The sequence below is a fragment of the Strix uralensis genome, chromosome 3, assembly GCF_047716275.1.
Source record: "Strix uralensis isolate ZFMK-TIS-50842 chromosome 3, bStrUra1, whole genome shotgun sequence".
NCBI lineage: Eukaryota > Metazoa > Chordata > Aves > Strigiformes > Strigidae > Strix > Strix uralensis.
The window spans coordinates 22744473-22888651 of NC_133974.1; the positions used below are offsets into that span (position 1 = coordinate 22744473).

The 144179-nt window shown below is 39.7% G+C and overlaps 1 protein-coding gene across 9 annotated transcripts; it reads right to left on the reverse strand.

Annotated features, from left to right (window-relative positions):
* Nucleotides 1-19956: 19956 nt before the first annotated feature.
* On the reverse strand, nucleotides 19957-118240 carry ERICH1 (glutamate rich 1). 9 transcript variants are annotated; one of them, XR_012628017.1, is made up of 8 exons: nucleotides 118122-118240; nucleotides 100008-100202; nucleotides 83881-84015; nucleotides 53371-53748; nucleotides 50753-50947; nucleotides 45481-45662; nucleotides 21964-22044; nucleotides 19957-20091 (listed from the first exon to the last, which is right to left on the reverse strand). XR_012628017.1 is itself a non-coding variant. In XM_074861670.1 (7 exons), the coding sequence occupies exons 1-6, from the start codon at nucleotides 118141-118143 to the stop codon at nucleotides 48606-48608; spliced, it is 939 nt and encodes a 312-aa protein (XP_074717771.1). In that variant the 5' UTR covers nucleotides 118144-118240; the 3' UTR covers nucleotides 44869-45662; nucleotides 48565-48605. The 9 variants fall into 9 exon arrangements, 6 of the variants coding, with proteins under 6 accessions (XP_074717771.1, XP_074717770.1, XP_074717769.1 ...); XR_012628018.1 differs by lacking the exons at nucleotides 19957-20091; nucleotides 21964-22044 and adding an exon at nucleotides 40384-40574; XM_074861670.1 differs by lacking the exons at nucleotides 19957-20091; nucleotides 21964-22044 and adding an exon at nucleotides 48565-48619 and having other exon boundaries at nucleotides 44869-45662.
* Between the last annotated feature and the right edge of the window lie 25939 nt (nucleotides 118241-144179).

A 144179-nucleotide genomic window follows, 5' to 3' on the forward strand; every position in this document is an offset into this window, starting at 1 on the left:
GATATTCGTGAGTGGATCTGTCAGGTTTGGCTTGTGCCTTTGCAGTGACTGGTGATTTTGTTACCAACTGGAAAGAGCGCAGAGTGGCTCCTTAAGAGGACACATGAGGAGAGCAGAGGTGCCTTAACATGCCTTCTTATAAAATTTCTAAACAAAAAATAATACTGTCATGTCCAGCTCTTGCTTCTCTTCATTTTAATACTGTTTTTCCACTAAGGTTTTAGCATTTTCAAGATAAATATATTGGTGGCGGTAAGAGGGCTATGTAGCAGCTCTTGTAATGTTACTCCACCACTGCAGGACATCCCTGCCCTGACACATTCGCCCAGATGATTATTATTTTCTTTTTATGGATTGTGTTTAATTCCCAGGAAATAGCTCAGACAAAAATTAAATACTGAGTAAAGATTTCTGAAGATGGCTCCTTCCCTGAGAGCGTTAGCTGATAGGAGATTTCCCTGGGAGTGATGAGATTTATGTCCTGGGTTAAAGACGACACACGTGCTCTTCAGAGCCGTGAAGCTGCTTTGGTACAAACATCTGAAGAACTGATTATCTGAAGTGCTCAGAAAGAAGTACTCGGAAAGTATTTCTTGAACAGAATGTGCTGTTTCATACTTTCGAGATAATACCTACCATTGCGTTTGCTTCTTACAGGAACAAAATATTCAGAATTCTCTAGAAAAAGAGAGTGAGGGGCAGTGTAGTGGTGGCCAAGACTTCAGATGGGAATTTTGAAAAATAGTTTTGAGCAACGAGGCATGGGAAGAAATGTGTAGAGACAGCCAAGAGCAGTGATTGATTTCCCAGTCTCCAACTGACACTCATCTGATCACACCAGTCTTTTTTTTTTTTTTTTTTAATGTTTTCCTCTGTGCTTTTCCACAGAACTGCCTTCAGCTGAATTTTATGACAGAACTTCCGGTTTCTTCATTTAAATTGGCAGGAGTCTTTTTTTTATTATTTTTGAGAAAGTATTTTGAAAGTTCATACTCTTTCAAGGGTAAGGCAATAATAGTGTGTAAATATGGGTTGCTAAATAACAAATAACATCTCTTATTTTTTCTTTCTTGATATTCAGAAACAACTCTACAACATAAGAAAAATATAGTCTGGAGAATCCAAGAGTTACACACAAAATTATGGGGTTTGTGGTGTTGATTTGATGGCAGATTTGCGTGAATTTAGATCCTAATCCAAACCCAATGAAATCAACACCAGGATGATCGTGGTCAGCAGACCTTCTCTGCTGTTCATGGAGTGTTGCTGTGGTGAGCACTTGCTCTCTCAGCACATTTAAGTACATCCACAGGACCTAGCAGACAGAAGGAATCTTACCAATAAATGAAGTTAGAGAGCAACAGAAACTTGCAAAGCCAAGACTGAGCAGACAGCATGGGATATAAATGAGGTGCAAGCGAGGAAAAAAATTAAATCAGTTTTGATGCTGAAGTACTGCCTTGTCAAATCATTCCCTCTGATAACACTGCAGAGGGCTACCAAATTCAGCGGGGTTGAATCAACGTGAATAAAATTTGAATTTTTCCGAAGTGATAGAGCAATGCTGGAGCTATTTAGGATTGAGGTGTTTTGAGATACCTTGTAGTGTTCATCCCAAAAGGTGAATGGCCTCCTGCTTTATATTCTGTGATGTCAGGCACTTATTCCTTTGAAGGGATTTTTTTTTATTAACAGCCCCCCCCCAAATTACAATGTCTCATGGAGTCACACTTCAGTATTTCTCCCTGACATACTGCTACTAAAGAGCAAGTTTTCAACTGCTCATAGATTGATTAGAGTATTCCCCTGCCCTGCCCCTTGTGGTATGCCCCTAAGTGTAAAAAAGCCCTTCTTAATGGGTTACATATATAGTTATATACTTGGTATACCACTAAATATACAGAAAAACTTCTTAATGGGTTTAAGTTTTGTTACCTTGAATCTTTCCTACAATAACGACCCATCTGTGTTTTGTGAGTAGGTTTGACCTCACGACGGTATATTTATTACATAGGGGGGAGCTTGGCTCGCAGGGCTGCTCTGGGACCATCTCAGTGAAGGGGCATTGTTGTTACAGCTGTGTGGTGGTGGTGGGTGTGATGCCAGCTCTTCTCCCTGAACGTACACTGAAACCTCCCAACGATTTTGTAGAATGTTCATGAAATGAAATCTGGTGGCAGGAACGGCACAGGCTGACCCTGTGGTGGGGCTGCAGCACACAGGGCACACGGGGAGGGTATACGTGGCATCTTTAGGCAGTCCCAGCTGTAAAATGGCAAATAACATCTCTCATGTGGTGATTTGTTAGCATGAGTTTGGCACACGCAGGTGCCAGTGAGTCTTACCGGGAACTGTCATTCCTATGGACGGGGTATAGGGTGTTTCTGACAAAAGGAGCAATTGTTTGTAACGCTTTGTCTTGGGGAAAACTTGAATGGAGAGACGGTGCACCACTGCAGGATCTGAGACTTTTTATGTTATCCCAACTCATCTCTTCCTAGTTTGTGGGTTGTTTCAACACAGAGGAATTTCATGAGACTTGTGCTTCCATGAGGGATGTTACAGAGGGAAGTATTTGAACTGTAAGGAATATTTAAAGCAGTTAAAGAAACATAACTTGGTGGCATAAGCATATGCACTTAAGTCAGGACTGAGGTAGATATACTAAATTTAAATGTCTGAAATTGGAATGAGAGCCCAGAGTGAAGGAAAAAAACCACCCCCCCGTCTTCATACACAGAAGTACTTCAAGTGCAAATCCACCCCAGAAATCCCCTCTCATGCCTGTTATATGGAGTAGGCTTTGCTCTATGGCACTTGCATTTGGATGGGATTTACCACACCTCTAGCCTTGATGTACTTTATGTTTCCATATGTTGCAAAAGGAGCAAACCGGTCCACTACAAAAAGCCTGGCCCTCGCATCCATCCCCCAGCATTTCCTATGGCAGTAATAACTCCGTGTATTTCACTGCATACTCTCCACAAGCACGTTAGCAGGCAGAAGGATGTATTATGTGTGAAATCAGAGTGAGACACCACAGCACACCAGAAGCTTTTACATCAAGTTTATAAGCTCTGCCTTCTTTAAAGATATTTAGAGTTGTTTCAAAGTGACAGAGATTACCTTATTCCCCGTAAGGTGTTCCATGGGTGAGGCAGTTTTTTGGCAGGGATGAGGAAGATGATTCATTTGTCTAAACCACTCAACCTCATTGTATGTTCAGCTGGTAAATGGCAGTCGCACCCAGACAGACTCCCAAAGAAGAAAATACCTCATTGCTCATAGAAAGGAGGAAACGTTGCGTTCGCTAACATTACAATTTTCATGGCACTTAAAATAATAAGCAGCTGGGGCTAGGAGTTGATTTATTCTCTTATTCACAACTCTCTTCTCTTCCACTTCTTTATTGATCTTTTAAGCACAGATACAAGGGGTTGACCAAATCCTTACTTGTTCCTGCCCTGTGAAAGTTTCCTGATTTGGCAAAAATAATTATACATTTAAAAAAAAATAATTTTTGCAAATGCAGTAATTTGCACAGGTGGATTTGTGAACGTGTGCGTGTTACAGGGATGGTTTAAGAATCTTGTCTGGAAATCTGCCCTCAAATACCTTGCAGTAATGGATATTCTAATTTGGTTGTTTCAAAGAGCAAGGCTACGAGGCACCAGAGATTACTTAAAATGAAACATGTACATCATTTTGATAGAAAAGTCTCAGCAGGCAACATGGAAAAATGATGTACAGCGAATCAAAACAGATCCTGAGGGCATGCCGAGCGCCAGACCCACTTTCTTTCCCAGCGTGCTGGCGGCTGCGGTACAACCGCGCTCGCTCAGTGAGCTCATTTACACTGACTTGACATTTTGGTGAGGGCTTGCACGGAGGTAATCACCTCCACCAGGGCAAGGGCGTTGACTGGCTTTTGCAACTATGATAAAATGATGCCAGTTTTGACAGCGAATGTTTAAAATTAAAGCCATCTGCATGTCTGACTGCAAAAGGCAACCAATATTTTCAGAACACTGTCAAAAATAGTTTTGGTCTGGTGTTTGCCCAAGTCCTTTGAGTTGTCCTAGAGCTGGTCAGAAGAACTAGATTTCAACAGGAGATTAACAGATAGATGGAACTTTTCACTAAATGTTTTTATCCTTTTTTTTTCTTTTTTTTTTTGACCAGTTCTACTTGCATCTAAATTTTTGAAGGAAATATAATTTCTCTGCTCTTTTGATCTTCATATTTCCCCCATGCTGGTGCTATAGGAATAATTCAGCAGAAATCTGCAATAATGTTTTGTCTCTTGATGATCAATATCATATGAAATAAAAGCTCTGTTCCTACAAATAAGCTAGGGATTTCTGCTATCACGTTAACTTTACTTTACCTTAGGCATATAAACTATTATTTGGTTTACATATATTGAATAGTTGTTTAAAAAAAAGATCAGACCAGTGGATTGGACCATGTGCAACAATGAGAATAACAAAAGAAATCACATGTATTTGAAGTCAAACATTAGATGGACATGTGGAAAGAGTGAAAACTCCAGGATGGGAAGAAAAGCAGTACTGAAAAGAGCAGATATGTGCACAAAATTATTATTTACTTAAAATTTATAATTATATAATTAAAGTTATAAAATTACTACGCTGTTACCTAAAAAAAGACATCTGGGTGCACAGTTAGTGACATTTCATAGCACAACACTTATGTTACAAGTGACAGATAGCTTTCCTGCTCCCAGTCAGTGTGTTAAATATGTTAGAAGTTTGAGTATTATCATGTATATCCTAAACACCCGAAACTGGGCTCCTGCACCAAAGCTGGACACCAACCTCACCTTCTGGTCAGTGTGGCAAAGTGGGGGCTCATACAGAGGAGATCTACCTGCCTCAGGAGGGGGCTTGCCCTGTGGGTGTGCAGCTGTGACTGGTGAGACCAGATGTCCAACGCTGAAGGCTTGCAGTGGGTCCAACGACTCCACATCATTGGGGAAGGGGAGGAAAGTGTAGACATGAGGCAGTTGCTTCTATTCACCTATGTGTGCGATGGCAGACTTGCCAAACTGTGCAGTCTTGTCATGTGTAGCTTGTTTGGGTATTCAACTGGGTATTGCACTGGAGATAATTATGGTTGTTTACCACTTGCAAACAATCTTCTACAGAGCACAGACAAGATCACGGCTCTGTCTCAGAATTTATAACAGAAAGGAGAATTAATGAAATTTAATAGATTACTTATGCTGAAGTTCAGTCAGTCTGTTCTCAGTGTTTGATTACATTTGTTTGGGGAGCCACGGGAAGAGCAGGGCAGGTGCTAGGAGATCTATGGTTTCAAGCTTTTGGCCTCCTTTCCCACTCTAGCTGTTTGCCTACAGCCATGCTCCTGCTCCTGCTCCCTCGGTGTCCCCATGCCCAGCTCTCCTGCAGTGGTGACCTGCCTCCTCACCAGGCCTGCTCCTGGGGCACCTCATGGGGCTGGATGGTGGCCAGGGCCGGGGACACAGTGCTCCTGGTGATGAATCTGGTGTCACCTCCAGCCTTTGTCATCCTGAGACAGGTCCTTTGACTTCTGGGCTTTTGGGGAAGAGCAAGTGACACTGTCTGCTCGTCTCCAGCTGCATGTCCAGAGGCATAAGCTGTTCATGGATACATGTGTTGGGAAGAGGTTTCCACTGGCTTGTGGGTCCTGAGTGACCAGGAATATCCAAGCACTAATGAAGGCTCAGATATTTTGGAGTAGCTGCCCCAGGAGGGGCTAGCATCCTGCAGACCCGCTGGGCTGCTCTGCAGCCTCTTGTTGCATTTAGGGTGAGAATAAATTTGGTAAGAGATAAATCCCCTTGCATTCTAGCCGGTCCTCAGAGATTAGAGGGGATAGGGGTGGCTGGAATTATCCCTTAATAGGTATGCCAATTGGAGCCGGAACTATAGGTCTGACCCGGGTGCCCGAACAGCCTGTATGCTGTAGGTCCGGTTGCGTTCAAAAGAAGCCGTCAGATTCACGAATAGTGTGGATTAGTGGCCATTACTATAGGTCTGACCCAGCCCAAACAGTCCATATACTGTAAGTCTGGTTGCATTCAAGAGAAGCAGTCAGATTCACGAATAGTACCATTTATTTTCATGCAACATCTACAGATTCTTTAAGATTGCCTACGATAAATGCACAAACTGCAGGTTGGCTATATAGCACTACACACAAAAAGAAACCTGATTGCAATCACATACACACAGTTCCTGGGTAATCACTCGGTGTAGCCGAGGAAGCCTTACCAAAAGGCGTCCCTTCTGGGGGGGGCGAGAGTACAAACCCGTCGATCTGTCCCTCTGTTTTGGTGTCAGATTATTGTCCCTCCAAGTTAGGTACAAACTTGGGGTACTATTTATCTTAGTAGGTATGGTGAGTGGGTGGGACTGTAGTCAAATCATTATTCTGTCAGTAATGACATAATTAATTTCGTGGTGCCAAGGGATACAGTTGGTTTTTGTGGGGAAAAAGAGGGAGGACGGGAAGCAAGGTCGACTTGGTATGATGGGTGCAGCTGGGTTGTGTGGGAAAGAAGGGAGGAGGAGGCACAGAGTTGGACGGTTGCTACAAAAAATCATATTTTGAGGGAAACGAGTAGAACAGGAGATAAATCTGTCCTTGAGGTGAAAGAATGGGACCGCATGGCCTGCACCCCGCTTCTCAATCCTCCTTGGTGCCACATCAAACACAAATCACTGGACCTTCATCCCGTCCTGTGTTTATTCTGGGCACTCTGTGTCAAGGAAAATGTGTGCTTTGCAGATTTCTCACTGTTTTGCTGTTTTGCCATCATCATGCTTCCAATACCTAACACCTCTCTTCTTTCCTCCGCTCCGGCGGGGAGTCCTGGCACCCTCCTGGCATGGTACAGCTCGTTTTGGTGAGCTTGAGCTTTGTGGTACCTAAAGAAAGGCACCTGAAGTAGAAAGTCATGATTTTGGCTTCACTGCCTTTACAAATCTAAGCCAAGTTTTTTGTTTTTTGTTTTTTTTTTTTTTTGTGCCTCCCAATATTATGGACCCTTTCCCAGGCAGAGTGGACAGAACAGCAAGAGATAGACTTCGCTGTAACTTCTTTTATTAAATAAAACTGAAAACAAAATGCTCATTTCCAGCACTGCCCTTGTACCGGACAACCCTTGGTAGCACTTGGCAATGCAGCCACGCACATCAATGTCCCTGGATGCCAACCTGCAGGTCGGAGAATGTCTGGGCTGGCTCATCCCTGCTTGCATGTTAGATGGCATCTTCCCTCTGGTGATTCTGCAGTATCGAGTGTAGGCTGGTGTGTTGGCTGGTTCCAGGATAACCAACCACACCTGAGCCTCCTATCCAAACCAGATTTACCCAGCATTAACTTCGTGGCACAGTTGTGTGTATTACATACCCAATAAAGCATCGCCAAGCAGGGTGGCCTTACCTTTGCAAGAGTGCTGTAACACAGAGTGTGGTAAGTCAGTGACAAAAAACACTTGCTTTTTGTGAGTCAGCAGAGGTGAACGCTGTGGGCACAGTGTCCACAGTCAGAGCTGGTGAGAAGATGGTCGAGTCCATTTACGGTGGTCAAAGGCATTTATCAGCCTTCCCCTCTCCAGGCTACCAGTTTGTTCAGTTTTTCTGTCCAGGTCACATTTTCTGCACTTCTTAATTTTGTCGCTTTCCTCTGAGCTCTCTTTAACTGGTCCACATCTTCCTTGAAGTGTGGTGCCCAAAACGAGACACAGAGGCCTTGCCGGGCCTTCACCAGCACCAGGCAAAGCAGGAGGACCCCTCCATATGCCTTCCAGCCTGCACCCCACTCTCGACATCCCCATGAGATTGCTTCCCGCCCCCACAAGAATTTGACGCTGCTGCCTGGTGCTGTGATTCACTCCACTGATCTTGCGTGGCTCCTCACCCTGTGTTCGCACAGCTGATGCTTTTGTCAAGGCTTCAAGCTTTTTATGCTTGTCCTTCTTGAATCCCACTGCCGATCTGAGAGCACTTTGCAGATTTTAGATCATTGTGAATTCTGCTCCCGTCTTTCAGCGCCTGCAGACCTTCCGAGGTTGATGTTTTATGCATACCCACTCTCATAACATGAGTCATTAGTAAAAATATCAGGCAGCCCCCATACACAGCAGCGTGTAGCAGCCCATTCGGTACTTTTTTTCCAGACACTCAAAGAATACTGTTCATTCTTTGTAGGTTTTTGGGCAAGACCTGTAATCTAATTACCATGGTTCATTTAAGAGTGCTTTCCCCCAGCTTGTGCATGAGAATGTCATTTGCGAGCATCTTACTGAAGTCATGCATTACAATGCTTGATCTCTGACTTGTAATGTTGTCTAAGAAGGAAACTGGGTTGGCTGCACACAATTTATTCCTGGTAAACACCTTAGCTGCTTCTTATTCTCTTATTTTTCTGTGGGTTTGCAGATAGCTCTGATTATATGTTGAGTACTGTTGAGTGTTTGTTGAGCACCGTTGAGTGGCAAGGTGATCCTAGGCTTTTCGATCTGAAAGATATTTACCCTTTTTTCAGTCTTCTGGGACCTCTCCCATCCTTCATGAACCTCAGCTATAATCACTAATGGCTCTGAGACTCCTTCAGCCAGATCCCAAAGTACTCCAAAGTGAATTTCCTCAGGTCCACCTGATAATAGCATAGTTATTAGGTGAATGCTTGCTCTCTGGCTGCAGCAATTCTCAGGTAATGGAAGCAAATGGATTATGATACTAAAATATTACTTAAAATAACCATATACTGATTATATTAATTAGATATCACAACTATTAGATATCACTGTTTCAGACTTGGTATGTACAAAGCATCTGAAGCATTGGCATAACTTCCTTTCAACACTATCATCTAATACAGCACAGATGTTTTTGGTGAGGTTGATGGTCTGAATGATTCAGTTGTTTCTGTGGTCTCACCGTGCAAGCATATTGATATTTTTCCCATACCTTTTACTAGGAGCCACCAGAAAAAAAAATCTATTGCTCACCTTTGACTTTTCAGAAACACTAAGAGGTAACCAGAGTGACCTGTCAAACTTTACATCCTGCTCATTTGCATGGAAAGTGAAAAGGGGCAGGAAATTGAGTTTAGTGTTGGCACGTGCCTAGTGCAGCAGGGACATCCTGGGGACCTCGCAGAGCATCTACAATAGGAGTAGTAGGTGTTCATTCATTAAGGACTGATATCATCAATGGCTTTAGGACACTTAACATGTTACTTACGCAGCTGGAGGAAGGGAAGATCACTGAGTCAGTTGCAGGTAGATATGGAGACAGATGACTTAAGATCTTGGCAGGTTTTGATTCTTCCTCAGGAGGAGAGGATCTTATGCACTCAGGAGGCCATAATTTCTATTCAAGAGATTTTTTTTAAGCCACAGGATAGTTTTTTTATTGTTGTATCCTTACCTATGGCAGCAGCTGATATTCTTCCATGCAAGTACCGAGGCTCTTCAGCTCAAGCACCTGATGGTATCAGGCAACTGAGGGGGGACTGCGGTCAACCAGGGTAACCCATGCAGCCCAGAGTGCTTCACTCCCACTACCATGAGTAGAGCAGAAGCATGAGAAAAAGGAAATATTACTACCTGCCTGTTGCAGGGGAGGAACTGAAACATCTACAGGAGTCCCTAATCAGCCCAAAATGTAAAATTTGAGCTGTGTTCTCCACATACCGTCTCTTTTTCTCGGTCTCTCTCAGCAAAGCAGATGATTTCAGGTTCCTGGCACCACCTCAGCTCACATAGCACAAAGCACACAAAACACTTTATTTACAGTGCAGCAAGACCTGCAGATAATTCATCCTCAGTGATATTACACTATTACTTATAGATGCCTGTGTTGAAAATAAATGAAAATTATTATTTATTGAGAACTTCTTAGCAGTCTCTGGGATTAAAGAATATAATAACCGGTAACGTTTTACACAAAACGTTGTGTTAACAGAAAGAATACTATAGTATAGGTATTGACAAAAGAATATTTCATTTAAAGGGCTGTTAGACTACAACGAGTACATGAAGTCCAGCTTTAAAGGAACCATGAAAATTGAGGTAGAGCACAACTCTCTTTTTAATCAAATCTCAGGGATGACAGTGCAGCTCGTGAGCAACATGATATGGCCCAGGGCTGGAGGGAGTTCAGTGCTGACACATGCAAGATCATTTGCTGTGCTGCTTCAGGCCCCTTTCAACAGGCATTGCATGGTGCTGGGGTGCAGGGTATCTCTAACTAACATTATTTCTGTCTGAAAAGGATTGTGGATGACACCAAGCTGGTGCAGAGGGAAGGGATGTCATCCAGAGGGACCTTGACAGTCTTGAGGAGTGGGCCCATGTGAACCTCATGAAGTTCAACAAGGCCAAGTGCAAGGTCCTGCACATGTGTTGGGGCAATCCCCAATGTCAGCACAGACCGGGGGATGAATGGATTGTGGAGAAGGACTTGGGGGTACTGGTGGGCAAAAAATTAGATATGAGCCAGCAATGTGCGGAAGCCAACCGTATCCAGGGGTGCATTAAAAGCAGTGTGGCCAGCAGGCCAAGAAAAGCAATTCTCTCCCTCTACTCCACTCTCATGAGACCCTACATGGAATACTGCAGCCAGCTCTGGAGCCCCCATGGATCTGCTAGAGTGGGTCCAGAGGAGGCCACGAAGATGATCAGGAAGATGGAGCACCTCTCCTGTGAAAAGTAGCTGAAAGAGTTGGGGTTCAGTCTGGAAAACAGAAGGCTTCGGGGAGACCTTATTGTGGCCTTTCAATATATAAAGGGGGCTTATAAATAAAATTGAGAGAAACTTTTTACCAAGGCCTGTAGTGACAGGGGAAGGGGCCATGGTTTTAAACTGAAAGAGGGTAGATTTAGATTGGATATAAGGAAGAAATTTTTCATTATGAGGGTGGTGAGACACTGTAACAGGATGCCTTATCATTGGAAGCGTTCAAGGCCAGGCTGGACGGGGCTTTGAGCAACCTGATCTAGTAGAAGGTGTCCCTGCCCATGGCAGGGGCGTTGGACTGGATGACCTCTGAAGGTTCCTTCCCACCCAAACTGTTCTGTGGCTTTGTTGCTTGGGAAAACCAAGTGTGAAGAGACATGTATTTGTTTGCTGTAACAGCAAGTTCAGCTTGGCCTTTGGCAGTGGGAGATTTGATACTTAAGTGGATTGATTTTGGTTTGGGTTCATCCTAGCTAGCTATGGGAACCTAAATGAGATGCCTAAGTTAGAAGCACAAACACAGTAGGCTCCCTCCATAATCAGTGGAAAGAAAAAGGTGCCTCTGTGGGGTGGACTGGCTCACCCAAGAACAGAGAAGCATTTATTGCGCTCTGGTGACAGTGGGAAGAACCTAAAATAATTGCATTCCTAGTTTAAATACCTCAGATATTTTATGTCAGTTGAATCTGGGTGTTTATATACAGGTTGCTCAGATAGCAAAAGAATGATGAGCTACGTAAGATTCAAGACAGTATTCAAAGCATATTTTAATAGAGCTGCAGAGTTTTGAGCTGCACTTTCTCCTTTTTGTTTTTTGTTTGCAGATTATATTTTTCACCCAGAAATGATTAATTTTCTGCTGTTCCTTCATAGCTTACATAAAAGATTGGGCAACTTGTTAAATTGTATTTGTATGCCAATTGAAATTAATCAATTAAGTGGCCTCTGTGGGGCTGTTGGAGCACACGGGCATCTCCTGCTTGGGCCGTGCTTCATGCCCAGGGGTCAGCAGAAGGCTCTGGTGGCCACTGGGCTTCACCCTGGCCCTCAGTCCACCTCCAGCCCTCAGTCCACCTCTGGCCTCCAGCCTTCAGCCTGCAGGCAGTGGCCATGCCTCTGCTTCAGGGGAGGCGGGAGGTGAGCTGGCTGTCACAACCTCATTGTTGATAAGAGTTGTTTCCCTGGAAGGACCACCATGAGAGGTGGTACTGGAAGGGATGAGAGTGACCAGACTGGGGGTCACTGTTCCCATGGTGGGGAGATGGAGGGCAGTAGCTGGTGGGGTTGTGAATGTGCTTTGTGGTGGATCCTTCAGCACTGTTGTGGTTTTCCAGGTGCCTGGAAGCTGTTCCTTCTGCAGAGGGCATCCTGCCGCTTTCAGGGAGGATGGTCAGCAGACATGTGCCAACCATCCATCTAGCAGCTCCTGTTGTAGCACAATGACAGCGCACACATGGTGGCAAGGGCTTCAGCTCCCAAGGAAATAGGAAATGTCCTTTGTGAGCTTTTACTTCCCATGCGGATGCCCAGACCTGTGCATCTTCATTGCAGCCTTTCTTAATACTAGTCAGTCTTGTTGCTATAATATGCACTGCTGCATTCACCCCTCCAGTGCAACATGCTCTTACTCAGCGCTGCTTCAGCTTTCTGAGGCTTCCAGAAGCCTCCATCCGGGAGGTGAGTTGCAGTGGGGATGAGTATGCTGGTCAGTGCCCAGATTCCACTTTCTTGGACCCAGAGAGACCATCCTGCAGCTCAGTGGCTCCCTCTGAAAGCTGCTCAGAACCTGGCAATCATGCTTTTGAATTTGCTAACTGATTATTTCAGTGTCTGTCTTCAATGGGAAATTTCTCTTATTGGAATAGGATGTTTTTGTAGAAATAGGGATGATTTGTGTTCGCTGCTTTGAGCTTTCTAGAAGTGAGGTGTCCAGCCCGTAGTCAATAAGGAGAGAAGCACACATTCAGGGGAGGAGTTGGCCCAACTCTTCTAGACACCTCCTGAAGGGGATGAATTGCTCTCTGGGGATGCTCATTTTTTTCAGTGATTATGGAGAGAACCTATGGGAATAGCTCAGGCTGAATATTTAATATACAGTGGATAGGCTTAGTGAGATAAAGGTGTAGCATCATACTCCAGTGTCGATATCCTTGAGCAAACTCTGGGATTTTTAATGTGCCACCTGATAAGAACTAATTTTGCTTTAATGTGGGAGAGCAATTATTAAGTGGAATTCAGACTGTATGATTTTTTTAAAAAAACCAAAAAGTCTGTTGGTGACTGGTTGCTTTACATTCATTCTCCTTGTGTCACTTTGGCACAAACTTGTATTGAGACAGTTGCATAGTTAAACCACAGCTAAAACTACCCAGAGCTTGAGTGAGTCCCCAGCTTTGCTAAACGGTTGCAGGAGCATTAGCTCATTAAAGCCACCCTGGGCTCAGTGTCACCACGGTCTCACTGCATGCCTGGCAGTTGAGATTTTCAGCTCCTCTCACCCGGTGGGTGGGATGCTTGTTCTGCTTCTCTTGTTCTTTGCGGAGTGATGCCTCTCTTCCCATCACACGCCGTTCTGCAAGATAGGGTCAGCTGAGGCCTCAGGACTTTTCTGCTTGGCAAAGAAAAGGCAGGGAGATGCAGGGACACGCATATAAGAGCAGAATTGTTATTGAAAAATTGACAATAAGGAGGAAAGTGTCAAAAAACATTGCAGGTATCTTTTCATGTCAAACACTCCCAGTGTTTCTTTAGGTTCTCCTCTGTTACAATGCGATCAAATTAACAGCTAAATTCAGTTGGGGATGAAACATCACAAATAATTCCTTAGGTGAGCTTCAGAGCTAATGAACAGGATGTAAGTAGCAAATGAGTGAAAAGGGGACTTGGAGTTACCGGATGAAAAAGCTCTTGCCAGAGCTGTGCTGCAGATGAAAGCTAAGACCCAGCAGGAGATTGCACATTACTCAGAGAAGAGCCAGGGATTTGCACAAATTATTGATGCTGCAATGGCATCCCTCCTCACGCCTCTTGGGTATTCACCACCTTCTGCAGCCTGAGGGGCAGAGGCTGCTCTCGCCCTCAGAGCACAGACAGACAGACACACACACACAGAGGCTCAGTCACAGCTCCACATGCTTCAGAGGAGCCAGAAAGCAGCTCTGGGAGCAGGAGACAGCAGTCGGGACAGAGATGTGGAGCCTCACCGAAGGCTGAGCGATACACTGGTTGCCTTTGCCTGAAGCAGCAGCCGAGGGGCTCTTGTGCTGTCAGAGGGTCACAGCAAAGCCAAGGTTTTGGTGCCATTCCTCCACCCTTCCTCTCCTCACCTACAGTGAGGATTTACCACAGTGCAGCTGAAGAGCACCTGGGGGAGCAAAGCACAGTCCTATGTGCTTTCTTTTCCCTTAGGGCAAAGCTTGCTTTTTAAAAGGAAATATGGCTCAGCTGTGACAGGGAAGGCACATGGTGGTTGAGTTATTCCTGGGCAGTGATGATTCTGTTCAAGTTTTCCTGCATTTTGGCTTTACGTGACACCATCCCTGTTGGGTTGAGTTTCAAGTTCCTATAATTCATTGCTGAAGAACACAAAGTGAAGGACAAACCAATTTGTTATTTGCTTTTTTTTTTTTTAAAGATTAAAAACCTTTACCAGCAACAGGGTCACTCTGCCTTGGTATTTCTTCCTTACTGTGGTTTAAATAACAGAAACATGATACAGCCCCTTCACCCAGTCAGAAAAATTACAGAAAAATAAAAGAAATCCCAAACATTAAGTGCTTTCTCATGTAAGGAAACCATCCATATTCCTTCAGCTCATCTAAAGCACCTTCAGGCCATTGCCAGATGGGAGGTTGGAGGTGGCCTACACAGGACCTCTGCTGTCTATAGAGGGAGTTAAGGGCACAGGCAGACTTGGTCAACCTTCCCATCGCTTGCTTGTGTCAGCCAAGCTGAATCTCACCTGTCATTTCTGAATGGAAACACATGGAAGCACCCACTGAGAGTTAATTCAAACCCTCACTCTGCTTGGCCTCAGACACCTCTTTTGACCACCCTGTGCTGATGTCTCCCTTGCAGGATGGACTTTGTCAGTGGGGTGCTGTGGATTACATGAAGTTCCTAAAACCTTCCGAAAAGGTGTGGATTATTGATTGTTAAAGCACTTTGTGCTCTTAGAAAAGGTCAGTTGTAAAAATGTTGCTAAGGAGGTGAAGAAACATCTCTTTCTGGGCCCTTTTGGGCTGTTTTTATGCTTACAAACACACTCGCTACAGAGACAGGGGCACTGATTAAAAGTCAGGAACACACCGTGGCTCATGATTACACGCTTAGTTAAAAACTGAAGTGAACGTAGCCCCAGGAACTGTATTAATCTACCGTTTGATTAAACTACCTTTCAGCTACCTTATTACATTGCAATAGTTGTAAAAGAGTAACAAGAAAGTCATATGAAAGACAAGACTGATTTAGGTTTTTTTTTTTTGTTGTCATTGACTACTCACAACTAAGAAGGAAAAAGTGTTTTATCTAAGGTAGGAAAAATCGTGACAAGCATTAATATATTTTTTTTGTTTTATCACTAATATATTCATAGGAAAGTGCCATTGCACTGCACAGGTAAAACCATTTCTCAGTTAAATCTCTGTGGCTACATTCAACTGAAGCCAGGGAGGTAAATTACCACTAACACACAGCTCTGTCACTAATAAACCCACTCCACAACTTGTGATTGAAAAGGCAATGCAGAGACAAGAAGAAAGATCCCATGCAGTGTCAGTGCCCCAGTTTTATTGGTGGTATTAATTACCATTACACCAGCACCTGAAACCTCAGCTGAGGCCAGACTTTCATGCATCTGGCACTAGTAAAACCGCATGGTCTAAAATGAAGGGCTTCTCAGCAAGGCGTTGGTGGCATGAGGGTTACACTGCCAGAACAACCCCCAAGCCGTTGCAGTACCTTCATTGAGGGCTGTGGCAGATATAAACTAGATAGCAGCTCTGCACAACATGAAACCTCAGGGCAGCTGAAGGACAGAAGAGAGCCCACTCAAGTGATCTGATTCTTCAGCCTGCAGCACATCTGCTGTATAAAAAGACAAGCACGTAATTTAGGGGTAGAAAATTAAATTTCTTGTTTGTGTTCTGTTCTTAGTTTGATATACAAATTAAAGGCTCAGCATCACAATGACATTACCACCGCCTAGTAAGTGCCTGTCCACTGATTGGTAACTACTTAAGTTTGTCTTCTTGGTCTATGGCATATTTGGAGATTCACAATCGACAATTCTATAACCTCCAGCTTTAGTGATAAATAATACTCTAGAGCAGTAATTTTGATGACAAAACATAATTTCCAGAAGATGCCTGAAAAGATGTCAGAGACATTGCCTTCATTTTATGCTTCCTTTATTAGTAAATGTGTGTTACCTTGAGTAATGTTCTAGGCTGTCTGTCTGTCCTGATGGAAGAAGACAGAAATTCTGCTTTAGACAACTGAGTATATATATGTGAAAGTTTCTGATAAAACATTCAAGTGAATTTAATCAACTTTATTTCGCACAAGAGATCAAGCTTGAATGCTGTCTGATATTCACCACCAATGCCATTTATCTCAAACAACCCTCCAGTCTATGCTACATCTGTTTGAAGAGAATACCAACCATGTTTGATTTTCTGATTATTTAATACTTTCATTTCACTTGCCTTTAGGAGGTGGACTCAGACATACAAACCAAACAGCTGCAAAATCTCTTGGGATTCCTTCTCAAATAATAAAATAATTAGCTTCATGTATTAAGATGTAATTCAAACTAGATAAGTTACTGCTGTTAGAAGTGGATTAGTTTAGTTAAAATTGTTTGGCATCCTATATTTGCCTGATATTAGAGGTAAAACCAATCTGATAAATTTTATGAAATGACTTTTAAAGTGTATTTGTAAAGAAGGTCTAATATTTACTAGATTAAACAGTAATTCTATTTAAATATTTTTACAAGCTAGGGAAGGTAAAAAGTAATTCCTGGAGCATAATTCCTCAAACATAACAATTTATGTGCCAAATGAAATCCATTGCTGGTGTTTCTTAAAAGCTTTGCTAAACGAAGTAAAGCAGCATCAACCTCCCCAAGCTCCCAACTTTCATCAGCATTAAATTGTTGATGAATTGCCAACATTTTTGAAGTAAAAGCTGTATAAACAAAAGTACAAATATGTTTAAAATGTAAATGCTTTTTGGGGGAGATCAAGGAAGCGATTAAATACCTCAGTCTGGCAAAGGATATAAGGATGTTCCTTAAACCCCCCTTTGACTTCAATAGGACATAAACATATGCTTGAAGTTTGGCATGTTCAGAGCTTTGAAGACTGAATTCACAGGCAGGGTTGGGAATTGCAGCACAGAGCAGTAAGCTGCCCAGATTTTGGGAGCCCAGCCACGTACTGAGCCTGTAGGCTGGAGTCAGTTGTCTATAAACATGGCAAACTTAGGTAGGGTCCAGGCACATGGCACACTGAGAGCAGGGAGCAGGGCAAACTTAGCTAACAGGCAGTTAGGAGGAAAAAGTCTTTAGCTTGTCCTAAGTGTGAATTTGGGCCCTTGCGGTAGTGGACACAGAGCTGGGACGGGTTCCTTATGGCCGGCCTCCTTTAGGAGTCAGGACCCCATGGGACCATGCCAGTCCTTCCAAAGAACATGCAGAGGGAAGGTACAGCACCATGGACTCCTTTGTGAGTTGCTGTGCAGGTGCCTTTCCTTCCTCTGCCAAAGGGCATTTGCTCTAACAAACAGCAGGATGAACGGAGCTAGGGGCTATTAGCTTTCAGTCATAGTTCGGGCAGCCCCCAGTCCACCTCTGTGCTTCCAGCCCCAGGGAGGATGAGCTGATGGGCATGTTGTTGCACACGCTACAAGGTTTTGATGTCTTGGTGCTCAACACACCCCAGCCTCACCCAGCTGAGGGGAAACCTGAAAGCAGATCTTCCAGGGAGCTGGAGGAGCGAGAGGGACGGGCACGTGGCTGTCTGTCACGCCCAGCATGAGGTGGCAGCTGTACTTTAGAAAACTGAAATTCTGGATTTAGATTTTTACAGGAGCAGTTAGGTTACCTACAGATGACTACATCTGCTGCTGGATGCAGTCCCAACTTTTCATATAAAGGTGATTTTCAGCCCAGGCCCAAATCATCATCAGCAAGATTAAATGTATCCATTTTGTAATTCATTTCAATTACACCTTCCTGGTGCTTCAGTGTATGTTCCTGAGGCTCCTAAGGCCTGTACCTTTACTGAGTCTCTCCACACTCAATATGCCTATTGCTTGTGTTGTCCTCCTGTCATTTTCCATGGTACCAGCTAAATTTAACAAAACTACTCAAAGCAATTATCATGAAAAAAATACATATTCCTCATGAGCATCATTTCCATGATACAGTAAAACAGGAACATCTCAGTGGTCAAGTTATCATTTATTTTATTTTAGTATATCTTCTTAAAATTCTATTGTTATTACACTTAGCTTTTATCTAACAGAGAGTTCATATTAGCGTAGTAATGGCACTGAAAACATCTAATGATCTTACATTCATGTTGCATGGAGGCAGGAAATCAGTTAACAGAAATGCAGCTGCCCAAAATCATATGCATTGATTAAAAAGCTATAAATATGGTATACTGAGGGTGTTGGTGGGGGTCAGATTGTATATCTTCAATCAATGTGATTAAATGCTTTCCAGAGATATCATTCTTACTTTTGTCAAAGGGATCAAGTATTTTGTTTCATTTCTTGTAGGTGAAGGCAGAAGATGGAATATTCCATTATACAATTTTTTATCTTAAATATAAACAGAAGGCTATACATGATGGCGGTAATATGTGACCTGGTACGTTGTAAAAAATGACTAAAAAAACCACTAATTTTCTCATCTTCTTCAATTTAACAAGAGTTGTGGGGAGAGGAGAGACATTTCTTGGAGGGGGTGAGAAAGGGAACCAGAGGCAAAAAAAAAATAAAAAAAAGGTAAAAATTTCAACCTGATTCAATTTGTGATTTGTAATGTTGCACGGAGCAATCTGAAGACTTCAGAATATTCAGCTGTGTAGGATGCCCCTTAGTGGTTGAATATAAACACTGTTGACAGAAGAAACAATTTTAAACATGGAAAAAAACCCCAAAATAATATTTGTATTTAGTAACTGAGAACAAAGGATTTTAAATGCTAGCATATGCACAGAAGACCCTACAAAGCCATATTTACATAAAATAACAGAAACAGTTGGAAAAATGCAAACCAATAGTAAGAGAACATTCCTGAATAAGCTATTGCATCGAGTGAGAAGAGCAAGAAAACAAGGGAAAAGAAGGGAAAAAAGGTCAATCTCTATTTTTGTTTTAATCAGAGTATATATTATAGGACAAGTGGGCTTTGCAGAGGAATATGATCAGATATTGAACTCTGCAACGAAACCCAACCAACATTTTTACTGATACTTTCTAGAGTAGAGAGTTTCTAGAGTAGAGAATTATGAAGTTATCTGGTCTGGTGCCATGGTTCTTTCCCAACACCATATGGATGGTGTAGCCTGAGGTCATCTCTGCTGTTGCAGAAGTCTACCAGCTTGTGTTACAATGCACAAACGTTTCTACACAAAAGGCATCAAGAAATGTTTAAGATTCAATAGCAAAAGGTTAGAGTGCACAAATTCTGTAATAAACACAAAACAGTACAAAGAGTCTATGAGAGGTTATTTTTATTTGGTGTAACTCTTGTCATGAGGAATATATTGCTTCTAACTTTTGCTTTTCAAAACCAGTCTTAGCACAGAAGTCAATTCGCAAAAGCTGCAACAAGGTGACACTAACGAAGCATGGCACCCCCATCAATCTGTTTACACCTACTCTGATTTTAACTGTATTTTGTATCTTTAGATCTCTGTCTATACACTAGTTAACAAAAGAAGTCCATTGTATTTACAAACAGTTCATCTTATTTGGAAATCTGATGCCTCTGCTAGTCATTATTCTTTTTTTCTTTCTTGAAGAATTCTGTAATTCTTCCGTTTTTTAACTTTACATGTAGAAATCACAGTTGCAAAGTGACTCATTACCTCCAAACCAGTAACTGAGGCAGAAAAGCCGCTCATCAGCACTACTGACATAAGCCTTTACTTCTTGGGTCACATCCCAACGCAGCTTAAAGGGTCAAGGGAAGCCTCTTCTTTTGAGTTAGCTGGTGTGTGCTGTAGCTGGATATACTGATCCCAAACATTCCCAGCAGCAACGCTGACCATTGCAGCACTGTGTCTGATGATTTGATAACGACTTTTCCTGCAGCTTGAGTCTATGGGAGAAATGGGGCAAGTTACACACTGATTCAGCTGAGTGCAGCACAAAAGCAGGTCTTTGGAACCTACAAAGCACTTTTTTATTCTCCATGGCATTTAATATAGTATGACTCTGCTTTCTGCTGAAGAGTATTTGGCACAAATTACTGCACGTTTTGGAAGGCCCTCCTTTTTATCACTTTGTAAAAGAAAGGACACATTTCTGATATGACTTTTCTTTCATTTGTAACTCATTGATTTCAGCGACTTTAATGGGGTTCCCTCTGGCTTCTTGGCTGAGAGGGAGAGCTGAATCAAGTGTGGAGGCTTAGGCATAAAGGAGAAGGGACTTCCAGTGGAGTACAAAGATCTCTTCCTTCCTACATATGATGCTCCCTTGAATGTTAGTTATTAATTCAGGAAAGCAAGGCTAAAAGGGATCAGTAACATCTTTTATTAGCTCCACAGGTAGCACTAGACCAAGCAGACAAGCTTTATCACAGTCACTTTGTCAAGTCCAACAAAGAAGCAGGAAATGCCAAAGTAAAGATTAAAAATTAATTACTGATTATCTGATTAACAATCAGAAAAGAAATTAAGTTACTGTTGCTTGCCTAGTATGTATGATACACTGACCAAGAAGCAGAAACACAGTTGCATGGACTCCCTAGAGAACAAAACACAAATCCCTATGCATATTGGCGCTGTGAGTTAAAACATATAATGTGTCTTTCTAGGTGCAGAATTTCTTATATGAAGTGATGACTAGGCCTCAAATAATGATTCTTTTTAATGCTTTCCCTTGCAGTCCATGGACGGAAAGCACGGCACCACTGACAGGAGTGACAGATTCCAAGGACCCTGATTTTCATTTCCAGATTCTAGTTTTTTGCGAGCTTAAATAATCAGAGCTGAGTGCTCTGACCTTGATAAATGTGGCTGACAGTGTGGCTGCTTCAGCAGCAGAATAAATAAAGACAAAAGAAATTCCAAATAAAATTACTATGTAAGGTGATATTAAAAGATATACAGGGACGCGTGAAAGAAATTCACTGCTAGGACTGAAATGCAGTATCCTTAGGCTCAGTCTCTCAACCACTCAACTATCACCTCTCAGCTACTGTAGTCTATGACTTTGGATGCAGATCACACCACTAAAAGCTGTAAGATTTTCCAACAAAAGGATATATACCCTGTAAATATCAAACTATGGAGTACAATAAAGAAGATGCTCTACTTTACAGAATCATAGAATCATTCAGGTTGGAAAAGACCTTTAAGATCATCGAGTCCAACCATAAACCTAACAATGCCAAGTATACTTTGCATATATATTTTTGGGCTGTTTTATTCTCAATTATTTAACTGACTGAAAAGATTTTCTATGTATGTTTTTATTTTTTTCTTCATATAATGATTGGTACTCTGGTCCCCCAATGTTCCAGATGTCAATACTGATCCAGGTGTCTTTATCATAACCACAGAAGCTGGCTGAAGTGTTTCACTGACAGCTCATCTGAGTTGCTGAGGAACCTGGCATCCTCCTTCCCATTAACATTTTCCCACTGCCCCAAACACACAAAGCCATTGCAACAGAAAATGATGGAGAAGTAGTTTCTGTTTAAGCACTGCAGAAACATAAACTCCTTCCAAGTATTCTGCATTTGGTATTCCAGCATGATACCAATTACCAGGAATTATCATAATTCATTTACTTTTCAGCAGAGGCTTAATTAAGACTTGAGTTGTTATGCAAGTTAACCCACCAGAAGCCAGTGCTCCCCTGGGTTGGTCATGCAATAATTTGAAATAAAATCAGTCTGAGCAAGAGAAATACTGGTATTTCAAAGATCTAATTAAAAGCAGAAAAAAAGACAGAATTTTCATACCTGCAACAACCTTATATACCCAGGTGTCATTCTCCGGAGAGGAATAACCATGATTTCTGAGTCTTCATAGAATTGCAAACCCTACAATTTTAGAACACACAATACATTACTAAATCCCAGGGAATTTTTACAAGTTGACCCCCTAATGAAACAGAAGCTTTATTCTAATATGGTTTGGTACAATGCCAAAAGCACTCCAAGAAGCACGGTATGCAAACAGTTTTTCCTCACCTGATGCTCTTTTCCCTACAGCCTTTTACATGCTTAAGGTCTTCCGGGTATATAAAGCCCAGCTCAGTTGCGTAACCTGTCACATGGGATCTGTCTGCATCACTTAGGTGTTGGCAGAGGCCAAACTGTCCCGCCTGGGGCCAGGTATGTCTTGCAATATTGGAAAACTCTCTGGGAATGCCTGAAGATTATTAAGAGAGCAACGCGACAGCTGACCTCCTTAAGAACCCAAGGGCCTAAGCCTGCTTTATAGATAGCAATGGACATAAAAAAAGGGTCATTATAGCATTTTGTATCATAAAGTGACAATGCAAATAGGATTGGATGGCTTTTATGTAACTCAGAGCATATATTTATACCCACAGGATGACCTGACTGGGTAGGAAGCTTAATGCAGTCATGACCCAAGTTGAAAGGATGTGCTAATATAATAGGGTTATTTGAAGGTACATTTAAAAGTAAGTTATTTCTTTTCTGATAGCGTTCTCTTTTACTCACCATTATGCGTGTTCTTGCCCCTTTTTCTGCTGCTAAAGTTTTACCACTGGAAAGTACTTAATCTAATACTTATTGTTACTACTATCTTCTATTAACAGTGATTTCACTGTAGTGAGCTTGGATTCAGTTCTGCTCCTGGGGTCATACAGTTCACAGTGTGAGAAATGGTGGTACAATCTAATCTACAAAATTAATTTATCTTTGTTTTAGAAGTGTCCATGGATAGACTGTGCTGAGAAAGCTCCTTTTTCGCATCATCAATACATGCAACCTTGAATAAGGATAGCAAGGCATAATTTGGCTTCAGTTGCAGTCATACTTCTAAACACGCAGGGTGAAAGTCTTCAGGTGGTATAAGTCAGTATAGCACCAGTGCGCACAGTGAGCCCACATCGGTTTTAATCACAAGTGCTCCACAGAACAGCACTGATTTACAGCCCTTTGGTCTCTGCTCTGGCAGCCTAAAGCTCTCTTGAGAAATATTCTTGCTGTGAACAAGCAGAAACATGAAATGTTTCTACTTGGAGAAATACTCTACATTAGGTATTCCACAGTGACACCACTCATCAAGAATTCCCATAATTCATTTACTTTTCAGCAGATGCTTAATGTTATACAAGGGAACGATGCCGTTTTCTTCTGAGGCTCTGGCTTACATAGCACGCAGTGGGCAGATCTCATTTTCCTCTCACCACACCATGTTTATACCACGTGAACCCCATCGGCACCAGTGGAGCTATGTCTCATTCACAAAAAGGTAGCTTGGGTTGAACTAGTACTATAGTGTCAATCTAAATACTAACAGCAAGAGACTGGGAACCTCCCAATCTGTTGGGTTTTTTTTTTAAATATGCAACTTGCACAGTGACAGGCACCACAGTGACTGCAAGTGCAGTATACCTTAGCTATAGGAAATATTGCATTAATGGGAAACAACATAAAATTGGGAGCTGACTGAAGTTAATGGGAACCGTATCAGTAAATACAAGTCACCATACCTGCCAAAATGCATTTGGGATGAAAATCTATACTATAAAAAGGCAAAGGCTTTTTTCTTGTTCTTGATTCTCACTGTATGCCTATGCTAACTTTTCTGCACAAACAGGAGAGCACCTGGGCTTGCTGCCCAGAGCAGGACAAGGCTAACGCTGCAGAGTCCGTGTTCTGGAAATACGCAGAATACTGAGTTTTTCCTTTAAATTTCCAGTCTTGCCTGCATTCAAAGAAAAAGCTACCTACTGCAGTATCAGAGTTTCAGGAGCCGCAGAAAAATGCATTACTAACAATTTCTGTCATTTTGTGTGTAATTCTTCCCATTCAGAGAATGGCAGTGAAATTCCTGTGGCACGGTATTCAGAAAGGGAGAGCTTTCCAACCAAGTTTCGTTGTGCAGAAAATAAAAAGGAAGGGAAAGAGTATGCCTTGAATGCCACAGCTGTCTTTAAAAATGATTTCATGGCCATGCTCAACACAGCTGAACTGTAGAACATTTTCTGTAATGGCAGGTGTTACCAAACTCTGTATTACTTTCCCGAGGACTCTGAAAGAATAACCCTCCCAGGCTGTTTCAGGACTTTTAACAAAGAAGGGGCTGCCTCTGTTCCTTTTGAAGTTCAAGCCCCTGACAAGTGAGTCCCAACTGCCATGACACAGAGATGAACGTGCCCCTCTTGGGCAGGGGACCTGCTAACAGAGGAGGAAAAACACAAGCTTGGCAAACACACGGGGATACCACACCAGTGCAGACTACTTACCTCATTCATCTACTAATGCCTTCACTGCTTGATGGAGGCATTGTTTTCTTATAGGCATCAAGCAGATAAGAATGCATATGATATGCTGACATCCTCCCCACCCCAAAATTAAAGGCAAGGGACACTTTGAACACACTTTGTGCTATATTTCCATTATGAGGAGAAATCAATAATTACAAGTTTCTTTGCTGTAATCCTGTGCCTCTTGGAAGGGCTGCTGCCCCAAATGCTGCAGGAATCAACCAACAGAAATGACTTATTTTCACACCATTAGAAGTCCCTCCTTGACTGGCACTCCTTGAAAATTTCTTTGTGCTGCCCGTGCTGCCTGCGAGCACATCCCTGTCCTTCCGGAGCGCGATGCAGGGACATGCAGGGACATGACATTACCCACCACAGCTCAGTGGCAAGCAGCAGGCAAGCATGGCAGCATGGGGCTCAAGCCCCTGCTCTGTTAGCTCACCCTGAGCCCGTGCACTTGACCACTCCAAGAGAGATGCCTCAAATATTTAGGCTGAAACTATGCTGTAATCCTTCCTGGACTTGTTGCTTTCTTTGTGTGCCCCAGACTTTGTTAGCTTCTCTTTCACAGACAGCTGCTTCTCATCCTGAATTTACTTTCACATCCTTAAATATATTATCTTCCAAAATCAGGCTCAACTTTCTGTTTCTCCTTGCTACCTCTGGTCTGTACAGTGATTCCAATTTTCCAGCTCATTTTCCCAGCTACTTTCCAGTATATTTACTTTTATCCCGATGAAAGGGCAGCTATGTTGACATCTCCCTCTACACTGATACTTCAGCTTTAGCATCAGAAACTTCTCTTCAGAAGAGGGACTCATAATGCTTTCTTCTGCTGGTCAGTTATTGCCACGGTAGACCTTTGCGGGAGCTGAAATAGCAATGGTCTATGGCACTCGAGAGACTCTGGATACTAGTGGGCCCTGACTCTCACCCACACAGCAGTCCACTGCTTGCATTTACCCATGCTTTTTCCCCTCTCTGCTTTCTTATTTCTTAAAAAATCCTATTTCTCACCATTTTTAGCCATCCTGAAGCTGAGGGAGGGAGGAGTGAGACAACCTGGTAGGGTGTGTGAGTTAAACCACAGGCAATGGCAGCTGGGGAGAGCAGTTTCTCTTACACCTGCATGGAAGCCCAGAGTAGGGAGCTGCAGCCAACACGTGGCTGTTACACAAAGGATGCCCAGACAGGTTCACATGCACAGGGATCCACCAGCAGGGTCTGCATATGATGGCATGCATGGAGTTGCTTTTGGCGAAAAATAGAAATGACAGAGGAAGGGAGAGGTGAAGGGAAGTGAGAGAGACAAAATAAAAAAGGGAAAAAAGGGAAACTCAGTGGCCAGTGGGAAGAGAGTTAATGTGGGTGCCCAGGTGAGCAGCCTCCCCAGGGCTTCCCTCCAGTGCAGCAGGGTTGTTCCAGAAAGTCCCTTGCAGAAAGTACACAAACGTCAGTGGGACCTGCCCAAACTGCTGTCAGTGGTTCCTGCTTGTGATGTGGTTATCGCTGACTGGTGCATGCTGGCTGGGGCTGGTGTCTGCTGACCGACTGCTACACTCTGTGCATGTGTATTATTTGAGCCCCAAGCAAGGGTGGGAGAAACGGAGGAAAGACAGGCGATTCTCCTGCTGCTGCAGTCGCTTCCTATGAGAACACACCGCAGCCACAGTATTCGCTTTGCTGGGGCAAGACCACGAAAACGACAGCGCATGAGCAAAGATGTGAGATGAAGGAGGGGAAAATCCTGCCCCACGGGCGGCCGGAGTGATAGGCACCCCCCACTGCCAGGGGAAAGCAGGCTGCACACCTGTGCACAGGAGGCTCTCGGCCACACGAAGGCTAAGGCACCTAAGGCAATGTGGTGGCAAGCGTGCATGCTTACAGGTATCAGTTACTTGTGACCCATTATATGCTGAAGTGGTTGGAGGTGATGTCTCCCAACAGTTGTTGCTCCTACCTGATGGATATAGAGATTGCAGGCAGAACACTGCAGGACACTGCCTATGTGCAGTTGCATTTCTGAACAATAAACTGGTTTAAAGCAAAACTCTCCACTGGCTTCAAGGGTCGTTAAGTCTGATTTACTCTAGGCCTTCCACATTGATAGAGGGGCAGCATTTTAAAAGAGGATTTCCTGTAAAGCATACACAATTTTCATTCTATACCTGGACAACAATAGCAAAACGTATTATTTTGAAGTAATAATTCTGAAAATAATTCAGATATTTAACTAAAGAAGTACTTTCCAGAATTCATCATCCTTAAAGAGGCCAGGGTGGAGGAATACGGTCAGGATTCTGAACCTACCCATGGCTTCCACTGCAGCTCTTTGTGCAGGACAGAAGTAAACACAAAGTGCTGTCACTCTAGGTAAATAAGTAAAACAAACCACATAAAGAAACCAAACCAGCAAATCTTCCTCTGCACACAATCATATGACTAATCCTGAGCTTTCTGACTTCAACAGTTACTAGATCTGAGAGTATGTCCTCGCAAATCATTCTGTGCATTACTTAAAAATTAAAGCTAAGCTAAAAGGATTTTTGCCTAAATCAAAGGTAACTAAAACACCAGCTCTGCAGGGGTAGTAGGATTGGGCACTGTCAGGTAGAAGAAAGAGATGGTCCTGCCCCAAAGAGCCTACAAGCAGGATGCCACCAGATGGAGGAGCCCAGGGAAACAAAGAGACTATATTGCTTGGCATGTGAGGCAATGTTCTCAGCTCGCTCCCAGTCAGATTGTTTCCAAATTTTTGTAGGCGTTGCAGCAAAGCACAGTGTTAAGGAGGAATGTGAAGGTGGTTAATGAATTTTAAGATGATAAGGCAGGCAAGGAACAGGAACAATGTTAGTCATATTGTTGCATTACACAGTAATATCTGTGCAGAGCAAGAAATTAGGGAGATGTATTGGAATATGTTGATGACAGAAGTAGGAAATACTGTCAATAAGACTGCAGTACTGTGTAGATGAGCTGAGGCACAGACAATTGCAGATAGTTCAATCCTTGAAGTCATCTAAGGTTACAGACAGACAGCAGCAAGAGCTTGTGTTGCTGAGACTCATGGAGTTACCACTGAAGTAGCTTAAACTACTCATTTATTTCCTGCTGAGAATTGACTCATTCACTTCCCACAGCTCCACTGCCAAGTGGTTACTCCTGTATTTGCAGCCTGCCTACCCATAGTGCTTTGATGCCATTGAGGGGCAAAATAATAGAAACTGACAAAAATTTAACAGCAAAAGAATAGCAGAAAAACAAGTTAATTTCTACTATGAAGAATGGAGAACTTCTGCCATGAAAGAAAATTTTGTTAGAAATTGCTGCAGTTTGTATCTGTTAGAAATTACAGGGGAAAAAAATAATCCTGAAATTTTTTTTTAAGTATTTCCAAAGCAAAGATAGGTAAGTGCTACTGTCACTGGCAGCAGCATAGGTGTAGTGCAGAGGCACTGGCACAACTCATCTGGAACCCAGTTCTGGTCAAGCAGGGCTGGATCCCTCTCTCCTAACTCCAGAGGTGGCTAGAGCAGATGCCTGCCTCCAAACCAGCTGCTCTAAACTTCCATTGTAATTTACCTATTTTAGATGTTTATGTTAAGATCAGGGAAAAAAAGTGATGTTTGATAGTACAGCAAGTACTAGCGCAGAGACAGACATCAACAGTGTAAATACAGAGAGTCACGTGAACTGCACCCCGCTGATTAGAGCAGGAGAATTCAAAGCGAGGCTGGTATAAAGAACGGCTACTAAGATGACCAAAGCAAATGAAAAGTATGTATTACAAGAAGCTATGTTTAACCTCACAAAAGGAGGATCACCAAACACTTCCTCTCCTCTTAGATACTGATGAGCCCTGATGATGTCCTTGAACACTGATTTTTGCCTCATTCCCCAACTACTGGATGTGGTCAACAGCCTAGCTTCATCTCCCCTCGCTCAGGGGAGGTCTTCATAGAGGGAAAACAACACTGGTAAAACTTGAGTGGCCCACTACACATGGGAAGGACTGCATTTAAGGCTCTGCATAAACAGGCACTACCTGACCTGATGTGCAAGTACAGCATCTTTGGGGGAACCATCTCCAATGTCCCAGCAGAGAGTTATTAATGTACAGAACATTGCCAGTCCTGACTGCTACTGATCCAAAAAGACCTCACCAAAATGAAAAAACCAACCCCAAACCAAAAATACAAACAATGGGCATTAATAGAGAGACTTGCGGTCTTGCAGGTCTGAAGACCTAATGGAAGCTAGCACCTTTCAAAAAGGTGCTGCTACACTCACACCAACCACTGGCAACTCTGATGTTTGGGTCCACCTTAATGATTTGTACAACTTTGCAGAATCTGTAGGCTGGACTGCAAGAGAAAACTGGCCTAGCAGATATGGACAGGGAGAAGCTTGTCCGCCTCTGCTGTGCAAGTGACACTGCATCACAAGCACTTTCCTGGTGTGTCTTTTGCTTAATACCCACTTCTGGAAAGTGGGTTGACTGTTTAAAATGCATAGCAGAATAATAGCTGTCTTTTTTGAGCAACAGCTTTATGACTTGCTGCTTCAGAAATTAACCAGCACTACACACTATGGGCTGGGCTCATTGGTCTGATAATTATCTGGGTGCATACTGGTGGAGAGATTTATCTATAGCCATTATTCTGGGAAGGTTCATATCTAGTAGGCAGCGGACAGACTTCCAGTAGAGGTCCAGAGTCCCAGTTAACCCTAGAAACAGTTGTAATACACTGTCTCGCAATGATCCCAATATTCAAAGCACATACCAACCACTTCACTGGAAGGATGCACAATGCAATCCTGACAGTTTGTGAAGAAGGTGAGTATCATCATTTAACATGATGCCATTTTTCAGCTACCAAGGCACTGCTGATCTGACTAGGGAAGCCTGTGGAACACCTATGGATATATCTGGATATGTAAGGCTTGCTAGACACATCATTACTCAAGAGCACATCCACTCCTGTGATTGTGTATGACAATTAGCTGTTACTAATCCAAGACAGAGTGTTACTTGTTGCTCTAAAGGAGTGACATACAAGGGCTGCTATTTTGCAAAGAAACAAGGCATTAGGGTCTTTCCTGTGAACAGCCTGCAATTTCCTTTCCATTTTGAAGAGATGGAGCAAAGATGGGTGAGCTTGTTAAGGAGCAAGGCATGTCCTCTCTCACTCTGCTCTGCTCCCCAAAGTCCACTAAAATAAGTATCTACATCAAGACACCCACCAGATATTGGCTCTTGTGCCAGGTTGAACATGTGTTCCTGGCTAGCCAGTCCTCAGTGGGTGTTTTTCACTGTGAGAGTTGATATGAGAAATTATATTACAATCTGTGATGAGAACTCTTCACTTTGTGTCCTTTGCTGCTTCTGTGTCTGATGAGACAAAAAGCTGGACTGTCAGACTCCATGTCCACATGGGCATCCCTCACTCCACCTGCAGAGGGTCCCAGATAGTGCGAGGCTCCATCACAGCATCCCAGATATCTTCTGCAGCTCGATACACAGTGTATAGCTATACTGACCTGTGTAGGGTTGCAACCTGTCCAGTGCATGTATACATACAGCCCAGAGCCTTTTGAATTTGAACCACTTGTTTGTAAAAAGTTGGACAGATCATTCCCAGTTCTGTATTGCTGATAGGAAATTTTCTCATCAGTAAAACTATGCACAAAAGCAGGTGCATATACAACTAACTCTTGAGCAGGGCTCTTCCTCCTCCACTACATACCACATTGCAACCCTGTTACACACATACCAAATCTTCACCATGAATCACACAAATGAGAGGGCTTAAGAAGCAGCTTTCTGAAATGTAATTCCAGAACTGCAGGTATTTGGGTATGGCAGCCGAGGACAGAAGGCCATGAGATCTCCTGCCATGCCTGCGAATGACTGGAAGGCTTGCAAAGAACTGCCATATTTTATATACAAGAAAGACCGTGACATACAGTATCCTGTGCTTTTCTGTAGCCAAGGACATAGTTAATTTGTTTCAGAGCACAGTCACATTGTGAAAAAATAGCTGCAGTAGGGATGTTTGGGGTATCAGGACTCTGGAATGGAAAAGGATTCATTCTAAGATAATATAGACACATTCAAAGTATGACCACAATTTTGGTTCTAATTCTAAAGCTCTGATTTACAACAGAAGTACACTTCAGTCAGTCATTTCACTGGTACTTCTCTGTTTTTTCCAAACAAAATTTTCAGATAGTCAAAATGTGTGGGTTACTGTATTCCACATGGCTTTATAAATTCTGAGTCATGAATCCTACGAAGGCACCTAATCCACCTTCTAAACAAACTTGCAGAATCTGCTTTTTGAAAGGGCTGAAACTTGTTCTACATGTGATCACGGTTGAAATGAATCTGGAGCTATTATCAAAATGTACAATTTTATTGACATTTACCTTTCCTGCAATAAGCAAACGTGTCAAAACATTGAGATGTTCTGAAGTCTTCCTTAGCGGTCTACTAGGAAAGTTTCTTACATTTAGCAGTAATGGATATCTAGATCTGTAACATCCAAAAATGATTCCAAATTTAGAAACTGTAAATGCTTTGATCCATCCTTGCAGATATAAAGGCCTGAATATATATTGCTGTTATGTTCCCTGTTTCCGATGCAACAGGCTAATGAATTAGTCCACCCAAAACACAAAAGGTCTGTAAATTCTCTTGTAAGACTTTAAACTGCAATATAAGAAGGCATAAATTACCGGAGCTTTCCAAGTATGATACAAAATGCTTAAAAGCTTTAAATTAAATTACATAGCTTTAGTAGGAACCTTGCTAGTTGAATTTCTATTCTCGCACAGTTTCTGACATGTCCCCTTGCTTTCTTCCCTTGTAATTGCTTCCACATTGCTGATTACACATGGTTCCCATTCCCTACTATCTGTATTCCTATTTAAATGTTTTAATCCCTTAAAGAGACATCTATTATTTCTGGCATGGCATTGTGCCAGCACAGTTGTGACTATTTAACATGACTGGTAATCTATTTTTAGGCATAATCCTGCATAAAGGTACATGCCCTATGTTGTGAACTCTCTAGCTAAACACTGGAAGATTCTTTCATTAATTTATGAAAAGGGTAAAACAATCTATTCAGGAAATAAAGCATGAAAAATACATTAATCAAATGAGCATCATTTCTATAACATTTATTTTTGCATTAGGTAGTATTTATTCTGATTAAATGTTGTGGTTGTCTGACTGTGAGGCCAAGCAGAAATGATTAAAACAGAATTCAAATTACCTAGGAGCAGAAAACAAAACTAGAGGGGCAGAGCGGTGAACATTTGCACTTAACACGATGCACTGGACTTAACATGGTGTTTTTTCTTCAGACACTGTACTTCCCACGGCACAACACTAGCAGCTCACTAGGACCAGATGGTATTCACCTAAGAGCTCTAAACCAACCGAAGGATGAAATAACACAACTGTGAGCCCTGGTGTGTAACCTCTCACAGGGAATTGTCTCAGTGTCAGGGGACAGGAAGGTGGTGAAATGGCTAATTTTTACAAAGAATTCCAGGGGTGATCTGAGGAACTACACATCAGTGAACCTGATGTCCTTGTTCAGAAAATCAGTAGGAACCATTGCAAGGAACAGAATGATCAGACACTTGGAAAAATACACTGGGAAGCACTCTTTTAAGCTTCTGCAAAGGGAAGCCTACTGGCATTTTTTTTTTGAGGAATCAACAAGTAAGAAGACAGGGTGTACTAAAGTGCATTTTTAAAATTCATTGGGAAAAAAAAAAAGCTCTTAAAAAGGAAGTCTCATAGGCTAAGAAGATCCCCATTTGAATGAATAAGTAATTAAAAGATATGAAAGAAAAAGTAGGAATGCAGAATTTTCCCACTGGAAGGAAATTGCCAATGTAATCCTCTGGGACTTTGTGCCAGGATCTGTGCTGCTCAGCAAGGTCCTAAATGACCTGGAAAAGGTGATGAATAATGGGGGAGAGACTGCTGATTCCACTACAGTTATCACAGGGACTAAAATTGAAAGCTGACTGTGCAGAGCTGCACTACGATCATGAACAACTTGTGATAAAATGGCAGATGAAATTCCATGTAGGGTATTGCAAATATTGCAAAAATTACTTAAACTGATAAGGACCGTTCAGGAATGAAATAACAGTTCTATGAAGATGTCAGGTCAGTACCCAGTTAGGGGTCAAAAAAGCAACTGATTTGGAAAGGACTAGAGAACAAATCAAAGCACACTTCAAAAAATGCATGATGAACCTGCATTTTTAATAACATGGGCAGTTTTGGTCCTTCCATCTCTGAAAGGATGAAGCAGACTCAGAAAAGATACAGGAAAAGCCAAAAAGGGTATTAAGAAAAGTAGGAAAAGTTTCTTTATGAAGAATGAGCAAACAGGACTCTTCAAGTTGGATATGTCCTTTTACTCTTCCACTCTGCTTCCTTACCTCCTCTATACATCTTCCTCTGCCTCTCATGTTACTGTGTTTTTACCAACACTTCCATAGTATTCTCAGACCTGCAGATAAATGGAGAGTTTGAAATCAAGCTGTTGGGATTTTCTTTCCTCACTCAGAGTTAGAGGGAAGGCTTCCTCTGATCGTCCCATACACCTTCTCTAGGGCCGCATCAAGAGAAGTGTGGCCAGCAGGTCGAGGGAGGGGATTCTCCCCCTCTACTCAGTTTGCGTGAGATCCCACCTGCAGTGCTGTGTCCAGCTCTGGGGCCCTCAATATAACAAGGACATGGACCTGCTCGAGTGGGTCCAGAGGAGGCCACAAAGATGATCAGAGGGCTGAAGCACCTCCCTGATGAGGACCGACTGAAAGAGATGGGGTTGTTCAGCCTGGAGAAGGCTCCGGGGAGACCTTATAGCAGCCTTCCAGTACTTAAAGGGGGCTACAGGAAAGATGGGGAGGGACTCTTTATCAGGGAGGGTAGTGATAGGACGAGGGGTAAAAGTTTTAAACTGAAAGAGGGTAGATTTAGATTAGCTATAAGGAAGAAATTCTTTACTGTGAGGGTGGTGAGACACTGCAACAGGTTGCCCAGAGAAGTTGTGGCTGCCCCCTCCCTGGAAGTGTTCAAGGCCAGGTTGGACGGGGCTTTGAGCAACCTGGTCTAGTGGAAGGTGTCCCTGCCCATGGCAGGGGGGTTGGAACTAGATGATCTTTAAGGTCCCTTCCAACCCAAACCATTCTGTGATTCTGTGAATCTAAAGGATTCACTGCCCCTCTGCCACAATATACAAAGGAAAAAAACTCCTTTGAGTTTTTTACCTCCTTCCTGCACCATAGCCTTCCTCATCAACAAGATTTTTACTGATTATCAGACATTGACTTCTCCAGTTTGGAGGCAGAGAGACTGCTTTCAGTGCACAGCTTCTCTGTGAATTAGGAACTGCTGTGACAGATTGTCCCACCTTGAAGTTACTTTCAGAGCTGACTGTAAACTCCTCCCATTTCACAGCTTATAGAAATCTCACCCAGATGCTTTTCCCTGATGGCAAGGTCGTGCTGCTAGTTAAGCATGGTTCAGTCTTACCTGTCACTTATGGGAAGTTTGTGCCAACTTTATTTGGAAACTGGAGCACAGGTACTGCAATAGCCAAGGGGTGCAAATGCCTTACAATTTAGCTCTGACCAGCTTTTGACTCTGATGGAAAACTCACTCCAACTCAAGAGACATGTTCATGGATTCCCACTCACTTCAGCCAAAGACAGTTACTCAGTTACTGAGAAACGCACTGCTTCAATCCTTGACTCATACCATTTCAGAGACTGGTGCACAGTTCCATCCAGGAGGAACAGGACTGATGGGCTGTGGGCTGGCATCTGCCTTTTGTATAGGCTCTACAAAGACTTTCCATGAGGTGCATATCAGTTCATTCCTATGAACTTCTATACAAAAGTCTTTCTCTGCCAGAGATGTTTTGGTTTTTACGCTGGTCTACAGGTAGTGTCCAACTACACAGATTATGCAGAATCCTCCTTTGCTTGGTTCCCTACAGTCTGATGCACTCGCCTTCGTTAACTTAGTGTCATGTATTTCTGTGAGCATTAAAAATGCTGTGGAAGGCTAAGTGTAGAATTGTGGAAAAAAGATTGCCAGTCACTATAAAAATGCAAAGCACAACCAAGGGAAGGTACTTTAATTTCAGATAGACAGCTGTAAAATTGCTTAGCAAAGATAGTTGAAAATTTGTTTGTATTTCTTCCCAACTGCAATACAGAGGTGAATGGCTGTGTACTGATAAAGCCATCTGTCTTGTGGGTGCCTGGAGGAAGCCTCTGCACCAAAGCAATATTGCCAGTTAATATCCTGGTGCACAATACTCTGGAGCTGAGAGTTGGACTGCAGTCATTTCCGCCGCCTTAGGGCACACCATAGAACAGCATGCTCAGTTGTAATGACTCTTGCTCACAAGCACAGGCTGCCAGATTGGGAAAGGGAATGACTATCCCTGCAGGGCATAATGGCAATGCGAGCACAACTATTCCATGCACTGAGATAATATTCAGGCCCATGGACTCAGATTTGAATGCAGGGAAGAGAAAGAACAGCAACTGTGGGTAGAATGCTTTTATTTGGTAGGTTTTTCAGATGACTTGCTTATCCTGGATATTCACAAAGAATAACAACAACAATTTAGAGACTCAGGAAAAAAACCAAAACGGGTCCCAAAGACTGGCCTAGGTTGGATTTCTAACAGATAATTTTATGTTTTTTGTAGTATTATAGGGTTTTTATCAGATTTCTTTGGTTGGTTTCAAGCAAAACACCATGCAAGAGACTGCTGTACAAAGCATCTATGATTTCTGGATACCAGTAATTGCTATGATTTGGATCAGCCTTGGACAACTGGAGCTGCATGAAGGTTGACAGAGAGGACCCTTAGTTACTATTCAAAAGACTAATTATCCTCTTAGAGATACTTGCTCAATGTCGTCTCATCTTTGTGACTTTTACCTCCCAAGTTTCCCACCACTCTCATTTGAAAGTGCAAGTCTCAGGTTATCCATGAGAACATTGTTGAACACAGAGCAGAAAGGGTCTGCGAATCACCATCGCAAGCTACAAGGGAAAAGCTATGCTCACATAGCCCCATCTCTCCTTCCCTCCTGTTCGTATCACCTCGGTGACTGTTGTCAGTTGCTTCCCAGGATCTGCCCATGTTCAGATGCTCATCCTATGATGCTGCAAGATAGTTTGAGACCACTTTTCACGCTGTGAAACAGGGCAAGGCCTTGCAAATTGTGGAGAAAGTAGACGGGCACGGGACTTCTAGAAATACAACAGTCAGCTAAGTCTTTGTGTCTCAGGTACCCTGACAAGGACACCTGAAATGTTTTTGGCTTGATACTGAACTTTGATGCTTTTTGCTTATGCATAAGGGAATCAGCTTGAAAGAAAAGATGCTGCCAGGGCATTCTGACAGAAATGCTGCTTTTTTCCCCCTAGGCTTCCAGTGTAATGTAGAGTTAAGAAACCTTTTAGAATCCTGCATGGCACGTTCTGTGTTAGCACAGAGCCAGAACCTGGGAGCTGGAGGCTCTATGCTGTTTATATGTGAGGGTTTTACACAGCACAGGTCAAATTTCCTCAAACAGAGCAGCAGAACTGCATTCACCAGCTTTATACACACTGAGAAAAGAAATCAATATATGGTTCTGAGTATCTCTTATTTTTGGCTCTTTTTCTTTTGCAATTTCTGGTACAAAACACTTCAGTTTTCCCTTCTGCCTTTGAACCGTAGGGTCCTGCAGCTCGTGCAGGAGTGATACTTCCAGTTGCAAGTTGTTTTAAAATCCTTTTCCTTTCATGTTTAGCTCGTGTACTAACTGGCCCTACTGTGACTTTGCTGGTTACTGAGCTGCTCTGCTGTTGTTACTTCTCTGTTTTTCCATTGTGTAGCTTTGGGGCCAGCCTGTGACACAGCCTTGACTAATGGGAACCATGAGGGTGCTGAATGACTGCAATGAAGTGGGAATCCCAATGGTGGTTCTGTCTCATAGGATCTACTTGAGAATCTGCTCCTGTTTCTCTCCAGACTGGGACAGCTCTGGGCAGAGAGTAACTGGGACTTCTCTCTGCCATTTCTAGCTCCAACAGAAAATGTTAAGGCTGCCTACGTTTTGATTCATGATACCAATTGCAACTTGGCACTCTACGAGCAGCAGAGGTTCGGAGACTTAAGCTGAAGTTCGACTAGTATCTCTGATGAATCCTTACACTGGTCTCCACCAATAGCTTAGGGTTCAGATAGTTAATGCTGATGCTGACAGTTAACATATCTGTGCTGTGGCCTGGAGATATGCTCAGAGAACTGCTTCTGTAAAAAATTGAAAATTTGCATATCCCACTATAAAACTGTGAATGCAACTTCCTAAGAAAACTTCGAAGTCTAAGACATGTTTTTTTCATCAGTAGTTAATGAACATATGGCAAGGATCTTTCTTCAATTACCAGCTGGAAGAAATGCAACACAACAGATAATGCACACACTCACGACACCTTCAAAACTGAAGTTATGGATCACATCTCACAGAAAAAGAAATAAATATGAATTTTCCTTTGATGTTTAAAAATAAGGAATCTTTCACAACCATCATTTTTAACTAATGCAAATCATTCCCCACAGAGCAGCAAATTGAAAACATGTAAGACAAATTTGAGAGGCTATTTACTTCGAATACTTTTCAAATATTCTACTTTCCCTCAAGCATACTCTAAACCACAATTCTATAGTTTTTTGTACAGTGTCTTTAGTTTGGACTCTTATCCTTACCTAAAAAAAATAAAGCTTGTTCTTGTAGAAAACCGAAGAAATACTTGTTGACAGTAGCAGATGACCTTTACACCTTGTGCTGTTTAGACTCCTGTGAAGCTACCTACTGCCACATGACTTTCTGATCAAAACAAAAAAGCATATAGGACAATAAAGTACATGTTAAATACATTACAAATCTGCTAGATGATCTCAGTTTTCTGTTTTAAAAAAGAAGGTATAAATAGGGAATCATGACTGAATGATGTTATTTCTCTTTAGATCCCATAAAGATTAGTACTAGTACTCAACACCATTCAGAATTTTTATTAATGATTTGTAAGTAAACATAGAATCATTGCTGGTAGAATTTGCAGATGACACCAAGATTAGCAGATAGTTGATACTAATGAAAGCAGTACAGGCACACAAAACAATCCATCATTTACTAATCTAGACATAATTGAAGAAAGTTAATGTGGCCAAACAGAAAGTCAGACATTTAAGAAAAAAAGTATGGAACCAGGGACTAAATCTTGGAAAGCAATAAATTTCAGGAGTATTTGTCTACTATGACAAGTACCTAAGGGGGGGCCTAAAAGAAAACTGGAGAGGGACTTCTGACAAGGACACGTAGTGATAGAACAAGAGGTAATGGCTTTAAACTGGAAGAGGGTAGATTGAGATTAGCTGTAAAGTTCTTCACACTGAAGGTGGTGAAACACTGGAACAGGTTGCCCAGAGAGGTTGTGGCTGCCCCCTCCCTGGAAGTGTTCAAGGCCAGGTTGGACGGGGCTTTGAGCAACCTGATCTAGTGGAAGGTGTCCCTGCCCATGGCAGAGGGGTGGGAACTAGATGATCTTTAAGGGGACCACCCCAAACCATTCTGTGATTCTACAGTTCTATGAACACTGACTCCCTATACAATGCTATGGCAAAAAGAGGACCCACAAACAATGGAGTAATGAGTACGAAAGCTGGCACTGCTGAGATTTTAAAGATGAAGTTCTATGTGCAGTTCCAGCACAGTTGTTCTCTAAATGGTAGGAAAAAAAAAGGAGAAAATGTACAAGAGAGATACAAAGCAATTTGAAGGCTGTAGAAAGTGCCCTAAATCAAATAATTTAAAGAGATCATGTTTAAGGTAGCAAAAAGGAGGTTGCATTGTAGCTTGATTACAGTGTTAAAAACTTTCACAGACAGAAAATAGTGGCTAGTGAGGGACTACTTAATCTAGTGAAGAAAAGTATACCAAGAACTAATGGCTGAAAGTGAAATCTAGACAAATTCAAATGTTTCTAACTGTGAGAGTGATTGAGCACTGGAATAGATGACCAGAGAAGGGGCTAAGTCTTCATTTCTTGATGTCTTTAAATCAAGCTTGCTTGTCTCTGCAGAAAACTTGCTTTAGCAAAAACGACAATTTGTGCTTTTGTCAGACTCAAGTTACTGGTCTTCACCCTGAAGTAAAAGGAAAATTTATGACCAGGGATGTAGATGAGGTCAGAGAAGATAATCTCATGTCCTTTTTAGTCTTACTCTCTATGAATCTATCAATTTACTGAGTGACTACAGAGAAAAAACTTTCTGAGTGACTTTTGCCATCTGGATAACAATGTGAACTGTAGCAGGTTGTAAATCATCCAGTAATAAATATATGTCAGAAACTATCGAGATGAAGATATTCTTGCAATGCCTTCTAATTTAGAAATTTAGAGTTATTTAATATTTTACACATTAATTTTATACTGGGTAATTGAATTATTGTGAAAGGGTTAAGCAGACAGGCTACTGAAACACTGTGCCATGTACTTAGCTTAATGTGGTTGGAAAAATCAATGCACTTTGGTCTGTCAGTTAGCAATCACAGATTTAACTGAGTAACATGCCAAGTATTTTAAACTGCTTACCAATGTAAACAGAATCCAGCACTATAGTAATGGTAATAAGCTAAGATGCTTTCCCTGAATTCCAATCAGATTTAAACATGACCTTAATTTTAAAGCTCTAACATGCCAGACAGAGATCAAACAGCTATCAGTATGTCTACAGAGTTTGGTGATTACTCCTGTGATCCTGAAAAAAATATATTTGCTATTGATTCACTCTCTAGAACACAGGTAGTGGGCAAGCAGTTTGATATTCCTCACAATGGTTACTCCTTCTCTGTGCATTTATATTCACTTCCACTTCATCATTGTTACTGGGAGGAGGAATAAATCACACAGCAATCTCAATGAGCCTATCTGAGAAGTGGTGGAGGCCACTTTGTGCATGATCGCATGAAGGGAACAAGAAGAAGAGCAGGAGAAGCACCTCCTCAGCTTGTGTTGGGTGAGTTCCGAGCACAGATGTACAACAGCTCCTTACTCCTCTTCTCCCTTTTACTACTCCCAGGCAATGGCTTCCCAAGAGAACACACGAAAGAGGCAAGGAGGCAGGGGTCATAGCCCTGTCCAAGTCTGAGGAGCTTGCCACTGCCAGAGCAGCACCAGGAGTAGGCAATGATTTCATCATGCAACACGTACATTCCTGTCCCTTTCTCAGATACAGTAAATGATTTTTTTTTTTACAAGATCCAGATGCCTGCAATGCAGATGTTTCCATCTGACCTTCCTGTTTATGCTCCTGTAACAGTCAACGCAAAGACATTAAGTTCTCCTATTTCTACCATTGTCCTTATCCTAAAATAGATGTCTAGAAGCAATCAGTTATACTGGGCTGTACAAGTAGCTATTTGATCCCAGTAATTATAAAGTTTTTTAGGATAGGCAGCTCAGAGAGAAACATCTACACTCTAGACATCTGGAGCTAGGAGAAATGAATCCCATCCTGCATACCTCCAGCCTCTCCTTAGCAAGCTGCAGATGAATGCTGCCTCTAACGTGTCTACTAGGGAAAAACAGGTCCCTATTTTACTAGACTGATCATGTGTGTAATGTAGAATTATTATTCCATTTTCAACTATCAGCAGCCTTGCTTACGTGTTCTAGCACATTCTTGATTGTAGTTAAGTCTATTACATTCCCCTAGTACACGGGCACCTCAGTTGTAATAGAAATTTGCTGTGCTGGGTGCTGTGCAGCAGGCCAAACCCTGCATCAAATTGCTACTAGTTTAAGAAAGGAGAAAACAGATGAGAAAATAGGCAGATTGATGTGGGAGTACACAGATACAATAAGGCAACATTAGTCAGCACAGTAGGCAGTTGTCTTAGCACACTACTGACCTAGCTGTTGCCAAGCTTTTGGGCAGCCTCAGGTCAAAGGAGAGTTTTAAACAGGAAAGGAAGATGATAGAAACACTCCTCTGCAGAGAGCTGTGGAAGGCATTGTGAGAAAAAGCACAAATGTGTTAATCTGAAAATGTAGCACATGGGTGATGGAAGCTAGTACCAGAGGCTAAGAGGACGGAGGAATCATCTGTGGGATGGGGGACTGAGAAGAATGGCAAAGATCTTGAAAGTGAAGAAAAGCATCCTCTAGTTGATGCAACCTATAACAGCCTAGAGTTGATGCAACAGAAAAGAAGGTATTGAACCACAGATTCATTCCTTCTCTATTTTTGTGTAGTCCTCTTCAATCTTAGATAATGCTTTTTTTTTTTTGCATTATGTATCCTAAAACAGGATGTAGCATTGCAGTAATATTATAAGAGAACTACAGTTTGCTTATACATTTTACAAATTATACAGTTCATTAAAACGACTACAGACTATTAATTCTACAAAGTTAAGCACTCAACTTGCAGAATGTCCTTATTAAAGCTATATATTTGACCTTGAGTGACTGTGGTGCGTAGACACTGTTTTTAAATAATATAGTTTTTTTCCCAGTTCTTTAGATGTAGGAAACACACAGCATTTGTAAATTTCTGCTTTTTCTTTATACTCATGTAGTGCTTTTCCCCCATGGCTTAGTTCAGCATATATCTAGCAGTTTAAAAATACACAATTTTTTCATCTAAGAAAAACATATATTAAAAATTGTGAAATACTCAGACATTATAATTATCCTATTCAACAAAATTTACTTAGATGCAATGCAGAGGATAAAGTAGTTAACGATGCAGCTAAATTAGCTGCATAAACATGTGCAATGCAGCCCTCCTTAGGTGCGATCTAGGGCTGAAGCAATTAATCACAAAATCTACATAGCTATAACCTGAGGTTGGCCTAAATATTAAATATAATGCATTTTTCCAATCTTCCAGTTTGCTTTTTTTTTTCCACTACCACTCTTTGTTATTATACTTAATGTGTACTGTGCAACCATAACACACACCGCTTTCCGCTCTACTTCTATGGACTGGTTTTATGATACACCAGATAATCCTGGGTGAAATATGTTTTCTTCGGTCAAAGACATCTTAACAATTTTCTGCCTTCATGCTGCCGCTCACCAATTTTTTCCTTCCTTGTATTTTTTTTTTAAGCCCTTCGGCCTACTGAGTAATACCCCCCTGCACTGGTGCAGGGGAGAAAAGCCAGCTGTCATAGAAAACACATTAAAGAATTTATAACTCTACATGATTGTAAAGTACTATATAAAATATTGCACCACTTACGAAGCAGTAAAAATCTGTAACAATAGAAACTGATTCCCACATTACATATCCACAAAAGAGAAGAATTAAGGTCTCACAGGCAATTTTGAGAATAAAAGATGTACCTATATACAGAGATAATGGCTTTGAACTCATACCCTTGCATACAAGCATAGTGACCAGCTATTCACTACTACAGATGCCCAAAACTACTTCAGCCTCTGTGGTCTCGCTTGTACATGGAGCCTAAGGAAGGGACCACCACATACTCAGAGCCCAGTTTCTCTCCCTCTGTGCTGCTGTTCCTTCCCTACTGTGTAATGTTTAACTATGCAAACTGAAAAGTTAACTCTTGAAGCCACATGCAGGCTACCTTCTAGTTGATCCTTAAATTATTCCTACTGTTAGAGTTCATGCAGGTTTTAAAAACAAAATTTTGAAGCTCTATATTCCCAGAAGTTTGAAATATGCTGATAATAGTGTGTACTGGTCAGTGTGAAGTTCTCTGATGCAAAGTCCACTAAAAAAACTTCCATGCCTCAGAAATACTACATGATACTGCACATTCTTTCGATTGAATGATGTGGAAGAAACAAAAAGGCCATGTCCTTTGCTATTTATGAGTTTAGCGTGAAAACGTTTCATTGCTATGTTGAAGGACACATGTACAGTGAAATGTAAAAAACACACTGTGTTCACTGATGGATATTAATTTAAATTTTTCAGTTTTCATATGTGATCCGTGTTGGTTATACTGCTGCTCAAATAAACCATAGAAGGTGTATGGAGATTCAGCACCATTTCTTCTAGAGAATAAGCACAGAAAGTGACCAGATACTGAAATGCTGGTCCATGAAATCTTTCTGACTGCAAACAGGATGTTAAACATGGAACCGAATAATCCTTCTCCCCTGCCATTTTTGGTACATTGCCTAATTGATATTATCGTAGGATGAGTAATGCCCATTTCTTTTGCTTTTAAACTAGATCTTTGTGCTGTATTCTTTCATGTATTGCTCTTAACTGTCCTTACACATTACAGTTCAGCACACCGTCGTTTGGCACATTTGTTTCAGAAATAAATACATTCTTATGTGATCTACAATGACAATCTACAATTTACCTGCTTGAATTTGGTCCAATTTTCTAAACTCTCCAACATCTCAGATTTTACTTTATCGTCTACTCTTTATAATCCCTGTTAGTGTAATAGTGGCAGGTCTGACAAGTGTAAGATTCAGCTTGTATTGCAGGTCATATACAAAGACATCAGATATCACTGACTCTAACTAGCTACATTCTTGAACTGTTCCAGGCTTGCTCTGTTAAGACCGGCTGATTTCTCCACAGAATATAAGGCTCTTACAGTAGTTAAAGTGAAAGGGAAAAAGTGAGACTGAAAGCAATCTTTTCGCCCATTACTACCCAATTCAAGCAAAGTACATTTTTACCTGAGAATTTTTACTCACATTCTGGGATTAGAGCAGTGATAGTACAAAATATTTCTGTTTGGCAAAGATACCCAAATCTACTCCTCTGTATGTGGCTATTTAAAATTCAGTGTAATTTTAAAAATCACTTTAATATTATGAGAAATGGCCAAGCACTGAAACAGAAATAATAAAGAAGACAAAACAATAAACAAAGCTGTGAGATGAGTGTGTGAGTGCCTGTGAGATGAGTGTGTGAACATGGGATAGTGTGTGTCAGGCTGGGCTAGCTGGTGAGTAGGAGACCAGCAGAGCAGGTAAGAGGGCCCAGGATCCAGGCAGGTGTATGAGAGAGGCTGGGGCCTTGTGCTGGTACTCGAGGGTTCTGTGAAGGGGGTATACCTGTGAATCTAGGAAGTGAAGGCATGTGTGTTTTTACTAGTGAAATTCAATTCCAATCAGTCAGAGGACATGACTGTACTTGTGTTTTATGTGGCAGGGTTACTCATGGGTGTTTTTAAAGGCAGTGACCTGTCTGTGGCAACCTGCGTAGTCAGCTTTGTGAGTGTGTCCCTGAGATATGTGCTTAGCCTCGCTATCGGCCGAATCTAAAACATGAAAACTGCAGTCACCTCCACCTGCGTAGGATGGAGAGTCCTCCACGTCTCCAGATGCACCAGCCTGGGATCTAGATGACAAGGAGTAGAAATCTCCACGTCCTTGGGGTCCACTCAAGGCAGCAGCCTTATAACATCCACAGTTGATTCCAGTATCAGAAAAGGCAGGCACTACAGTTGTTTGTACAGTCCTAATCTGACCTGGTTTGTATTTGTGTTTCAAATTACTGTCCTTAACTATATGATCTCATTTATTTTTTCATATTCAGTGTATAGCACAGATGATGATGACCTAACGAGTTGCTGAATATCCTTTCTGTGTGGTTCCTAGGCCTCATTTACTACACAACATTCAAACCTTAATCGGAGGATGAAGTGATTAATTTCCTGTGTCAATAAAAGTGTCTAGGTGTTTCATGTTCAAGTGATATTTTCTTCATTCTCCAGGTATGGGACTGAGGCACAGAACATCTCAGTGAAAAGTCACAGGTACTGTTCAGTGCCTACGTGTCAGGAGCAAGTCAGGAGCATTAAAACAGCAAACACACTATTAGTTTACCCTCTGCAAAGTCTGGTTTAAATATCATTGCTGGCAGATACAGACCTAACTCAAATTCTCCAGAGCTGCACACAGCAGCCTTAGCGATAGGACCATTCTTACTGCACCTGCAATCCTTTGGCATGTTATGGAACCCCTTTTAACTTCTTCAATTAATGAGAAAGAGGATTTTTATTACACATTTTTGAGCATCACGAAAAACAATGCCTTGCAATAGGATATATCAGGCAATATAATAAACAAAGCAAAAAACCCATGCAGTGTTTATAGTCTCGTCAGTAATATATCTCCAAGCACATGTCGGAGGAGGTAAATATGTTGCCCCTGTCCTACTGACGAGGAAGCTAACACAGTAAGATGTGAGAAATGGTTTGCTCTGTATTGCTTATCAGGCGAACGACTCAGTTGACAGAAGAGCATCTCACTTATGAAGCCTTTTTTTCTGCAGAATTCCAAAGCATTTTACAGCCACTGATATTATTTATTGTATCATCTACACATGGATAAATTCAGTTTCAAAAAGACTACACAGTGATCGGTGAGAACCCACTCCCATAATTCTGCAGTCAGTGAAGCCCATTGGATTGTAACAGGCTGGCTCGTGGAACAGTTCTGAAAATGCCAGCCAAGTTTCTGCAGAACTCCGAACAGTACCTACATGACCCACATGTAGAAATTTATCTATTTCCATAATATAGTAGTTTATTCAGCAAAAATACATTCCTCATACATACTGCTGCTTAGATTTAAATATAAAAATATATTTCTGTTTTTCAGGTAAACATATATATCAGATAAACAAGAAAAGTCAAGAAATAAAACTTTCAGAAAGGAACAATCAATTTATAAAAAAACCCGAAACAAACTATACTTCTTAAACAAAATACTTGATACAGGCTTTTCATTCCAGATAACTCCCTTATCCTAAAGTGAACTGTACACACTAATGCAGCTGAAGACTTAGGCCACATAGCATATACATATACTTGACCAACCAAACACAAAAATCACATGGTAGATATACCCTGTTTATTGTCTTCCAGAGTTTGTAACAAAGAAAATTAATTCATTTACCTGAAGGTGTAGAATGTGTACTGAGACTGCTCTTCCTGAACAATTACTACTTGGTTAAGAGTTTGTATATTAAATTTTAACCCTGTGTATATGGACACAGGCAAGGCTTTATTTCCTGTTCTTCACAGGAAGGATATCTGTAATCCAGTAGTGAAACAGAGATGTGACTATCTTGGTATGATCTGAAACAAAGAAAACACATTCTTCCTGAAATACCTCTATGACATTTCTGAACATTAAAGAAAAAGACTTGTGCGAACATCTGTTCCATTCAGAATTACCATTTCAGTAAAACCAATGCAGGTATTGAAGCTTGAGGACTAACACAGATGAATTTCTAGATAAACAGGTACATTTTCTTTTAGGAGGTCAGTTATTTTTATGAGAAACAATTTTGGTTCTATATTTTGGAATGTCCTATTTGTTATGATTCAATAATTCAGAAAAAAAGATCGAAATGACACGATCATATGGATAAGGCTAAAAAATCTTCCCTACTTCTTTCTGTCTGGAGAGTAATTTCACACATTATTATTTAACTTACAGTAGCACCTAGAAGCCTCAGTTGAGAATGAGTCGTCTTGTACAGACAGCTGCATTAAAGTCTCAAAATGCCATTGCTTCTCCCTTAATTCAGAGATTATCTATGTGACTTTATTTTTAATGACAGGACTTTCTACAGCACTTATCGCTTAACATCACATTTAAGATGATTCTATAATGTTATGCTAATATAGCTTTCACATTTCATTTCCTTTTCTTTGAATGTTCATTCAAAAAAAAAAAACCACCTTTAAATTTAATCATTTTAGGGCCTCTGCGTATCCAGCCTATGCATTATTGGCACACAGTAATTGTATTACTTCTGGTCTGCAAAACGTACCCCTCCCACCCCCCACAATGGAGACATATATAAAGGACAACTCTCAGAAAAAAACCCACAGTTAAAATAAGCTTCTAGCTCTTCTGTGAGTGATAATTTCCTAGGCAACAAGGGAAGAGTATATTTGAGACCTGATCCTAACCAACAAAGGGAAAATGTTAATAGATAATGGAATGAAGTTGATGAGTAGAAGCTGAATGAGTTCATAAATTAGGAGATAATGACTTTTTTTTTTTAATTAGGCAATCACCTATGCTTTAATAATTGATGTGAAGTGGGAATTAAGTAGCTCCCATTTAAAAAGCTACTGTTTCCAACCATCAAGTGGAGCATTACTTCCAGTCACAGCTCTTCTCCTTTGCCCACTGCACTGTGCAGGACCATGAAAGTGTCTGGCTTCCTTTTGCAAATGAGATCAGACAAGCTTCCATCATGAGAAATGTGTGTCCCTTTGACTTCTAAACATTCTCTTCTCTGCACTTATAGAAGACTTTAGGTAGAGGTAAGTACTTTTTGCTAAAGACCACCAAATAAATGGAAATAGCAGTAGGACATTTTGTTCTTTTGTACAGTCTGAGAACAATGACACTTTAAATAGCCATGTTCAAACAAAAACTCTTGACCAACCTCAACTTTGTATAATTGCTGAAGTACAAGGTCAAAGGTAACTTGATGGAGTAACTTGCAGCACAAAGCACAAGTTAAGTTGGTGGAGGATGACAACTGAACAGAACAACCAGTATCTCTTAACCACAGAGATTTTCTTGTTCAAGTATGTTTTCTCATTTATATGAAGGGTTAAAGGTAATACCTTAATGATGATAACTTTTCTGTTTCAATCTCCTCAGTAATTTCCTCTTCCGGCAAAACTTTTCAGACCCTTCCACCAACCTTGTTAGACCTTAATTTCATATGACTGCAAATATTTGAATCTAAGAGTTTAGGATAAAACAAAGTTTTTTCTTCATTGTTTCTTTTTTCTTTTGGGGGAACCATGATTCTCACTCCGAATAACATGTGTGTGTGAAGGAAATACCAAAACATGGTCTTGAACCAGTTTTCAATTCGTGGTCTGCAGACCTTGGGCAGTCCATAGCTTTACTCTAAAGGGTCTGTAAAAAGTTACCGAGAAAAGCAAATTTATCCTCAGTAGGCATAAACTTGCCAAGTATTAAACCATAACACAAACACATATATATATGATGAAGTAAAAGATATGTAATAGTACATTTACTTTGTAAAGTTTACTAATGGAGAATGTGCACTTATATGAAAGAGACAGATTACTTCTCATTTTTTCCCTACTCTTTACTTCCTTGAATTAAAGATAAAACTGAACAAAACATAGCACACATTATCAATCCTTTGATGCTGGCATCTTCAGTAGAGTCATAACCATGGGAAAAAGGGTTTACATACTGCTTCTTGAACTACAGGGAATAAAATATGTTCATTTTGTAAAAATAATACACCTTGCTAGAATTAAGACAAAACTGTTTTCTTTTCATCATGTTAATAAGGAACTACCTTTTCTTCTGTACATCATGCCTCAATAAACAAAAGAGAAAAAAGGCAAGATAATCAAACTTGTAAAAAAAAGATTACTATGATATACTGTACATTTTTAGCTTAATAAACAGCCTTAGCCTGTATTTCTATAACAAGAAGTTGAATTTGCTAAGACAACAAGTTTCGTAATAACTCTTAACTTTTATCACTGTTCATTGGGAATGAAATCTAAAGTTTAAAAAAAATGGGCAAAATGATCCATTTTTGAGCTAAAATTGGGAAAAAAAGTATAATTAAAAGCCTAATTAAAGATAAAATTTCAGAGCACTATATTCTTTCACTGAAATTCCTGAATTACAAATATAATGTATTATTAAACTCTGCTGAGGCAAATTAATATCTAGCAGGTGTTTAATTATCCTTTAATAATTTATAACAATGTATTTTCCTCCTTCTTATGTTGTTGTACCTCATGAATATCAAATCAGCTATTACGGTTACACCACCATGAACTTGGAATGAGATTAGAATTGAGCCCAGAGTGACAACAGTTACTGGGGAAAAAAATCAACTGGAAGAGTAAACAATTTCAGGCTGTATCAGCAGAAACATAAATAAATTTTAAAAATCACTCACGAAACTGTCTTCTGCTTTTTCAAGTGACAAATACATCAGAAAATTAGGGTACTTGCATGGATTTGTTTCTAATTTGCTTCTGTTTTCTTTTCTCGCTTCAGTCTGACATTTCTGCTATATAAAAATAAACAGAGAGCTTGCCTCAAGGCTGCAAAACCCAACAGAATTCCTACTGGATTGAGTATAATTTGGGTAAGGCCTGAAAGGAATATCCTGAATGTGGTCACTTCAACAGTTCCATTTTGATTTAATCAACAGAAGCTGAATTAGGTCATTTAATAAAGGGCCAATACCATTACCACTATCCCTGCTGAGTCCTACTTAGTTTGCAAATGTGTATTACATCCAATGAGACTATCTGATTATAATTAAGATCACAGAATCTACGCTTGAAATTAATTATTGAATGCACAGAAGGATTTTGGCCCACGTACATGGGGATACTTCAGATCTGTCAGAACCTTAAGGGTTGTCATACTCCATATCTACATGTTAACAAATACATATGTACTTCTGTAAGAGTGTCCTTTTCAAAATGCATCAGCTATGAACTGTACAGCAGGAATTGGGTTGGAAGGGACCTTAAAGATCACCTAGTTCCAACCCCTCTGCCATGGGCAGGGACACCTTCCACTAGACCAGGTTGCTCAAAGCCCCGTCCAGCCTGGCCTTGAACACTTCCAGGGAGGGGGCATCCACAACTTCTCTGGGGAACCTGTTCCAGTGTCTCACCACCTTCACAGTAAAGAATTTCTTCCTTACAGCTAATCAATCTAATCTAATCTAATCTAATCTAATCTAATCTAATCTAATCTAATCTAATCTAATCTAATCTAATCTGCCCTACCCTCTTTCAGTGTAAAGCCATTACCCTGATAAAGTGTTACTCCCTGATAAAGAGTCCCTCCCCATCTTTCCTGTAGCCCTCTTTAAGTACTGGAAGGTCACTATAAGGTCTCCTCAGAGCCTTCTCTTCCCCAGGCTGAACAAGCCCAACTCTCTCAGCTTGTGCTCATAAGGAAGGTGCTCCAGCCACCTGATTATCTTCGTGGCCTTCCTCTGGATCCACTTAAATTCTCTCTTTTATGTGTTTTTACAATGCACAGCATGCAGTAGGCTCCAGTCTTGACCAGGATCTTTAACCACTACCATGCTGTAAATCATTTAGTGATGTCACAAGCAGTAGTCTCTTCTTTGAATGTTACTGCTAAGCCTCTGATGGCTATGATCTTATTTACTCTGTTACCACACTACTACCAGCTCAGTCATTACTCTTCAAAAGACTTAGTCCTTCAAAATACTAAAATGGTTGAGAATCTCTCATGTCATAACAAGTACTCTCAACTCTGATTCAATTCTTTGGGAGGCAAGAAAATTCAGCACATCCTGATGCTGCAACAAAAGTACTAATGACAAGTAACAATGTGTTTAAATGAAGACTACTTGGAAAATGAATTATTATACCTTCTATGGACTATATGCTGATCCCACATTCAGTTGAGGAACTATTAACTGTCCAAGAAGAAATTCTACTGAAATTATAGGGGTAATAGAGAACAAAAGGAGCATGAATGAAATCCGACTTGTGCCTCAGGGATGAAAAGATTTAGTAACAAAATAATTTTTCTTTTTATGAATGACTTCATAATATCATTTATTGTAAACAGTGACTTTATGTTTTTACATAATCAACAGTATTTTTTAGAAACTTAAACCAGACAACTGTATTTAAACAAAACCGAAGCTGTAAATCAAACTTTGGCATGCAAGATTTATGTGTTAAAGAAGCCACATAGGTGACCAAGAAGAAATGAAATAATGGGCTTTATTGATTCATATGCAAGTAAAATTAATCCTTAACTGGATGAGTGAAATCTCCCAAATAAACAAGTTAATTTCTGTGATTTCAAAAGTCTACAAAGAAAATGAATTAAAAATATGCTTTAAATATGATTAAATCTTAAAATAGTTAAGGTTTTAAAAATATTGGTTTAAGAACCTGAATCATCTTGTACTCTATGGTTGCTGCAAAGTGAAAAGTTTCTGTATTGATTGCAACCAAACAAGAAACAGGGAAAATCACTATATTTTTGGTGGGAATTATGCTTTCAAATCTTGTATAAGCATATATTTACCACTACATAATTATTTACAGCTTCCTAATAAAAAAACCTGTGACAAATCTGAATTTTAATCCACACAAAAAAGAACATGAGTGAATGAACATGAGTGAATGGTACCTACCAGGAGGCATCATGGATTGTTCTTGGAATTGTTTCAAAGCATCCTTCAATCTCTCAATATCCTGTAGCAATACAAGGGATTTCAACTGATGTAGAAGAGTCACATCTGAGGAAGAGATGGTGCGAGATTCAAGATTTTGTAAAAGCTCTTGGGCAGTTGCTGAACTTACTGCAGAATCCATGCATTCTGATTTATCTGGGAAAACAAATGGAAAAACACATTCAAAATATTCAGTGAGCACAGAAAAGTTTCCTAATTAAACTTCCTTTTCAAAGACAGCATCTTCCTTTTTAGTACAACTTACAATCAAATATCAGGTACTAAAGAGCAGCTTGCTCCTCCCTTTTTTCGTTAAATATTAAAACAATGGTAAGAGGGGAAAGTATCAAATTCAAAAGGTAAAAAGGACAATAGGATTCATAGTGACAGGAATGCAAGTGGAATCTAAATTTTCAAGATTAGCACAGGAAGAAGGTGTGATGAAGAAACTGTACTGTGCCCAAAGCACTGTGTTTTTGCTTCCTACACACTATATATTATAAAAATGCACACACATGAAGACAGGGAACAACTCTGTGGAACTACTGCAAAGCACTTCTGGAGGCATCCATTTATCTTGTTATTGTACTTTTATGTTTTTATTTAAAAAGCAGGTATTAGGGCATGCATGACAGCAGAGGAGGACATACATTGTTTCTATGGTACTAAAGCATAAGTTCACTCTTCCATTCCAGTAACAATGTATAGTCCATCCCTTTAAACAGACTCCCTTTAATTCTTCTGTTTTTTACCAGCAAGCCAACTGAGAAGAACAGATTTATCCCGATTCAGCTTTCTGACATAAGTACAAGAAGTATAATCCAATGTGACCACTTGAAAATGCTGCTGAAAGCAAGGGCTTCCAATTTTATCTAAAAAAATAGGGAGTGTTAAAGTCACTCAACTAGAAAAGGCAAACAGCATAATGTCAGATCTATATATAACTGGGATTTGCCTAACAAGAAAGTTAGTCATCCTCTGATTTATGGATGTGACATCTTATCTGCAGATGAACTTTCTTTTACCTGAGAATTTCTCTCTGTGGATTCCAAGGTCCTCACTGGCTCAACCCTTGGATCTGCAGGTTTGACATCAGGGCCAGTCAGTCAACCACTGCTAAAACCTGAACTTGACTCCCAGGAAGCTGGAAATCCACACTTTTTCTTAAAATTCAACATGCAACACAGCTGTGGACAATTGACCAGGTTTCTGTTCTAGGTCATGTATTAACAGCAGAACTGTTAACCGAGTTTGCAATCTTGCTCAGTTACTCTGGAGTTCCACTACAGCAAACACATGTAGTTCAGCTTACATTTACTTAGCCATACACTGAAGTAGTAAAATTCTTATTCTTGGTGATGGAAATACATTAGCCAGAAAGTAGGATGGATTTCCAATGCTAGGCTTAGTATGAAGACCTGACACAGCAGAAAAATTTTAACAGTAAGCAAAGAAAATTCTATGTATAAATCTTGAGAAAAAAATTAACACGAAATCCCTGATGTCATCTTAACAGGGTTTTTAAAGTAATTCTGTAGTCTAAAGACGAATTTTATGGGACTAGGAGCTGACAGCTCTGACTTAAGATGGACTCATGCAAGTAGGTAAGATGTTTAATATTCTTTATTCACCTCAACCGACAGTCAAGGCCACGCGCTTTGAAAAAATTTTCACTGCATTTTTCCAGTTTTACAAAACAGTTATCATTTCAAAGCTATGTTCTGAACTGAGGAATGAAGAATACACCAGTTTGCCCTTAAGAAAACATATTTAATTCTAGATGATACCAACATAATCTGGTGTATGTTATCTCATTATCTCTGAAAGACATTTATGACATAAGCACCATACAAGCAGCTTTTTAGGAAGGCAACAGAAGAAACATATAGTAGGAATTTCTCTGATTTTAGTGGCCAGATGAACATTCAATAGGCCATTAGGGACAACATCCATGCAATGCTGTTTAAAGTGCTATGGAACGTTCATTGAGCATCAGTTCACATTCATCTTGTTCACAAGTGCTTTATGCCAACACACTTTCCCAGTGCCAACAGTGTCTTCCCCTTTCCTCTTGGATGCTGTCTGTCTAGATTTCCACATATATTACAAATAAATCTCCTCCTGGGAAGGAGAACTTTCTGAAAAGTAAGTTGGTTCAGAGATAGTAAGCATGAAAGTAGTTAGGATAGCAATTATTGCCCTCATTTGAAGCTCTCTGAAAGCAAGTAATGCTCCTGGATGTTTGTTTGCAGAGGAAAGAAGAATTTGGTCCATTTTAACCACTATATTTATCCCAAGTGCATTAGAATGTTTTTAAAAAGAGCAAGGAATATTATGTATATTTTCAAAGACAGAGAAACAAAGAGATTAGGACCACAGTTTTTATGTTGATGTGGATTCTTACATATTCATGTACACACCAGAAAATGGGACAAATAATAAGTACTCACATGTCTTACTGAGTTCAAAAGAGACACTTCTCTAGTAGATCTGGCCCATCCTACAGCAATAATAAGGCACATTTATTTGTCCCTACATGGTAATACTCATGAAAATAAAGGAGAAAGAATGGTACATACTATCAGCAAAATAAATTTGTTGTGTTGCCTGCAGGAAGTCCAGAATGCTATCTGCCTTTTCATCTATATCTTTTAAGCCTTCTGCTTCTTCTCTGTTGTTTTTGTCAGGCTGATATGTAAAATCCACACCGGTAGTTTTTGTTACCAATCCAGCTGCTCTCATTTTTTCTTTCTGTCGCTTCTTTTTCATTTTCCTCTTTTTGTTTTTGCTTATTTTGGGACTGCCTATCTGCTGCAGCTGTAAATTATCTTGAACAAGAGTCTCTTGCATTCCAGATTCTGTTTGTTCTCCATGTAAATTATTAGAGTTTTGCAAACTGCTCTTTTGTTTCTTCCTTCGAATGCGCTTTCTCTTGGTTTGTCCTTGATACTCCTTCTCTGCAGATTCAAAAGAGACATGATAGTTGTAAATAAGAAGATCTGTAATAAGCATTTTGGAACTGCATACAATGAAATATTACTCCCTTCAAATTCTGGGATGTCTGAGTGGCTCCAGCCTTACTTTTATGCTTAGAACGCCTTTCAGTACTACAATGTCAAAGCCAACTCTTCTGAATGCATTGACTAAGAAGACAAGTTCTTTTCCCTTTTGCTTTTAATAGACTGTACTCTCCTTTGTGCTACATACTTTATATGACATCTACTTTCTTAAGGCACGTAATATGGTTCTATACAGAGAGTGAGGTCAAAAGAATTGCCAAGGCAAAAACCAGTATGGGCAGGCTGATAGAGAGAGAGATCCCCCAAGAGCCCCACACCACAGCTGGGTTGACTTGACCAAGAACACAAGAATGCATGTAATTCACAATAAAAGATGACAGTGCTTATATCAATGATATCCCTCCACAATAGTGTTGTGCCTTAAAAACACCAGGCATCTGTTTCTGATTCTTCTACTTTCTCCTCCTTAAAGATCCTCCTCCTTTGGGATATCTTACTGCTAGCTCAGCTTTGGACATCAACTTTATAGGGAAAGCATGCAAGGCATCAGTGACCTTGGCAAGTAATCTCTGATCTCTTTAACAGGCAGTCTTGGTTCTCTCATTCCCTTGCTACAGTTTAATTTCCTTACTAACTAATTCTTCAAAAGGCTCAAACGTCAAGGGAAAGAAGTCCCTCTTGCTCTCCAAGACAGCTTTCATGCTTCTTTACTCAGATTTTATCCTTATACACAGAGTTCTAAAGTCATCTCTGACCCTGAACTGACTGCCTCTCCCACACACTCACTTCTGACACTCCTGACACTAGCAAGGGAAGACTGCCAGAATCCATCTTCCCTTTGACTGCACTGCTGCCAAAGAACATATTCATGCCTATAATTCCTGTCTAATTAATTGAAATTCCCTCTTTCACATTCCAATAAAATCCTCACACATTTAAACATCACAGAGTGCAGAATGCCAGTGTTCTTCTAACATCTTGCTCTAGAAAGTTAAGCCATTTATCCTTCCCTCAACCTCTACCTGTATGTTTCTAAATTCCTCACAGTGCACTGAGCCCAGTGCTCTTTATCTGGTTTTACACCATTCTGTTATTTACCTGCTTTTACACCATTCTATTAGAGTCAAAGAATCTTTGCTTGGCACATATTTGTGTAATGCAGGAGAGACACCTGAAGCCCAATGCTTGTTTCCGAATGATCTGCATAGTCTCCTGAACTGCCACTGACATTCTCAGCTTGTTTGGCTTTCTCATCACTCCTTTCCCTACTGTCCTCTCCCAGTCTTTGCCTCTATGTTCCCCATGGTTGGAGGCCCTCTATTTCATTTCAGTTTCTTTTTCTGTCTTGAACTCTGTCAGCTCTGAGCCACTTTCTCTCTTTAAATATCACTACTTTTAGTTCTTTAGCTGACAGATGACTCACTGCAAAGCAATTTTCCATACTTTCCATGAAGAAGGCTGCATAAAAATAAATTTGCTGTATTGTAATTGAACACCACAGCATGTTAAAGACACACCAAACGTCACCTCGTATCCACAGTGTGGAATGTTTCGCACGCATGGTATTTGAGCTAAATATCCTTATACATGATTTGGACATATGGGGTGTGGGAAAAATAACGTCTGTGTCGTTCTGTAGGAATAAAATATCAAACTGAAGGCAGATATGAATGGTGAAAGATGCTATAAACAAAACATCAATGTTTCATCTTAAGATCTAATTTGGATTTTCATGGGAGTATTTGTGTTATAATAGGTGAATTTCACTGTAAACACAGATACATTGTTCCATAAAATTTGTCAGCCCCTGTTAACCTGAACCACACTGTTTGCTAATAAAGCTACTCTAATCTTATGCTCTCAGCAAAGTGGCCCAACGCGCTCTTTAAGCATCCAAGAATCACTAAATCTCAGCAAAACTACAGCATGTTGTGCAGCCAAGCACCCTCAATTGGTTTGAAGTCACCTGAAAAAAATGGTGCAGAAGGCAGAACAGGGCTTAAGATAATTGATATTTTGAGTCAAATCCAAAAGTTTGCTTATCCTTGATAGCTCAGGACAGCAGAAGGTCTGAAGAGACCAGGGTAAAGTTGTGAAAAGACAGAATGAATGTAGTCATCTCACGTGTATGTTATTAAGATAAATACCTGATTGAAAGGAAATCAGAACTGTGCTGAGTTTCCTCCAACACAGAAAACAAATCAAGCACAAAACTTTACCCAGTTCTCTTGAGGAGTAATACTGGCAGTCCTCTGCGGTTTTTGTCATTCTTTGTCCCATATTTTAATATCTCTTTAGTATATACTGCTTCATGTGTGGGAGCTACTAGTGATTCAACATCAGGAACAGATGAAATTAAATGTTGACAAATGCAAAGCAATGCACAGAAAAGGGATTAATTTGAACAACTCACTGCCAGGGTTAGAGTGAACTGTTATCAGCTCAGAAAAAACAAAACAAAACCTAGACCTGTGCATCAGTATGGAAAACTCAATGAAAACATTTGCTCAGTGGGTATCAGTGATCAAAACAGCAAACAGCTTGTTTGCATACATAAGACAGAGGATGGAAAACAACAGGAAAAATATTCCTAAGGTATTATACAAATTTTGTGCCCTTCAAGCCTTTAACACTGTTTCTTAGCATAATCCCAGCACAGTAAGACTTTGGCAGACAAGTGGAGGACTCTTACAGAAGTTATAAGAGAAAGAAACCCCCAAAAGATTTGTATGATTTGACTTGAATGAAAGAGTAATAAAATGGGCAAGAACAAGGTGACATCTAATTAATCTGAGCAGTTTCACAAGCAAATAGAAGAAAATAAATACTTTATAAATGATAGCTTATCGAATTCACATAAGCACAGGAGCCAAGAGCTTAATGGGATTCAAGAACTGGTTGCTTATATAGTCAGCAAGGCCACCTGCTTATAACAGCTATGCTAAAATATAAATAAGAGTTGTACAAGAAATATAAACCTGCCACAACCATAATGTTTAGGTCACATCCCACACAATAATCTCAACAAATGAAATGTTCAGTGGGATTCACCTTCCACAGCTTTAGCTGTCTGTAAAGAAAATAGTGCATGCTTAGACCTATGTTCCCTCTGAAAAACCAAGAGAAGCTAGCATCTTCAGAAAGCAATTTACCTCATCCTAAACCAGCTGGTATGGAAATGCACCCTGAAGGTGTTCTTTCTCTCTCTCCCCTTCCATTAACTACAAAGGAAATGTAGACAATGAATTTGGACTAGATGTTTGCAACAACTGAGAAGAATTAGTCTCTTTTACAAAAATTAACAGCATGGAGGAAGGTGCTTCTTAACATGAGTCTGCTCATCAGACTGATCTTTACTAATCAACAAAATTCACTGTTTTATGAAAAAAAACACTTCTGACTGATTCTCTATATTTCAAAGCAGTAGGCAGGCCTGACAAAATTGCAATAGATATGAACTTGGTTCCAGTATTTTTTCCCACTAACTGAAGAGGTTTGTTATGTAAAAGCAGCATAATTATAACAAATGCAGGGAATATATGCTACACAAGTAATCTTAGTAGGGTATTGAATACATACTTAAGCAATGTTGATAAAAACATCAGCTTTTGGATCACACTAACTATAGTCACAACTGCAGCTACAGCTTGTTCTAATTCCACAAGAGCTGCTGACTCTTCTTCTGTTCCACAATGGCCTGTCACCTCTCTCCCTCCTAAAACCCATCTCTGCTCCACAAGTGGCTTAATTTATCACATAATCCAATTATCCAGAACCAATTGTCTTTAACTTGTTTAGTCTGGACTTGGTGCCCTCTCAGACTGAGTAAAGTGGCTTCCAGACAGAATGCCCATATACATTTTCCAGCCACGGTCATAGTTTCATAAGCATTTCTTTCGGCCTTAATAAGAACATCCTCCTCAGGAACTGTTCACAGTTAAAAATAACTGTGGGTTTTGTTTTTTTTTTTTTTCCTGGATTATTTTTAGTCTAGATTACTTTGCTGATGCAGTTTACCATGCAGCTGCACAGTCACACTAGCCTGACTGACAGAATGCTATGGAAGTGGGAATGAGTAGCCCAAAAAGGAAAGTCAGCACCAAAAGAAAAACTCATCTTCTAACAGCCTATCTCATCTGGTCTGAAACACTAAGAAGTTTTCTTTACACAAACTGCAGGTTTCCTTAACAAAACAGAGGCAGAAATACATCAAAAACCAGACAAAATTAAATAGAGGACTCAGTTTATAGATACTGCTTATTGAATTTTGATAATGAAAAGTCAGCATCCAGTTTATATCTTCAAGGAAAAATAGAAAATAATAAAAATAATGATTTACATCAAGACTCTGAATAAGCTGACTTTTATTTATTAACTTCTATTATATTAGCAAGTTATTTTGTATTCATCATCACAGCATCTGGAGACACAAATAGATTAAATACAAAGCTTAATATAAGCTAACAGCAGTTCCTTCCATCCAGACTAACCACCAGCATGAACACATTGCTGGCAACTCTGTGATTGAAAAGATGAGCTTCCTCAAGTTTATCTGCATTATTTCAGTTCATTCAGACAATGGCAGATGGAAACATTCAGGGGAAGTGTCACAGAAGACAATGAAAAATGGAAGGCTATTTACTTATGTATCTGCAAGTCTGAGGTATACAAGTTCCACAGCATGTCAAACTCAAGTTTGGCTTTGAGTATCTGAGAATAAGCTGATGATACTGAGGATTTTTAAAAATCAGGTCCCCAAATATTATTAGAACAAACCTTTAGGACAGCACATTTAGTTAAAAAAAAAAAGGGGGGGGATAAAGTGGGCTGAGGAAAAGATAGTCAAAGAATATCCTCTGAGCTTTAGAAGTCTCCTCTATAATGTGCTCATCATGGCTGAAGTATGGCAGCTGGCTCTTCTGCTCAAGGACCAAGTCCCACAGTAGGCTTTCTGGATGTTGTTCATGGTAATTTTGTTCTTTTGTTCAAAAGAAACAGTACATGTGCCTCTCCTGACTTTTCATCCAGTTTAAACTCTTTTATTCTCCCATATACACTGGACGGATTTTCCATGGTGTACCAAGCAGTCAATGCAGAGGAATTAAATTTTGGTTTAGGATCTTGCAAGGGAAAAAAATGTTATTTTAGTGCCAATTAAGACATCAGCAGCTACAATCTGGCCAACAGTGAAAAGCTGTGGCTAACGAATGCAATAAAATATAATGGTTCATTAGAATAAAAGCAATACTGAAAAGATCTCACAGGAGCACAAGATGATGTTAATATTTGTATATTCTTTTTTTAGGAAATTGTTTCAAATCATCATTTGAAATTAGAAGAAAAAAACACTTCAAAGGTTTTATAAACTAAACACTTTTGATGTTGGAGAAAATTGCAAAAGACCAGAAGCTGTTTAGGATAGGGACTGTCTTTTGTTTGTTCATTTTGTTTGTATACTTACAAATGAAGAATTCATATAAAACTGGCAAAGTTGCATATACAGAGCTGCCTACCACAACAGAGCACTACCTCTTGGATTTAAAGCAAATCCAATTAGCAGTAATGAGAAAAATAACTAAAGGCAGATATCACAGTGTGCAACAGTCTTCAATCCTACATGTTTATCTGACTCCATATACAGATGAATTTCTCTTACTCATAAGCTATGTCAAACTCCTGCCATAAGAGGAACTGTACTTGGTCACAACATCCACCTAGGACTATAACCTGTATCAAACAGCAGCCATACACCGCATTCAAGATAAGGTGAACTTTGGATTTATACAGTGGTATAATGATGTTCCTCCTTTTGTACTTTTTAGCCTAATAATTGCCATCATTTTATTTGCTTTTTGACTGCTGCTGAGTGCTGAAATATTATTTTCACAGAGTTATTTATCATACTGAAAAATCTTACTCCTGCTTGGTAACAGCCAGCTCTGAGTCCACCAATTTTCACTGGTTATTATTTTCATCACTTGACAACTATCTAAAATGTGTTTCATCTGCCATTTTTGACAAATCACTCAATCTGAGATTATGTTGCACCCAACTCCTGCCTTTAGTGCAGTCAGTATCTGCATAGCCATCAGGAAACCTTCTGACTTCACTGTTCACTCTTTTTACTTGACCATCTATCAAACATAAATCTCCAGTTGTGGCCTCCCATGTTTTGAGAACTGCTGCATTTTCTCCATCTACTTACCTATTCCGGGACTTTGCCTTTCATGCTATGTCTATGTGCCCCCTTTGGTGAGGGGCTTTATCAAAAACTTTGTGGAAATTCAAGGAAACCACATCAGCTGTAGCACCCTTATCCACATATTTCCTGTCTCTTCAAAGAATTCCAAGTAGATTTCCTCTTTGCAAACCTCATGCTGATCTTTCCCATGCAGATCACAGGTTTTCAAGCATCCACAAATCTTATTTTGCATTATAATTTCTGCTGAACCACCTAAGGCAAACACCAGGTTTACAGGCTTGCAGTTCCCTGGATAATTTAAGAACTGTTTTAAAAAACTGGCATCACACTATCCAGCCTCAAAGTCTCTGATAACAAGAAAAATTGAAAAGCAAGTGGTTATGCATCACTGTTGATAATGTGGGCAATTTTTTTCCTTGAATTCTTTCAGAAATTTTAGGTGAATAAAATCTGGTACTGGTGATTTTATTTTATCATTAATTTTGTTGCATGACCGTTAAGTCACTTCAATTTCACATATCCTTTGAGAAAGCCCAATACAGCATGGGATTCTCCATAGTTTTTTCCGCAGATGCAAAGAATTTATTTAACTTCTCTGAAACAGGCGTCTCTAAGTATTCCATCTACACCATGATAATTGGCTCAAAAGACTGGCAGGCACATTGCTCCTGATGCATCAGAAGTAAGACCTATTACCAGTTTTAATTCTTTGTACCATTTGCTCAAATATTCCTTAGCCTGTCTTACCATGTTTTTACATTTAAATATTTTTAAAACATCATTTGGGTGTGAATTCAGCTTTTTAAAGGACACCTACTTCTTTCCAACAACTTCCTTTACTCTGTCGTCTAGCTCTGCAGTCTTCCTTTCGCTGTTTCTCAAGCCTTTCATGACAGGTGGTGGGTGCTGGCCTTTAGTATCGCATATGGTGTCCTTAAGTAGCTTCCACACCACCTTGTACAACTTCCTTCTCTTTGATGATCCTCTTTTTTTTAGTAAGTATCTTTATTTTTGTGTAGTGTCCCTTCTTGAAGTGGATCACAACTGCTGTGCTGTGGGGTTTTTTTTGTTGTTGTGGTTTCAGTAGGATGTTGAACCTGGTTGCTGTTGCAATGTGCCTCTTGTGAACGAAACTCCACCCAGGACAAATCACAGTTCCACCAACAGATGTCTTGGTTATTGACTGTATCTAAAAACTGAGACTTTTCACAACATCCGATGCAACAGTAGCATCATCTGAACAGGGAGAAACTGAAGATCCCATTACTACTCTCTCTACTGCTTCTCAGATCTTTCAGCATACAGCAATGAGTATTCACAATCCCAGCTGGGTATGTGATGAAACAGACTCTAAGCTTGCTTTGCTTTTTGATATGTACACTCAGTCCACACACACGTTGATCTGAGGCATCCAGGAGATATTTGGAACTATTTGAATGAATAATTTTGACAATAATGTTTTGGGCCTCCTGTCATTTTATGCAAAAACCTATGTCTGATGAAGCCCCCAAGTTTTCTTAAATAACTTTACTGATACAAATTTTGTACCATTCAATGACCTAATTTTTAAACAAAAGCAAATATTTTGATCCTCCTCATTATTATTTTTTAAATTTCAAGCTCACTGTCTTCATTCATTTTGGCTTTTTTGGGGGTGACGTGCAAACAACCAGAGTCAGTCACCACTGTATAGAGGCATCATATGCAGCACTTCCTTAATGGGCTCAGTGGTGCCTCTCAAAAACACTGAGAATTATTATGTTGAATCAGTAAGGAAAATAAAACAAAATCATGGAGCTGAGCATGTTCACAGACATGAAAGAAGAACAGAGATTCAATGACAATCAGTAACTGTTCTGAAGGCTATTAAATCAGAAATGCTCAAGGATCCTAAAGTTGCCTATGGAGTTTCCACAGTTTATCAGCTGCAAAGACTAATCGCTACTAAATACAGAAATCTTCTTAGTCTTTGGCTAATAAGATTACATCTTTGTATTTGTACAGAAAGCATCCCTATGAATTGGAGGGGGAGATTTGTAACATTTCTGTAAAATACTGGAAACATTTTCAACATTTGATATCATATTTATAAAAAAATTTGTTCTTTCTTTTAACTTTGCAGGACACAAACATATATTCAGAGTTTTCTTTAAAGTCTTTTTTTTTTTTTTTTTCCCCAGAGCTGGTTTTCAACCGATGCTTAGTTTAAAGAATCCAAAAGCTTTCCCTTTGCTCAGAATAACAACAGAAATGATAAGAAAAGCTGCAATCTTAAAATCCTTTTCAGCATTTGAGATGTTCTTTCCAAATATACCAGCTAAGATAGGGTAAAGTGTTAAAAACTTATTTGGACTACAGGACCACAGATTATTAAATGATAAGAAATCTAATGGAAAACTGATATCTAGTTTTCCCCTATGACAAAACAATATCAAAGAGCAGATCTAAACTCAAAGTACAATCTTTTGTACAAAAGAGCTATCTAAAAGTACACAGACACTGACATAGCTAAATGAAGATACCCAGCAACAAAACCCAGCCCAAATTCATCAATTTTAGTTATTAAATATTTAAATACCTCAAATAAATTCTTGAAATATTTCACAACATTTCTTAACTTTTTACACAACAACCAATCACATTTAACCCCACATATGAAAGAGCTGCCACAACTACAATTTATTACATGGTTCTTTCAGTACATCCTATTCCAAAACACTTTGGAAAAGGAGAGTCTGAAAGAATGCAAACTTTCCAAGTGTTTTATATTAAACTATTTCTTTTACCCATTTATCTTTGGATCTTAACTCAGATTTGAATTAAATTCAATTACCTAGTTTCTAAGCAGCTTTGTAAAAGCAGGGATGTTTTAGGGTCTGGGTTCAGCTTATTTTTGTTAATCACATTCTAAATTAGTTACGTTTTAAAGAGCAGTTGAAAACCTTAATGCAAGTAATTTCTTAATGACCAAGTGCTCTATGTGAAGCTAATCATGCATATAAATATGCAGACAGGTATGCTGTAAAAATAAGAAACACCACAGGGAAGATCCTGAACAGTTGTGTAAATGGGTAAGCTGCCCATTTGTAATAGATGGGAATCCGGTGGCACAGTCTTCCCAGCAATGTAGGTTTGTTCTTGACTGCATGCTGCCTTGCAATGGGGCCACAGCTGTGAGGTCAGAGTGCTCAAACCTTTTTCTCCACAGTGAACACTCCAAAACAGCTTTTAAATAGGAAAGCTAGGTTTTATTAGAACAGACACTAGAACAGGTGATTTTGGGGGGAGAAAAGTCAAAATGAGGAAAATCAAAACAAAACAATACATGACCATATCTCCACCTCTCCTACTGCATCCTGGTCAATCAATCCGCCTTGCTTAGGCTTGCTCTCAAGTCCAGCACATCAGTGACTTCCAGAGTTGCCGAAAAGTCTGCAGAGTCCCCTTTGGGTCTCTAGGGAAAGGCCCTCTGAAGCCTGGATTCCTGCTGTTCTCAGCAGACGTGTGGTCTCTGCTATACATAGGGCTTATTCCTTGGGCACCATCATTCCTCCACAACCTGTTTGTCCTTTATGTTCTAGAAAGTTAATTATCTCTCAGCAAATGTCTCCTCATCTCCTAAGGGCTCCATCCTGGCTTTTCTACTCTTCTGGGCTTCTCTCTCTTTTGGGCAGCTACAGTTTTTCAAAGGATGAAACATGACATATGACATAAACATGTAATATGCATAATAAATTGGAAAAAAAGTCCCAACTGATACCATCTGCTACACAAATAAATGTTTGGGAGGCAATTGAAAGGATTCTGTCAAACGTTCTCAACAAGACATCATACTCTATTTTCCTAGGGATTGATTCCGTTGTACATCATCTGCTTTTATACTGTTAGATCACCTAGTTCTAGGCACAGCAAAATGTTACTGGGATAACATGGATCATTCAGTCTATCATTTCCAGGATTTCTTGTGCTGCTTCCCAAAACGAAAGCATTTACAATGGCAATGCGAGCACAATGATTTGTCTGTTCAGTTTAGTGAAGTGTCAAGTTCTTTTTAGTTCCCATCTAATTTGCTGAAAATTAGGAGCTGCTCTGCATCTCACTGAAGCATAGTATATTCACTCAAAAATAAGAGAGACTTTCTTACTGTTCTTCAGTTATATGACATGATCTGTGAAATAACCCTGCTATGATAAAGAGAAATGCGTTCATCTGTCTATACTTGACATCATATTTCATACAAATTTTAAAATCTGTCATCTGCTTGCAGAAGTTTTTTTCCATCATCCCTCAATTCAGATTAGTGGTGATGCTATTGGTTTTTTTTCTTTACTTGGTGCACTGCCTGACACCTCTACAAACTGAAAGTTTAATTTTTCTTTTCCACTTCATAGAACTTTAGGTATCAATAGCTGTAAGTCACAGACTACACATAATATGCTATGGATATGCATAATTTTTCTTTCCCTTCGATATATCTATACATGTACTTAGATGTTCATTACTAACTGAATCCCTCACATGCTTTTGTGAACTGGCTGATGTATACTACTATGAATCCCACTGGGAGGAAGGTAAATTCACTCATTGGCATAAAATGCCATTGCTTCAGGGAAGGAATAAAAGGGTTGTCTCAAAGAGAACTTACCCTGCCACAAGCATCCAACTTTAACCTATATGCTGACTTTTAGGCAGGATGTTCTCCCTAAGCGAAATACCCAGGAGCAGGTAAAAAATCTGAGAGAGGAGAGGAGAGGAGGAATAAATCCGGATATAGTAAGTCCCTCTATAAGGCATAATGATGTTTCCTTTGTACATCTTCCACAATCTAGACAACAGTTTTGGGCAAAGAAATTGGGACACAAGTAATTTGGGAGCTCTGACATAAGAGGCTATTGTACTACTGTGTCACTGAATACAGCTTGGGGACAGACAACAATTTGTTGTAATAATCTTGAGCTGTACTGTCAGTACACATGCCATTGACTAAGCAGTTAGTTTTGAAGACCTTTTGGACGTAGGGAGGACAAAGCTTCAAAGAAAAACACCCTTCCTCTGTCGTAATTTTAAACTCACCACTTCCAATCTGAAAAAAGGAAGCAGAGGTGTAACTCAGGTTTAACCCCAATGGAGCTGGACAGCAGAGTGTATTTCACCTTTCCTTCAATCCTTTTGGACTTTCTTTTGCTCTCCCTGACCTTTCAGTAGTAATTAATAACACATATCACAAAGTCTTACACATGATTGGGACAGGAAAAAAAAAAAATTGAGCAGAACTGTTCTGGTCATCTTCAAACCCTCCTGCCATTACAGTTCTGAGGGTGCCTTCTCAGCTAGTCAATAAAAGTTCCTTTTATTATGTTGCCAGTATTTGTGCAACGCCTCTAACATTGCTACAGTTCATCACCAAAATCTACTTGATAAATTTTTCCTTAAGAAGTGCAATTACATTATCAGACTATAGATCAGAAACATAAACTTTTAACAAGTGAACACAAACAAAACCCTCCTCAAAACTCTCCCTTCTGTCCTCCTAGTCTGGTTCCACCTAGAAGTAATTCAACATGGGATGCAAAATTATTGCTTCCCTTTATGGTTGTAATTTGTCTTTCCAGTTTAGAGTGAAAAACATACTGCTTCCTGTTTCTGGAATTGGAGTATCTCCACATCATTCCAATAGTGAGATACTCAGAACTTTGTCAAACCTTTAGGACAACTTGAGTAAGATACTCAGCCTGAAGTCAATCACACTGCTCTTATGGAGTAGTGACAAGGTTACAGAATCACATTACTTGATATAGTATATCTCTGCATTGGATTTCTGCTATGCTTTAATCTGAACCTTTTCAAAAGCTGGAAACTAATTACATGATATAACTTTTTTCCCCTCACAAAGACTTTGCTTCTGGTCTCTCTCATCTGACTTATGCTTGTTGTCAAAGGGGTATTCAGGCTTCCTACGCTTAAGCTGCAGAAATTGCTTCCACCAATACTTAGGGCAGCCAAGTCATATCTGATTTTTCCCAAGATAGCTACTACACCACAGACAGTTTTCTGACACTAAAGGAATATTCTATTTTTATATTCAGAGCCCAATGACATGTCCCACACAGAATTTTGTTTAAACAAGAAAATATAAAAACTGTTTCTTCATTTTACTTGTATAGAACAAAAGGGAGCCTGCTTGTAGACTCCAGTTACGAGATCATCCCCTATGTTATTAATCCAACTGCATAAAGTGAGGATGCTGGATTTAGATGCAAGGAACATAGGTCTCGGAACAGTTTTTCAATTTAAGCAGTAACAGTTTACTTAACTTTAAGTAATTAACAAATCCAAGTCTGGTGAAAAAAAAATCTCATTGCAAATGCAAGTATTTTGCTGGAGTCAAAGACTCCAGCTTCATCTGGCCTTTTTCACCTTGAGAACAAAGGCCAAATGAAGCCTTTCATTTTTACAGCTGATTAGACACAAATTTTTACAGCTGATTAGACAATGCAGGCTGGGTAAGTAGGTGTCATAAATTTAAAAAGATCTGTGTGCTTCTGTAATAATTACATATCTTACATGATTATTGCTGTTCCTATCTATACAAACTGTCCAAGTGCTTTTAAACTCTACTACCATTACTCTCTTGGCTGTATCACAAGCTACTCATGAAGCACATGAAAAATTATTGCATATGTATCAACATGAATATTTTCTATGGGGATACAGGAGATCAAAATTGCTTTTTTGGAAAGTAAGATTTTATTTTTTTGTATAAAGACTCCTGGATGGCTGTTTACTTTAGGAAAAGTTCTTTTAAAAAACCCCCAACAAACCAAAATACAACCAAACTGAAACAAAAACCCAAACCCAATGTACTATGTTTTTTACATGTCCTAAAGATACAGGGTTTTATGCACAGCCTGGCTCCATTTCAATTCGTTCCAAATGACAATTAAAAGAGATGCAAAATGAACCACGAGAAAGTGGGTATTTTTCTTATACAGTGATGAGCAGCAATGAGAAAGGAGGACAGAAACTCAACAAAATGATTTTTTTTTTTAAACAAAAATAAATTCCAAGAAGTCTGCAGTAAGGTTACGAGCTACCCGCACATCTCATTAGCAAACCCAAGTTTCTTAAGGTTTCACTGGAATGCTGAGCTCGAAATCACCACAAGCAATGGTTGTGAAGTCCCCCTCCTGCCCCCTTCATAAAAGCTGTTTTTAGTCAAGCTGGACAAGAGGCCACACAGTACAGGTTTCTGTGTTCTCAAAGAACTGGCAGTTTGACTTTGGTAGTAAGTTCCTGTGTTCACAGGACCTTTTTTCATTCTGGAATACTAAAGAGTTCACAAAAATCTTGCAGCAAGTGACATGACCAACAAACCACAGCAATGTCTTTAGGTTCTCTGGAGATAACAGCCAGAGCACTGACCTCTGTGAAAGCAGGACTGGGAATGGGGACCATCTGGATGGAGATAGCAGGTGCTGGGCTCTTTGGTGTTGGCTACTTCTCTAGCTGAGCAGTATCAAGCGAGATTGCCACATAAATTTTACTACAGACTCATCCTCTGAAGGAGATACAAACTAACCAGGACTTCACACAAGATTCACTTCTGCCATTACCTTATACTGTAGCAGGTATAGAGAACTTCCACTGTACTAACAAGTACGGTGACACAAAAAGCTGGCAAAAGTTCACCAGAAAGTAGACTGCAAACAGCTCAGAATAATTCAGGGCTTTCCATTTACTTGGCTCTTAAAATAAGCATTTCACTGCAAGCAAGTTTAAGTGTATGGAATTACTGCCATTAAAAGAGAATGTATAAAAAAGGGAAGTATAAAAACCTTGTAAATACATTTGAACTAACGGACATATAATACACAATGAAAGTTTATACAGCTTGTAATATAACTGCTAGAGGCATTTCACTTTAATACACATATTTAACCAAGAATGTATTTCATAAAACAATAATGCCAGTTACAGAGTGAAAAGAAAAAGCACTGTAGGTGATCACTACAGAACACATTCAAGTAATTTAACTATTGCATTTTTACTTAGATAATTTTCTGCCTATGTGCAAAAGTTATAACACCATCTCTAAAGCTTTTGCTGAAGTTCTCTATGCATATATATATGTTTTTGCACTAAACAAAGTGTGATGTTTATTTTCAAATGCAAACATTTCTGATTATTAGTGGATGCTGTATACCATTACGATTTCTAGATACATGTTGAAGAAAACACTGCAACAGGATTTTCTTCTTGGGAAAGTAATTTCTGAGATTACTTAAACATACATCTAAATTCCATGCAATCACTAAAATATGTTACAATCTGCTTGAAATTAGCAGCACAGATACACACATATGTATGTAATGTGTGTATGTGATACGAAGCAAGGAGACACTGCCTATTGTATTTGATAATCTTTTATTCTTTCTTGATATATTCTTCTTCCCTTTCAGAGGAAAAGAAATAATCTCCATCCAAAACTGTGTAATACTTAGCATTAAAGGGTCTACCCATCAACAATGTATTCAAGATTATGGTACCAAAGTTCAGCTGAGCAGCATTTCAGAACTGACTAAGAGTTCTTTCACCAGGCACCTGTATGTCTTAAAACAATCACAGGCAAACATAGTTAAAGAATCTCTAGCAACTAGAAAAACCAAAAGGGGCATCAGAAAATGTGTGGGGAAAAAAAAGTCCAAAATAAACACAAAAAGCCCAAGAGACAGTGAGTTAGTAATGGAGGTAAATGTGAGATTTTCACTGGCAAGTACTACAAACGAGATGCCAAAAAAAATCTGGCATTTTTTTCAGGAGGAAAGCTGGCAAAAGGGGACAAGATTAAACCTGGATCCTGAGATGAAAGCAGAAAAGCTGTATCACTGTTTTATACTTTGTCTTCTTGTTTATCCTAAGGCTATGTATTTTCATTTCTTAAGGAGCTGTAAAAAGCAGAAATTAATGTTTCTCTCCTCTACGCTGTTCACCTATATACCAAAAAAAGAAGTACTGAACAAAGAATCAATCAATTCTTTTTGCTGGCAGAAGAACAGGAAGGATGGACACTATGTTCTTTTCAGTAAAAATGCTACAGTTCAGCTAAGGTATTTAACTGAGATGCATAAACTACCATAATATTCACTCCCCTTTCTGTGGTCACATAAAAAGAGACAGGCTTCTCCAAACAGTAAGTCTGATCCTAGCTAGATTTTATTATCATCACTTGTTATAATATCACCAGATGCCTCACTCTTCTAATTATAAGAGCAGTTTAGTAGGGTCTCATATGCTCCAGTGAAGAGGTGGAATAAAATCAAGTCCTTTCACAGATCTGTTCTATTGCAGCAGTTCAGGGTACGAAGTGTTACAGACCTGCAGACCAGCCCTGGAGCCTGCATCAGTTGCTGCCTCCCTCTGCCAATCTATCAACACAATTTCAACCACATTCCTATAGGCATATTTTTGCTCATGTCTTTATACGTTTGGGCTTCCACAGCAGAACCTTTATTATTTTATATAGATTGTGTAATGAAAAGTGCATTGATCTGAGCATTCAGTAAAGTCAAGTTCTCCGGGGAATGACTCTTAATAAAGGTGCATACTTAATTCAGCTGTCTTTAAACCCAACAGATTTGTTTATTAAAACAGCACCCAAAGATGTTTGAGTTTATTGTGTCAGGATCAGTATAGATGATGGACAGAGATATAAAGACACAAAGCAATAGCTAAGATTGAGACGGAGAAGTAACAGACTTAAAAGTTAATGGAAAAATAACCTAATTTTGTTAGTTAAGTATAAAAGAACTAAGGTTTTTTAGTATATTGAATGAAGGCTGGAAAAGAATAGGTATTACACTTGAGCACTAAGAACTACTTGAGACGTTTTCAGTTTATTTGCTGCTTCCTCTAGAATGCTAGCTGAGTAACTTCAGATATAATTCCTAAATTTAATGATAGCCACTTTTCATAATGTTTCACAGCAAATAATTTTCCTATCAACAAAACAGCTGCATGTTTTTGTCATTTTTGGAAATAATATCTTACACTTCATTTTACAATCAGGATAACAATGCTTTCTATAGAAAAAAAAGGACACATGCAATAAAGAGTATTAGCTTTTAACTCGTCATCTTTAGACAGACAATGACCAAAAAATGAGAGCTATTTATTTGACCAGACTGAGAAAAGATGTTTCCATTTATAAATACTCAAGAAATGCTGATACACTAATGGAGCTGAGTGCATACGAAAAATGTGAACAGAATGAAATGGTCTGTGAACACACTGCAAACCTAAGCCATCCAGAAGAGAAAGTACCTAAATTGGATTTAAGACAGGAGCATGAAAGGAATTAAGCTCATCGTGCCTTGAGTCTTTTTTATTAAATGTTTATTAGGTTCTCTTTAAGGTGTTGCAGCCATTACAGTTCCATTATACTTAACATTTTTGCATCTAGTTAGTCTATTATTCACAAAACAAAGTTTTTACCTAATCTGGCACTGTGACACTGCAATTTCTCTTTGCCAGTGAAAAGCAAAACAATAAAATATATTTATTTTTGTGGTTAGCTGTGCAAGTATGCCGATATCCAGTTCAGTGTTACACTCACACCTTGGTCTTGATTCCAAAAATCTTACCACCACATCACCCACTGAGACTAACATACTAAACAAATCTGAATTGGCAGAATGTTTCTAGCAGTCAGGACTTTAGGTCACATGGCATTTTTCATTCTGTTCTACACATCTTAAAGTTGGATCTATCAGTGAATTAAGCTTATGTTGCATTCTCTCAATGTTCCTAACATTTATGAATTCAGCTTTTAAATAATCCCTTGCAAAAAAGCAACTTAAGAAACCTTTCACTCATGCTTATTCAATTAGATCGGTGAAAAATTGGTATCAGCCTAATGAAGCAAAACCAGATCCATAAAACTGGTTCTGAGTTCTCTCCTACTCCCTCAGCAGCAAGATTCAGAGAGAGAGTTTGTAGGGCGAGATACATGGAAGTCCTTGCCAAATACCATCAGCCCACCCAGAAATAAATAGCTCTGAGAAAGTAAGGTAATTCAGTTCTTATGGAAAAGTCCAGGAGCAGGCAGAACAGGTATGAATTCACATAAAACTGCACCTGTCATTAGACCAGCCAGGCCAAGACTGAAGGCTCAAGACTATTGTTTAAAATATCTGCATCAAGAAGGACAGTGTCAGAAGCTGGCAGTTGCCCACAGGTCAGTGAAGGTCATGTTCCCCATACAATCATAGAGCTAGGTGGTCAGCTACTGTAAACTAGCAGATTCATTCACATCAGTACAGCTGTGCTGGTTATACCAGCTGAGAGTCTGAGAACACTCAGATTTCATGCAGAAGAGCCTGTGAGGTGGAGCATCATCAGGTGGATACAAATCATCTAGTACTGTGAACCAGAGATGCAGCTGTTGAAGTGATTTGCTCGTTATCAGGAGAGACTGCATATTTGCCCTAATGCCTACTTGTGCAGTTGCATACCACCGAAGTAGCCAGGAAATTAAACTAATAGTACATAGATGCAGCAAAAGAATACACAACTTTGGTAGCAATGAGGAAAACTGCAGTAGCTTTGGTCAGCCAGAACATGCTGTTCAAAGCAGCTGGGGATCCTTGGAATGCACTTAGATTGCCTGTAGTGCATTTTGGCTAGATTACAGCAATAAATTCATGTGCGTTGGTATTTCTGTCTTTTGCTGTATCAACATAATTTCCGTATTTTTCAGCCCTCCACAGATCGCTGGGAAGAGAGAGGGTGAGTGAGGCTGATGCATGGCCTGTGCAATGCAAATCCTGTAACACTAAGCAATCATGATTCTACAGTGAAGGACTTCCTTCCTCTCTATTAGTCTACTATACAGAAGGCTCTGATAAGAGTTCAAATTACTAACAGGGCATACTCCAATTATGAACCAATTTCCACTTGCAGGGATAAAATGGAAAGAAGATAGCATGAAACTAGCAAACATAATTATTTAGCAAAAGTACTGGGAAATGGAGGTGGATGGAGGACGATTTTCGAAGCTTCCTTGGCACAGGTTACAGTTCTACAGAGGGTTGTTCAGTACTTTAAAAGACTGCTACCTGTAAATTTTGCAGAGGACAGTAACCAAAGGCAAAGGATATGAGAACAAGAAATTTCCCAAGCGGAGACTGAATGGACAGTCTACCGGAAGCTATATCAATGTGTAGCTGTAAGCCTACAAACTGCCATAAATTGCAGCAGCTGCTATAACAGAGTAACAATAAAATGAAATCATGGGTAGGCCTGATTTTGACTTTCAACGTGAGACAGCAGCACTTTCTGTATGTTCTACAAAACACATAAAACTGTTTAAGAAAAAAAAGATTCTTTTTCCTGTTGTATTCATCTTCCTTGTTCACTCGGCCACACTGATTTAAGCTCCTTCATGTTAGAAATGAGCTTTCTACTCTGTTTTTACAGTGTCCAGAGTATTTAACAGTAGGGTAATATATAACAACAGAAATTCTGCATTCAAATGGCTTTCCTCTTACCCTGTTCTCTAATTTTTTTTTTTTTGAATGTGAGAACTGAAAACTGCATGGAAACAAGTCTCCTTAGAAAGAAAAAGCAACATGAGCCCTAACAGTGAGAGGATGAGCCGGGGTCCCATTCTCATGCTTAGTATTCACAAGTGTGTTATCTGTCAGTGGATATTTGGGTCTTGACATGTAAGACAGCAACATGTTGCTTTGGTTTAATACTAACAGGTTCATAGGCATTATCAGAGCAGCAGAGGTCATCATTTTGCATGCAACCAACTATACAACTGATAGTGAAAATGAAAATATCATATATATTAATAGTGATCAGAAACCTTTCCAAGATCTACAAAACAATCGAATCTTCTGCTTTTACAGGTGATGAACTGAGATACAGAATGATAAGGTATGTGAGCAGCCAGAGACCAAACTGTAAGTTTATCGACATGCCTTTCCCCTTAATCCAGCACCTTACTGACTACCCTGCTGCTCCATGATGATTTAAGTACAGAAGCTTAGGCCTTGATTATGTTTTTGTTATGAAATAGATGAAAGCAGTCAAGCAGTGGCAGATTTCTGAAGTGTTGGGTGCCTGCTCAAGCGAGGCAGCAATTATAACAGCACTGGCTTTTTGCTGGGATCTGAGGTAGTGGTTGGTGCTGTTCTCTTATTTCTTTTCCTTTCCCATCAGTTGCCTACTGTCACTATGACGACGGGAAGCCTGCAACACAGCTGCAAGGAGGGAGAAAGGGGGAGCACGCTCCAGCTGAGAGGGAAGAAGTGACTCAGTGGGTGGGGGGCAAGAACAGAAAAATGATACAGGAAGCTAAAGCGATGCAGTCAGGAAAGTCAGGAAAGAAGAGAAAATAGAAGGCTGCAGTGCCTCTTCATTCTCTGAAGCTCATCTATTAGAGGAGGGGATGCTCAACCAAAAATGTTTGTTATCACTGTAATTTAAAATAAAACAAAAATCAAGATAACAGATGCCACAGAGATAAAGGCCCTAATTCCCTCTCCTCCTGCTTCACACACTGCCACCTGACTAGTGGAACCTACTTTAATTGAATTACTTTCAGACAAGAGGAGATTCAGTTTGAGACACTGATTGTATCACAGAGAAATAAGAAACAAAGAAAAGGTGAAGGACAAGAACCATCACAGAAAATGAAGGTAACAGCCAGAGTAAACATGTCTCATTAAAAACGTACTTGTTGGTGAGTTCTTGCTCTGCTTAAGCACACATTTGCCCTCTGGGTTCCAACTGAGCGTTCTCTTTACTTTGTTAGAATGTAAAAGGCATAAACCAGGATTAGGGTATACTGTTTTCTACACTACAGAAACACACAGGAATGAGATCTCATTTCAAAGGTACGTTTTTGTTATTCAAGTATTCAAGACTTTCTCAAAAGCAAGCAGAAAGTTAACTAATACTTATCGCGTCTATAAATGTATTTGTTTACAGTTATAGAAATATAAATTAAAGATCTTTAATAAACCACTAACATGCAGCCATGGCTAAAGTAAAGCATTACCAGTGCTTTACATTACTATAAACTTTAAACCAGCATTATATTACTATAAACTTTATTTTTTCCTTAATACATTTTCAGCATTTACACCCTTTCCTAATACCACATGCAAGTTTGGACTAAAAATCTGGGGCAGAATTCTTTGTCATTACACTTCCAAAGACATTTTCCAGAGTTTTTTGACTTTTGTGTATGTTTTTTCTTCGTTTCATTTGTTTTTGTTTTGTTTTCTTTTTTTTTAAATGGGGTGTCTACCAATGTCTTCATGTTCGAAACTCTCACGTGAGAACTACTGAAGACTTCAATGACATTAAACAACTCCTAATCTGTACCATAATGCACGAGTCAGTTCTGTAACAGTCCCGTATGCTTGTGGATACATTGGCATTTAGAAGATGTAAATAGTTACAGACAGTGGTAGTTAGGAATGACTGGTTTCTACATTGTATGTAAACCTAAACTAGTGATTCATACTTACAGCTAAAATTGATAGCCCAATCCTGTGTTTAAAAAACCTCAGTGGGCAGCAATAAATTTCTTGGTGAATTTCACACTCACCTTCAGGGGGTTCAGACTTGTTTGTTGTGAAATCACCAGAGGTGATTACTTGATTCTAGCTGGCTGCTTGACAGATCACTGAAATTGCTTATAATACTGCTACAGGATACCAGTAGTCTGGAGATGTTTTCTATAACTGACTGCCCAAGCTGCACCCACCTCAAGTGTTTATAATCTGTATCACATGTAGTACACTAAAGAAAGATTTCCAAAAAGAAGTGGTCACACTAGTCAGCTAGCTTTTGCAGCATGGAACATCAGCAAGCATCTCCTTTTAAGCATACATTTAATTCTTTGAAGTCAATACAATACAAGTTAAACACATGACTAGAATTCTGGACAACTGTTAAATCAGGTGTCACTTTAAAAAGGAAACCTTCTCCTGTTCGGATAGAACAGGATTAAAAAATTTTCCAAATGAGAGAAGTTGATTTAGGTCTTTTTTAACCTTGCAGTTTAATTCCAGTGATCTAAGTCAACTGATAACAGTGTCAGTGTAAATATGAGCACTACTGGATCAAGATTTTTTTTTTTTTATAAATTAAGCCTGAGATAACAAATTATTAAATATTTTATCAGAACTCTGAAAATAAAAATGCTTATTTAATCTTATTCAATTTCAGAAAGAAACCTGCGGTGATTTTATCTATTAGAAATGTCACTGCATCTATCAAATACAAGGTCTGCAGAAAGGATATTCAAGGAGAAAACATCTGAAGTACAGAATTCTTCAGCTATAGCTGTGCAACATCTCTACTTGTTTGTAGCATCTTTTACTGTAACTGGTTCCAAAATGTCAAGAACACTTAAGCTGAAGAAGAAACTGGCTGTAGAGGACAAAGTTGCTTAACCTCACAGACATCCCCCCTTCCAACTTATTGATTAATCTATGAACACCAGCAACATTATGGAAAGGCTTATATTAACGGCCTTAGCAGAGATGACATTGTTGCTACAACTTGCTTTCCGAGGATGACGTACACATGAGAATGCTTGAAGCTGTTGGGAGCTCAGGAAGATCTGTCATTCATAAACTGGGAGTCATACATTAATTTTTGCAAGGGCAGATCTAAATTACAAAATGCTATCACCTATAATTTTATCATGCACAAAGATATTGTTTTAATAATAAACAGTGACATATGAACTGCAAAGATTTAAAACCAGAACACTAAAAATTAACTAGGGGAATTCATTAATAGAAAGACTTAGCCTAACTATTAGAAATACAAGAGAGCCAGAACCACCCTACAATCACTGCTTCTTCCTTGTTGAATTATTGAAAACCTCTTTTTAAATTAACAACTCTTTTACAAATAAGTTTTCAACCTGAAAGTCCATACCATCCTTACTAGGAGAGGAAAGACCCATGCTAACAAGTCGGAGTAAAGGAGGAAAGAGAAACAAACCTTACAGCAATAGTTTTAGAAGTAGTTGAATGCAGGACAGGAAGACTATCTTTTCTTCAGCAAGTTGTAAGAAAAATCTGGACATCTGCATATCAATCAGATTCATTTATTAATGCTGTCATTTGAAATATGATTTGGTGCATCTGTGTTGCAAAACTGCCTATTATACTAAGTTAAGAGCTGTACTTTAGCATCTCATTATTTGGAGATGATTATTTAGCATCTTTCATTATTCAGACATACTCAATGAAGTCCTAAATTAGATATGATTCTTACCTGTAAGCACCCTTTAATAGGTTTGTGGTTTGGGGTTTTTTTTGTTTGTTTGTTTGTTTGTTTTTAATGGAATGAAACTGGATGGAAAGAATTTTATTACTTTTTGTTTACAAATGCAGAATCCTTAATACCAAATGGCCACAGTTCCCTTGATTTATCTTGTTAAAAGCTTTGAATATTCATAACACAAGAAGTTGCCACAAGACTCCGGACAGTCAATCTAGGAGTAGCTGACAGAACATACTACAAGACAACCTGATTCACAGGGGGTTTTTTTTTCATAGCTCTTTCTCTCTGATACCAGATTCAGAAAAGCAACTGTATGTGTGCTTAAATTCCTTAGTCTTCAAGGTAAATTGAGTTTATTTCATGTCAAGTTCTTTCCTGAACTGAAATCTCTTTTATTTAAAATAGGCAGTAGTAGTCACTGAGTAGTGTCAAACACCTTGATTTCTAGTTAAGAAATACTACACAGACAATATATATTGTAACACCACTGAGATAACTGTATGCATGAATGAACTGACATGGAGTTAGAAGCATAAGAATATTTTAATGCAGTATTTCTTTTAACTTTCTTCTACTGATACTCCCTCTGATTAGTTTGAAAACCTATTTAAAACTTTGATACAGTATTAGTTTCTTCCAATGGTAAAGAATCCTGGGCCATCTGTTCTAACTGGGATGTTGAAATTGGGATGCTGGGACATGCTGAAATTACATGGTATGACTCCTAGAATGGCAAATGTAAGACATGAGTTATAAATATATAGGGAAAATAAAAACACTTACAGCTTTGGATACCCTTTCCTTGCAACACTTACAGCCTATGAACTCATGGCACCAAGATTCTGAGATTACGGTTTGAGATGACCTAAAAAAACCAACTGTGAATTTAAAAAACCCCAGTTCTGCAGGGACTGGCAGGAAGCTTGCACCTACTTGGCTTTTTCATCAGTGATTAATACTAAAATTACTGTTAATATAAAAAAAGCAGAGAAAACAGGGAAGTCATATATAAGCACTACTTGGTAAGCACTACTTGGTAACCTAGTTCTAAAAAAAACCAACCAACCAAGAAAAACAGACCCTAAACCACACAAATTTTAAACATGGTCAAATGCAGTTGTTTATGAGAAAACATTTTCCAAGAGACTGACTTTTGGCAATGGCCAAGGTATCAATGTATCAAATAAGCAGAGTTCTTGGTGGAATGCTGTGGCAGGAAAATGTTAAAGTAATTTTCTGACACACAAAAAACCCAAAGTAGTGGGTAGAAATATAAAGACTATTTTATTTCAACGCATGGAGTTGTTGAAACCACAAATACTACATGCAGTACTGGAGTTTATATTCTTAAAAGGATGCTGTGAAAAGGCAGATACATAAAAGAGCTACAAAAGTGACTTGAGGTTTGAAGTAAATATCTTAGAGTAATATACAAGTGAAACTGTTTATCCAATCAAAAAAGACTGATGGTGACTTGATTACTGTGCTTCTTTGTGGGAAGAAAATACTGCTTAATAAAGGCTCTTTACTCAAATAGAGGAAAGCAGAAAAAAGCACTTTTCAAATTCTTTTCTTTTTTTTTAATAGAGTGAAGCTAATTAACTATTAGAACAAATTACCATAAAGTAGTGGAGCCTCTGTGACTTCTTTGAAATGTGCATTTTTATTTTATTTTTTACAAACACAGACTGCTGTGCTCAATATGGGGTAAGATCTCCCTAACAGGTACAGAAGATTAAATTACACAGTCTAATGATCCCTCTGGTTTGAAGGCTACAAGAAGATTCATAATGCTTGAGTTTCACAACTGGTGCTACCTACCAGTGAAAAAGACTTGCTGCCAGCCTTAGCTGCTTAAAACATATTGTTCCCTTGGTGTGCTGAGTATATCAGTTCTGTAATGTATCACATTCCCAACCACTTGCCAAGAATGTAAGTAGTCAACACATGATTCACACTAGCATCTCCTTAACAACAAAAACAAGCTTAAGCATGATTAAGTCTTCCTAAAATGGCTGCCTTAAACGTTAAGTGAATCAAGACACTACAGACAGATGAGAGTACCTGATTATGTGTTTAAGCAAATTTATATTTTACTGATCAGTAAGCCCAAGAACCAAACTCAAGAAATGTAGTAGGACCCCTCCCCCATGTCACTTATCCTTCACTGACACAGCCAATAATTTCCTGGGATGCATCTCATTTGAATAACTTGATTTACTTGTATGTAAATGAGAGAGATCTCAAAATTCATTCCCTCATCTTGAACCTCTTGCTGCAGTAGTAGCGATTCTTTTCAGTATTGCCCTTTCTGACAGAAACAAATAAAAAAAGCAAAAGTCCGAAGACCAGCTACATTAACAACTAACTTGTATACAGCTATCGTGTACAATTGCGCTGCCTTAGGCCAACAAACAAATTTAGGTGAGGAAGTGTCCCACAGAAGTACTACCTTCCACGTTATATCAGACTTGTCAGCTGCCAAAGGGTATTAAAAATGGGTTGCTTGCTTCAATTTCTCTAACTTGACTTCTTGGCATGGGAATGGAGCATCCAGACTGGACTCTTCCTCCTAGCTAAAATTCTGTCTCATAACATACCCATTAGGAGGCAGGATAAAGCACAGTTAGGTCTTGCTCCTTTTGTCCATATAAAGGGTTTCACCAAAACTGGGTAGCTTGTTATCGAGATAGTAACAAGAGGATATTATCAGATGAATTCTGCATTGCGGTTCAAACACATGAAAGAAAAAATGAGTGAGACTTGACAAGAACAAAAAGAATGGGTTATGAAATTAAAAATTAAAAAATACCTTAGGAACACTTTTCTTTGAATTCTCTTTATCTATTCTTTCAGGTGCTCTCAACGACTACATATTCCTGAACTCCTACATGCACAGTCTTTTTATTTTCCACAGTGTCTGGGTCAGGAATTTGCTCTGCCATGAGTCTAAGAAACACCAAATACCACTCTGCGACTCTACATAAAAATACGGATTTAATATTAAAGCACTTCAGAGAAAAATTATAATCCAGCACACTTTTGTGCACAAATAAAATAATTTTATGCTATATTTTATTATTATATCTTAGAGAATCCAAGAAACATTGATGAAGAAATAAAATCAGTTTATCTTTTAGAAGGAATAAGGTTACATTTTTAGCCTTCATATTTTAATGCAACATACAGTATTTCCTATTGTTTCACCTGTCTTAAAATAAGAAGCAAGAACTACACAATTTAACTTCATCTTATGAAACTAAAATCCAAACCCAATCAAAACTAAGCTACTGCTTCCTAGTAACAAACAGATAATTGAAATTCCCTGGATTCTCCTTTCATATAGAACACCCTTTTAAACATGATGGTGTATCTCTCAGGTATCTCTATAGATAATAGAAATAAATTAATTTTGATCTCTGATTTATGAACTTTAAGCTATGAGGATATTGAGTTTATGACTAGAATTTGATGAATGACTTATCTGTAGCTTAAACATTACACATTTTTAATGCCCTTGTCAAAAGTATAAAGTCTATTGCCAGAAGAAAGTTAGCAATGCATTAACATATACCAAAGTCAACATGAAAATCATGTGAAAAACAAAAATTCTCTGCATTATTTCCTCCCTTGACTGTCTGATTCCTGTTACTCTTCAGTCAACGGAAGGCTGACATGATCACACCATCATAGTGACTCAATTCCTCCAGAACAGTCAAGGGAGTTTTTAAAAATTAGACACCTAAGTCTAATATATTATGCTAAGAATGTTGGATAAATTTAATTTTCTTTATTTTCTTGAAAGACAAGGCACTCTTACATTTTTCTTCTCATTACTACAGGCTCATCAATGACCTGTTTACCCGAAGAAAACAAACCTGAAAGAGCAGCTTTACTCCCTCCCACTTCTGTGAAACGTAAAAGAGAATTAACAAGAAAGCCAAGATGCTTCACAAAATTTTAAGTCCCAATGCCATTAGTCATTTACACATGCATCACAAGGTGACTACATAATGTTAAGGGCATAACTGGTCACAATTTATTTGACACAACAGAGAACAGTATTCAAAAGTATTTGAAAAATTATTTGAAGTGCTAAGAACAACATGCAGAGACAGATGGAAAAAGACACACTGAAAGATTCACACAGACCTGCTTTGCTTTTTTTTTTTTCTTGTTCAGAAGTTAGTCTGGACAACATTTATTTCATTCTGACAGCATCAACCATAATATAACTACTAGTTTAAAGAAGAATAATAGTGGACAAACCCAAACATATTTTAGAGCTGACAAGAAATTATTTTAATTTATAATTGTAACTAACTTCAACTTTAAATAATTTCTAAAAAAGCTGATGTCTAAATTCATATTCTAGTGATTGAATATTTCATTCTTCCACAGATTAATTTAACACAATGAAAAATCAGCCATGGCATATCTATTCCTCTTGATAATCTTGTTACGTTAATTCAGAAAGACATGGATTTGGTTTTCTTAATTTACTGAAAAGACGTGACAGATCACACTGATGTATAACTAAGTTACAACTAAAAAAATTTTAATCCCAAGATATGGTCAGATAATTTTCATGAGAAGGTTCGATAAACAATGAAATTATTTTCTGAGTCAGGTTTCTGTTTGAATTTCCACAAAATTTATTTCCTTTACTTTCAGGTCCAAAGGCTAGAAAAGGCTAGCAAGGCAGCCTTTAGTTACCTAGCATATATACAATATGCTCCACTTTTTAGGAAACAGCAGAAGATAGCCTGCTGCCCTTCAAAATATGTCATATAGATAGTATTAGGAGTAAAACAATGCAACACCAGATCTGCATTTCTGCCTTATAGAGCTGGTTCTTTGGGAATACCTGAGGCACTTCTAAACAAAACAGATTTATTTTATATATATAGAACGTTCGTACATACAGACATGCATGCTTCCTCTTTCTTCTTCAGCGTCAAAGGCTCTCTCATTGAAGCTTTCCTTTATCCTTTCAAAAAAAGATCTAAATAAAGGATATACAACTAAATCTAAGTGAGCAAACTAAATAATCCATGGGGTGATTCTCTAAACTTTCTTTTGTATTTTATGAGCACTGCCTGAAATCAGAGCCTTCATCCTGCAACAGATTTTATGTATATGCTTAGTTAAATACTATAAAAGACATACCATGAGTAAAGTTAACCATGTCCCGCAACCTTGCGGATTCGCACAGATCTAATTCTACAATCCGTCTTTAGACAGAACAAATAACAAGGGCCCTTAAGCTGCAGCAAGAAAGATCTAGCATTAAAGGGTAGTGAAACACTAGAGCAAATGGAAAAGGGCATGGAAGAAAAATCTCCCTATGGGGAGGTTTTCAGGAACAAATTAGGCAAATACCTGGCAAGAATGACATTTATAGTCAAACCTACCTTGCAAAGAAAACATGGATTAAAAACCTCCAAATATCGCTTCAAACTTAATTTTTCTTGATTCCGTGATAAACTGTAAAGTCAAGTAACAAACCAATCCAAAAATAAGTCTCCCAAAATTCCAGATGCATTTTTTAACTGTTAAAAAAGTAACTGAAGTCCAAAACCTACTCCTCCTGAACACTGAGACTGGGATCAGCTAAAAGACATCACCATCCAACAGTCAATACTGTCACTAAGCAACACCAGAACATTACCTATTGCTACCATGGTTGAGTACATTTGTTTTGAAATACTAGAGGAAAAGGTTAAATTTAGAAAATGAGCAAGTAAAGCCGTTGTTCGATAATCTATCCATGGTAAAACCAGATGAATATTTATATGACCCTAAAAAGGGACAATATAATGCAATCCTAATTCTTTTCTACTTTACTGCTATGCAATATATCAACATCTAATATACACTATATATTGATTTACTTAATAGATTTTAAACAGCAGCTGAGTAAATTTGACACAAAAATTCTGGGTTTATGCCTTAATAATGATATATCTCAGTTGCAGTAGTGTTCAGAAGCCTGAATTCTAATGTTTTATTTAGAAGTCACTTAATTCTCTGTATAAAAGTGAATGTTATAGGCCTATTTACCTACAAAGTATTATGAGACTTCATTTAGTCTTATTAACAAAACACAGAAGGGAAGTGTCCCTCTAATATTTGAAAGGAGATCACATCAAAGAATGAACAAGAGATTATATGGCATGGAGGGAGAGAAATGGTGCTTTGATATCAGAATAAGCAGCTGAATAAGAAACCCAATGAACTGTCCAAAGAGAACTGTGTAACTAAACAAATTTAAAGATAGTCTAGAAACAGACTCTGACTTCTGTATATGAATCCTATCTAACATAAAGAGAAAAGCACAACCTGGAAGCTGTGTATTAGAACACCTTTCTATCCATAATCCCAACAGTATTGAGATCTATTGTTACGTTACTCTGACAAATTTATTTCTTCCCCAATCCAAAAAAACATCTTTAAACCATTTCACACCAAGAACGAACATTCTTGATTGTGCCACCAGTCATGTTGTACTTTGCTTCAGTCTCTTGGGCTACTTTGATAGTTTTCCTTGCACTCAGATTCTGAGCGGAGCTCAGAATAGAATGCAGACCCAATTTCCAAGCCAACAATTCACCCCTGTGGGTACTGTTTTCAAAGGCAGGGAACATTTGCCCTTCTGTATCTGCAGATCGAATGTCAGGTTTTCCGTACATTTAGGCAGTCTTTAGGCTGAAATATGTTTGTATAGTAGTTTAATAAACACTGCTCATCAAGTGTTTTACTTCATCAGGCTCACCTGGGTATTTTCTTGGCTGTAGACTGCCACTAGCAATGATATACGTTTGTCCAAAATTCTGTATCTCCAGCAATTTACAAAACTAAATGAATTTGTCTTATCTAAGCTTAAGACTTCTTTCTAAAACAGAATCAATTTAATTCTAGCAACGTCATTCAGAAAACCATGATTTTAACTGAGGACAACTTAGAGCCTGCTTCTTTACAGATCTGTGCTTCTTCTCTTGTATCCTTTGACAACATTAAATATTGGTTCTGAAGTTACCTCATCACAGTTTCTCATCAGAAAGCCTCTCAGGGCTAAAGGACTGGTATCTCCCCCCACCAACTCCAATCAGGTGAATGTCTGTTCTAATCGGGAGAGGTAAATTTGAAAGGTCGTTAAGTCTTTGCCCAACTCCTCAGAACATCAGGAGTAAGATTATTAAAACAGCTTCATCTAACATTTACTCTTAAAAATGACTGTAAGCAGGCCTAATATGAATATACATGCGGCACTTGAGTGGGAGGAGCTGAAGACTTTGTCCTCAGTTACACTTTATGTAACTTCAGTAAGATCAGTGACACTGTATGGCTATAACCAAATGTTGAATCTGGTCTCCAAACTCTTAACAACGGAAACAAAACCATAGAGATGTACATCCTCATTTTGCTTATGCTGCAAAACAGTGACACCCACTGGCAGCAACAGTTTAAATACTTAATTGTTGCAACTTGGATCTACTTGATAATGCTAAGAAGTTTATCTCGAGAAAAATTCACCATAGTGACAAACTTACCTGTTGAGTCAGTACTACTGTCCGAGTTTTCAGAAACTGAAATACTAATAGCATCTGAAGTAACTGCAATGTAACCTTCCGGAGGAAGATTCACTGTGTACATCCTCCTTGGAGACAGAATTGTATTGTCACTACCTAGAAAACAGAAAAAACAGTCTGGCTAGTGATCCCAATATAGATTTTCTCAAATGTTTTTCCAACTACAGCAATGATAAATGGTCTCAAAAATCCTTACAGAGGAAAAGGAAGTGAGAGAAAGGCAGGTGTGGAACACTGAAATTATTCTATGACCAACAAAATTACAGCAAATTCCATAGCAGCTACAAATTAATAAATACTTCACAGGTTAGTTCTTTCTACCAGAAACACTTTTTTTTTTTCTGTGTCAGACAACTCTTGTGCTCTAACTTCAGAAGAGGCTTCCACTTACAGTGATATTTTAAGAGACACTTTACACATTTTTCCCCATTCAGCATGAGCAGATGCTACTTTTTTAAGAACTGTTTCATAAAAGATGAATGGATGAAGAGATACAAGCTGGTTATGAAATGATAGAAGGAATAGAAAAGAATCACAGAACTGTGGTTTGTCCATTTGCAGACCTTTTAAACATAGCCTATGCTGTTCTGAAGGGTGCAAAGAAAAAGGGAGTTTGAAAGCCACACTTGACTAAGCCTCAGCAGTGCCAGCCCAAGAGGGCTCATTTCCTCATCCTTTCTCTTCTTTCTGGGTGGAAAAAAGTGCCAAAGGCCAGCTTTCCAACTATTTGTGATGATGGCAGTAGACTGTTTTTGTATTTTTTTTTCCCCTTTAAAAGGTATTTAAAAATACGTGCAAGAGTGGCAGTATAAACTTTTCTTTGTTCACCAGACAAGAAGCAACTCTGTAGGAATGACAGAGATGCATCTCTGCTCCAGTTACATGAAACCAGTCCAAACAGCAGACTATTTTATTGCTCAGTAGTGACAACAGTAGAGATCAACCACAGGGAGACAAAAGCCTTTCCAGAGGCCAGGATGTTATGTCTCTAGATGCTGCAATGTAATTTTAGATGGTTCAGTGTGGTTTTTTTTACACTTAGACAGCTCTGTAAGCTAGTACAGACACAACACTTCCTTTCTTGGGGGAAATTTGCCCCTTTAAAACACATAGACAGAACTGTTAAAATAACACACAGTAAAAACATCTTTGTCAGGTGGACACAATTAACCTCCTCAAACCACACACTCGCTAGAAGATCCCAGATGATCAGTCTGTTACCAAGCTGCAGCTACAGTTGGACTAATACCTAAACATTTAAAATGCAGGTATGTCTGACAAATAATTTGTGTTAGAGATGTATGTTTCTAATATGTAATTTAACTATACACATTGTATGCAAATATGTAATTTAACTGTATCCTGACATTTCTCAGATAGCACACTTCAAAGAGTTCAGCATGACTGATCATCTTAGATATCTATGATAAAGTACATTTCAGAACATTCAAGGCACTTTTCAAAAGCTACATCACAGTCGTTTTCATCATCAGGATGTAATAATTTTGTTCTGAGAACACATTAGAAAGTTATTGTTTTTTTCTTGAACAAGCCAGAAAATTTCAAACTGATACTGATGATGCTTACTTTAAAGCATAATAAAGGAAAAGAAATAATACAGAAAGATGAAGAGCAATTATGTGATTTGGAAAAAGATCCACTGAAAATTAATTTGGAATAATTCTTCAACAGATCCTTTCTATGAAGATGATGCCAAATCACTGAACTGGCAGTACTTGCATTGATTTTTTTTTTCTCTACCCAGGCTGATTAATGGTGAAATGCTAATTGGTGACAGTTTTAAATTACAAGGATGTACAAATGTTTACTGAGTTATTCCCTTCTGAACAATTTCAAGTTTCCCCCTTTTTCCCTTTATTTAGGCTTTGTAAAACAAAGGTGACCATGAAATCATTAAACTCAATTTCCAGCAGTCCTAACTAAAATCCTTTAATCATAAAAGGATATATTGGGATATTAATATCCCAGGACAAGTTACACATGACAGAATTTGGGGGACTATCTGTAACACCTAATCTTACAAAGAACAATAACAACTTTTACTATGTAAATGAGTGATGACACAAAACAATTTCTTTAAGTTGACCTGTTTAAATGGGAGTCCTGAAATTACATATTCACCCCATATGTACCTTCAAGTAGTTTACAAACCGTAAATCAAGCATTAGTCTTTGTATTAGTCTGTGCAAGTATGTTAAACAACACTGTACCACTGTACAGAAAAAAATGTATAAACATAACTGCATAATGTCAGTGTATTAACAAATCTCCCAGTCTCAAATCATTAAATCTGGATTTTTCCAGCCTGGGGCCATAGTTGTCTTGGGCTAAGAAGAGGTGGGTTGGTTATAAAGCCACAAACATTGCTGCAAAGCACATAGCTAACTTATAAAAATGTGACATAAAAAGGGTTTTTTGACTAATGAAAGTAATCAGATACTGGAGATATTCGAGAATGCTCTCCTTTTTGCGAGGTAAGTCATAAATCCCATTTCTGAAGTTTTATGGAAAGAAAAGCATCTAAAGGATGTTCACAAAACCACAAAAACAACAAACATTACTCTTAAAGGCAAACTAAGAATACAGAATAAATATTTGGAATGAGTTGTCTCCTATTCACATTCTTCCCCACAACATTCCCCACAGGAAGAGTTCCTTTACATGTAAATCAACCTTGAGCACAGAGTAGGGAAGTGCATGTAACCTATCCCGTTACCAAGGTTACACCTGCAAGTATGTCAGCTTGGCTAGCTATGGTACCTCTTGCTATCCTACCACAAACAAGTATCAGACCTTTTAAGAAGGAGCTAATGGTAAAGCTTCCAGCCACGTAAAATTGCCAACTGCCCCGTCTGTCATCATCTCAGCCAGACACAGTATATTTTGCTTTATGGCTATTTTTCAGTATCCTTAAACTTGCCCCTACCTGCAGCCCAGATGGTGGTACATACCACTAGCGTGGCTTCCAGATCACCTGAACACAAAGCACGCTTAGGCACGCCTTGAATAGAGACATGGCCAGAACACGTGTTCATACAACCTTGGTCCTTTGCTTACTGGTGAGAGTGATTAAACCCTGGGCAGAGACTTAATTGCTTCTAGTTTCTGTGCTGGATTGACCCTGGCCAGCACCCAAACTTGCTGCTAGATGCTCGCTCACTCCCCCCTCAGCAGGGACAAGGGTGGGTGGGGTGGGGAAAAAAATTGGAAGAACAGGAATGAGAGCGCTCATGGGTCAAAGACAGGGAGATCACTTACCAACTACTGCTGTGGGCAAAACAGACTCAGGTTGGGAAAATTAACTTAATTTACTGCCAATTACTTGAAATATTTATTTACTGACTCAAGTATTGGGAAAAAGAAACAAAACAAAATGAAGCAAACATTAAAACACTTAGGGAAAACGCCTTTCCTCTCTGGCTCACATTCACTCCAAACTTCTTTCCTCCCTGCTTAGTATCCCCGCAGGTTACACTAAGTCCCTTCAGTGAGGCAACGAGTGGTGCGAGGTGGTGGTGGTGCCTGTTTACAGTCAGTACGTGATGGTTTCTCTCTGCTGCTCCTTCCTTTTCACTCTTCCTCTGCGCCAGTGGGGGTTTTCCACGGGCTGCAGTCCTTCAGGAGCATTTGCTCAATCACACGGCACCTCCTCTGACTCTGGTGTTCCCACTGTTGTTTGTCATCCCTTTTAGTTTCCTCCTCTCTCAGGAGTGTTCTCTCCTTTCTCAAACATGTTTTCCCTGAGGCACCGCTACCTTGGCTGGGGGGCTCAGCCGTGCCCTGCCGTGGGTGGGTTGGAGCTGGCTGGAATGGGCTGTGCCCAGCACGCGGCAGCTCCGGCCTCTCATCACAGGTTGCCAGTGCCTGGGCACCTACATCTGGTACAGTTTCACAATCTTACACAGAAATTTTGTCTTTCCCACGAAGTGCTTCCCTGCAAGTCAGAAAGCCTTGGTAACCTACTGCTGTGTTCCCACAGGGCAGGACTCATAGAGCAAACAGAGGACCCAAGTCCAGAGGTCATCTGGAATATCTTGCAGCCTCCTGCAAACAACCATCACGTTAGCCCAATCGGACTAAGACTGTGATCTTTTCCACAAAATCCCTTGGAAACACCCAGCTATCACTTCTCCAAATGGAAGAAAAGAGTTCATCTTCAAAAAGAGGTCTTTACAGAAAAGCACAGGAAGAGAGGGATCAATGCTGGATCAAATCCAAGGTCTGATTAGTTTAGAGTCATACCTTCTACAAAAGGCATTATTCATAGTGGGCACTTAACTGGATGGTGTTACAGTAGATATGATCTTGACAAAAATAAGGCTTGAAGAAGGTCTGTTACCTCCTTTAAAGAGTTTGTAGTAAAGTGCATTTTAACATGTAAACTATTTTAACTATTCCTCATTTTCATTACATGTGAGATTGAGACTACAACCTGAAAACTGACAATCCCCATTGCACATATACAACTCCTCTTTATCTCCACACAATATAGATGCACTATCACTTTCCCCTTCATTGACTAGCAAGACAGCATCTTTAAAGATGGTGCACATGCAAATCCTGAGCAAGAGAGTTTTGTCTCCTCCAAAAAACCTTCACAAACTGAAATGTGGCAAAGGTGATATTGGTGACTAACTGTGGACATACACACCTTGAGGGTCCTTCTAAACAGTGGTAGTAAAAAATAGCTACTTTTCTAGTTGATCAATGTGAAGACATCAAATTGTTCTTCATCAGCATAAACAATTATAAAACAAATCTGGTGATCCTAAATACTCTCAGGTGATATCCAAGTTCCTGAACATCAAGCTATAGTTACTTTAGTCTGTCATGGTAACGTATGTGAGAGTAACTTCAGGGACACGAAGTGTTGTATCGTGTACAATCATCCTCTGTTCACAGGTTGACTTTCACAGGATTGTTTTCCTGTCTCAAGTCAACACACACACACACACACAAGTGCTTTCCACAAAGGCAGAACCTTTTAGCTCAAGTAGTCTTCTGTGCAATCGGAAAGTACAATCCTTTCCCTTGGAGTGCTGCATAATTCCTGCTGCTGGACCTGTCTTCAGCAGGATTTTCTCCCTCAATACTAGGTCAGTCACATTGGGCAGAGAGAAAAAATGATGATGACGGTAAGAAACCTAGCAAAGAACGGACAGTCACTTACTGCTGATCATTTGTTTTACTCAAATGATAACCATTGCACAATAATGGAAATGGTGTGCTGCTTTGCTGAGTGACTGGAATTGATGAATTATTTCTCTACAAATTCACTTACTGCAGGTAGGAGCTTGTCTCTCACAAAATTATGGAACTCCCTTTATGAAGAGCTAATAGTTTACTATTACAATCTAATTCCTTTAGCTTGTTTTAATACCTTGTACTGGGTTTGCGTGGCAAGATTCTTGTAGCAGGGCGCCTACAGGGTTGGCTTCTGTGAGAAGCTGCTAGAAGCTTCTCCCATGTCCGACAGAGCCAATGCCAGATGGCTCCAATAGGGAACTGTCGCTGGCCAAGGCCAAGTCCATTAGCGATGGTGGCAGCACCTCTGTGATAATGTATTTAAGAAAGGGGAAAAAAAAATATGTTCAAGGGAAACTGCAGCCAGAGAGAGGAGTGAGAATATGCGAGAGAAGGAAGGCAAGGAGGTGCTCCAGGCACCACAGCAGAGATTCCCCTGCAGCCGGTGGTGCAGACCACGGTGAGGCAGCTGTGCCCTGCACCCATGGAGGTTAACGGTGGAGCAGATCTCCACCTGCAGCCCGGGGAGGATCCCATGCCGGAGCAGGTGGATGCCCAAAGGAGCATGGGAAGCTTGCGCTGGAGCAGACTCCTGGCAGGACCTGTGGACCACTTGAGAGGAGCCCACGCTGGAGCAGATTTGCTGGCAGGACTTGTGACCCCATGGGGGACCCACGCTGGAGCAGTTTGTGGGAAGCCCATGGGAAGGATTCACGTTGGAGAAGTTCATGGAGGACTGTCTCTCACAGGAGACACCCCACGCTGGAGCAGGGAAAGAGTGTGATGAGTCCTCTCCCTGAGGAGGAAGGCATGGCAGAAACAACAGGTGATGAACTAACCACAACCCCTATTCCCCATCCCACTGTGCTGCTGGAGGGAAGGAAGTAGAGAAATTGGGAATGAAGAAGCCCAGGAAGAAAGGAGGGGCAGGGGGAAGGTTTTTTTAAGATTTAGTTTTTCTTTTTCTTTATTCTACTCTGATTTGAGTCTGCTTTGCCTGTGATGGCAATTGCTGAATGATCTCTCACTGTCCTTATCTCAACTCATGAGCCTTTTGTTATATTTTCTCTCCCCTGTCCAGCTGAGGAGGGATGATAGAGAGGCTTTCGTGGGCACCTGTCTTCCAGCCAGGTGGCTGGATGACACAGCTCTAGTGTCCAATCTTACTAATTTAACCAACTGAAAAATTTCTCTCATCTACAAATATTAGCATCCAATCCCTCCCCCTCAGTATCTGCACTTTATTGGAATAAACAAGGAGAGTCACTCAAGCCAGTTTCTGGCCGAAGAAGATATACTTCTTCCAAAGATTCTTCAACTCTTTCTAAATAAAAAAGTTTATTGAATGTCTTTTGGCTATCTACTTATGCTACATTATTTGCTACTGTCACATATTTTATTGGCATCAATACCTGTAAGAGAATACTGAAAAAGTGTTTTCTTCTGCAGCATTCACTTCAGCTTTAAAATTTTGAAGATGTCTGTTATTCTGTTTTGAATGATAAATTTCCCTGCTTGCCAGGTAAAACTTCAGAGTGTATAGTTCTATTCCAAATTGAAAAATTACATAGCTTCAAATAACAAATTAATGAAAGAAAAAAAATTAGGTAATTGAACAGATACATGTTGTCCTCTGGCTCAGAAAATCCTCAAGCAGCAAACTGTTAGAGAACATCATGGGGAAGTAGTACAATACACTCATTTTATTCCAATACTCATTTTGACAATACTACTGGTCACTACATACTAGTGTAGACAACAGTACAGAATTTTTCTGACTGACCTTAATTTCTTCTACTTTATTCAGTTATCTTTAAGCAGAAGAAACTCCACTATCCTTTGATGTTCAAGAAATAGCATGTTTTCCCTGCATTCCCAGATTTTTTCTGTAGAAGCCTAGCCATATTACAGAAGACTGCTCCCCATCCTCAGGGTGTACACCATTTGTGTCTGGTAGCATGTTGTCACTCAAGTCAGTTCATTTCAACCTCCCTCCTGACACCTCACATCACTAGAAGTGCTTCACTTCATTAAGAAGAGAAAGTCTAGATTACAGAGGTTGCTCCCTCTTCTCACATAATGGAAATGACTACAAAATAAACAAAGTCAGTTATGAGAGTCTTTCCAAAGCACTGCCTTTTTATGATTTTAAGTGTACCGAGTCAGTGATTAGATAAATATAACTAGGTCTTCAAGATTGATTTTTTGAATGAAAATTCCTTTTTCTACCCATAGCCCACGGCTCCTTGGCCTGTAATGACTTGTGCCAGTTATCACACTGATGGAAAGCCAACAAGATGGATGAACAAAGTAATTTCTCTTTCATCCCACCTTTTCCGTATGTGAGGAAGTAAGACTAGTGTATGACAACGTGCACCTGGTCCTCATGACCACCATGCCTTTTAGGAGCGCAGATGAGTACCAGGTTTCACTAGGCAAGTCCCTAGGGAGCTAACACTTGCCTATGCCTTAGGGTCTGGAACCAACTCCTACAGCAGCTCCCCTCCCAGCTCTCTCCCCTGTGGAGAGCATGCAAATTGAAGAGAATGGAAAAGGGTAGCTGATGGCCACCCTTAGTTTGTCCTTTCCAACCTACTAAGATAATGACCAGATTTTCAGTGAAACCAGATACAATCAGTCAGTGGTACCTGAGAGTTTAGTGGGATGGATTCCCAACACTTTTCAGTTAAGCACATTGTCATATTTCTTGAAAGAAGGGACTGCTTAATACTTGACAAGCTACATTTCAGCCTTCTTGTTCAAGCAGAAGTATGATTAGAAGGTAGGAAGAATAGAAAAGAGGAATAACGACAGCATCCAAATGAATGATCCATGCACTCACCCTGTATTAAATGTCTCAAATACTTTTACAAATATTGCCAACTTAGTTACATTTTCATTAAGCCCTCTGCACTCTGGAAAAGCCATCTACTTGGATTTTATTCTGATTTTAAATTGTTTTGTGTTTTAAATTAACTTTCAAATTTATTGACATCTACTGTACTAAAGTTCAAACACCTGTTACAGGTTGTCTTAACGCTTCCTTATTCAGATTCAGCATGCAATTGAGAAGCATGTAACTATAGTGTTGTTACCCAGCAGTGCTGAGATCATAAAGTCCTAAAACTGCTGCTAGGGTTTAACTGCAATTAAGGGCAAAGTCCCCTTCTTGAGGGCTTTAGAATAGAGTGGGGGGGTTTTGTGGCAATTACTTGCCCAGAATTATTTCTCAAAACCGTCTCATGACCTACTCTGCAGTCTTTCCTATCCAATAGTATTTTGTCACAGTGTCTTAAGATTTCTCTCATTCTAAAGGCTAGTAGTTTATTTCCACAAACACATTTGCACTGACTTTTTAAGGCTATGTATTTATTTCAGTGTAGATTGCAATATATTCAGTATAGAATTAACATTCTCTTCCACTAAATATTAGGCCTTATCATATTCTCATTTGTATTAACAGCAGGAAAACAATTTCTTTCTTAAGAGCTGAAACAGGTGTAAGATGACCTAGAAACTAATACAAAGGTTTTTTCCTATTTTAAACTATGCCATAGGTCATTATATATTACTATATACATGTGTGTGTAGCCCAGAAAGCCAACTATATCCTAGTCTGCATCAAGAGAAGTGGAGCCAGCAGGTTGAGGGAGGTGATGGTCCCCCTCTACTCCGCTCTGGTGAGACCCCACCTGCAGTACTGTGTCCAGCTCTGGGGCCCCCAACATAAGAAGGACATGGACCTGTTAGAGTGAGTCCAGAGGAGGTCACAAAGATGATCAGGGGGCTGGAGCCCCTCCCCTTATGACGACAGGCTGAGAGAGTTGGGGTTGTTCAGCCTGGAGAAGGCTCCGGGGAGACCTTATAGCGGCCTTCCAGCACTTAAAGGGGGCTATAGAAAAGATGGGGAGGGACTCTTTATCAGGGAGTGTAGTGATAGGATGAGAGGTAATGGTTTTAAACTGAAAGAGTGTAGATTTAGATTAGCTATAAGGAAGAACTACTTTACTGTGAGGGTTGTGAGGCACAGGAACAGGTTCCCCAGAGAAGTTGTGAATGCCCCCTCCCTGGCAGTGTTCAAGGCCAGGTTGGATGGGCTTTGAGTAACCTGGTCTAGGGGAAGGTGTCCCTGCCTATGGCAGGGGAGTTGGAACTAGATGATCTTTCCATTCTATGATTCTATACAAAGCACAACATAAAACAAACCCCAACAACAAGGCACTGTTTTGTCTTGCTTTTCATTCCATATAAGCATTATTTTTCTGGCTAGTAAAAATGACATCATCTAAGTTTGGTTTAAAACACAGTTTTAAACCGTTCTGTTTTCTGTTAATATTTCCAATGGACTAACTGCAAAAGTTATCAGTGAAGGAGGGAAGGGAAGGGATGGGATGGGGCAGGGCAGTGTTTGATGCTCGGAGGACTGGAGCTTTAAAAAGAAGAAAACAACTTGAGAAAGATCTCAGAAGTACTTCCTCACCCTTGTCTTTTCCTTCAGTTTGATGGAAACCAAAAACTTCAGAAGGAAATTGAGGTCAATAAAGATATACTCATTTTATAAGGCCCAAAGTTGGGATGGGAACTTTGTAAAAAACAAGGAACAAGAGAGCTCAAATTTATTTCCCTCACCACCTCCCACATGTACACTAACTCTTAGACTTTTTTTTTTAGACACCTAGAAAGGCTGTATTATAGACCATTTTATTGGAGTCGGGACTTTCCAATATAACTCAGTGTCCATTTCATTACACTAGAAGTGGCAGACATTCTCTGTCACAGAAGAAACAGATTAAAAAAGTAGAAATCCTTCTTCTTCTTGTTCTCACTGTGTTCTCACTCACTCACTCTGTTCTCACTCACTGAATTTTTACCTACGAACCATTAAAACATCTACATTCACTTGGAAAAAATAATGAAAATAAAGCATAATACAACGTGAGAGTGAAGTAGGAAAAAAGCCTTGATCAAGGAAACCAAGAAACAGAACACTACAGGCAGATGGCAGTTTTAAAATTACGAGATAGCTAATGTAAAAAGTGGTACAAGCTATTTTTTTTTCTTTAAGTTGAATATATGAAGTAATGATGAAACAAAAGATATAGTTAAGTATTAACTTAAAAGCTTCAGTGTCTCATGTCCTGGTATATGATTATAGGCAATAATCTGATTAGATGTCTAGGAATTCTAGCTGTATAAACAGGAGAATAAAACTACCTTAATGTTAAGTTAGTACTCAGGTCAATTGTTCATCCTCGTGCTGCAGATCTTATTTGTTCAACACACTTCAAAAGCCAAATACATCCCTGTCAATCAACTCATAAATGCAACAACACTGAATCTAAAAGGCCACGCCTACGTTGCAATTATTATGCTCACTGATTAAGTGACTATGTCATTACTGGGACTTACCTGAAGCTTGACCAGGAAATAGACAGACATGCTCATCAGATTAAAAGTAAACAAAGTTCAAGGTTTTAAACTTTTTTTTTTCCCCCCAAAACATACATTTTTTTATTCCATAATTGGAAGTCATCAGTAAGAGTCTATTCCTGTTTGTGTACAAAAATAATGCAAACCACAGAAGCACAAAAAAATTATGGAAAATCATTTGTCCTGAACTTACTTCAGTATCAAGTTCACACTATAAGCATTTCCACTTTTCAAATAATGGTTAGAGGGTACAATTGGTAGGAAAGACAAACAGGGAGTAAGCATGTGTAACAGCAAAAACCATGAAATTTGACTCCTGATAACTATGATTTTGACAATGGCAACTTAAGTAATAAACTCTCCAGTAAATGGGAGCAGAAGAGGCATCTCACACAACCTATTTTCTCATCAATACATCAAAAGTAATGTCAAATAGGGAGACAAGGTGGACAGTGAGAACGCCAATACACACAATTACTATGCTGCAGTTAGATTTGCCTCAGGACTGTCTATCAGTGCTTCTCTGGCTGAAACAAGTTTTTTTATCAAATTCTTACACAAGCCATTTTTCTGTTTCCTTTCTTCATATAATTAGTTTTCCTGCAGCTGGCTACATTTAGGTTTAGAGCTTGTTTACACTTACAGCTAAAGCTGGCATTTTCTACTCCAATTAGGCAACTGCTACATACTGTTAGATAAGCTACTTGTTAAATTGCTTTCAGTTGTCACAGAGGCCCACAGATTTCTTTATGACAGCTAAGATGTCTTCTACATCTTCATTTCCAACATGAGAAGAATGAGTGAATGTATACACAGAAGAACACTGGAAAAGGAAGGAATCTGCTAGTCAGCAGCAAAAAAAAAAAAACAGAAGAGTATTGCTAGGGCAACTGGAGACTGAGCTACAACGCTGTTTCTGTCACAACAGAAGTTACAGATATTATACATGCAGCCCACTCAGTCTGAATAGAGAGATTTGTTTGTGGTTGGGTTTTTGTTTTGGTTTGTTTTCTCCCTGCTCCTCTCCCAAACCCCAGATCTCTATATTCTCCCCAAGCATATAGCTACCAGCTTGTAAATCTGGTTGGGCACCATTTCTACCATAGCCACCAGCGGTTGGTGTCTTCAGTCAGATACTCTTACTTGCTTCTGGATACGTCTGTCCCATTTTCACAGTATAATGCCACTGTAACAGCATGTAATGAGAGAATTTTTAAACCCTTGAGAGAAGAATACAAGAGTGTGTGACAACACTTTGTTGTATAATAATTATAATCTCCATTGCTCTTTAGCTTATTCACAATAGACAGCTTTTCAGATTAATTAACTGAAACGAAGCTGAATTGTTTAACAAGTCTCTAAAGCTGTTTACTGCATTGGGTACTGCTGGAGTTTAATTTCTCAAGCATATGCACTTCATCAATTTGATTATCTAAAAGCCAGGGCTGTCCAGGCGTATTTTTTAGACAAGTTTTGTCTTCTAGGCACTTCCGTCACAAACTTAAGTTTTCTATAAGAGAACAACTGCAGGAAGACAGGATTAGGATAAGTAAGGACACAGTCCATGTGTCCCAGTGATGACTTCTTAAATGCAGTATACTGTCAACATTAATAGCTTTAATGGAAAAAGTAATTACACACACACACACAAAAATATCACACAGCTGTACTGAATTTTGACAGGAATTCCTTATATAGGATAACAATGCTGGGATACTTCACAGTTGATAGACATTCACATTTTTATTTAATGGAGTAAAATGCTTTTTGTCTATTTATGTAGCATAATATGAATTCTCTTTTTTAAAACATCTAGAATTTATGAGTAACAATAGCTTAGTATTTTTCTTCATTACCTCTTTCTTAAATATATGAAGGAGACGAAGATCAAATAGGTTGTCTCCATAAGATCTGAGACTCTGCCTAGGCTTTCTGCATTTCAATTTCCTTTTACAGAATTAGAGAAAACAGAAAAACCAAAAGTAGAACAGGATGCTTTAAACAGAAAAATGGAATACTATACATTTCACTTGTACACAATCATGCTTCTTCAGCATCTCTTAAATTTTAATTTTTATAATGAAGATGCTAAACATTGATCAGTAAATCCTAAATCCTTTAAAAAGTGGTTGTAATTCTGACCAAGAAAAAGGTCCAAGACTAAGGAGGCCATAAAAAGAGCCAATTCTACAATTAGCAAATCTCTAGTCAGAAGCATGCAGGTCTGCTTTGAATATATACTATAAAGGTATTAAAAAAATTAGTGAGGTTTTAAAGTATCAACAAGTAGTAAAGAAATCAGACAACTGCAGACCTCAAGACAAACATTCTCCACGAAATTAATCCTTGTTGCAAGTAGATCCTGCCCTAACAAGGGTCAGAAACAAACAAAACCAATCCTCAGAACAAAATTTAGTCAAAACCCATATCCAAGCAAGTAATTTGTACTTAGAAATGTTTGCTCAGTCTTTTGCCAGACACTTTTTTTTTGTGGTACAGCAAGTTTTTAAGCATTTATAATACTGTACTTGGAAGCATATTCACAAGCTTAGGGAAAAATAAATTATTTGTAGGAGCTTTCAGTTTTCGATTCGCTCTTTAATACTTTGCCTGCCAAGAAGGCTCAGGTTTATTACACGTATGCATAACCAGCTTTATTACCTTAATATTAAAGTTATCAAGACCCTCCTTAATTTTATGGTGAAGCAAGAAAAAACTGTTTTCCTATATCTTCTGAAATTAAGAACTATAGGTCTTGCAATGGAAGAATCAGGTGATAAATGTTTAGAAAGTCTTAATCTAATTGTCCAGGAGGTAGGTAGGAACTCCTATTTTGGTTACATTTGTTTTCTCACTGAGTATTTTGGTTGAATAGGTGAAAAAATCTGATTTATGACAACTAGAATCCAAAGGGAAGGTACAACTTAGTATGTACTTGAATGGAAATTTTGGGTACAGGCAGGTGTTTGGGTTTGTTGGGTTTAAGTCACTTTTTTAAAAATATCTTATCTCTTGAAAAGAGAAGGGTGGTTTTTTTTTTTTTTTTTTTTTTATAAGTGACTACTCTCTTTCTCTGGGTTCAGAAGAAGCGTGGCACCTCCACATGTTTTCTCCTTCCCTAACAGAACTACCACCTTCTTAAAGAAAATGCAAATACCATTCAGAAGATCACTCTAAAGTAAAAAAGGACAGTGTCCCTCAAATTTCCTTCAATCTCTAGTTATTCTGTGTCTTATCGTAAGCTTTAGTTTCAGAACTATGTGGGGAGCCTTATGGGACAACCTTTTGATATTAAATTATTAATCTTCCAAAATTAAGTGAGAACCACTCATTAACATGGATCCTGATCTTCTATATACTTAAGCATCTCAACTTCAACTTGATCTCAAAAGGGGCGTATAAATGCAAATATTTACAGGATATAAAAGTGATCTTTAAATTTTATGGGCATAATTCACTGTTACACTTCAAGATGCAGACATTTAAGGCAACGCTGCAAACTGCACTCCAATAAATACAAGAATCTAGGGGGGGCTACTTTATGCATATCAGTAATGGCATTTTCACAATTTGAAAATAACTGTTAAAGGCAAGTAGAACGTTGTGGTGAGTTTTACTGTAAAAGTTATTTAATGCTAGAAAATACTTAGACTTTAAGTCAGCTTCTTTTTAAATAAATCCTTGTTTCTTATTGACTGACACTAAATTAAAATTTTCAGTAGATTTTATAGGACTGAAATAATTACTTTCAAACTAGGAAGGACTGTGTATCTACACAAAAAACACCCTCTCATTTTCCATTGTACATCTTAGACTACTGCTAATTAAGTGATCAGTTGTTTTACAGTTATGCCCATAACATTTGGTCTACAAGAAAGAAGTTATTTAAAATAGTATATGATCAGAAATTTCAATCGTTGCCTTTATGCTTTTCTTCTTCCAAGGCCACACGGTTTATAGCTCCAAATCTTACAGCCTATCACTAAACACATACTTTCAGTGTCCAATGTCATAAAAATCACAATATGTAAATGATTATTCATGCAAAAGCTCCTTAAATTTAGAACGGTTAGTTATGGTTAGGAATGGTTATCTGTTGGTTTCACAGATGGGTAACTGGTTCATCTTTTTCCTATGAGTTTATCACTGCAACCCTCTTCAAGGCTTTTTTTTTATGTTAAGACACATACTGTCTTGACCTCAGACCTGCCTTGTCACTGCTGATTTGCCTGGTGTCACTGGACTGTGGGCTGAACCTAGTTACTGTTACCAGACATGCTTGTTCCTCCTAGCCTTACCTCACCTTCCCCTTGCTGCTCCCTGACACATCCAAGCTCAGTCAGGTATCCTGCCACACTTGCTTAGTTTTCTGCATGTCAAAATTAGCCATTCTTGTGCTTTGAGGTTATTCTTGAAGATCTGCCAGCTCTCCAGAGCTCCTTTGGAATTCAGACCAGTATTCCATTTGCTCCTACCAAGCAGAGCCCTGAACAGGACTAACATCTGTTCTTCTGTAGCACAGGGTTCTAATCCTACTACTCATTTTGCTCACTTCTTTCAGGACTTTAGTCTCCTGCCCCAGAACACATCCACAATCAGTTCTTCCCTGTTTGAGTGTAACAGGTCTAGCTGAGCACCTCCCCTACAGAAAGCTGTTTATACTCTCAGGAAACATGGCTTTTTATTTCAAGTCAGTTTATCCATCCTTTCAGTGATGGCAAAATTTGGTTTTAGATAAGCTAAAACACAAAGCAATTCACACTTCTATAGTTACACACAGAGCCTTTCACTTACAAGTAATAGCACAGCTACCTCACATTGCAACTCCTTCATATTTTGGCATATCATCCACATTTTACAACCCACTTGAAAAAGGACTTTTACTTACCTGTCAAAAAATTCATACACCACTTTCATTGCATAAACACACACAAAATAATGCTCTTTAGCAGGGTACTAACATAGTGCCTGAATCTGCCTTCTGTTGGGTTTATGTTCCCCATAGGGTTTCTGTTGCAACACAAGGGCAGGAGGAAGTGCTGGATCCTGTATTCCCACCAATCTTTGTGTATCTCCAATAGCTGAGCAGAGTTGTACCAGTATAAGTCATTTTCTCACTGTTCAACAGACATTACACCAAAGACAGTTATGGCTTACACTGAATTTTCATGTTAGCCACTGTTAAATGCTGCATTCACGTATATATATCAAGACCATTTCTTGGCTTCCACATGACTTATGCACTGACCTCAAGTGTTCTAGTATTAAGTACCACTTGTATTCAGATTTGACTGTTGGTATCAATAGATGAAAAAAGTAGATACTATACTGTTCTCAATTAAAGTAACTATATTTAAAAGCATATTATCAGAAAAGGGACTATGCAGTCTCACCTTGCAATGATTCGCAGGGTGAATCAGTTGACGTGCTAGCAACTGCTGAAGAATTCTGAACATTATCCAAATTCTTTTCTTCGGATTTTGAGCCCGCATTTCTGAGAACTGCCTCCTCTTCTCTATTCGAAGTATGCACAAGAGAAGATGATGAAGTCTCAGCATAGAGTCGTTTCAGTACTTTCCCTATGAACACTGTGGGGTAAGAAGACTTTCTTAAACAGAAAGAAATGCAATGATTTAAAGGTGTTTTAAGACTTTAAAATACCACCAACAAATTGATACAAGATAGTTTCTCTCATATTCCATGCAAGTCTGTCTTCAGTAGCCCTCACCTCTCACAGGTAAAGTTGAAAATTAATACATTAGAGTCTTAAACTTGAGTCAGAAAAGCAGCTTTAAAATCCCAGAGTTCACTAGCAAGGTTACATTTAAAGTCTCTGTTTGACTACATTTTGGCAAAAATTAATACAGTACATTTACAGACTAAACACACATTAATTTTTAAAATTTCTTTTAAAACAAGTATCTTCCTACACAAGTGTTACAAGGCTGCTCAAAATGCAGGTCTCTTCTGGCACAAAGGCATCACAATCAAATCACTCATTAAAATCGGTAAGCTACAGCTATTTAATCACATAGAAAAACTAGAAGTAGACAGCAGCAGAAACACATGGTAACCCAATTATTTCTACAGAATTAGCAGTATTCTTATACGCCTCTTCCTCTTATGGGCCCCTTTCTGACGACACTGGCAATCTGCTACTAGTTACTCAAATGCAAGCATCATTTGATTAAAGAAAAGGAATATATGCAAATAATCTACTCATCAGCAACACTATCATCTTTATATGGATGCATGCATATTTCAATCACTTGAAATTACATAATATATTAAAACATAAATTAATACTAGAAGTTTTTCTCTATTGCAAAAGAACATCCCCAGTTTCATGAATTCTATGTGGTCAAGCAGATATTGCGGTATGGGGGGAGGAGGGAAGAGTGAGATTTGGAGAAAAATATGTTATCTAAACTCCAATTTTAAATTTAATACACAGTGTATGGACACTATACAAGCAACCTGGTGCAGACTCTCTTAAACAATTCTGCTAAGAGAGAAGGACTTACATTGTTACAAGAACAGCTCCTACTGCAGCTTAACAGAACAACATACTATCATCACATAACTCTTCAATACATTACTCTCCTTCATAACTGAAAAAAATCACCTTCACTGAGCTGGGAAATCCTTGAACCACTAGTTCTCCATAGACAAACTTTACCTCCACGTGTACCTTGGTGATATGTTTCAATTGTCATGTAAATGACTAACTATAGGGGAGTATGTCTCAGACTTTTTTTGAGCTCTTACTAGTCTATATGTGATCACTTACTCTTTGCTTGTGCCCAATCTCTCAAATAATTGGTGACCTTATGAAAGGCCTATAACAAGATGTAAGCCTAAAGAGAAACTTCTGCAGAAGGCTTTGCTTACGAAGCCCAAATTTTACTTTTTCTATGCTTATCTATCATTCAGTGACATGAAAAAAACTGTGACAAACTGCTAGCAATGTCCCCATCAAGCACAATCCATTTTGCAAGTTATGTGTTAAGACTACCGTTTGCAGAATGACAGATATCAACAAGTGATTGTGTATTTTCTTTTCTTAAGGTTCCTTTGCCAGGATATTCTACAGCTAGAAAGACAAAATCCACAATTACTCTCCTCAGAAAACAACTAGAGAAAGCAGACAGAAATAGGCACTGTAATAAGACAAAGTTAACTGCCCTTTGCAGATCTCTGACTCTAAAGCAAGTTATCCAAGTAGTTTATCCTGGATCCTTTCCCTAAGTAATGCTACTAATGCTGCAGCATTTTAATGAACTCCAGTAGAGCTGTTACTAAATGTCATGGTTTAACCCCGGTAGGCAGCTAAGTCCCACACAGCTGCTCGCTCACTCCCCACTGCGTGGGATGGGAAATGGAGTAGGAAAGGTAAAATTGAGACAACTTTGTGTGTTGAGATGAAGACAGTTTAATAAGTAAAGCGAGCAAACAAAACAAGGAATTCATTCACTGCTTCCCATCTGCAGGCAGGTGTTCAGCCATCTCCAGGACAGCAGGGCTCCATCATGCATAATGGTTACTTGGGGAGACAAAACACCATCACTCCAAATGTCCCGCCTTCCTCCTCCTTCCCCCAGCTTTATATGCTGAGCATGACATCATATGGTGTGAGACATCCCTTTGGTCAGCTGGGGTGCGCTGTCCTGGCTGTGTCCCCTCCCAATTTCTTGTGCACCCCCAGCCCACTCACTGGTGGGGTGAGAAGCAGAAAAGACCTTGACTCTGTGTAAGCACCACTCAACAATAACCAAGACATTGGTGTGTTACCAACATTGTTTTCACCACAAATCCAAAAAACACAGCACCACAGGAGCTGTTATAAAGAAAATTAACTCTAGCACAGCCAAAAGCAGTACACAAAATAACATTCAAGAACTTGCATTGAGGAAACTATTCTTCCGAAGGAAATGATCATTGAGATACTGATGAATCTATATATGGAAATACATTTTCTCCAAATCTGCTGAGGAAAGTCAGCCTCCTCATAGCTGCAGTGGATTTTATGCTCCCCATCTTGAAATCTGGTTTCTCTAGTCATCCGTTCAGTTACCGCCACAAAAAAATGACTTCACTCTTCCTTTCCTTTTTAAAATATAGGGACTATATTCACACTAGCATTGCTTCAGAAAGCAATACGAGACCAGTTTTGATACATTCATTCCTTCTCATTCACATGGGGCTCACCCCATCTCCAATACTACACTTGAGAAAGCAAGCCAGAACAATGCCTGCCTTGGGAGGGTGTGAATACTGAAGAAAGTATTCTTTAACAGAAATCTCTCTTGCTTAGAAAGAAATATCTAGCTCAGCAGCAGTGATATACTTCAGCAAAGATGTGGTTTAGCTGTCAACACCAAAGCACCATTCAATCTTACAGGCTGGGGTTTTCAGCAGACACAGGAAGAAGCAGCTGGGTGCAGAGTGGGGGAGTTAGTTCCTTGTTGCCTGAAAAGCTTTCACACCTGTGTCAGCGCATCTCAGCACTGCAGAGTCCTCTCTTAAGACAATTAGTAATTCTCAATAACCACAACAGAATGGAAATGAGCAGTGGTGACACCTAGGCATGTCAAGGTCCCTGTCTGGAACCTGATGTATTTCAAGCCTTCTGAAGACAGCAGGAAGCAGTGTCTCCCAGCAGTACACCCTCCTCAAGAGAATGAAGAAGGTAGTTATCACTAGAGAGCTGCTGAAAAAACTGACTGATTTAGTCTGAACTATTTGGAATCCTAATTATATTCTAGCCTGAAGAAAAAAATAAAATCTGCCTGCAGCCCAAAACTTTTTGAACAAGTTTGTCCCACGTATCAATGAACAAGGAAATTAGGCACTGAGGAATATCTATCCTGCCATACTCAGCAGCTTTACATGCTCCAGAGAAGCACTCTGCTTTGCAGTTAGAACTCTGAGCTGAGCTATCAAAACATTTTTCAGATGACAGGATGCTCTTTTCTCAGGGTTTTATCGCTGCAATTACTTAAAAAAGTTATCCTGTGATATCCATGAGCATTGGCTTAACCGCAGGAGGTTGGTCTTGTCTGATGCTACAGAGCAGTTTTTCTACCCTATTCAAAATTCTCCTTAACCTGATGGCTTTGGCACTATGCAGCATCAGAGATCAGTCTATCTGGTAAGAACTGCTCAAACCCTTAAAAATAACTACCTCTTAACAGGAGATTAGCAATAAAGAAAATTCAAGGAAAAATATCTACTACCAAAGATGTATCTAACCTATCAGAGTTCCAATGTGGAATAAGGCTTGCTCTCACCATATCCATAGCATAGCCAAGTACATCCAGTTATTTGTTGCTGTCGTTTTCCAGTCAACATAACTGATGGAGGATCTGTACAGATTCACGTGGTCTTTCAATAGACTAATCTGGGAACACTTTTCCACTTTTCATAGCAGACTGATGTCTGTAAACAAGCATATACAATCTTGAGATGCGCTTTTAAAAAGACCTCAAGAAAAGACAGGGGAGACCACAGAAAAGTGAGGGATACACTATCTGGAGTCAGAATCAATGGAAATTGCCACATTTACATACAGCATTAATGCGCAAGGTACAAGGGTGAATTTAATATATTCTACTGGGTATGTTTTTGAGAACAGTCTTGAAAGTTGTATTTGCATATTACAAAACCCGGTGTTCCAGTCTGGAAAAGAAAGAATAGTTTGGGGGGAATTATCTCTGGAACTGAGCCTGTAATTGAACAGGAAAGTAACGTGAACAGCAATAAGAAGCCAATTACAAGGTAAAAAAGGGAAGCCTTGTTGCACAGACTACTGCAAATACATCTCTCCTCTTAGAACAAAGCAGTCTCCAGGACTAACAAATGAGAAACTGGAAGTGAGAGAGGAAAGCAGACAAGCTAAGAGGTTTACGGGCCAGGAATGGCCGTGGTGTGGATGCAGCTGAAAGCAACACAGAATGTTTGTTATCATTAGCTCTGCATTGCTTTCAGCTGTCCCTACCTCCCTACAAAATCTGGGACAGCAGATAGTAATCCAAAATGTTTTATAGGGCATAGACCAGGCAAGAATTAATGAAAGGAAGACTTCATCCAATCCATGGTAAGTGTTTAAAAACTACCACAGTAGCTTACAATGGCTCTATTTCTCTGATGTATAATTGATAGCTCATTACTCCCAACCTACTGAAGACTAAAGATGCTTTCTGAGTTCTACAGGGAATATTTTCTGCAGCATGAAGGAAAATTTCCCCATAGCTATACATTACTGAAGACATAGCTCTGAACACCTGGTCACAGAGGACAACTGGGAGGAAGCTCTAAGCCTCTAGGTTAGATGAGCATAGCCAAGGGACCACCATACTTTTAGTATGCCATTTTAGTCCAGAGTAGCATGTGGAAACATTATTTCCATTGGTGATGACTCCAGAGTCCATACAGAAGCACAAACAAAACTGTGAAGTGCTTGCCATATTGTGTGCTCTTTCACCTCCAGGAATCTAGCAGGACTTTAACACTACAATGGAGAGATTCTTTATGCTGTGAAATGTATAGCGTTGAAAACAAGACACTGAAAGTGAATGAAGCATTAGACTTTTTATAATCATCGACAGAAGATGACTTAGTGTTCTGAATCTACCTGGATTTACTAGGCATCAGACTCTGTGTGTGCACACGTGGCAGGAGGGGAGGGGGGGCAGTAAGAGTTGCGTGTGCCACACCAGTTTTGTGCAATACACTGAACACAGTTCAATATTATACAAAGGAAACTTCACAATGTTAGAGCTAGGCATATTGCCAAAAGGAGGTACTGCACAGTAATAATATTAACAGAAATACCTGGCCCAAGTTCTAAAGGTTTAAAGAAATTCTTTGCTCTTTAGCTGTAGGGGAAGACCAGGCTACACTGACACTGCATCTGCTAACAAGGTTATAAAGATTAAAGAGAGAAATAAAACTGTACAGCCTTTTCCCCCCCTGGGGTTGGGGGGGCTCCACACTTACAGGGACAAGCAAACATTCCTAAATGGAGATTACTAAGCTGGAAATGAGTACAGATGAAAACCTGTATGTTTAATCAATTGCGAGAGAGACTAAGCCACTACTGTGATGAAGGTCATGTACTCCGACAATATGATCCAAGACCCTACTGGGCCAAGTATTTTTAAATCTGAGACAGGAAAATGAACTACATTAATATGTGAATCTAGAGAAGTCTCACCGAACACTTTGTACAGCCTTAATTCTGCTGTGTACAAACCAGCTGAACTCAAACCTGAGCAGACAGAGAAGAGATTTTACAATAACCAACATCAGATGGAAGAACAAGGAGAGCTTGGGCTGTTTAGCATAAGCAAACAAATGCCAAAAGAATTTTAAGCAAGCAGTGAGAAGTACTATGTAACTCAAGAATAAGATTTCATTACATTGTGCCACAAAAATATTAGACTAATGATGAATGATAATTGCCAATCTCAGTGCACTGATGAGCATCTAGAAGTACTGAAACATTCCTCTAGTTCAGGAGAAAATAAAACAATGTAGTTAGGGAAGTCTCTAATGTTGAGGTCTAACTCCTATAAATGCTACTTACTGAAGGGCTGACTGAAACCAGAAAGGACTGCAACCAACTGCAGTGAAGACTGCTGTTAATACTATATTCTTCATAGATCACTCCAGGGTTCCTTACATTTGTTTACTGACATGTATGCAAACTAGAGAGCAGGTGTATATGATCACACTGAATCCTTTTATTTGTTGAAAGAAAGGAGACAAAATTTATCTTAGTCATTACGAAGGTCACCAGGGAAAGAAAAGTTTTCCTAACGTAATGGTGGATCTATTACACGAAACAGATTTTGGATTCATTATATGTATGATAGATTGAGACCAAGAGAGGTCTAAACCAGGTCTCTGGAGTTAAAGCTAGCAAAAGGGAGTCATCACATGTCAAACAATACCAGATAAGGTGCCTTTCATCAGGTACACTAATGGCGTAGAAGACAGATGTTCATAAAGAAGAAGTTGCTAGTTACACCCTCCGCATGGCTACTGCTTTTTCAAAGGGGTAAAAACCACGTAACATCTTAATGTAGTAACCAAGATCCTAAACTTTGCTTACTAGTTCAGCAGTACCTAAGGCACAGACACATTTAAGGACAGTAGCTAAATATACACACCTCATTTAGAGCATTAGGATAAGATTTTTCTCAGCCTCCTCACAGAAACCCCACTGACATCAAGTCTTCCACTTAAAGAAAAGGAAGTGTAATTTGGCTTATAGTGGTGGCAAATAACACAGTTTAAAAAGCCAGAAGTGGAAGATCTTAATTTGTAGAGCCACTGCACTTTCATTTAAAATACAATTATATTTAAACACATGAACTTTCCTCACAGCGTTATTAAGAGCCTATGCCATTTTACAGTGAAGTACGTAGCTTCTGTGTACTTCTATAGCTTCAAAAAGCAATGAGGTCTTGTCTCCAAGACGTAGAAAGCTGTAAACACAAGATGAAGAGACCAATTTGTATATTTCTGCAGTTAGAATAGCACATTTCAGTTGGAAGGGACCTACAACAACCATCAAGTCCAACTGCCTGGAATTTTTCAGTAGAAAACTTCAATTCTAATAGACTTACAAATGTGAAAAGCTTACATACTCTAGTCTTGTCTTCCAAGTAAGGTTTCTATTCAAAAGTGAAATGAATTCACTTCCCAGCTGAAAACATTCAACACTATCAAAATACCCAGCCTGTAATGGAAAGCACCGAATGTTCCTACTGTGCCATGAGCTGAAGCAACACCAGACGACATATCTTTCCAGGAATTCCTCAGTGACAAAAAGGAGCCAGTATTTTCAGAAATGAGAACAAGTTGCAATAGGTACCAAACTAGTTCCATGGCTAATTCTTGACAACTTATGTGTGGATATAGCGACGTACAAATAAATTGGAAAACTGAAAAAGCACCAGGACTCTACAGTTTGACATAACATAAACAAAGTATAATTCCAAGAAATAGTGTGCAGAACACTTGCTGGCTAGTGATACAAATTGTGAACATCCAGGATCTAATACAATTTTGTGAGAAGAGTAAAAAGCCTCCTTCAAATAAATGCATTGTTTGGCATCTGTGTATTAAATCACTTAAGTTTCTTATGTACATAAGCAGACTACCCACAAACACAAACATGCCAATGCTGGAATAGCACTGCGGATTTATAAAGGTTCTCCTGGGGTTGACAGCATGACTTAAAACTCAGTTAAGACTACAGACTGTAACAGAAGCATGCTGAATAACTAAACAAATAAAGTTCTGAACAACATCAGAAGTGTTCCTGTCCAGCTGAGTGTAGGAGGCAAGTGTCCTCAAAAATAATTCTGTGGAGAATGCTTGCCACATACTTTTGGCTACTTGCCACACATACTGTAAGCACCCCCACCATGTTTCTCAACTGGTTGCCTTCTGCCTACTCAAATGCAACTTGGGCAGCAAGAATAAAACAAGTGGCATCAAGAGCGCTGAACACATTCGAACTCTGTGAAGCTTGCAAGTTGCCCTACTTGGTCTCTCGCTCCTACAAACAGAAGTTTTCCAAAAACGGAAGAGTCAGGAATTTCTTCTGAAACCTCCCATGTGTAAGATGTGTTAACATGCTATTTCGGCTAAAGCAGGAGAGAAGATAGTACAGCAGAACAGAAGAGGATGGAAAGGGCAGACAGAATGATAATCCACATGCAGAACATATGGACAAGGCCTCATTAAAATGTTCAGTTCATCTCAGTGCAGAATTACTCTCTGATATTCAAAAGGATTTAAATCCTTGAAGTCTCTTTTATTATGCAAGTATCACATCTCTTGTGAAGGCCATGACAGGACAGTTACTTTGCAGCATGGTCATAAAAATCACAGAACCGTTAAAGTTGGAAGGAACCTCCGGACATCATCTAGTCTACTCCTAACGCTCAGAGTACAATCAACTAGAGCAGATTGCTTAAAGCCTTGCCTAGCTGGGTACAACAATCCCATTGCCTGGATAATCTCCTCTTCCCTAATAATGGTTAGATAGTCAACTCTTGGCTGGAGATGCTCAAGGGGACCCCTTGAAAAAGAGTGACTCTTGAAAGAGTATGGCAGATGCACCTGCCCCGATAAAGACCAAAACCTCTTGACTGCTGGAAGGAAAAAGAGTTAAAACTAGAAGCCATGGTTTGAGGGTCAAGCTGCCCAGCTGCGTCATGGTGACTGTGATCAAGCACACACCTTGGTCCAGGGATAGAAAAGGCAAGGCCTTAAGGTCAACAGACAAGGCCCTCAGCCAATGAAATGCCTCAGTCAAGAGAAGTTTCTAGACTGCTGATCCTATGTGATCACAGATCAGATTCAACTAGGCTATAAATGGAGCCCTGGAGGGCAAATTGAGCCAGTCCTCCTCAGGTCTGCAGTCAGGGACTCTCCTCTTGCATTGGGATGCCACCCAAGGTAACTCCTCGAGGTTGAGAGCCCTCGCCTTGTTGGGTAATTGATATGCACATTTTGGGTCGTCACCCCAAAACCTTAAGTTGGCTGTGTAGTATTAGTTCTGTTTTACAGATATCCAAACCTTCAGTTTACTAATGTTTGTTGGAGTGCTAAACAATTTTGATTAGAATAAATTTCAAGTACCTGCCTCATCTATTTTGAGCAACTCCGTGACAAAGAGAGATATCTGGGTTTCATTAGGACCCAAAGCAACAGGGTGTAAAAGCATTTTAATTTTAACAGACTGCTACATACAGAAAACGTTAGCCAGACTGCCATTCTTATCAGCTAGCAGGTGGAGGACTGATGATAACTTCTGACTAGGAGCTACCATCCATTCCCTTAAACCATTCCTCACAAAGCTCATTTGCCCTTTAACCATACAGGATGGAGTTTCATGTTTTAGGTCTTCGGGATTCTTTCTGAAGAAGTTGCTCAACTGGCCAAACCAATGAACAAAAGTCCTGACTCTGTATTTGTTTGGCCTAACACCCAGTGATTCTTGGGTCAGGGCTCTGTAAGTCTCAAAAAGACAAAGACACCTAGTTTATATTTCAGACACTAGGGGCAAAATTCAGTTTGCATTTATGCTGCCTAATGGCAGACACATGCAAGGTGTCACACTCTGTTTACACATTAGACACCCCTCCAGAGACCTAGTATATACAAGACACCAATTCTGCCAGCCATCCACTGGGTGTCCAAGATGTACTCAGTACAAATGATACCACACCGAGTACAAGCCTCTGTCAATGGAAATCAATACACAGAATCTCTGAGGATAATTAAATTTATTAATCTTGACCTGAATTTCACAATACAAGAAAAACCACATAAGCAGTGCTCCCAAAGAACAAAATCCCCAATCATCAACCCCTGCAGCCAAAACCCCACAAGCAAAACAAAAGGGACACAGCTGAAAGATCAAAGACCCCATAACCATTGCTAGAAATGGCAGAGACAGAGGCTTGGATTAAGTCAAGAGAGCGTGTGTGTGCACATGCGCACACATGTTCTAGCCCGGAGGGCAATGACTATCTATTTAAACATAAACTTAAAAAAAAAAAATCTTTGAGTAGAGATCACTCAGCTGCAAAGATTCCCAGACTTCGGATACCAGTTCAGCAACTATCAACAGATTAAAATCAAAATGAGGAAAGGTAGGAATTAACTAGAACAAAACATTCCATGGCAGCTGAACAGGGTATCATTCTCCCACTCCTTGTTTTTATAGGACCTTCCCATTTCCAAAAACGTTCAAGCTGCACAGAGATATGAGGAAAAGGACAACAATGCAGTGATGTGCAATTACATTCTGTATAGCCTGACAGTTCAGATCATCATAAGGGTGTATCTTATATTTAAGAAGAGATGCTCCTCTTCAAGTCATGAGGAAGAAAAGGACAATGTGATTTTCCTACTACCAGGAAGATCAGCTTTTCTAAGAGTGACATACTGCCATTCCACCATAGATAGAGTGTGTGCAAACCAAAGCAAAGCACTGTCATGGGAATAACAAAATTAATCTTTCCAAAGGGGGAAAAAAAAGTGTGAAATATGCAGAATTTTAGCTGTGGTCAAAGTACAGTTTTATGTACATAGGAACCGGAAGCCTCCAATTTTACAGTATTTTGGTTTGTGTTCACAGTCTGCAAGCAGTCCTCATCCTGCACGTGAAGCTATGGTAACAGGCTCTTACAAGCTAAAGGACAAAACAAGATAAAAGTAAGGACTGAAAAAAAGGTCTGCTGCAGAAAATTCAGGCTGAAGCTGACTATCTCTTTAAAGAGGCACTTGTAGACAAACACAGAAGCTAACATCTTACAAGATCTTGTGTTTGATCAAAGAGGATGCCGTTCTGCAGATTATCTACCACTTTTTCAGTTTTCATACTTCAGACTTAACCGTATCTATCTATAAATTTATAGTCCTTGTTTCCAAACAGCATTGTTATTCCCTGAAATTCTTTCTTGAGGAAGATACCAAGTAATTTTTCAGCTTCAAATTTGAGGGTGGAATTCACTTGCACCTTAAGGCCAGGAAATGCACTAGGCTATCTTGTCTGAATGACTGGAAGAAGTAATCTTACACACGGAAACCTGACAACTTGTATCTGAATACTTTTAACATATTTCAAAAGACTCTGGAGGCTCTTCAAGAAGTGATGGAACTAAATAGTTCACATTAGTTTTCTTCCAGTGATTAATCACCTTTGGCATAAAACTCACACACCATGTTTGTTACTTACATTTGAAAAGCTTGAGTATTTTTGGCCTTGGTCCTTTTTCTGCCTCTCCTTACTATGTAATATAGGATCCCTTAATATAGTAATTTGTTTCTTGTGAAGATCTCCCTACAGGTTAGAAACCTGGACTCTGAAGAGTCTTTTGGTCTGGAAGACAGCCTCTCAGCCTCATATACCTTACTTTTAACTATCTGCCTTCGCAAAGAAAGCACTTTTTTTGAACAAAGGCTGTTCACCCCATTTCCCCCGCAAGCTATTACCATCTGGGTCAGCAGATGTCAAGGAGGGTGGGTTGCTTGGCTTTGGTTTTTTTGGAACTACAAAACTCTGGAATTAAGACCAAGTAGGAACACCATGGTGAAATGCTGATATCACAAACAGATTGTTTTTAACTTGACTAGCTCCTTACAGGATCTTTTAGTTCTACTAACCTCATAAAACTTGAATGAAAGCTTCAAGGGGAAAATGTGTAGTTTTTGACAGAATGTCTTCACGTAAGGTGGGAACGGTCCTCTTTCCCAGTGTTACAATTGATCTCACTGACATTCCATGTAACATAGATCAATTTTCTCTTAACTGCTAAAGCTGTTATTATATATTTAGTGGAAAAAAGGAAAACCCACATGTACTGTTTGGGAATCAAATAACAGAAGGACTTACTTGTATTCAAGGTCACATGAATTCTGCGCTTGAACTACTAGATAGCAGCCATCTGCATCTCAGTACGGCCGCTAACCAAAAAGTCACTTGGAGCTGCACAAGAAGCTCAGATACTGCTGTTTTAAATGTAGTGTGTAATACTAACTTTATGATATCAAGGTTCATCTCAAGACCTCTGATGTTATTTTCACTGAAACAGCATCTATTAAGTGTTCTACATGCCATTAGACATTAAAATCAGATGCTAATTGCCCAGATTTTACTCTTGTCTTATTCTTTATTACAGTTCAGGAACTGCATAGTGTAAGAAACTTCCAGTTTGTGCTCTAATATAGTAGTCCATAAAACAGCTCCATTTACCTTTTCCCCTAGCACTAATTTTTATAATATATGGAAAACCACTTTGTTATCTAAAACTCAGTAATATACCATTCTCCAATCTTTGAGACAACTTCTGAACACAAGCAACTTATTTAAGTATGTAGCACACATCAGAAGGGTAGAAAGAAAGGAAGGAAAAGAATATAGTGACTACATACCCCACATTTACGTATTCACGTAAATTAAGAAGAGAGTCACACGGGAGAGTGATTTACCACTCAGAGATTGACCTGTGTGCAGCCAGGCCAACACAGTTCAGAGCAATTGCAGGTACAAACCAGTAAATTAGTCACTACAAAAATTAGACATTTGTTTTCTCAGCTTAGACGAAACTGATTCAGCTTCACCAAGCATGGTCTTTGTGTCACACTGCAGTTTCAAATCAGGAAATCTGTCAGCAAATTCTGCATGGCTGTGTAGTACAATAACATCCTGACTAATAGATTGTGCCATCCTGTCTCAAGAAAGGCTTTAGAGATCTCTCAGCAGGCCACCTTAATTGAAGCCACAAGTTCCTAGACATCTAATAAACTTGGCATGACACAGATGATAAAAAGCTAAATAGCCAAGACAATGAGAACATCAGATTTTATTCCAGCTATTTGTAAGAACCCTGTCTGCCTCATAGTGAAAACTTATAAGATGCACACTCCTACTACAATCCTGGGAAAACAGCATCATCGCCATTATTTCAATCTGTGCACGCTATCCATTTTTCTAAGCATCTTTCACAATACTTAACAATACACTTCTCATACTGCACCATTATCTTGATCTTACCTGGCATAATCAAACTGACCTTATTCAAAACATCTGAAGGTATCTCTCACCCACCCTTACTAAAAAAGCTCAACTTTGCTGAATATTATGATTAATATTATGATTCTGGCTACTCAAAAGTTTGGCCAACTGTAAAAAAAAGCAGCAAAAGTCTCTTTTTCCCTCTCTCTCCTGAGACAGATTTGGGGGCAGGAAGGGGAAAGGCTGTGTGCTTATAACATAACTGGCAGTCCTCTGCCAGCACAGGTGTAAATTTTCTAAATTTCAGGATGTTTAAACCTTACTTCAACCTAAAGAACTCTTATCTGGATGAAAACAGCATATGCCTCGAAGTGAACATCAAACCTTACCACACATGTGGGCTGAAGTTAAATGTTATGGTAGATGCTGGGGGTAACATGGAAAACAGACAGTACTATAATGGCCTAAAGCACTGCCATAAGAATAGCTGAAAACAGTTTGAAAAGAAATCTGGAAATTTTACAGAGACAGCTTGCTCCCTCTGCTCATATGAAACTAAAATGAAGCTCAATATACTAGTATTTACAAAACAAACCATGAAACTGGCAGGGGTAATATCACTTAGCACAGGCAAAAGTTCAGCAAGACTGTGCATCATTTAAGTTTTAAACAAAAGGAATCTTCATAAGTTCATATTATATAAAATATAATTCAGTATCTACACAGCCTTCTTCAGGGAGTAAATATATCACACTTTGCTGTGACTTGAGTATTTGATTGTAACATAATATCCAGCAATTTCTGCAGGCAGCCCCACATATACATATAACAGAAATAAGTATTATACAAAATATCCCATCATTACAAAGTACCGGAAGTTTCAATGAGAGAGGATTTTTCTTTCTAGTCATAGGGGAAATTTTAATTTAAGCCATTAGGCAACCCTTAATAGAAATGCAAACTTCTAGAGAACAGTTTTCAACCTTTAGAACTAAAGACAACTGAAAACATAAGACACCACATATTGCCTACTGAAAATAACAATCTGTGCTGGTTTTGGCTGGGATAGAGTTAATTTTCTTCACAGTAGCTAATATGGGGCTATGTTTTGGATTTGTGGTGAAAACCGTTGATAATACAGGGATGTTTTTGTTACTGTTGAGCAGTGCTTAGGCAGCCTCTGGGCCTTTTCTGCTTCTCACTTCACCAATGAGTGGGCTGGGGGTGCACAATGAGTTGGGAGGGGACACAGCCAGGACAGCTGACCCCAGCTGACCAAAGGGATGTCCCAGACCATATGTTGTCATGCTCAGCATATAAAGCTGGGAGAAGGAGGAAAGGGGGGACATTTGGAGCGATGGCGTTTTGTCTTCCCAACCATTATGTGTGATGGAGCCCTGCTGTCCTGGAGATGGTTGAACACCAGCCTGCCGATGGGAAGCAGTGAATGAATTCCTTGTTTTGCTTTGCCCGTGTGCAGAGCTTTGCTTTACTTCTTCAACTGTCTTTATCTCAACCCACTAGTTTTCTCACTTTTACTCTTCTGATTCTATTCCCTATCCCACTGGGGGGTGGGGTGGGGGGGCAGCACACAGAGCAAGCGAGCGAGCAGCTGCAGGTGCTTAGTTGCCGGCTGGGCTTAAACCATGGTAGAACCATAACCTTTTATGTATTGCTCTGAGATAGCACATACGTTCCAGAAATCTATTGATAACAAGCTCAAAACTAGCACTGAGTGAAAAGCAACACACACTGAATGTTTAAAAAGGTAAAATAACCCCAAACAAACACACCAAAATGGCACACATCTCTTTGTCTCCCACTTACCACTCTTACTAAATAACACAAGTACATACACCTGTTCCTAAAAATACCCTAGTCTATTTGATCAGTCCCATCTATCTCTTGTGGATCATCTTATCTCACCGCAAAGCAGGTGAGAATTGCTCCAAAGTATAATTTCTAAAAAGAAGCCAATCTAAAACCACCACTCCACTGGCCCAAAAACCAAGCCACCCACAAAAAACACAGAACACCGAAGACCACATTATGTCAGGCTCTACATATCCGAGCTACGCTCACAGACTTTCTAAATACAAAGCCATCGGATCTATCATTTCTGCCTTTTCTTTAATTGGCATGTTGGCTTTTCTCCCTGGCTAGATTTCTCATCCAGGCACAACGCTGAAGTCAGCAACAAAAAAGGCCCAAGATTCCCCCTCCCCGCAAGGTTTTAATGGCAGAGCCAATTACACTTGCTGTAGTACAACTTCTACCTTTAATCACAAAAAACAGATATTTGTGATTTATTCAACTACAAGTCAAATAAAATTAAGATCTTGGTAAACCGTAATAAATCTTCAGTCACTGAAAGCAACATGCATTGTTAATTGCTTGGGAGTGGGGACAAACAAGATACGGCTCCCAAGCAAAAGAAAGTAGTGTCAGGCATCAAACTCCATTTCTGAACAATATTTCCCTCACTGATAAACATATCTTAATGAAAGAAATGACATCCACCCTAAAAAAAAAAAATGGTTTTTATCCTTTTTTTCCTTGCAGAAAGAGCCTCAGTGTTTTCAAAAAATTATAATGTTTAAAAAAACAAAATAAATCAAGATCTGTAAGAAGCAAGGATGTTCTTAATCAGAAAAAGGAAAAAAAGGGTGTGCTTTTCTGCAAGACCTAAACTATTCAATATCTGATACAGCCATTTAAAAAAAAACCCATACAGTAAACCAATAAACCCCTAAAAGTAAGGAACTGCAATCTAATTTCAATCCCTATTACAAGTAGAAGCTTCCTGCTTCAAGCCCAAGTCATTTGATTCATCACAAAGAGATGAAAATAGCACTCCTAGATGCAATACTCTCACCGTTTAAAACCTTTTGTTACTGTTGTTACCGATAACTATCAATTGGCTGCATTTGATTTCCAGTTTAATCTCTCAAATAGGAAGTCTCCTGTAGTACCACTAGATCACCCTTTGTACAGCATACTAACTTTTGTATCACTTCTTATTAGCAGTTAAGGTCAATAATGTATATTACACTACATCAGTATCTTAACTCCACCCTTCAGCAGCTCTATGCCACTCTCTAACCCTTTATTAGGGTGTTACCTTGGGGCTGCACAAACTTTGAAGAATGATGACTACAGCTTTGAAGATGCCATCGGTGATGTTTAACAGCTATGAATTATGAATACAGCTGTCCCAGAGAGGATAATCGTCCTGTCAATACATATAACAACAATTGCTAGTACCTCAAGCCCTGTTACGAATCATTGGTACATGACTAACTGAAAAACAAAATGCCCCACAAAACTCAAAAAACCTTGCACTTTCTCAGCTACACCTGCCCAACCCTTTCCTCGCAAAGTGAAGTGCACTTCACTTACCTGCACTGCTGCCTGCTGTCTTTCCGCTATTTAGATTCTCTTCATTGACAGTTAGATCCACGACCTACAAGCTGTTGACCACCCCATTTATTCTGTTATGGCCCAGTTCAGTACAAGATAAAAAGCTTCAGTGTTCATTTGTAATGCAGACAAAAGTCTGTCTTCAGCATCTACTCCTCTGACAGGAGCAAAAACAACCTTAAAGAGAGAAGCATCTAAACGTTCTTTTTAAGCTCTTTTCTGAGACACCTGTCTTTCTAAAAACGTATATAGTTTTACACAATAGAAAGTCAACAGTTTCCATATATGCTATTGGCCACAGAGGCTCATCAGATGAAGTTGTAAACTCTTCCAATTTTGTTATTTCATCCTGGGTGATCAAGTGGCAATCTGCCACTCTTGTATTCCTCAGTGGATTTTCTTCACAACCTTAAATCACCATTCCTTAGAGTGGCTGAAGGAAACATGAATGATTTCTAACTTTACACAGTAAAGACAGTCACTCAGCATGATCGTTTTAGACTTCTCTTCCACCCTATTGAAACAAGTAGTTCTTTGGTTTTAAACATGACTGCTTCTAAATTTTTTTCCTCCATTCTCAGCTCTAGAGTCAGAAGTTCGTCTGCAAGTGAATGAACTCACTCTTCCCAACTCTCTAAGGTTCTCCCAAACAACATCAATTTTTAGTTCTCTGGTTTTCCTCAAAAGAAGCCAAACAGTTACTCCATCCACCTTATCCATTTCACACACCGAAGCTGTATCTAAACCACAGAGAATACTACTCTGGTTTTATACTTCCTCTAAAACTATCACCAGTTGCAGTCATCCAGCAAATAATTTAAACAGTCATCCTGCTGTTCAGTCTCACTCTCACGTTGTTATCATTGCAGGAAGGATTCGAGTTTCAGGATGCTAGAACTGTTTGAAAACTCAAGAGCCAGCCACAAAGTCACTACAGTAGGCAAGCGTTCAGCTCTCTTATAGCTCAGCCCTAACCCGCTTTAAACAAGCCAAGCTTTGTGGTCACTAACGACTGCACATGCCTATACACACTGGGAAAAAATGCATTAATCTTAAAACACTTTGTGATTAAAGAAGTAATTTTATTTACTCCCCTCTCCCCGCCCCCAGGCAGGAACACGCCGCGGCAGGAACCCTCCCTGGCGCCTCCGAGCCGGAGGTACAGGACAGGAGCTCCGAGAAGGGCTCCGACCGTGAGGCCGCACGGCCGCGGCCGCGCTCACCCCGCGCTCGGGGCCCCTCCCGCGGGGAGGGAGCCCCCAGGGCGGGCCCAGGCCGCCGCTCCCGCGCTGCCAGGCCCTGCTCCTCGCCCACCCCCGGCTTCCCACCGCCCTGACCCGGGGGAAAGGCGCCGAGGGCAGGGACACGCGAGTCCCGCGGCGCGGCCGCCCGGACGGGACCGCGCTCAGCTGAGGGCGGCCGCGGCTGGGGCCGCTGACCGCCGCCCCCCAGGCTCCCTCAGGCCCCAGCCTCAAGGAGCGGGCACGGCAGCAGAGACGCCCGCGCTCGATGCCCCCTCACCCGGCACGGCCTGGCCTGGCCTTACCTTCCTTCCTGCTCAGGGCCATGGCCCCGGGCGCGCGGGCAGGCCCCTCCAAGGAGCCCAACCTGCCCCGCGCGGCCGGCAGCCCCGCGCTCGCCCTCCTTCCTGCTCACCGCCGCGCCCGTCCGTCACGGGACTGGAGGCGCGCCATTGGCGGAGACGGCGGCAGGGGCGTGCCCGCGCCGCCGGCTGGGGGCCGCGGGGGCTCGCCCCTCCCTCCCTCCCGCCTGGCCGGCCGGCGCGGTGCCCGCGGGCTCCGGCAGGGGGAGCGCGGCTGCACAGAGCCGGCGGGCGCCGCTGCCGCGCGCGCGGGAGCGAGGGCGGGGGAGCGCGCGGAGAGGGCGGGCGGGAGGGAGGGAGGGAGGGGGGGGCGGGCGGCGCGCGGCGGGCGGCCCCGGCGGCGCGCGGGGAGCGGGCGGCGGCGGCGCCCCGGCGGGGAGAGTCGCGCCGGGGTGAGGGAGTCGCGGCGGGGTGATGCTGGGCGCGCGGCGCTGCTCCCGCTCCCGGCCGGGCGTCTCCTTCACCTGACCCGGCAGCCCCGCGCGCAGCCCGCACCCGCCGCGTAAATAATGCACTAGAATGTCAGCGCTGAAAAAGGTAGGGGGGGCGGGAGTGGGAGGAAGGGGAGGGGAGGGGGCCGCCGTCGGGGCGGCGGGCGCGCCGCGCTCCGCTCGGGATGCCCCCGCCCGGGCAGCGGAGGGACCGGGGTTGTCGGTACCGCTGTCCAGCCGCTGCGTGCGGGTACCGCCGTCGTCGGGGACGGGTGCCCGGGCAGCGGGGGCGAGGGCGCGTCAGCCGCGCCGTCGGTCGTGGTCTCCTCCCCCATCACCAGCGCGTCCCGGCGCCGCGCTGGCCGCGGCGGGGTCTCGCCGTGGCGGGGGTCTCGCCTGGGCGCAGCCCGGGCAGGACGGTTGCGCGGCGGGGCGCCCTGTGCCGGCACGGGGCGGCTGCGGGCTGGTACCGGCCGGGGAGCGCGGGGAGAGGCGGCAGGGAGGGGGGGGGGGCCACACGGGAGGCGGACGGACCCTCCGTGCGGCCGGTTTGGGCGGAGGGAGCGGCGGGGCGGGGGATGCTGCGCGCGGAGCCGCAGTACCAGCGGCGATTCGGGCTTGGGGAGCGCGTGACCCTCGGGGCTGCCCCGCGAAGAGGGGCCGGGGGAGCCGCGGCCGCGCCGCCGCCTGCACCGCGTCCCCCCTTCCCCTGCCCGGCCACCGCGCCGTGCTGCGGGTGGCGCGGGTACGTCGGAGGGGCCGCGCAGCTCCCGCCCGGCCTCTGACAGCCCCCGCGGAGGGGCGGCCCGGCCCCGAGGGGCGGTGGGGCCGCAGACCGGCATCCGAGGAGGGGCGGGCGGCGGGTGCGTCCCGCGCGTTACCGCGCCGGCTCCGCGCATCTGCCCCGTCGCGGGCGCGCAGGGCTCGGCGCCGTTGAAGAAGTCCGCGGGCGCGCAGCTGGAGCGCGGAGGCGGGCGCCGGGGGCCGGACGCATCTGCTGCGCTGCCCCCGGTCGCCGGGGTGATCCCCGGTGTCTCTCCCCGCGGGGAGGGTGGTGTTTGTCAGCCGGCTTGGCCGAGCGCCTCCGCGATGGTTTGAAACACCGTCTGCCGGAGAAATACAATAATGAACCAGCGCGCTCCGGCCCGTGTCGCCTCCCGGAGCGGAGCCGGCAAAGCGCCCGGCGGCCGCCACCTCGGGGCGGGTGAGAGGCGGGCGGACCCCCGGCCCGGTGCGGTGCGAGGGGGACGGGGCGGGGGCCGGGGGAGCCCTCCAGCCGGCGGAGAGTGCCGGAGGGGCTCGCTCCTACGGCCCCGCTTTCGTAACCTAATTCTTGCCCTGCTGGTGCCCAGCTCCCGGAGCGCTGCCGGTGCCGTGCCGCTTGGCGTTCAGCCAGGGATGCGTATTCCTCAGCCGAGGCTTCGGCCTCAACTTCCCTGAAACTTCCAACGGTTTCTCATCTTCAGCGACGAACCTTTTGTTGGTTGGTTCCGTTTGTGCTTCCTTACGGCACGGGCTTACACCGGTTTACCGTGTCTTGGGAGCAGGTGATGTTTGAATCTCTTCCAAATTAAAGCACTTATAACGAGATCGAGTGCTCCAGGCGCTCAAGGTGGTGTGAGCCCAAGAACAAGGCTGCGAAACTCGAGTGCTCTTCTCAGTGCTGGAGTGTTTTGTGTGTATTTCTGCGTGCTTCGGAGTAACATCACAAGCGGAGCACTAGCAGGGTTTGAGTCAGGTAGTAGATGGCTGCAAGCAGGCATCCTGCTAGGGGGAGGGGTCACCTCAGTGTGACCCGGTGCAGACCCGAGTGCAGATAACTGGGGGTCTTAGTAGCTGAATGCATTGTACCGCAGCTTGGGATATGTCCGGGGAGCCTATTAGTGGTACTGGACTACTAGAGTAGGGTATAGTACTATTTTATAATGGAAATGTATTTGAAGTATCAGCCTTTCGCATCTGCGATTAGTGTCATTTCCGTCTTTGTGTTTTATGTGGAAAACAAGTAAAATAGGAAGAGTAGAAGTTCTATACTTCTGTGCTTTCACCAATACAGGAATTACACCTTCAAGTGATTTCCAGATGGTTTGCACAAAACACTTTCTTTCAGAATTACAAGTTTTAGTTTTACTGCATGTAGCTCTTTTTACAATGCTACCCAGACGTTATTATTTATATTTGAAAGGTTTCACCCCCCCATAATTTTGCATGCTTTTCAAGATGTCTGGTATGTGGTTAAAATGGACTGAGATGATGTTTAATAGTTTCATGAATTACAATGTTATGCATTGGAGATTTAATTCTGAGTGCTGTAGTCAGACTCTATGTGATCTGACATAATATTCCTAAATTAAAGAATGCATTTATTATGCTATTGTTCAGTTACACACAAAGTAAAAACTAGGACTGCCAAATAAAATCGTTGATTCTATTTTACATTATTTTTAGCTTTTCATTTTAGTACTATAAAGTGCTATTTGCATTTAGTTACACATACATAGTTTGCACTAGAACAGCATAGGGCATACCTCTTTGTTAACTTTTTAGAATTTCTAGTCCCTCTGAAATGAGTTTAAACTTCTGATACAAGTTGAAGTTACACTTAGAGTGAAGTCGTAAGTGCTTTAAACAAGGATTTAACAAACAGCAAGCATTGACTGCTTTTGACGGAGGTGTTGAGGAGAATCTGTGTAACATGTAAAACCTAACAGTTGAATCTAAGATTTGCTGAATTGGTGGTAATATTCCTAATGACTTAATGGGATCGGAATTTCACATTTCTGTAGGGTAAAGTCCCACCAGTATTAATAGTAATATTGTTGTCTATGCCAAGGTGTTAAAAGAAGAACTTACCAAATCAAGACAAAAATGTCAAGGTCCATTATTGCTAACTAAAAATTACTTCTAATAAATTCCAATATATGAAGCAAGTTACTTTAATATTAGTTGGTAGATGTGATAGGAGAAATGTATCCCTGAATAGGACATTCATACCTGATCCTGAGGAAAACTTGGATATTCAGTTTCCACTGTGTCTGAACACCAGGTAGCATCCTGCCCAGAGGATACCCTCTGCAGGCTTTCCTGAACATTGCCCATCCTGGTCAAGTTACCACTTCACAGTTATAACAGTTTTTTTTCTGACAGTAGATGTTCAAATAGCAAATAGTGTGGGTGACTAAATTTCAGCTTGATTGAGAGCTTTGTCTGGCTAAATTACGGACATTGGAGTAATTATTGGAATAGTTTTTGTGTGCCTTAACAAAGGTGGTAAAATGTTATTTTATACCTGCCTTTGGCAGGAACATTTTTCCTGTTTGCAATTACATGTAGTCAAAGCAATTTCCTTGTATAGCTATGATAATCCCATGATTAGTTTTGGTAATAAAAAGAACATTGAAATAAACCCCTGTTTTTTCTGAGGTATACTATCGGGGGCCCTTTCAAACTGCACAAGTCAAACAAAAACAGCTGCTTCAGTTCTACTCCTTGAACAAGACAAGTCTTATTTGCTGCTTCAGTTCATCCCTACAGTGAATTTGTTTATCTAACCATGCCTGGTGAACGAGAGGACCAGTAATGCAGAAAGTTAGTGTTAGCTTAACAATTATGATCGTATTTAAGAGAGACTTTCAGTTCTTAGAAATGTATTATATGGGCCAAAACATCCCACCTGAATCAAAAATATTGTTTGCCAAATGGGTAGTTTTGTTTGAATAACTACAGAAAAAAAATTATATGTAGTTCAGTTTGCCTTGTGAAAATTCATAGTCATCCACGAACCATATGGCTTTCTTACCTCTAGTAGAGAAATATCTCTCTGCATGGCAGAGACAGTATGTCAACAGCTATGATCAAATATAAGTAGAAGTGGGCATGGATGAATCAGAATCTCTTTTAAAGCAGACCTGTTGGAGACCACAACTTCTCATATTTCAGTCCATATATATCTCCATTATAGAATTATATTTCCTGAAACAGATTATAGTTCATCACAGCTACTTTATGTTGTAGGGGCCAAAATGATTCATACAAGTAAAATAAGTACTCTTCCCATGATATTTATTTAGGAAATGTCAAGTAGCGGTTTATTCATTTAGTACACTCTCAGTTGTGATGAGAGGATGGAAATCACTGCAGTTAGATTTCTCAATCAATGTTTCTACGCATGCATATATATTTGGTCTCACTTTGCTTTTATCTGTTTCTCACTGTACTTTCTTCTTTTGTGCATAAAAATTACTTATCTTCCGTGCATTTCCATTCCACGTTTGTCACATTTCTCTGCCCTTGCCAGTTTTGAAAATGAACAACAAATAGCTTCCAATATGGCACTGGCCTTTAGCCCTCTAAATTTTTTTGTAGTTTTATAACGACATATTCTTATGATCTAAAAAGACTTTCCACTTTTGTTGGTAAATGTAGTATATACCTGCAGTTAGCAGCAATGCGTGAGCTATACCACAGATGAAGGCTTTTATCTCACAAGGTGAATCAGTGTCTATTCTCTTCAGTAGATGCTGCTACCAATGTGTGTAGATAAAGCAGATAAATTGACAGTAACGAAACATGTCAAAAATATGGTCAGATACATGCATAAATCCAACAAGGCAAAAATCAGTAATTTAGAGATTCGCACTGTACACATATGCACAAATAACAGAAAGAGAAGTATACACCAGATCTTTCTACCTATCTATAGCTCCCTGTCTTGGGTCCTTCATAGCTGCTGCTTCTCCACCCAAAATCCTTCCACCACTCTCAGTTTTATATCTTCCATCATAAATGCTCTCTTTAAAAAGTAAATTTGTTATGTCAGAGGAAAGAAGAGCATCTTAGGGTTGTCAGATTGACCTGAGCTCAGTTTGAACACAAAAATTTGTTGCAAGCCAAAGTTTATTCTAGCAAATGTAAATGTTAAGTCTTGATAATGAAGCTGAAAACAGTTAGAAAAGTGTAAAACTAAGAAACACAAATTTAGGGAGAAATTGGACACCAGTCTCTTGTGCAGTGGTCATTTAAGGTGTCTCTGATACATATTTCATCTTGGATGCCGAGAGGCTGCTTGAGCGGTGTTCAGCTTCTGGACTGCTGCCTTTCAGAGAGAACAACTCCCCTGCATTGCCCTGGAGAGGTAGCAGGTCAGTATTGAGAACACCGATTCAAAACATTTTTTGTACCACGTCCTTATTATCTTTCTTCTTTAATTTAGGTGATACTGTATTTTCAATAATCCCTAAGGTGTGGGGGAGAATGCAAATTAATTGTTTAAGCTTGTCTGGAATCTAAATGCCCTTAGCATGCCAGCGTTTTTTAATGTGTTTTTCTACGTGAGTTTTATTTTTGTGCATTGAAGGTCAACTGAATTAGTTTCCTGTGATTCTTTACTTCTTGACAGTATGACTTGCATTGTAAAACTTTTTAATGCCTTAATAATGTTATGCAAATTACATATAATAAAATATCAGCAAAGTCTCCAGCAATTCTCCTATTTTTGCAACTGGATAGGCTGGTAACTTTTCATGGAAACCATATACAGTATTATTAATGATGCAGATAATCAACTTAGCCTTTAAGGAAACTTTGTCCAAACCATTTCACTCTTGTATGGTCGTTTTTAGAGCTCGTGCAGCTGTAGGGGTACAGAAGTATGTTATTGTATTCTTGTGTGTTTTACCGGCAGTGAGGAGTAGAAAGAACTTCCCAGCTTTCACGCTTGCCTTCTAGTTTCACAAGTAGCCTATAAAAATAACACTGAACAAATAGCTTCAATCGCCACAAGTGGGAGGTTATTTTTGACCCTTTTTTTTCCCCTGAATGGCAGCAGTAGAGGGAGAATCTCAAGTAGTTACTACTCCTTTTATTTCTTATAGAGTAATCTAAAAATGGGGGGGGGGGGGGGGGGGGGGGAAACCCCAGGGGATCTTCTACTTTCACATTCTTATTGATTTATGGCTTAATAAGTCATTGGGATATAAAGCTATAGAGCATAAACAGTCTTACTCTATCGACTTTGTCTAAACAGAATCCAAGTAAGATAAAAGATGACACTTTTGCTTCATTCATGTGGAGTGAAATTCTTTCCAAAGAGCATCAGTATAAGGCCACCTTTATCCTCTGCGCAACAGCAGATTTCACTTAAATGAACAAATACATTCTTTAGTTTTAGAGACTGATAGCTATTATCTTCCCTGATGAGCAGAAAGAAGGACAGAGTGTGCTTTTCTTCCTTTGATTTACTTCCCTTGATCTTGCAATCTTTCAAATCCTGCATAGTTGAAGCTACAGGAGGAATCTGGGCCTTTTTTAATGCTAGAAGAGGAAATGAAAAAGCACAATCAAGTTTCTTGAAAAGACTATGTATCTGTCTGAACTCTTTATCATACCCTTAACCAGACTTCCTCATGATAACACAATGTCGAGGAAATAATATGTAGACTTAATACTTACTTTTTTTTTTTTTTTAAATTGTTGCATGAAGACATCACATTGCAAAAAGATGTTGCATACTAGTAAGAAGTATTAATTGCGTACTAGTAAGAAGTATTAATATCCTATAACTGGGAAGACTTTGAGCTCTCATTGGTAAGAGTGACACAAGCTTCACCTTCCCTCTGAAGGACAATTCAAGCCCCTCTGATGTTTCCAGCCCTTTCTGGCTGCAGGACGTGAAACTGATCTTTCCTTTGATGGAGACTTGTGGCTTTGTTACCCAGCATCTGGCCTGTTTTTGGCTATTTTGGGGTTATCTTTGCCATAATGTTTTACTTAAAGGTAAGACATTTAAAAAATATGTTTGTTAAGAATTTCTATTATGCATTGTATACACTATAATTTGATTTTTATTTCAGTCTGAGAACAGACCCCTCATTTGAGGGTCTGTTTACAAATGGTGTCATTTAGGAATAGCTGCTTTAGTTTGCATTCACACTGCAAATGTCCAAAATTAGTTTTCAGAGCTAGATAAATTATTGGATTTAAGGGAATAACTCCAATATTTAAGAGATTAATTTTAAAATAAATAATGTAAGTTATGTTTTCTTAGCAGCTTAACAGAAATGTAAATTTATTCTTTTCCTTTCTGGAATTCAAACGGATAAACAGTGCTGTTGCCTTTTCCCCCTAAGTTTTAGTAGGCTAAGAAGTCAAAACGTTACACGTAGACTAGGTATGGCTCCTTCACAACACAGTTTATTTAAACTGTGATATACTACAATTTGCAGATCAGAGTGTTTCTGTCACAAGTATCTGCAGTTTATAGCATTATATGCAGAAAAGGCAGCAGTACATCTGAAAATGCAGCATTACTTTTGCTGCCACTTCTGAAATGCATTGGATTCTATAGCGTCTTCCACCTCCATGCACATCAACTTTTATTCATTATGCAAGAGGTGAGTATAATAAGTGAGGTGTTTCAAAGGAAATTATTTTGATGAAGTTGAAGAGGGATGCAATTAATTATAATATCCTGTATTTTTATAATAATATGGATGGTAAGTAATTTGATAACAGTTTTCTTAAATGATAATTTAGAATTTACTACTCCAAAATCTTAACACACGTGACACTTCTAAAAGAGAAAGAATCTCTCTGTGTTATTTTTCAGCCTCATTCCTCCTTTGTAAAGTGATGCATTCTAATACTGCACTGACCTTTCTTAGGAAAACTTGAACTATCTACATTTCAAGATTTCAGCTGCAACGAGGTTTAGAAAGTTATATATTACTTTATGAATTCAAAGGCACATATACTGACCTTTGAAAATAATGAAACAGATGACCAAAGCATTATAATAGATCTAAATAGTTAAATTCAATAGTTGAATGTCTGTTACCTTTCTTTTCAAATAAAGAAGTGACAGATTAATTTTGGATGCTTCCCAAAGTTTTTCTCTTTTCCCTCCCTAAAAATGTTTCTCTACAGCTAAAATAAATTGTTAAAGGTTACATAAATCAGTGGAAATATTCTTATATCCACAAGTATAAGATCTCTTATAGTAATGTGTGTTCATTCTTGAGGTAATTTATAGTGCAGTTAATGTTCTTTTATATTGTTTGGTTTTGAGTTTTCTTTTTGACATACATGTCATTCTTTTTCTTAATTATTGTATTTCAAAATAACATTTTCATTTTATGGTGCTTTTGGAGATTGTACATTCCTTAGCAAATATCTCATCTGTACATTAATATTTTTAACACACACTGTGCTTATGATTTAGATCAGGGTGGAAGTCACTCTCAAATACTCCTTGTCGTGGATAAATTACGAAACACTCTTCCTTTGCTAACCAGCATCAGGTCTCTGATCAGTTCCTTGTGATTTTCTATTTCTTTTTACTTTCCAAAATTGTTATGAATTGCTATCCTAAAAATGATGCAGACAGAGGAAAATACAAAGCTGAGAAGTGCAGTGTGTGCTAGGCTGTAGAATACTGCTTTGATCAATAAAATAGAAAAGTTTCTCCTATATAACTATCACATTCAGACTGCAGTCTCTTTCAGGAGCTTTCCTGGCATCTACTTGTAGGTAACCTTCTGTTTAGTTGCATTCCCAAGCAATGTAATACATTTTATTTTGTTTTTTTTTTTTTTTTTGAAAGATAACAAACACCTTTTTCAAACTTCCTTTAATAGAATATTTTCTATGTGTTTATTAATTTAAGTTGCACTCCATTATTTTGAAAACTTTGTGGTATGCTCCCTAATTTGATGGAATTTCATTTAAAATGTCCTGACAAATGTCCATCTGTTACTTCACAGCATGTATGTGGACACTGAAACTTAGCAAATTAGTGTGATGCCTGAGAATCAAGAGAATGTGTAAAGACTTACATTCTGATTTCGATGTTGAAATGAAAGATAGCATTTTGCTTCACTGCTTGAAAGATCAGTGATCTAAGAACAGCTTGTCATGTTAACATTTACATTTTTCTGCACTTCTTAATGTTGGAGTGTATCAGCCAAAGGGTGAGCAGACACAAGAGCAAGCCCAGGTTAACAGTGGAAAAAAGGAGAGTATTATAGAGGGGTTTAGGGAAACATCATGATACTGCTTTGCACCAGGAGAAAAGGAGACAAATGATCAAGGATATAGCTGAAAGTGGCTGAATATAACAGCGATGAGATCCTAATAGGGCAGTACGGGGGATGACTATTTTGGTTGTCTTGTTCTGGTTACATGTAAGGGGCAGGAAGAAGCTGCAACACATCTCTGTCCTGAAGTCTCGTACATTTTCGCAGAATGCATCATGAAAGACTGACAGACTTAAATATTTTCATGTGTACAAGATAAAACTGCACAGACTATAGAAACAGTCATCAGCATCATATAATGCATCTTGATATGTAAAAGTGTATCGAAGGGGCTCAGCTGATGCAAGGTAGCTGCTAGGCTGCGTTTGTAGTGTTCTTTACTTGGAAAGCAGATTACCCATAAAATAAGGCAACTTGTCAAAAAGAACCCCAGGAAGTCATTTACTGCAAGAAAACATTATAGTGCTCTAAATTTCAGTTGTATAATTCCACATAATGATGAATAAAATTTACGTCTCTCATGGGGCTGGTCCAAGTTACCCTGAAGAACTGTCTTGCTCATTATTATCACAGCTTGCCATGTAAGCTACATTCTTCTTGACCAATGGAACAAATTTTTCCTATGTTTCTGGTTTTGGAGCACAAGGAACAAAGTATTCTTGGCTGCCAGTCTGTCTCCATGTGAATTCTCTTCTGAAGGACCTTAGTGTGATCATTAGTCTTCATTTTTTTCAGAGCAAAACATAAAAATGTCTTCTCCAGTCTTGTCCTCCCTTCATAAATATGTCTAGCTCTTGTAGTCTCTACCACTGGTGAAATCTCATCTGAAAGATTTGCAAGAAATACCAAGATAAACAGCAATGTATGTGCATGTAAGATGTCCTGGTTATGAAAGAATGATGGATTCACTGAAATATTACTCAGTAAAAACTTCTTGATGCATTCCCTTTAAAACTGTATCTGTGAAAATTTACCATCCAGTACTATTATTTTTTGGCTATAGCTGCTAATACTGTTTAATTTGATCTAGAGGATTTTGTGGTATTCTTTTTAATTGATTGATTTTACATGCATCGTTTTAACATAAATCTGTGCCAACCTATATACCATAAACCTATTAGAAAAAATTGACTGTATACATAAGCAACAAATCGTGTTTATACCGAAGCATTTATATACCTTTCACAAAGGAGAGTGGAGAAAGAGTTAAGATTGCAGACCTAACAGTAACATTTCAACATCTTTAGTATCCTTAGATTTCACAGAAGTTTTAAGAGTAATTTAAATATTCACATGGGAAAAAAAAGATAAAAGAAGTGACTAAAGTATAATAAAATGAAACAAAACAAAGTGGAAAGTCAGAAGATAATATAGAATTAACAATACAGAGCAATAGCAAATTAGTATTCATATAGTCATTATGAAGATGAAACTAGTAATAATTTCACATTTTTCCATATGGAGGCAGTTAATTGTTCCTGTGTATATGGAAAAACTCATGAACTGAAAGACTAAACCAGAACAGATCGGACTCCTGTACAAATTGAAATATGATATAATATAATTTAGTGGTTATGTACAGAATTTTTTTCTTTCTCATGCATGACTTAAAATTTTTATTCAGAAATCAACAAAAAGAATTTCCTGGAATGTTGCCTGTTGTCACCAGGAAACAACGACATCTTTCTGAATTTCCTTGATAATAACATTTTCATTGTTTTTTTCCCACAGCAGACTACTTCGAAATTTCAGCTGATACTGAAGCAATATATTTGTGAATTCACGTAAAAATACCCTCCATGTGTGTTTGTGCCTGTACCTGGGCCTTCACTTAATTTCTTGATGCAATAAAAGGGGCTGACTGAAATATCTGTTTCCCATTTGTGGTTTAGTTTTTATGAAAATTGCAGGCTTTCTCTTGCACACTGGCAGTTTATTCGCTTTACCTGTGCTTGATTCTGAGTGAGTCAGAGGGTGAAGGAGAAAGCAGCATCCTCGTTTTTGACAGGAAGAAACATTTTGATAGCACTGGCTAAATGCAATTTGGCTCCCATTAGGGCCCAGCATTGCTTGAGATGGCTTAGCATCTCCAAGACACCCATGCAGACCTGGCTGGTACAGCAAAGGCTGGGTGGTGTCCAGGTCAGGGGCACCCAGCACCTCTCATGGAACACCAGCTGCCCAGGATAGCCTTTCCCTACCACTGCTGAAATGCTCAGGGCCGTGTTAGGGCCTCTAGGTAGTCACCCTTCTGTCCTTCAGCCATTGCTCCAGAAGGGTCCCATGTAACCCATGTGCCATATCTTCCAACTTGATACATATATGCCAACCTCAGGTATCTTGAGGTTTCCCAGATGACACCAGGCACCCATTTGCAAGCAATCAAATCCTGCCCTAGGCATGTGTTGCCATCACACCAAGGGGAGGTGTTTAAGAGTCTGTACCTAACTGTAAGCATTGACTTTGATGCAGATAACTTCACTGGGAAAACAAATCTAAAACTAACGGGTCCTAGAGATTTAAATGCATTTGAGTTTGTTATTTGATATAATAAATGAGCACACGTAAAGTGCTCTCCAGATATGCTTGGAGAACATTGTGCTGCCTGTGTGCAAATTTGAGCTATCCATTGCTCAGACTTCAGCTTATTTTTATTTTGTTTTCACAAATTAGCCCATTTCCCGGTGAAATCCAGTCATCTCTAATATTTGAAATGTTTGAATTCAGCCTTTTGAGTTACAGGTGAACGAGGAAGGTTTTGGCACTGAACTCAGACCTGGTTTTTAGGTGCCATCTGGTGAAGGCATCCCTAAACACACGCCTTGCTGTGAGCAGGGCTTTTGGTTTTAGCATCGTATTTGGGCTGTGTCATACTTCAGTTCTTTTCACTGTAGCCTAACCCAGAAGGAGTGACTTGAATATATTAACTCTTTGAGCAAAATGTGCTTAAAAAACTAAAAAATCACCTAATTTGGACAGAGCAAGTATGGACAATTTCAAGTTATTTGGAAGATTTCAAAGAGAAAAGACTGCTTACAAGAGAAGCTGTGTTTTTGGCTTCACTATGTCGTATATGAGCAAATGATCTATGTTTATTTTTTTTGTTGTAATGGAAAACTGGGAAACAGCATTTTCTTTCTGTTTTTGCTTTTGTCAGAAAAGTAGCCAAATATCCCTAAACACTGAGCTGGGATATATGTTTACTGGTTCCTGGAGATCATCACCAAGTTATTCTCCCCAAATTTCACAGTCCCCTTTGATTGATAACCTCCCCTTCCATCGATGACCACTGAAGGTGTACCAGGTGCCCAAGACCAAGGCTTCACTGCACGAGGTGCCATGGCGGCACTTGCCCTGCCTCTGCACTGCTGATGAACGTACCACCTTCGGGGCTTGTGGCCAACTGTAAATTATCTGCAAGTGGGCAAGTCCATTCTTCTGTGGTGTCAGTGAGTTGCCCATCTCTCTGAACTTGCTGCGAGCTGCCCCAGTCACTGGCATGACGGGAATTACTGGAGTATTTTGGGCCATTGCTTTGCTGGCCTGAAAAAACCTGCAGAAACCTGAAGGAGGTGCCTGGAGGGGGTGCACCTGAAGATTGCTGCCTTCTCCATCCAAGCCGATGTCTTCAGGCGATATTAATGGTGAGCAGCGTATTGCGTTTCCCTACCAAACCACAATTACAAGCTATAAAACTTGCCCCGCTGCTTGGACACCGACCTCCCTTCAGGTTTGGGAAGACTGCAGTCAGCACTCCTCTCTGCTGATGTCCAGTAAAGACTGAGAAGGGGGACAGATTTAGTGTTTATCCTGAACAGGTCTGCATGTGCTTTTCCATCATTTTTAGAAATTTCCTTTGAAAGAGCTGACAATGCATGATCTATTTTAAATACTGTTTCAGAAGATTAAATTATTTTTGGTCTAAATGAAATCAATAAGCAGTATTAAATATAATGTAAGGTTTAAGTGAGCTAAAAAAAAATCCAGTGATCCTCAGTATTTATTGTATGTGTCGGGCCTGCTATGACAACCTTTATTAGCTAATTAATATCCCCTTTCTGTAAAGCAGGCAGCTTACTAAAACCAACAAAACTTTCTCATTGTGAAGTCCTTCAAAGGCATGAGTAGTAACAGGTACAGGTGTGGTGTCTTCTCCTTTATTCCAGGCTTCCCTGGCTTCCTTGTGTGCATCAGGAAATCTTCCCAATCCTGCTCTGTGTAGCCCATTGTGAACTCAGGTGCTGGTAATATCCCGATTTGCTCCTCCTTCACCTGCGCTGTTATGAACTCCTCTGTACTGGTACTGCATGGTTGAGTTCTGCAAGCGCTGGGGTGTGTGAAGCAATGGTCCTTGCCTTGCCTTAGGGAGATCACCTTTCCTCTGCCCCTGCTGTCACAGTCAGAGGTCTTGGAGTGGATTGGATTTTCCTAACAGAGAAGCATTTTTAAGTTCTTCATAAAAATTAATGCAGCTCTCCCTTGCTAGCTTTTTTTCCCCTAATGCTCTCTCTTTGCTGTCTCCTTGCCTCACCATTATAATTCTGATGTTGGTTCTTTCATTTGCTGTATTGAATATTTTCTGAAATAAATAAGAACATTGCTTACATCTGTGGATAATGCTGGTCCCGTATGTATGGTACTAGAAAGTGTTGCCTAGCAAATTCTGTAACTCTTGATGAAATATGTTAGTTCCTTTTCATAATTTACATCTGTTATTTCTCACAGTATTTAGTGGTCCTGATTTTAAAGGAATGAGAAATTGTGATCAAATGGACTCGTGGACTTGGTTCTTTATTTGAGACTTCTCGCTGGTATGAGATTCATCTGATTAAATGGGTATGTTGTAGTTGCCTCCATCTGGGCAGTAACTAGCAGTTACTGGTACTTCTTGGTTCCCTGTGTGGTGAGTGGAGTGAGATGGGCAGCCCTAAGGGGCGATGCATTCTTGCCCTAAAGCAGGTTACCTGCATCACACCTGAGAAGTGCTGGCTATGTCAACATCGGAGCTTGGGATGACTGGCTCAGAGGCAGATCTCTATCATAAAGGATATATATATTGGTATGGTGAATTCCATTGGGCAAATCTACAGCTAGTCTCTTTTTTAATACATTCCAGTAGACCATTGACCATATCATTAAACAGCTCTTGAAGGAACAAATCTTTTAATTGTAGTTTCTCATTTAAAATTAGCATCTATGCATAAAGACATCAGAAATAACTGATTTTTCATTAGTGTAAGGCTGCAACTGAACCCACTGTTCTGATGCATTGAATTCTGCAGGAAGTGAAAACTGTGTCATAACATTGCATTAACTTTGAGTTGTATGGTCTGCCTCATGCATACCCGTTTTTCATAGCAGAAAAAGTCTGATTTAGAGTAGTTCCATGCCGGAGCAGGGTTGGGGTTCATGCCTTCTTTTTTTTTTTTTTTTTTTTTTTAAAATCAGAAAATACATTTTTACTTGACCTCCTGAGATGCTTAGTGATTCTATTTCTTGCTGAGCAACAGGACGTTAAGACGTAGAAAAAGGCTGGTTTGGAGCCTAGTTGGAGCATGCCAATAATAGCAGTTGTTGGTAACGATTCTATTCCTTATGAGTACATGACATGCTCCTTCTCTCTTGTGATAGAAGCTTTAAATGTTAGTAGCCAGGAAGTGCCAGCATTCTAATTGCTGCCTGTAGTTATGTACATAAAAATATCAGAGGCATAAAATATTTTGGCATAAAAAAATAAGTAGATGGATAGAGAAATAGGGTGCAGTTAAGAATTAAGGAGTATAAGGCAGAGGCAAAAGTGTCTGCATGGAAAACCTGGTAGTGCCTTTACTTCACGTGTTGGTAAGGGAAGTTTAGCAGTCACGTAAGAAACGTGATTGTGTTCCCTCACTGACTACATTTGAACTGGGGAGCTTTGATCTCTAAGTTCTTTTAACATGAATATTTTCCATTTCTAGATAGCTGTGGTGCTGGTTTCAAAATGCTAAAAAGCGGAAGGCGCTATAGTGACCTGGAAATGCTAGGTCCGTCCATAGTGCTCTTGGAACATATGCCTCCTGCATTTGCTTGGCTGATCTGCTGTCAGATACAGAAGTGGCAACACAGTACTGTGCTGCCTTCAACTTACTCCAGAGTTAAAATAACAAAATAAATAAAAAGTAACAGAAGAACCTAATTCTTTTAGAAGAACAATTCTTGCGCATTTTAATTCCAGCTGAATTTATTTTGTCATTTTTGTGAATTAAATCTGCTGCTGGCCATTAGAATTTTAAAGAGAAAGTTGCCATTGAAACTGCATGTTTAGTCAAAAGTTATACTTCCATAATCCTGCTAATGTAAAAGGGATAAATTGTCAGTATACATTATGCACATCATTATACACTTACCCATTATCTTTGTCAGTAGCAGATATATCTGACAATTTTCAAAGTTTTTAAAAATTATCTTAATTAAATGAAGCCCTTATTGTTGGGATTTAACAGCATGTAAAGTTCTTTTTTACCAAGTCCTGCGCACAACTATTTTTAGAAGCGATACAAAGTTGCTCTCAAACTCAGTCAATGTTAGGTTTCAGCTGGGAATGCTTGGAATGATTCAGTGTAAGACTTTTTTTTTTTTTAATATGTAAAATTTTAAAAAGTGTGCAAAACATTCTATATTTGGATATTTGTAGTACCTAAGAAAGCCCTAACAGACATCAACATTGCTCCATTTGAAGCTTCTGTAAGTCATCCTAGTTCTACTGAGTTCAGCATCCTCAATAGGAACATGTTCATGTATAAATGTAGAGCCGCCTTTGTTGTCCTGTAAGCATGAAATCAGATCAATTTTTTTGTGGTTCTTTATTCCAAAGGCTTTACAATAGATCCCTAAATATTTTTATTACTAGAAATTCAGCATTTTTTGTTTCTCCAGAGAGCCTGTATGCTTTGTGTTTAAGCTGCATGGGCAGGTTACATTTTTTGTGTCCAACTGACTTCTACACTGTTTTCTGTTGCTTTTGATTACTGAATGTTTAGTTTAGCCTAGTTCTGTAGGGCACCGAGGAAAAAGAAGATAACTGTGTAATACAGATATGACTATTCTTCCTCCAATCTTCATCAGCACTGTCATTATCAGTTGTATTCTAATACTGTAGAAACAGGTGAAACATTTACATTTTTTGTTAATAAAATAAGAGAAATAAGTAGTTTATAGATTAATTATACATAGATGTGGTACCTATCTATAGATCAGATTTAAGCATAGATAAATAATATTTTGTAGGAAAGATGACCGTAAACTTTTCTTCTGCACAGCTGTGGCCTGTATGCATTGTCACCCTTCAGGCTGTAAATTCTTTGGTTAAAAATGTTTCAGTGGACTTCTGTATAAAGTTCGTGTGCAGGGCATGTTGGTGTTTTCTACTAAGCTATTAAATATTACTGTTGTGGGCACCACTGTCTTTGCTTCTGTAGACTCCTTTTCACTTCTCTGTGAGCATAAAGGGTTATTTTTGAAAATTAAATTCTTTATGACCTATTGCTGTAATCAGCTCTACAATCTAGCTACAAATTCTTGGGGTACCATTTATGCCAGAATCTAAAGATGATATTCAGTTCAGGATTAAGATACCTGAATGTAGTTGTCTGCCTCTATATGAGGAGATTCAGCTACATCAACTCAGACATCTAGTGCCTTCTCAGAAGCCTTAATTTATTCCACGTGGCTCTCAGCTACTATTCTAAAGGACTCCAGTCCTTCTTAGGTCCTGTGTAATGTCTCCCAGCCTCAGCAGAGCTCTTGTGTAAACAGGCAGCCCCAGAAGGCATTAGACACCTGTATTTATGCACTGACTCAATCCCTACATGTCTAATATCCCACTATAGTGCATGGAATTCTGATCGGTACGGCGAAGGCAACTGAGCAATTCAGCTGATCAGCTACTATGTGTGCAGTAAACTTAAAACATCCTATGGTATTTCAGATACTTTAGGTTATCCAAGACATCTGCATGGGCTAGAAATGGCAGTTGGAGGTTAGGTATCATATCTGAGAGCACCTGCAGTGACACTAGGTACTGGTATGTGAGCAACTGAATTGAGCCCTCAACGTATGATCATAGGCAATGTTGACTGTACTAGAGGTGTAGACACTTTGGTAACTGTAGACATCTGAATTTGAGCATTGTAGGTCTATGAGCTGAATTCCACCTCGCTGAGGACCTGGATATTAATTTAATGTAATCTTCTTGTTTGGCTATTTGCCTGTGGTAACTCAAGACTTCATTGTCATGTATATATGAGAAACTACTAGTCCATCAATTGAAGAATCCTGATCCCATAAACTAACCTTCTCTGCTGTTTGGCCTATAAATCTTATTCAAGATTCTCACTTGAAATTCAAACAATACCCTGTTTTGTACATCTTCTGTGCCTGATGAAATCTTTGAAAAAGCATCACTAATTTTAATGAACCAACATCCAAGCACCTAGGACCATGATTGGAAAGTCATGTCTACTAACTCTGTATTAAATCCTTTATTGACCTTCTACTACCAAAGCATCGCTTCATTTTTATGAAGTTCATATGCTTGAAATATGTGAATCTGATGTTCATGGCAACCTTTCCATCAGAGTACAGCTAGGCATCATGAACAGAAGTTGGGGCCAAAGTCAAACTATGTAACTACCACAATAACGATACCTCACAATTCTGGATCATCAAAGGTTTTAAATGTGTTCTGCAAATGTTAATTAACATCACAACAGAATGAAGTGCGTATTGTTAGCTTATGCCCATGTCTGTGAGAATGAGTACTGAATAAAAAAGAAGCTATAAACTCTTCCTGAGACATTGAGAAAATCATTCATGCTGTTAACTTCTACCTTAGCTGAATAGTAGTGCTTCTTCTGTATTCAGTGGGGAGCTGGGAGACTATGCTAGCTGGGAGGGTATTGCTATCTAAAATGGCAAGTGTAGGGGTGTTTTTGTAGCCAAAAATAATGTAAATAGGGACTTAGTACACACTTCTTATTTGCATTTATCCCAATGTGTGGAATTCATACAGTGCAGATGTCTCCATCTGAGCTTGTTGCCCTTGCATTTCTTTACAGTCAGTGGACGTCTAGTTTGTGTAAAGTGCAATTAATCTCATTCTAAAGTAGGTGTCTGAATAGATCAGAGTGCAAAGGATGCATGGGGATGACTAGTTCAGACGTAGGGGAACTGAATCTAATCCTACCTGTTCCGTGGGCAAAACCGCTATGATTTTATCTTTAAAAATATACATTTAACTTTAGTGAGCCACAGTTAGCACACCAGATGTAGAAGTGTCTCAGAATAAGTCTTTTCTAAGCATTTACCACAGATTGTCATATCAGAATTTTAATTTAATAAAAAATACCAAATAATTGTTTCATCATTTTACACAAACACGAAGCCAATACCCATTATGTCTGTGTGGATCATCTGGAGTAGCAAGCAAGGCGATGAACAAGGTTTCGCAGTGGAGGACTGAGGAAAATTTCTAGGACTTCTTAATTTCTAGCATATCTACATTCTTACTTAATGTGATCTCTTGGAACTTTTTTCAGGTTCCCCACACATCTAATGCAATACTAGATGCCCACGTGTAACTGTGTTTTTCTCCAGCTGGCACTTAAGGAATGTGTGATCTTCTATAGGTTCTGTATCCACTGTGCAGGTGACTTGGGTACTGGTACCTCAGTGTCTCAGAATGTCACTGGACATCATATATGGACAGTTGGTAAGATTTGCATCAAGATTAAGCTCTGTAAATTTACTTATCCACATGTAAGAGGGTGCCAGTATGCTAACTGTTTATGTTTTCATGGTCAATTGATCGATTTAACTCATTATTTAATGTAGTAAAACAGGAATACTTGGGAGGTGGAGGAGAGGTCATCCTCCTTGTTACCTTCCTTCCTGCTAAGGCATCTAAACTTGACATCCATGGAGGAAAGAGTTAGATTTGTCTCCAGAAGTATCTCAAACAGCACTGGACAGCTGCATTTAAGCAACTGTATTAATTCCTAGATCTCACTTGAGTAGAAGGGCTTTATAACTAGCATATCTGTAGGCCCATATGTTAAAAAAACTATGTCTGGATCTCTTAAAGTTATCCTCATCTAGAAGAAAATCATGTTCTAGAGAGTAGTTTGCCACACTGAGAATTTCAGATCAAGCACAGATCATCCGAACTGGAACTGCACACATTTCCCAACCTGAGCTCTCATTCTCATCCTAATTATCTGTAGTTTCCTTCTGCCCTGTTTCTTTCATAGTCATGTCTGATTTTCCTACTGGGAAAATATATTTGTCTTTTAAAGTGAGTAGGATTTATGTGTTTGGTTTTTTTATTTTTTTTTTCTCTCTGATGAAATGTTTCTTCTACAGCAATAGCTGGATATTGACATACCTCACAAATTAATCCAAGAGTTATTTTAGTGGATTTTGACAGCTTTCAAAAGACTTGGGGATTGCTTCATGTTGGAACAAAGCAGATCTCTATAGGATCCTATGAGTGATGGTAGTTTTCTGCCAGCTTTTACTGGTAGGGGATGTCTCAGTAATCAGCCATACAGCAAAAATCCCCCACTTTCAAACAAACAAATAAACAAAAATATCTCCCCCCCCCAAAAAAAATTATGAGGCAACTTACTTAGAAAATCTCTATGTAAGATTTTAGTAAATTTGTATGTATGGGACCTGCATCATTGTTACTGAAACTTATACATAGTTTGATGCTGAATTTCTTACAGATTTTTTTCAAAAATAATGTTATTCACATGCTGATCACACAATTTACTAGGACATTCTTTGAAATTCCATTCTGTATTCAAACGCTAGATGATTTAAATATGAAGAAGAAACAACGTGTTGCTAATTCACATTAAAGTGGATGAATATTTAAGCCCTATGTTTGCTATGAAACCACAAGTGGTGCATTGTGGGATATCCATAGCAGTTGCAAGAGTGGTTTTTTTCCTAAGGAATAAATATTCTAAGTCAGTGTGGCCAGTCAAGCCACAGAACTCAGATATCCTGAAACCTGCTCAAGTGCTATAGCTACAAGGCATGTATTTAATATCTTATATTTTAAAATCAATCATAAAATTTTAATGCGTGAACTTAAGAAAGTTCAACTGTAAACTGTGTTAATTGGGAAGGGCAAGTCCAATAGTACCAATCTGGATTAAGTGCCAACTCCAGAGCCCTTAGTCTTGCTAGTGAAAATGCCAGGCAAGAAAAAAGGCCAGAAATGTTCTCAGTCTGCCAGTCAGGGACTCCACTGGAAAGGCAAATTATAAGTGGTGGGAGTTACAGAAAGAGTAATAAGAGTCATGTTAGGAAGCTGAGTATCTAAGTGGAGCAGTGGGCAAGTGTGTCCACCTGTACCTACTGCACAGCAGACTTACATTCACCATCTCCGTCAGGAGCCGTGTAAATGGCATAACTAAATGGAGGGGTGGGAAAGCAAACTGTAAGGGAGTATCTCCTCTTGTCCAAAAGCTGCCAAGCTGTTGTGAGGGCAATGCTCTGCACAGTCTAATAAGCCCTGCTGTGTCTGTGAACAGATGTGCTAAATTGCAGGTTTTAATGATTTTTCTTGCCATTTTTGCTGGTGAGCATAAGGGCTTGGGCATGGTGTATCTTGGGAAAATGGCAACTCTTGGGAAAATGGCAACATTCAGAAATTACATTACTGGCATTTATGAGATAACTGTAAGAAATCAACTGATATTCCAAACTGAGTGTGTAGAAAGGAAGCTTTCAGTTACATTTAGCACCACTCTGAAATTTATTCTAAAACTTTAATGTCTGTAATCTCATCAAGGCTTATAAAAACTTCATATACAAGTATCTTTTCGGATTAACCTACCTTTTCAATTTAGGCACTTTGAGTTTTGTAGAGGAAGATCGCTTTTTTTGTTTTGTATTTGTGAAGAAATTTTTGCTTGGTGAGAGGGTAAACAGATTGGGATGATGATATATTATAGCCACCTTGCCCTCTCTTAGAAAATATGTAAGTAAATAACTAAACAGAGGATAAAAATTGTCTGTTGAGTGCAATCTGTAGCAGTTCAGTAGTTTCTCATGCCATTAGTGTGATAACACAGTGCTGGGAGGGTATTACTCATAAATACAAAGGGGAGTTATGTTCAAAGCCACAATCCTGATATTAATTTCAGTGGGAGTCTTATTAGTCCATATATGAATGTAGTTTGCTATTTCATCTCTTAAAATCTGTCAAACACTCTTGTCTCTCTTCAATAAACATTTTTAGATCAGTCCTATTAAATGTTTTAGTGTGCCTTTATGTGATTGCTTTTGAATCAAGGTGTTCCTGTCCTAAATGGAGAATGAGAAGCAGCCTAGCAGTGCAACCTCTTCACTTGCTATTCAGATTTTCTCTCTAAATTTACATCAATATAATAAGAATATAAAATGCAGGTTTTAAAATCCAGAATGGATAGGACTGTGGTAAAAAAATTACTCTTGAAGTGTGAATAGCTATTGTAAAAATCAAGAGTTGACTAAAAGAAACCTACATTATATGAAAGATAGAGAAGCCGTTCAAAATATGATCAGATTATTAAAAGAGCTTAATGCAACACTAAGCTTCATCAAATGAAAGCTTATATTGTCTACAAAACCTTTCACTGTATGACTCGTGGCTCTGTTCCTCTTTCTTCTGTTTTCCATTTTTACTTGTTTTACTTTATCATACTCTAGCCACACTCTTAATCACCCATTTGTATTCCTCTGCTCTTATCTCCATGCCCTTGCTTTGCAGTCCTCCTGGCTGAGCCATGCCTCTGCTCTAGGAACCTCTCTGTGAGCAATGATTTTCAAAGAGCCTGTGTATCCTCCCAGAGTCCCTGCTATTGGAAACACAGCTCTTCCAACCATTAAGGACTTTGGTTGTTTAAGACCAGCTGGCATCAACTCAAAAGATGTCCTGTGAGAAGTTGACCTGAGAAGGAAGTGAGGAGTCAGAGGAGAGGTGGATATGGCTACATTCAGAAAGGCTCACTGTACTGGCCTAGACTTTTAAACATGCAAATAATTTCCATCATATAATTGTTCTATCGATTTCTCTGTGTTTGCTGATCAAAAAAGAATTACTTTCCTGAACATAAGATAGAAAAATGAGCTCTTAGCAGCTATTTCACAGAGTGATCAGATGCAACTTCTAGTCTGGAGGATCTCAAACCACTGACTGTTGAAAGCCAGGAGTATGTATCCAGAGAAGGGTCATTCTTCTTCTCCACTTTTCTGAAGTGTCTGCTACTAACTGTAGGTGAACGCAGGGCACTAGTGTCACATGGTCTGCGGGTCTGAGCTGGTGTAGCCATTCTTAGGTTAATCTCTTAAAGATGTGGACAATTGGCCAAATCCCGAGTTAGTAAAATTCTTTATATTTGCGCTAAAGAACTTAAAGCACTTCACATAAATTGAGTTTCTGTCCTAGTGTCTTGGATTTCTTTGAAAGTATCAACTATGTATAGGGACTTACAGAATTTAATTCTAGTCTTTAGGAATGACTTCCATAGAAGAGTATCATCTTCCCAGTCAATAGCTTTGAAAACTGCTCATCAGCAAGGAAAGTAAATTATCAAAACTTCTTTAATTAATGTATCACATGTAAGCCTTTGGCTATCAGAATTTGGCTGTCTAAATCTGTAATTACATAGTGTTATCCCTTTACAGATTAAAAGGTTATGCCTGCTTTGAGCTTTTCAGGTTGTTTTATTGGAGCATAGATTTGATTTTACTGTTAAATTTTAGAGGCTGAAGTAATGTCTTTTTTTCTTTCCCCCTGAGAATCACTGAAATATTTCTTGCTTGCAGTTTCAACTCCCTCTTGCACTTTGCACTACGGACTTGGTGAATCTATTCTGAACAATTTTGTATGGGGCCTAGATGTTGGATGTGCTCCTGTTGCTTCATTTACCTTGTTCTCTGAAGTAATTGCCCTCTTGCTTGTATACATAGTGAAGTATGGCTGCTATTACCCTTAGCAACACCGGCATTTCCTTATTCATTAACGTGACTTTATGTACAAGGTGACAATTATTTTTTGCACTGAATGGATGAAATGGTCATCAGTCAGTCACTGTGTAATTTAAGTTTGTATCCTAATGCATATTCAGAAGTGCCCAAATAAAGGCATTTTGTGTTCCCTGACTTTCAAGTGCCTGACTTCACAACCTAAATATTTTCTTTTCATTTTCTTTTCTAGATCCTTTTGGATAAAAAAGAAGTTTTTATTTTTAATAAACTTTGCATCAGTAGCCTGCTTATTAGCTACCATACACCTCTGTCACTCATGCTTAAGAATGACATTTATCGAACAGGAGGAGAGGCATTTATTCTAGTTAGACCAGCCATGGGGAGAAGACGGGTAATAATTGGGAATGGTGGGAAGGGCCTTCAGCAGTAGCTGTGCACAGATACTTGGGTGACTTTGAGAGACAGTGTACCTACATGGCATAGTTTTTGCTTATACTTATTTATTTCTGTTGCAGTAGTGTGTATGTCGAGAGGCCCTGACTGCATTTGTTTCTCACAATCTGTGTAACACTGTCTAAAAGAAAAGCACTCACAGAGAAGTGTAGTGACTTGTCTGAGGTGACCAAACAAGTGTCTTCTCCACAAGACAAGACCACGCCAGACAAGGTTGTGCAGCTCTGCTCTGTCGTATGGCATGGGAAGTGGGCTGGATTCAGAAGACCCACAGATGTGAAGCTGGAAGGGATGGTGCTCTGCTTCCCAGAGCCACACTGCTTCCGCATGGCTGGAGGAGCAGCAAATCAACAAGTAAATAGATAAACAGATAAAGAAATAAAAGATGCAGCAGAAACATTGATTGTTAATTATTTTCTTCCTCCTCTCCTGCCCCCTGCCCCTGATGTGGCTGCTTGACTGCTATAGTGACACACTGGAACAGACCTGCTCAATAAACAAGAATTTCATTAAAAAGAGACTCTTAGGAATACAACATTTAGGACTGAAAAGAATCTCTTGGATCACTGAGATAACATCTTCATATATCTCAGTAAGACTGATTTAAGTCCCATTTTTATTTATTGTTCGTTATTTTTATTTTTGTCCTTATTTCATATTTTGGAAAGCTGTTCTAGATCTTTGCAACTGCAAGTGTTTAAAGCAAACTAAATTTACTTTTGGCTATATCAGACAGCACTTCCCTTCCCTTCCTCACCCACCTCAAGACTGACAGGACGCTTAAGGTGTTTGTCTTGGAAGACCAAAATTCATTTCTTACTGTGCATAGATTTAGTGACTTAATTTGTCTTTTCCACATCACTGGTCAGTACTCAAAATAAAAGACTATTAGTTGTTTTCCCCACTCTCACTAAAATATCACTCTTAACTTGAGAAGTGTTTTCAGGAACTGAGTATTGTTACAAGTGAAATATCTATGTTATCAAATTGTTCGTAACCAATATTAATTCTAAAGCAATGTATGCAGAGTAGAAATAAAATACTGAAGAGTGTTAGCAGGCTGACAACAGTGCCCTGTGCTGTCTGATACATGGACAAGAAATGCCGGTGTTCAGTGATCTCCAAATAAAAATGGATTTTTTCCAGGGCAAGGCAAAAAATGCCTCCATGATTTATGTGCCTGCTGAAGTTTGAAGTCTGCAGAAAATTGTCAAGAGAACATTTCAAAGGAAATGGCAAACATTTTATAGTGGAAATTAATACATAATAGAATTATAAGGGTTACTGCTTCTTCCCTGTTCAGTGCATCTCAGACTCTACAGAAAAGATAGCACTCAATATAGCCAGTACTTCTATTTGTGGAATTATCCACTTAAAAGAATTAACTCTCATGGTTAAAGTTAGTTGCATGTTTGCAGGTTTGGGACCACACACTCTCAATGCTGGTTCAGCTTCCTCAACTTCACAGTGCACCTTTCTTCCTAGTTCCCTCCAGGCTTTTCTTGCATCGGAATTCCTCTCCTGGACATTATAACTGATACCTCAGAGTCCTCTGCCCCTTTTTATCTTTTCAAGCAATTTTGCTGGTAACTTGGCAGGTCTAATTCACACTCTTATATGTCTTGGGCAGGATGCATCACTATCAAGAAATCACTGTACCTCACATATTCAGCATTGTGTCATGGGAACTTAAGACGTTTCCATCATCATTTGGCTTTCCATCTCTTCCTTTTGTAGAAACACCCTGTCCTATCTATAAATACTCCATGTCAGCTGGTGTTTCTGCTGTGTATCACATTGCATCCACCACCTGTGAAAGCGTGGGGATGGCCTAGCACCCACTTGAGGCATTGCAGTGGGGCAGGTATAAGTGACCTCTTATGCTTATGTTATAGGACATGGTCTAGAAAGAAGATGACACTGTGGGGTATAGAGTAGAGCTTCACTGATTCACAGAATTTAAGGCTAAAAGTGCTACTGTGAATATCTGAACTTGCCTCCTGAATGTTACTGGTGAGGGAGCAATGATCCTTAACCCATGCTCCTCTCAAGACTGCCTGTTGCTC

Bases quoted from the DNA above. Each gene is read 5' to 3' on its own strand.
- ERICH1 (XM_074861667.1), bottom strand. From the start codon at position 118,143: ATGGCCCTGAGCAGGAAGGAAG. The intron at 100,203-118,121 runs GTAAGGCCAGGC...CTTACCCCACAG, and splicing joins GGCCCTGAGCAGGAAGGAAG to TGTTCATAGGGAAAGTACTG. The intron at 45,663-50,752 runs GTAGGTACCATT...TCTTTGTTTCAG, and splicing joins ACAATCCATGATGCCTCCTG to ATCATACCAAGATAGTCACA.